The 121896-nt window shown below is 37.5% G+C and overlaps 1 protein-coding gene, 2 non-coding genes and 1 pseudogene across 7 annotated transcripts; 3 read left to right on the top strand and 1 right to left on the bottom strand.

Moving 5' to 3' along the window:
* Positions 1–3694: 3694 nt before the first annotated feature.
* SEPT7 (septin 7) lies at positions 3695–102157 on the bottom strand. 5 transcript variants are annotated; one of them, XM_027539518.1, is made up of 14 exons: positions 101965–102157; positions 62824–62828; positions 61062–61164; positions 46817–46923; positions 34150–34250; positions 33195–33329; positions 26558–26675; positions 23433–23525; positions 22031–22127; positions 20737–20788; positions 16015–16140; positions 11448–11583; positions 5773–5912; positions 3695–4760 (listed from the first exon to the last, which is right to left on the bottom strand). In XM_027539518.1, the coding sequence occupies exons 1-14, from the start codon at positions 102023–102025 to the stop codon at positions 4721–4723; spliced, it is 1314 nt and encodes a 437-aa protein (XP_027395319.1). In that variant the 5' UTR covers positions 102026–102157; the 3' UTR covers positions 3695–4720. The 5 variants fall into 5 exon arrangements, with proteins under 5 accessions (XP_027395319.1, XP_027395321.1, XP_027395323.1 ...); XM_027539520.1 differs by lacking the exon at positions 62824–62828 and adding an exon at positions 100374–100375 and having other exon boundaries at positions 101965–102136; XM_027539522.1 differs by lacking the exon at positions 62824–62828 and adding an exon at positions 100374–100375 and having other exon boundaries at positions 61062–61158; positions 101965–102136.
* On the top strand, positions 58771–58877 carry LOC113891958. Its single transcript, XR_003510932.1, has one exon. It is a non-coding gene; the product is annotated as a U6 spliceosomal RNA (small nuclear RNA).
* Positions 88306–90809, top strand: LOC113891461 (annotated as a pseudogene).
* Positions 102158–121266: 19109 nt separating the features above from the next.
* TRNAG-GCC lies at positions 121267–121339 on the top strand. Its single transcript has one exon. It is a non-coding gene; the product is annotated as a tRNA-Gly (tRNA).
* Positions 121340–121896: the final 557 nt, after the last annotated feature.

Raw genomic sequence — 121896 nt, 5'->3', positions numbered from 1 at the left:
GCCTGGCACAGAACAAGGTCTCCTTTCACTTGACCCTCCTTTGCTAATACAATGCTGTTTGGCCGGGCCCAACACCCCATGGGGCAAATTGTTCAGGCCAAGAATAGTCTTCATTCTTCCTGTGAAGCTTTGAAAGTCTTCTAAAGAACACAGGAAATTGTCAGTCCCTATTTTTTTGTTGAAAATGGCTGACACTAAACTCTGAACATTCTATGGGTTAATCCCAAATCATGGGAACCAAGTTTGCTTGAAAAGCAGCAATATTTTCATCAGAGATGAGAAACTGATAAACCAGCTCAGCATTACTTATTAAGGAGGACGTATTTTTTAACTCTTGTTACTAGCACTGTAGAAAACCTGCTCTTAACCAAAATCAGCTTATTTCTTGAAACATACTTCATTTAGTAATTCCAAAAAGGCTTTGTGTACAAAGAAGCATGTCTGGAGGCTTACCATGGCACCATGCAAACTTACCTAAAGCAGGAAAAAACAAAATTCTTGGTTGTCATGGCCCTGGCATCACCACATCTATCAAAATTCTGGGAGGAGAGGAAGGTGTTGAACAGTTTTTCAGTTAAATTGAATTTCTTAAAATTCAAGAAAAATCTCTCAAGGTCTAGGCAACTTCACGTGTGCAGTCACAATGTAATCTGCACTCTGATCTAGCAAGGGAGGTATGGGCCTTATTTTAGGGCTGAAGAAACAAATATTCAGAAACAAAAAGTAACATGCCTAATTTATACAGATGGGATTTGAACCGAGATGATTAGTCAGTGGATTTAGTGTTTTCTGGCACACACCAGGTAATCATATGGCATAAGATTGAAGCACACAGGTCCTGCTGTTGCCAAGACCAGTTCACACTCCAACTTCACCAGTTACCACCTCTCTAATGGATAAGTCACTAACCACCTCCAAAGCTGTTTCCACATCTATGAAAAGGATGACACTGGTATCTATTAAGGATTAAATGAAGATAATGTACACAAACTAGTTGACTGTCTGGGGTAGGGTAAATATCCTGAATGAAGTACACAAACTTTTGCTTTTTTATTTGCAAACTATTAGAAAGGATTTCAATTTACCAGACAGACAATAGTTTTTCCTTTTACATCAAGTAGGATACCATGGCAGGACTTCCTTAGGGATTCAACAGTATAAGGATCTACATACTACCATATTAAACCAAGGGCTTCCAAAGTAGAATATATTAGATAATTTATTGCGGCTTGGGAAGCGCTAAAGTTTTTTTGAGTTTTAAAGATTGTTTCATAATGTTCATATTAACATACTGCTTGCTTGCTTTGCTTCAGTTGTGTCCAACCCTTTGTAACCTCATGGACCAAAGGCTGCCAGGCTCCTCTGTCTATGGGATTTCCCAGGCAAGAATACTAGAGTGGGTCGCTATTTCCTTCTCCAGGGTATCTTCCCTACCCAGGAATCAAATTCATGTCTCTTGTGTCTCCCGCATTGGCAGGTGGGTTCTTCACCAGTAGCACCACCTGGGAAGCCCTAAGGTGCTGCTGCTGCTAAGTCGCTTCAGTCGTGTCCAACTCTGTGCGACCCCGTAGACGGCAGCCCACCGGGCCCCGCCGTCCCTGGGATTCTCCAGGCAAGAACACTGGAGTGCTACCTATATATAATTTACTATATAGGTATAATCACACATACATGTTCAAAAATATTTTCACAAAGAAACAGTATCAGGTTTGGAGACAGTGATCTAAATGACTTGCTAAGTCAACACTTTGCTATTGTTGCAATCTTACATTCTTTCCACCCTTTTGCTCACCTACTATACCCTGACCTCCACATTCCTAGGTCTTTTTCAAGAGGATAAAAGGCATGAAAGGTGCAGAATATGTCAGAATATGTGGGTGGTGGTGTGACACTAAGCTAATGAGTCCGAGAAGCAGAAGTCTATATCTCCTTAGCTTTCAAAATTAGAACCTGAGCACCACAGAAATAAGTCTCAGCTTCAATGTGAACTTGATGAAAACAATTAGATCTCACTTCCACTAGGTGGCAGCACAACTCTGCCATGAGATGTGCACTTGGATTAGTGCTTCTCTGGTCTCACTTACAGAGAAGGAAATGGCACCCCACTCCAGTACTCTTGCCTGGAAAATCCCATGGACGGAGGAGCCCGGTGCGCTGCAGTCCATGCCAAGGGTCGGACACGACTGAGTGACTTCACTTTCACTTTTCACTTTCATGCATTAGAGAAGGAAATGGCAACCCACTCCAGTGTTCTTGCCTGGAGAATCCCAGGGATGGGGGAGCCTGGCGGGCTGCCGTCTACTGGGTCGCACAGAGTCGGACACCACTGAAGTGACTTAGCAGCAGGTCTCACTTAAATAGCGCAGTGCTTAAAGAGTTACTCCAATTTATGTCTCTCACAATGGAGACTAGGTATTGTCCATTTTGCAAGCTAGCCTTTCCTTATGCTTCCTGAATGTTATATGTATTGTGAATAATCACATAGCAGTTCTCAAAAATCTACAGGACATATAACAAAAAAGCCCTTGATAAGCTTGAAAAACAAAGCCAACCATCAAACGACCTGGTCGGTCAAGTTCTGCACGGGTCCTACATCAGATTCAGATAAACATTCGCCGTGACACAGACAAAAACTTATAAAAGTTTTTACTAGGGTAATAGAATAAAGGTGACTTTACAAAGTTATCACAATGCATATAGGATTTTTAAACGGCACCTATGAGAACTTGTTTCTAGAAGCAGTAGTACTTACCAGTTAGACAAGGTGGTCAATATAAACTTTCTGATTTTGTAGTCTCCAATTCAGTAAGTTATTTTTCCTAAAACCAGACTTTTCTGGTTAGGGGCGTTAACCAAATCTCTATTATAAGAACCAAACCAAACAAAAAAATATCTCTGCATATTTAACTTACAATTATTCCTGAATGTCTGATTCTGGTCTTGGAGTAATAGCCAATTTAAACACACACACACACACACACAGCAGAAAGCATTGTATTTTCAAAGACAATCTTTAACTAGTGATGGCCAACAAATAAGGATAAATTGTTATTGCAGTAATCTTAAATCATGTTTTTAATGCCTCATAAGATCTGCTTTAAAAATAGTATCCCAGAATGAACTTACACGTGAAGTCAAGATTTTCTGTAAAGTGAATGATATTCCTAATATGCTCTACACTTTATGTATCTTTGAAAAGCAACAAGGCTCTTTTAAGCATCCTGTTTTATTTAAACCCTTCAGCTTCTAGTGTCAACAAAAATATTGGGTAATCATAATAATCAGTTACTTCCTTTTGACAGGACCATCAAAAGATACAGTGAAACTTTTTAAAGTAATAAATTGTGTTGCATTAATCATTAAAATGTCACAAAGCATTTTGTTAAAATCTCTTATCATTTGACTTTAGTGAAAAGAAATTATACCACTCTTTTCCAGTTAAAACATTTCAGTCCAAGGACTTGAGCTGGTGAGCTGAAATTTGTTCTCAGAGAAATGTGTTAATAGGAGACAGCAGTAAGTAGACAGATAATATATTCCATAAATTAGAAAATCAGCACAAATGCATTCTAAATGAAACAAACAAAAGAAGAGTTACAAACATGGAGAAGGCAAATTCAAACTGAAAAGTTTCTTCTCAAACACATTCTAGTCTTTTCTATCAACTGCAGAATATTTAAGACCCCACACTCAATTACATCACAACATTGTTTATTATGTGAATTTTTTACAATACAAACAAAAAAATACAGAAATGCAATATATGAATACAGCTAAATGCAGAATGGTGACTTTTTTTTCTTTTCAAGAGGCCATGATTCCCATTTCTAGTAAAATAAAAGAGACTGCACATAGGTAGAAATAGGTTGGTTGTTAGCTTCACAATTTTGCCTAGAAATGATCTATAAATGCATTTTCCCCCCTGCTACTTACCATAAAGTGTAAAAAGGGAATTAAAGGAAAGTTTCCTTGTTGGTTCCTATCATATGAAAGATGCTATATTCTATTTTTTAGCAGGGCCAATATATGGAAAATACCTAAATTAAATGTTATTACAAAAATGAAGCAGTAATGAGATTCTGGCTAAAGAGGGTACTAAATGAAAATAATATATATTTAAAGAATTCAAAACAAACAAACAAAAAAAAGGTTGTTATAAAAAAGCTCTAGGTGCATTGTAAGCATATAGGTTTTTTTTCCATGTGTATTTTTAAACAATGGAAGTGTCAAAAAATAGGGTCAACTGTGTTAGACTAAATTACATTATTGTATACGCTGCATTGAATGGAACCTCTGTATTATAATTATCATAAAGAAGCATAGTTTGCATCATATTATGGCAATTTATCCTCAATGAAACCTTTCAGAGTCCTTTTATTTTGGAATATCCTGTAAACAATCAAACCACCAGAACATGATTGTACAACAGTAAAATGTTTTCTTGCATTAAATTGAAGACATCTGTTTAATAAAAAAAGAAAAGAAAAATGTAGGAAAGGTACTTAGAGCTGTTAGTTTCTAAGTACACAACAACCCTAGACAATTCAAGGCATCTTAATCTCCATCAAGAACAAAAAAATAATAATAATAATTTTTGTCATGCTGTTAAATCCATCATTAAGGATAAAACCGGTGCAAATTGGTCAAACGGATCCAACAAACACTGATGTCCAAGCTGGCATATTGGCAACTAATACGTAACTGGTGGTCAATAGAGGGTTTAAAAGATCTTCCCTTTTTTCTTGTTCTTTTCCAAGGTTCTAAATGAGTAAACGAAAACAATCAAAATGAGTAACTACTTTACAAACATAGATAACATATGGTAGCAATAGCTAAACCAACTACAACTGTGTTGGATTTTCAACTGTGTTACATTTTTATTTTAAAATCAGAAGATTTAGAAGTTAACAATAAGGACAATGCTAATCTATAATATTTTCTTGGACAAATATTTGACAAAATTCTAAGACAAACAGTAAGAAATATGACAAAAAACCCATTTTTTTATACAAAAACAATTTTTCCTAAATGAAATAGTACAAATCAAAAAAGGTCAACTGACATCAAGTAAGGGATCCTCTTCTCCTACAGCCATCTGCATTCTGAAATGCTTTTTTTCTCACAAATAAATTTTTGTCTTTCTTAGGGGAAAAGTTAATAGACACATTGTGTTACCAAACAAATGTCTAAACTTGTAAATGTTTAGCAGTGAGGGTAAATTACAGAATCCTTACAGGGAAGCAACTTTTCAGTTTTAAATGGGACTAATGAGGAAAGAAGAAGACCAAAGTACAAAGACTACCCGATTTTTGAGTAAATTATGAGTAACTAATTAGCCGCATTAGAAACTAGGTATCTAAAACTTTATCTTGATGAAATAATCCAACAGAATAAAAATATACCTCTAAATGTATAAAAGAGAACATTGCACAATGCTCTCTCTGTTTGTCAAAAATTACACACAACCATTATGTTCAATATTTGACAGGAAGAGGTAAACAACTAATTATGGTGAGTCAACTGAAGAGAATGTTATGAAGGTACTAAATTATAATTATGAAGATTATTAAGTCATGAAAATGTTTACAGTGGAAAAAATACTATTATAATAGAGTGCATCAATCTATATAAAATATTCATCCATGAAAATAACTTGTGCTTGGGATGTATGATAATGGACAATGTCTTAAAATATTAATGTTTTTAAAATAAATAGGAAAATAATTCTTTAAAGCTAATACACATATTTCTTGGGAATCTGATGTTAGATACCTTGAAGAGTTCTGTTGTTCTAAAATACGTTGTTGGGCTTCCCAGTTTGCTTTCTCATCTTCAAACTGACGACGTTTTTCCTCTAATTCTTTGTGCTGTGCTTCCAAATTCTTTTTCATTTGCTCATGGCGCCGTTGGAGCTAGTTCAAAGCACAATACATAAAATAAAACTGTTTGAGAAATCAGAAATACATTTCATCCATGCAGTCTAATGTTAAAAGCTGAGCATTCAGTTCTTATGCTATAAATTCAGAGTACCACGTGGAAAGCACTGTCTAAAAATCCTCTTTCTATAGGACTTACCACCCAAAATGCCAGGGACCAAAGAGAATAATCTTGGCAAACAAGGGGTTTAAAAAAAAAAAAGTACAATAAGCTACAGTTGTGTAGCACTTTATAATGGGCATATTCATATCTTTATCATCTCATTTTTCCCTACTCACAAACATGTAGGAAGTTGGGCAGAGCAGACACCACTGTTCCCACTCCTAGATGAGCAAACAGTTGCAGTGGCAGAGTTTACGTCACTTGTCCAAAGTCATTAGCCAAAGTGGCAGAACCAGGATCTGAACCTGTCTCGTAATTCCAAGTTTAAGAAAGCGAGACAAGTGAAAAGAAAGCAAATAGGTAAGAATAAAAGAGTTACAAGATGAGGAGATAAGGTCCCTGGATTCTTATAAAGCAGCGGTTCTCAAACGTCAGTCTTCATATGAACCACCTAAACGCTTGTTAAAAATATAGAATCCGGGACCTAACCAGAAATACTGAATTAGAATTTCTGGGTTTTTAAGTCTAGAAATCCACATTTTCAACAAGCCCCCATGATTCTGAAACAGATGGTTCTTTCTATATTGAGAATTAATGCTGCAAAGAATGCTGGCTGAAAGATAAAAAACACACATGCAAAGTAACTGAAGAAACAAAGAGCTTATCTAGTGGTTCATTACATAGTCCATTTAGGTACTAGTCAATACATTTCTGTGGAAAACAATCACAGCAGAAAATAAATAAATAAATCTAACTATCTAACTACATCAAATAACAACTATTTATTAAAAACTTTCAGATGTCCAGGAATTATGTTCTGTTAAAGACTGTATTACATCAATGAGTTAACATCTTGAATTTGGATTATAATTTTGCATACAATCTGTTTTCTTCGTTACTTCATAAACCCAAAAAAGTGACTTCATATTCATTTCTATTCCAAATATTTCATGCAATTCCTACAAAACGAAACCATCTAAGATATATTTAAGCAAATATGAATCAAATTTGAAGTAACATCTTCCTGATGATAGCAAACACATTACTAAAAAAAAGTCAGAAAATAGGAACATAGGGAAATGCCTTTAATTATTAAGAGAAAGTGCAAAGGAATTATATACACACAATTCAGCATAGTTACTTCTGAGAAAGAGAGAGAGGATACAATAGGGGAGAGAAACAGAGCTGCCTCAAATGAACTGATGATGCCTTATTTTTTAAACTGGGCCGTAGGGTTACAAGTGCTCATCATTCTTTATCTGGACCTTTCTATCACATATACATTTTCTTTTGTGTTAACTGCTGTAGGTTAAAAGTGCAGGTCACAAATCCTTCACTTTCTAGAAATTCTTAGGGTTAGATGTATTACACAGTTCAGGATTTTTCAGATTTCCGAAAGCCAATTCTACTTAGAAAGGTCTATTTACTATATTTACAAAACAACACCTGGGCTGTCTAAGGTAGCATCTATAAAAACACATTTTTTATTTTTGCAGCAAGGTATATAAATATTCACATCAAGTGGGGATAAAACTGTTAGTTCTGTTTCTGGCTTTGCAGTTTTCAAAGCTTTTAAAGATTCGAAATTGTGGCTACATGATTGTGGACTTGTCTAGGATTGAGAGCACAGTTAAGTGCATTCAAATAATGACTTACAGATATGCAGCACTGACCAAGTTAATTTATCTTTTCTCTCATATAAAAAATGGAAATGAGATAATAATATCCACCTTGTAGGGCTGTGGTGTGGACTAAATAACATAATCTATGAAAGATGCTTAGTACTGTGTCTAATACACTGTGCTGCAGGATATTAGCAGCTATGCCCCAAATATATCTAGCACTTGAGAAAACATATTATACAAGGTTAAATAGATTTCATATGGCTTACAGAATTAGGGGAAACTTGGCCCACATGGCTTTACAGTTTCTTTCAATGCTAATGAAGACTATTCTTCAAAAAGTAATTAAGTGTTACAAAACTCTTTTCACCATTCACAGTAATCATTAAAACTCTCAAAGGTTCTATAACTACAGTATCATAATTGCTTATGACATTTACTCTTAGGAGGAGACCCTAAAATATGTCTATTTCAAATGTAAATTCAACTCCTTTTAGATTTTCATTGAAACCTAAGTGTGGAGATACTGCAGACTCTTGATTATTCCTGTTTTTATTTACCTTCTGAAAGGGATTCTCCAGATTACTTATTAATTGGTGAAGGGGTAGAGACTCAAATGGATAGATTTAATAAAAACCTAATTAATAAAAAAAACTTAATCTCCTACATGTCATCTTAATAACAGGTGCCCAGGATACTAGTTCTGCAGAGTTGGCAATCTTAAACCTGGAGAAGCTATTCTGTATCCCCACTCAATTAAACACATATTATAAATGCAACAATAGTAAGTAACTTTTTTGTGATAAGAGATTACATGAAAAGCTCAGTAATTTGAGAAATCTAATGTGGAATAGAAACACTTCCTCAAAACTATTGAATACTCTGCATTCTGTCTACTCAATGGATTAGAGTACTTTTGTCATACTATTAGAGTATGACTAAACATATATTTTGGAGAAGGCAATGGCACCCCACTCCAGTACTCTTGCCTGGAAAATCCCACGGACGGAGGAGCCTGGAAGGCTGCAGTCCATGGGGTCGCTGAGGGTCGGACACGACTGAGCGACTTCACTTTCACTTTTCACTTTCATGCATTGGAGAAGGAAATGGCAACCCACTCCAGTGTTCTTGCCTGGAGAATCCCAGGGACAGGGGAGCCTGGTGGGCTGCTGTCTATGGGGTCGCACGAAGTTGGACACGACTGAAGTGACTTAGCAAACATATATTTAGTCAAAGAAAGCTTATGTATTTTATGCAGTAATTAATTACAAAAGCAAAGAGACCAACTGTAAGGATGTAACAAACTAACCTGAGTCTCTTCTTAATATGTTTAAATACCAGTATTATTATATTAGTGGATCCACATTTAACCACTGAATTTTGTCATTAAAAGTAATTTTTAAAATATTTCATATTGTATGACTGATTCATGTTGACGAATGGCAGAAACACAATACTGTAAAGCAACTATCCTCCAATTAAAAAAATTTTTAAGTATTTCATATTAATGTCATCCTACATATTTAAAAGTAATTTTCAGCACAATGATAATAAATCTATGCTAAGAAAACATCATATTGAAATTGTTGATTTGTGTTTACCTATAGTTTCTTCTACTGTTCTTGGACATCAAGCCAAATATACTTTATAGATTCTTGTGTTAAGTGTTCTTTTTCCTCCATCTTTTATTTATTATCACTTACAGATGGATATGTCTTCATGATCTTTTTGATTAATAGAAACTAAACATATGCTTCAACACGTAGAGGGATTCTAAGGTAGCAGAACAGCTTGATGGAATGCTTTGTCACTACCCTACCTGATTTTTGCAACTGAATTACACTGACACTAGGGTTACATAAGGCCCAACTCATCTACAAAAATCACATTCCTTCATTTTTTTTGTCTGTAATTTATCACAGCATGCCCATAGTTTAATTAAGGTTCTTTCTTTCTCCATGCAAATGCAAGTAAGTCTGGTCAATTATTACTATCCTAAAATTAGTTTTTATTTTTGTATCTACCCAAAACCCTGTTACTTTCTTATATCGACTACATGGAAAGGCTTAAAATTTCATTTCTCATAATTTTTAAACTATAGCTAATAAAATTTATTTTAGGTATTCTACTATGTCTTCCTACCAAGTATACTTGTATCTAAACAGATTATTAAAATATATATTATTGTAAATCACATGCCAGTAAGGTGATGCTTAAAACTCTCCAAGCCAGGCTTTAGTAATACGTGAACCATGAACTTCCAGATGTTCAAGCTGGTTTTAGAAAAGGCAGAGGAACCAGAGATCAAATTGCCAGCAACTGCTGGATCATCGAAAAAGCAAGAGAGTTCCAAAAAAACATCTATTTCTGCTTTATTGACTATGCCAAAGCCTTTGACTGTGTGGCTCATAATAAACTGTGGAAAATTCTGAAAGAGATGGGAATACCAGATCACCTGACCTGCCTCTTGTAGAAATCTATATGCAGGTCAGGAAGTAACAGTTAGAACTGGACATGGAACAACAGACCGGTTCCAAATAGGAAAAGGAGTTCGTCAAGGCTGTATATTGTCACCCTGCTTATTTAACTTCTATGCAGAGTACATCATGAGAAACGCTGGGCTGGAAGAAGCACAAGCTGGAATCAAGATTGCCGGGAGAAATCTCAATAATCTCAGATATACAGATGACCCCACCCTTATGGCAGAAAGTGAAGAGGAACTAAGAAGCCTCTTGATGAAGGTGAAAGAGGAGAGTGAAAAAGTTGGCTTAAAGCTCAACATTCAGAAAACGAAGATCATGGCATCCGGTCGCAGGACTTCATGGCAAACAGATGGGCAAACAGTGGAAACAGTGGCTAACTTTATTTTTCTGGGCTCCAAAATCGCTGCAGATGGTGACTGCAACCAGGAAATTAAAAGATGCTTACTGCTTGGAAGCAAAGTTATGATCAACCTAGACAGCATATTAAAAAGCAGAGACATTACTTTGCCAACAAATGTCTATCTATTCAAGGCTATGGTTTTTCCAGTGGTCATGTATGGATGTGAGAGTTGGACATAAAGAAAGCTATGTGCCGAAGAATTGATGCTTTTGAACTGTGGTGTTGGAGAAGACTCTTGAGAGTCCCTTGGACTGCAAGGATATCCAACCAGTCCATCCTAAAGGAGATCAGTCCTGGATGTTCTTTGGAAGGACTGATGTTGAAGCTGAAACTCCAATACTGTGGCCACCTGATGCGAAGAGCTGACTCATTTGAAAAGACCCTGATGCTGGGAAAGATTGAGGGCAGGAGGAGAAGGGGACGACATAAGATGAGATGGTTGGATGGCATCACTGACTCAATGGACATGAGTTTGGGTAAATTCCGGGAGTTGGTGAGGGACAGGGAGGCCTGGCGTACTGTGGTTCATGAGGTCGCAATGAGTCGGACAGGACTGAGTGACTAAACTGACTGACTTCCCAGGTGGCTCAGATGTAAGACTCTGCCTGCCAATGCAGGAGACAAGGAGATGTGGGTTCAATCCCTGGGTTGGGAAGCTCCCTTGGAGGAGGAAATGGCAACTCAGTCCAACATTCTCGTCTGGGAAACCCCATGGACAGAGGAGCCTGGCAGGTTACAATCCATGGGGTTGCAAAGCGTTCGACTGAACACACAGAGACACATTAAATTTGCATATTACATGTGAAAAAATCTATAGGGCGGTTACATTATCTATCAATTTTATTCAAGACATTATTTTGAAAAGGAGTATTCTGTCAAAGGTGAAAATATATGGTTAATTACCTCAGCTTCAGAGTCCTTCAGTTTTTGAACTTTTTCTTTGACCTTCATCTCAAACACCTGTTCCATCTCCATCTCCATCTTCTTCATTTTAGCTACATGTTCCCTTCTTTCTTCTTCCATTTGTGCAAGAGGGCTCCTATTATGAACATTAAAGATAATCATTAAATGTCTAAAAATGAAAAGTGTAATATAAAACTCTGAAAGTGATGAAAACAAATGAGCTGCTGTATGCCATTACTAAATTCTCTGCTTTCTGTTTTTTGAAAACAAGCTTCAAAAGAAGCTTTTAATTATTCTGACACCACCTTAAATAACATAGAACACAGATTTGAAGTTTTATGTATGAACATATGAAAAAATTCTTCAGAAACTTTTAAAATGAATAAATATTTACAATCTAGAACTTCCTTCCATGAAGTTTCATAACCTGAAGTCTCCCCAAACCTAATGCATATCAAATCTAAAGAAAACACATAAAACAGACTGTATAAGGAAAATGGAAAAGACACATTTCCTAAATACATTCTCAAAAAGAAAAACTAGAAGAAAATTAATTTTTAAACAAAATTTTAATATGAAAAAATGGTATTGAGTTAATGGAGGAGGAGGAAGGGAGGCAGAAAAAGAGAGCATCAGAAGCAAATGATATCCTGACATTTCTGAAATGCCAGAAAACAGACATTAAAAAGTAGTTCACTCTATTAAAGTCCACAGACTCAAATCTCTGCACAATGTTTTCCAAAATTTTATGTTGAAAAATACTACAAATATGCTTTATGTGAAAGCTAGTATACTTTTAGAGAAAAGAGAATGGCAAAGTAGCAGCAACCTACTACAGTCCCAGAGAAGAGAGAAAAGTGGGCTCTGTAGCCTTCAGGATCTCTAAAAACCTATTCCAATACACTGGGACAGCTTAAAAGAGGCAGGCCCTTCCTTTTCTGACTTTGTTGATAAAACACATATATTGTGCTTCCAAAAAAACAAACTTTGACCATTTAATTGCAAACCTAAATGAATAAAGTGGTTAAAAAAGTTAAATTGTGGCTTAAAAACAAAATCAGGCTTTGTATTTCATCTATAACTTCAAGGCTAGTCACTTTAATCTTGATTTGACACACTCTGATTATGGTGACTTCTCTCCTTATGAGGCTGAATATTTCTGACCATCATAGCACTATTCTTCCCTATCAAGGAGGAGAACAAGAGACCAAGATGGAATGTATTAAATGAACAACAGGACAGAAAGAACACTGCCTTACTGATTTTTCTTAGCAAAAAGGAAAGACAAAAATGTGATGTACCATTGTGACCAAGAGGATTTGTTTTTGCAATTAGTGTAAGTTAGAACAAAATGTTACTTAACTAAAGGATATTTCTTCATCAAAATAACAAACCTGCAGTATGTTTTAATAATTAAACAATTAATCAGAAGTTCTGAAAACGAAAATAAACCAAACATTAACTTAGGAGAATCAACATTCAAAAAGCCAGGTAAACTGGAACAAATTTTAAAGTGTAAATACCATTATTTCACTAAAAGCTGATATATTTATGGCAGGTATTTTTAATATAGGTGCCTCAGATCTCTTGGGCAGAGTGTCAATCAATGTCCTGAAATCATACAACAAACGTGTGTGTGTGTGTTGTGTGTTCATACAAGCATTTTTTCTAGTAATAGGGATCAAAGCTTTTGTTTGATTTCTATAAAACTCACTTCTGCCATTCTCCAAAACACTTTTAGGCTCTAGGAAAAAAATACTCATAAAAACGATTTTTGAATTGGCCATCTTAAATAACTGAATATGTTAAGCAACTTAAGACTACCCAACAACACTGTTGCAACTTGAAAATATATTGTAAACATTAAATAAATTATAAGTAAACAATAAAATTTTAAAAAATTAAAATTCAGATGGAATTGTGATTTTAAAGTTAAATATATATTCTCACTAATAATAACCTATCTATATAATACTCTTTAATTTCATCCTTGGGAGGAATAAGCCAATCCATATAAATGTAAAGAATTTGTAGTATACTTTGCACATGAAAAGGCTACCTACCACCTTACTAAGAGTGGAACACTGTCACCTAAATTATCATTTAAATAACTCTTGGAGGAAAACAGAAGACTGTAGAGCTTTGATGTTTTAAAATTTGTTTTTAAATATTAAAAATCTTTACATACTAAAACTGCTTATGTCTTTGGAAAAACAAATGAAATGTCTTCAAGTGTGCCATATCTAAAAGAACAAAAAATACAGAGACTTATTAGCACACATAAATGGAGAAGAAAAAGGTAACCCTCTCCAGTATTCTTGCCTGGGAAATCTCATGGACAGAAGAGCCTGGAGGGCTACAGTCCATGTGGTCACAGAAGTGGGACATAACTTAAGTGACTAAACATCAACAAAACGCACTTACAGTAAACCACAATAAAAACAGCAATTAAAAGCAAATCCACAGAGTTTACAATTAAGGGGCTCAGCTGGTAAAGAATCCACCTGCAATGCAGGAGACCTGGGTTCAATCCCCGGGTTGGGATGATCCCCTGGAGAAGGGAAAGGGAAAGGATCCTACCCACTCCAGGACTGTGGCCTGGAGAATTCCATGGACTATAGTCTGTGGGGTCGCAAAGAGTCGGTCACAACTGAGCAACTTTCACTTTCATGTTCCTAAAACAAAAGTTTATGGCCAAATTTGTTGAAGATAGTTAATTTCTTTTCCAAATTCTGTTACTAATCCCTATACCAAATCATTATCAAAGTAAATATGCTATGCAACTATCTTCTGACAGTCTGCTTAAATTTCTAAACCTATTTACATATGCATACTTTTAAAAAGATGTTCAATATTTCACACTTGAGGTACTTTGTACTTTGTCTTTCAACCTTGTAAAAATACTTGCCTCTAAGAGTGATATTTCAGTGTTATAAGAAAATAGTCACACATATAAAAAATTAATTTTTTGAAGACTCTTACCAGTCAAAATGATTTTGTAAATCTAATTGTTAAATTAATTAGCATCTCAATCTAGTCATCTTTATTAAAGTGCTATTTAGAAAACCGTAATACAAAAATGTGTTTATAATGCAGAAAACAGGAAAAAGGATAACTTTTTGTCATCACTTTTTTTCAAATGAAACTTTATTAGATAGCTAGAAAAACCATTTAAATTATTTCACTGTCTGCCCACTTTTTAATGAAAATGCTTGTTGACACACATAAACCAGCTAAAGCTTATAAACTTAAACTTGTTAGAGAAATTCAATGTAACTCAATCAAAAAAATAAAAAGACCCGGTAAAAGATTTTTAAAAAAACAGGCCAACATAACCTGAACATCATATTAAATCCTCAAAGATGCAACTTAGCTTCTTTTAGGGATCTTTTCAAGGAGATCCTGATAAATGACTTACCCTTTTCATGTGACCAATAACAGAATCACAGCAAGGACCACATTTAAGGCTGACCTAAGACCCTACTGTGGTTGTGTTATACAACCTACATTTTGGTTGTATAAATGTATAAATGCTCAAATGTATTACATTTTGAGCAAACGAAAAGAACCAAATTTCATTTAAATTATATGTGGTCTTTCCTGAAGAACTCATTAAGCAAGTACATTTACATACTTTTGCTTCTTAGTTTGGTGGTTTGGCAGGTCACTATGTATATAAACATGTAGCAATTTTCATACAGCATTATCCAACAGAATTTCAGTTAAATTAAGGATTTCAAAGAGCAACAAAAGTTTCCAAACATTTTGGGAAACAATAGTTACTAACATTTTATTTTGCCAAGTGAGAGTGTTAAAACTAAACATAAATAAAACAATACCATCATCATATTTTCATGAAAGGACACATGAATAAAAGATGTAATTTAAAAAAAAAGGGGAGGGGATTTCAGAAAACTGTCTTTATGTATCTTTAGATCAATGAAAACTTTGTCATGTACCAAAGGAGTTATGAGGATTACCCTTTGGAAACCTGTATTTTCAGCCATTTCTATGAATTCAGTTATTGATACAGATGGAGAAGGCTATAGAAAACAAAAATAAAATTAACATATGGGAAAAAGGTAACCACAACTTAACCATCTCAATAAAGCAAAACAAATACAGAAATAGAGTGAATCACACAAGTTTTTTGGCTTCCCAGGGCATGTAAGTTATGTTTATACTATACTTTATTAGATGTGCAATAGCATTATGTCTAAAAAAAAATAATGTATGAAAAAGTAAAAGTGTTAGTCACTCGGTTATATCCGACTCCTTGTGACCCATGGACTGTAGCTCACCAGGCTCCTCTGTGGAATTCTCCAGACAAGAATACTGGAGTGGGTAGCCATTCCCTTCTCCAGGGGACCTTCCCAACACAGGGATCAAACCTGGGACTCCTGCATTGCAGGCAGATTCTTTATCATCTGAGCCACTAGGGAAGCCCATAAAGAACACTATTCCAATTTTCTATTGAGTAGCCAAGAGGAATTTGATGGCAACGAAATAATATGATTTTTTACTAAATAAATAATGCCATTCACGGCAGGAATTGATATATACTTACTTAGTAAGTTGCCCTTTATTCTTGTTATTATCAACTCCATTATAAGTCACAGCTGCCAGTTTTCTGCTCCGGTAGTTCTCATAGTGTACATTATTAGTGACATCTTTCAAGTCCTGCATATGTGTTCTGTCATAAATAAAAGACACATAAATAATTTGCTTCTATTAAAAAAGCTTTGGTGTAAATTCAAAATTTTAGCAAACAGAAAATTCAGATGAAACTTTTCAAGGAAGACAGCATTTATCTGTCTTCACTTACATGTAAGGGGAAGCAAGATACAATGAGCTAACTTGACATTAATGGACATTTAAGTTCCAAATTAAAGTTTAGAAGCCATAAATTCTCTCAAAACATTTACTAAACAATGACAATGCTAGAGAAGAGTATTTACCTTTACAGTATATATTTTATTTTACTAGAGAAGGAAAGGTAGATTAGTTCCTACTGAAGTTCAGAAACCTAAAAGAAATTGCTTTCCTTAATATTTCCTTAATATTACTAATATTTGAGTTTTTATTCAGGTTAATATATAGGAACACATAGATTACATACCAAGTTGGATTCAAACTGGGAAATTTTAATTTTGAATAAATTTCTGTTTATTCCAATTGTCTGGTAAATGTGGTATTTTGGTTAATGAATGTCTGCTCATAGCAGACATTATCTATGATACATAAAATCAATATATAGGAGATACCTATACATGAGACAATTTTACCATTCCCTAGTGTTTCAAGATGCTAAAAGACTCCTGTGAGCTGCTCTATTGTATCCTTTACCAATGCAATATTCTTGGATATACACGGTGTGGCAGTACTCTGTATCATTCTATCTTCCTTTTTGTCATCATCCATTCCTGCATTTCTAATCCCCTATCTTTCATCTCTACCACTTTACCAAAACTCCCTTATGAGAGACAAACATAAAGGTGTTATTCTGTTTTTATTCTGCCTGACAGCCAAGAAACATTTACTATTACTTTTCCCTTTTGTGATGGCCAATTACTATAATTCATCCTCTACTGAACATTTTTGTGCAGTTCTCTGATAGTTTACTCCTATTTCTAAGACTGGGTTTTCCACAAGTCTCATTGTCCTTTATACTCTGCCCCTTAATGAATATACACTTTCTATGGCCACTGGAATTATCTAAAGCTCTATCCTTCTCTACTTCTGTCAAGTCAGACAGTTTCTTACTCCGAGCATATCCAATGATTGGGACTGAATTTGTCACTGACTCTCAAACTTACTTCAGAGTTCTTCCATTCTGCTTTGGGAGCTCTCCTGGCAGTCGAAGTCAAGCCACTCTAACCCAAGACAACCTTCTCCTTGGCTGCCAGTCTTTTCTATGGTACCAGTATATGTGACAGGTGACAGCATATAACCTCGTCAACTATAAACATCCCCTTTTACAAAACACGTGCCAACACCTTTTGCACTCTTGCCATACAGCATATAATGGGCCCTGCAAAAAACTTATTTGGAGCTGAGATGTGATAAACTTGTTGATTTTCTAGGACACATAACTGTTTTCAATTTCTCTAAGTAGAGAATAATAAAAACAAATAACCATGCCAGAATAAAACAATCTTTTTGTAATTTTAAATATCATATATTACCTCATCAATGCATCATTAAAAAAATCATTAAAGGACCTGATATAAAGTACTTAGTAGCTGAAATACAACATATATAAAATAAGGTGGACTTATTAACTAGCTATTAAACTATTTTTGTTAATGTCATTGAACACTTTAGATAATGAAAGATTTTTCCCTTTCACTAAAATAACCTTTTTTTATGATGACTTGGTTCTGGTATTTTTCAGGTTATAAAAGTATCTATTTCCACTTAATTAAACACATTTTATTTTACTCTTAAAAATCAACTCATTCTTCCACACTTAAAATAATCAGTATTCTCCCCACAGTTTCTTGAATGTATTTATCTTTTCCATTTCCTGATTGCTGATACTATACCATTCTCTTCTCTCCTTTTGTTTTCCTTCTCTATTTGATTTTGGCACTATCTACTGCCACATCCTGAAATTATGTTTATCAAGTTTTCCTCTTTTCCATTGTCTTCCTTGCTTTGTCTGCAACAGTCAGTTCTCTAAATTAGCAAAATGACATAGCTTTGAACTTGGGTCTTTCTTAGAAGCAATCACTACTCCTGACTTTAACCTATAGGATTTCACTTAATTGGAACTCATAGACATATGGAATATTGGTATTGATATTTCCCTCAAGTATTTATTAAATATCTACTAGGTACCTTTATCATAAAGACATGAGCTACATACCATATACCTTACCTCTCCTCTGAACTTAGAAGGAAAAGCAATATAGTAAAATATTCCTAAACTTATTTTCGAAGTATATTTATCAAGGATGTTTTACACGTTTCAAAGACTATAAATGAAAAATTATGTTAAGAGGCAAAGTAAACATCTAGCAGAAGTTTAAGTGAACACTTATGCCTTAGGAAAGAAAAAACAAGTGTGCTAAAACAAATTTAACAAATAAATGAAATTTTTATTAAGCAAAATTGCATAACCATCTACCTCAAGAAGTTGAAGACAATATCTTCATTCTACTTGATAAAAATGTTAAGTAGGATAACTCCCAATCCCACAGTTAAACATCTGATGACTCTATTTATCTTAATCCATCTTAAGGTAACTATTTTCATAAATCCTTCTCTATCTGGTTCCGCTCCATGAAAATATACTACTTAATACTTACTCTGAATTTCTTTAATAAATGTAAATGTTATCATCATAGCATATATCTATTTATATATATCATATATAAAAATTATGTAATATTACATAATTTTAGAATTTTTAATATTTCCACACATGTATGATGTCTTGTTGCTTTCCTGTAGGAATGGTCCATTTGCTTGTAATGCTTGTATACTACTGAGTCCCACTCATCAGAGAGGAGGCTGCATACCTTCAAATGTTCAAAGTCTGGCTAGTAACTAGCCTTCCTTTCTACAGTATTTTAGGTACATAGGGAATTACTGACTGCATATATAAAAAACACGTAAGACAAAGTTAAAGATTATCATTGCTTCAAGCACTAGGAAAGTAGCATAGATTTAAAATTGAGGAAAATAATAAAATCAAAGGGAATGCACTGGCAATTAATATTTATGAAACATTTTTTACATATATAAAATCATCAGAGATTATTAGTTCTTCTGAAGTCACATTTTCAAAATGGAAGAGAAAGCAAAGAGATCGTAGTAGAACCTGAAGCACTGTTTTCTCAAAACCAAGGAAGATGAAGATCCTTTCATGTGCATTTGCTCTTCTCCCACGGTGAGGCCTGGCAACCGCTGCGGCTGAATTAACACCATCATCTACTTTCTATCAGAGCATCTAGTCATGAGTTCTTTTGAGAAAAATCAATTACATGGCAATCTCAATTTCAAAATTCACTCCCATCTCTTTTATATTTCTTGAGGTAGCTGCTGCTGCTAAGTCGGTTCAGTTGTGTCCGACTCTGTGCAACCCCAGAGACGGCAGCCCACCAGGCTCACACGTCCCTGGGATTCTCAAGGCAAGAACACTGAAGTGGGTTGCCATTTCCTTCTCCAACGCATGAAAAGTGAAAAGTAAAAGGGAAGTCGCTCAGTCGTGTCCGACTCTTCGCGACCCCATGGACTGCAGCCTACCAGGCTCCTCCGTCCATAGGATTTTCCAGGCAAGAGTACTAGAGTGGGGTACCATCGCCTTTTCCTCTTGAGGTAGCAGTTGGACTCAAACTGTCCCCCTCACTTTTAAGAATGATCTTGTTGCTGTTCCATGATTTCCAATTATCATCAATATTCCTGTTACTTCTACATAGCTAAAGAAATTCTTGTACACTGGGAAAGTGGAGAGTAGTATGAAAATGAAGAGACATCAACTTAAGATGGACATCTAAAACTGGAGGCTGAAAAGAATAGTATGTATTGAGGGTCTGGAGAAGCAAGCATGATGAGAGAGGGAAAAAAGAGCAAAAGGGTATGAAATAGCATAAAGAAGGAATTTATCTCTCCATGAAAACAATGAGGTTCATTTTGATCCTCTTTTTGTTCCGTCTCTGGGTCTTTTCAACTTTTTCTTCAGAATTTCCTCTCTGCTGTTAATTTTCTAATTCAGGTCCGGTTCCTCTAACCAGAATTAACTCAATGTCCTGTTTTCACATGATTTCCTTCTCTTTCATCAGACGTACAAGGTACAATTTAGGACTAATGTTTTTCCCTCCTGGGAGGAAGATCAGTTTTTCACAGTGTTTCAGTAACAAAAATGCTCCACTCACCAGCTACTAAGCTGTGTATCTTTTAAATATTTGAAGTCCAGCTTCTGACCTAAAACTTAAGCCTTCTCTTCCAGTTTCCACAAGCTTTTCACATTAAAGAGGAGCAAAAGCCTGTTCCTTTCTACTTTCATATTTCTTTCAGTATTAAACCGCAACACAAACTACAATGATTGAAAGACCCACTTTCCTATATATCCCTAGCCACACAGCCTATTTTGTATTTTTCCTCTAGAGTTTAAAACCTGGGCAAAATAATCCAAATTTGTCTCTAGGCAGTGCTTGCTTCAGTGCTAGAATGAAGATACCAATTTAAATTAGCTAAATTTATAGAAGACAAAAAACTAAATCTGAGACTAATTTTATTTAGGGAAAGTAAAATCTGTGTTATTTTCATCACTGTTTACACTTACCTTATCAACATATTTCTTAGAATTGTAAAATCACAATGTTCACCATTTTCAACTACAAAAAAAAAAAAAATCAGACCATATGTATTACTTTCACTAAACCCATTCTTTTCAAAGGAAACTGGGTGTTAACAATGAGAGAATATACAAAATATTAAATACCTTAGGTCAATGTTTCATTAAGACTTTAACACTATAAAATAGTACTTAATGTTGGGGGTCAAGGGTGGGTGAGGAATCACTTTAGAAAAACCACAAGTTAACCAAAATGAAAACCTAAGCCAAGAAACTTTAATGTTCCTTTTTTTTTTTAATGTATCACTAAAAGGGGGATAACCTAAAACTAAAGATACAAAGCAATTTCCTCTGTGCAGTTTTCTAAGGTCTATACTAGTTTTAAAGTCTCAGCTCAGAAACTGAAGGTTACATGGTGATGAAAAAAGCTGAGAGTGAGCACAGTATCTCTAGTTGGGAAAGTCACTCGTAAGAACATTAACTTGGAAAATATCCTAAAAATTATGTATGTTTTTAAAGTAATATCAACAAATTATAATCATGACTCAAACTTCATTCCAAGTTACTATAACACTGAAGATTAATTATTAGTATAAACCAGTATAATGAACACAAAGTTTGCGAAACATGTCTAATGCCAAGAAGGCTTCCAAGAATTGACTCTATAACTAAGATTATATTGCTATTTAAAACTCCTTTAAAAAATTAGTATAGAGGATCTCTTAATAACAAACTTTCTTGCTCTAAAAATGTGATGCCAAGAAGTTGACTTCTGCCCTGAAGAAAGCAAAACGCAAACGTTTTAATTGGGCTTCTGACAGTTGTTCTCATTCTTTAAGGTTCTAGACCCAACTGAGACTCAAATAAAAATGACAGGCCTTTTCTCCAAAACTGTTTTCAATTTCAGAAGGTTTATTAGATCCCTTGGAGCAATTTTTGGGCCCCAGGTAAAGAACCCCTGCATTGTAAGTGTGTTTTCAAACAAGAAAACAGGAATAGGCTTAATGGTGAGGCAGAGGTGGGAGGATGAATACTGACAAGTGGCTTCTAAAGTACTACAATGTTAAGATTTAACACATTCTTGCCTGACACAACAGGACATAAGGTCTGAGAAATGAAAGAATGTATTTAATAAGGAGATGAGACTCAACGAAACTGAATTCAGATCTTTGAAAATCTAGACTATATCAATGCAGTATGCATATTATACTACTTACAAAATACAAATTTTTATAACATTTGTGAGATCTTATAGAAAGCCATTCACTGAAGAAAACCTTACCTTCTGCAACACCCCAAGGATACTGCCTTCCTCTGACCCTTTTTCCATTAACTTCAATGATAGTATTACTACCTACCACAGCAAGAGGTAAACGGTCCTATAAAACAAAGTATTCTTATTCAAATACATCTCTGTAGTCCTCACAAATTCAAGAATAAAGAAGTTACATTACTCAACAGGTAAGCAAAAAACATTATTACCCCAACAGTTTTTGCATTCACTTTCATCGGTCATTCAATTACTATTAGTAAATTGCCATTGTATGGCATTGTTACCAATGTAAACAATAAACAAAATTATACTTTCACTAAAATTTAAGAATACTAAGGCATATACTGATCAGATTATTTGTTAAAGCATCATTCCAAAAAGAAGTGTTCCATAATGGAAAATTTTAAAAGGGTAAAAAATACATTGGCAGCTAGAAGGAAAATAATGAGACTTGTGGCTAGTTTGCCTACTTGATCATAAATCAACCTTAATAGCTCTAGAAGCAGACAATGTTATTAATCAATATATCATTTTTAGATCCAGGGTACTTAGGAAACCACTATAAGTTAAAAATACAGAAAATTATGTCAGAATAGATTTTTGATTGATTTTTATAAAAGAAAAAAATAAAACATATGTTTGGCTCTTAAAGAATAAGCATAATAGTGCTTAAGAGCAAATCCTTTGTCTTCTCATTATGCTTCCCCTTTCATTCCCATTACCTGTTTGTTTCTAAGGGGAAAATTATAAAATACGAAATCAGTTAATTGAAAACCATCTGAAAATAAGAACTGTTACTTATCTCTCTATTCCATATAATACTTTATTATACATAACAGTCAAACAACAAAGTTAATCATAAAGGTGAACTAAACAGTCAATAATCTCATTTATTTTGTTAAATCAATTGTTTAAAAACATTTATATATGTATATGCCACATGGCATGTGGGATTCTTAGTTCCCTGACCAAGGATTGAAGTTGGGGCCCCTGAAGTGGAAGTACAGTCTTAACCGCTGGACCATCAGGAAGTCGCTATAAACACTGCTATTTCTAGTCTTTACAGCAGCTATTATAGATAGTATTGCTGCTGCTGCTGCTGCTAAGTCGCTTCAGTCGTATCTGACTCTTTGTGACCCCATAGACGGCAGCCCACCAGGTTGCTCTGTCCCTGGGATTCTCAAGGCAAGAACCCTGGAGTGGGTTGCCATTTCCTTCTCCAATGCATGAAAGTGAAAAGTGAAAGTGAAGTCGCTCAGCCGTGTCCGACCCCACAGACTGCAGCCCACCAGGGTCCTCTGTCCACGGGATTTTCTAGGCAAGAGTACTGGAGTGGGGTGCCATCGCCTTCTCCGAGATAGTATTGCTAAGGCCCTAAAATATGTTAGTATATGTATGGGAATGAACCTACCTTTATCTTTTTAACAAGCTTATTTTCTTCTTCATCATCTGTCTCTGGGAATTCATATATTTTAATTTTATGTTCTTGGATTTCTTTCATTATCTAAGATGAAAGAGGAAGTCAATAAAAGAGCACCACATATAATTTTAGACATTAGCTTTATTTTTATTATACTCTTCTTAAATTTCTGAGTCTTTAGCTCCAGTTCCTTTACTGTTTTTCAACAATGCAAAATGTAATTTAAAACCAAAATAGTATGCTGGTGTTTTTTTTCTATAAAGTTTATATATAAGTACCATTCTCTAAATCCAATTGCTTCAGAAATGTTAAACTTATAAGGTTACAATACCCAAAGAGTTCTAAAAATGAAGTAGGAGTCCAGAAACAGCTTCACTAGTTGATTTCTACTCTAGTGGTTTTGGGTCATTTATTTATAATGCCTGAGATACCTTTAGACAAATTCTTACCAACTATTTTATTCAGCTGAATCAACAGAGCTTAAACTCACCTAAAGTTTTTAGCAGAATTGAGCAAAGGTAAATAAAATTAAGTATAACACTGGCTCTAGGGGAAAAAATATGTACTTATCAGAAAATATCCTTGCATGTACGTGTGGATACACACACATCAAGGAGCAACAGATAAAAGATCAGGCAAGCACACAGGGAGAAAACACGCCCTGGAAATTAAGAAGCTAATGAATTTATAATAATAATCAATGAGAATACAGAAAAAAAGAAAGACAACTTACTAGTAACATCAGAAGTGACCTCAAATTAATTTATTTTGTCCAAAGTCACTCTAAATTCAAATAAGAATACAGACATCCAAATAGTGTTGAATTACCTACCCTATTCAAACTTATAACAAACAAACTGATGGCTAATAAACCTAAAACTAGCTCCCTGCCTGTACTGGTGGTTTAATGTTACACTCACTACCAGGGTCCCCAGCAGCAGTAAAGGGACCTGAAACAAAATGTGCTACACGGCTACCAAAGCAGACAGAATTGCCGTGGAAATAAACAAGACCACGTATCTTTTATAACTGGGTTATGTATCTAGTTAGAAAAAAAAACCTAAGAATAAATGATGAGGTGTCAGATTATGTGCCAACCTAATGTTGGCCAAAAAGTTCATTTAGGTTTTTTGGTAAGCTTTCTGAACACACTTTTTGGCCAACCTGATACATGCCTAGAAGAAAAAACAAAGACTAGTAGCTAGCTCTAAGAGCAATGGCTTTTAGTCAGAGGTTGTATATTAAAATAGCCCAAGTGAGCTTCTTCACGATAACAAATACAAAGCTGTATCTTAACCTACAAAACCAACTAGTAGAGCTGTGGTCCAATAACTCATTTTGAAAAAGTTCTCTACATGAGTCGGATAAACACCTCTGGTTAAACACTACCTGTCCCTGCCCCCCTGCTTTTTTTTAAAGAATAAATAAAGAAAAAGTAAATTGACAACCATTGCAAGTGACCAATTTGGAAGTAGAGATCACTGCTTATTCACCTTTTTTATTTCTTCATTTTTAGTACAATTCCAAATTAAGATAAAAGAGAAATATTACTAATACTATATGATTAGTATCTGAACTTAGAAACAGCAAATTACAAAATAAAAATGGAGCTAATAAATGTAAAATAAAAAATTTCCTGGTAGAAATATCAGATACAGTAAAAATGATGTAGTAAAACATTCTAAAAATTTATACAGATTTAACACAATTTCAAAGCAAATTTCCACAGGTTTTTGTTTTTCCAATAGTTTTCAAGTTATTCTAAAATTCATACTGAAAAAGATGAAGAACCAAAGTACTTTGTTACAAAAAACTAGAAGGACAGTAAGAGATAATAAACTCTAAAATCTATTTTAAAATATTATACAACTTAGCTTCAATTTAAAAGACATATAGTGCTAGATGCTCAGTTGTGTCCAAGTCTTTGCAACCCCATGGACTGTAGCCTGCAGGCTCCTCTGTCCATGGAATTCTCAAGAATACTGGAGTGGATAGTCATTCCCTTGTCAAGGAGATCTTCGTGACCCAGGGATCAAACCCAGGTTTCCTGCACTGCAGGCAGATTCTTTACTGTCTGAGCCACCAGGGAAGCTCTTAAAAGACATAACACTGGCCTAAAATTTAAAAATAGGCTACTAGAATAGGAAAGTAGTTCTAGAAACTGATCCTACCATTTCATAAGATACAATATATAATAAACCAAAAACATAACACTGAGGGAAAACTAAACCCCTGCTTTAAAATGTTCAGCTTTTCTGGAAAACTGAAAGTTAAAGACATTATTAGGCATCACCTTAATCCAAAAAAGTTTAAAAAAAAATAATGACAATGCTAGCAAGGCACTGCAACAAACATACCTGTCATAAAAGGAATTTTGACTGTTTTATTGAGAAAGCACCAAGACAAAATGGGGGGGGGGAGGGTAATAAAATAATTATACCCTTTAAAAAGTAATCCTCTCCCCAGAAACTCAGTCTAGGAAAGTAATACTTCTATAAAGGGTGTGGGGAGAGGCAGTGGCACAAGCTATACAGAAAATCTAAAATGGAGCTTCCCTTGTGGCTCAGCTAGTAAAGAATCCGCCTGCAATGTGGGAGACTGCCTGTGGGGATGGGTGGTGGTGGAAGCTATACAGAAACATCTAAAATAGCCTTATTTAAATTGACAAAGGATAAGGGCATTATGGTTTCCCAGGTGGCTCAGTGGCAGAGAATCCACCTGCCAAAAGAGGAGGCACAAGAGACAGAGATTCGATCCCTGGGTCAGAAGATCCCCTGAAGCAGGAAATGGCAACCCACTCCAGTATTCTTGCCTGGAAAATTCCATGGACCGAGGAGCCTGGTGGGCTACAGTCCATGGGATCACAAAGAGTTGGATACAACTAAACAACTGAGCACACACACTGAAGGGCATGATAATACTTATGGGCTCCTAGGAGAAAACTAAAGCAGGAGACTATTTTCAACAGTTATTTTTAATATAGTGTAAACAACCACACACACACAGTAAAGTAGCAGGAGGAACACACTGTAACACATTATAATGAAAATATGCAAAACTGCAAATTACATGAACAGTATTAGAATCCTAAGAATTTCCAAACTCATTTTACTTACCTGTTTCTTAAACTGTTGGCATTCCTCTGGTGTGAGTGTGTCTGCTTTGGCAATAAGTGGAATGATATTCACTTTTTCATGCAAACGCTTCATAAACTCAATATCCAATGGTTTAAGTCTGAAATATACAATATTTAATATGACTGGATTGACCAATTTGGGAGAACAGATTTTTCACATTCCAATGCTAAAATTACATACACTGGAACTACTTAATTTCCTCATCAGAAACACTCTCTAAAGATGTATATTGGGCCAGTAACAGTTAGGAAGAACAGGATTTCAAGAAGCACTGGAATGCCTAAGAAAGATTTGACTCCTGTGTTTTAATACCCTGGTCACAGTATGTGGGCCCAAAAGTAGAATCAGAAAATCCAGAAAGGCTCCTAATAAGCTTTCCTACAAGAGACTCTACTTACCACTCAAATTTGGGAAATCTGTCTTGTTTTTAAATGAAAAATTATAATCCTCTTTTACTTCTTGTTACCCAGTACATTTCTCAGTGAAGGGGCTCAAAAGAACATCTTCTTCATCATCCCTTTTATTCATTACACTCTAACTATTGCCTCCACTTGGCCATACTTTTAAGGTCACCAAATACTTTCAGGCTGCTAATATAATTAGTCAGCAGCAGCCAACTCAGAAACACTGTGGTGTTTAATGGTATTTTTAATTTGCCCATTATGCAGCACGGACATTACTCTCTCACAAGCTGTTTACTTAAAGTAAGTTCCAGGATCCTCTTTGTAAGTTAGTCCCTTAAAAGGTACATGCCTCAGAATTCTCTATTAGGTCTTTTCTTCTCTACATTCTATAAGCTTATCATTAACTACAACAACTTCAATATCCTTTATGGCTTAATAACTCCCAAGTCTTTATACCTAGCCCAGACCTCATTCTTATGTTCCAGGCTTGTGTTCACCTGATGGAAATACTACTCGGACATTCCATTTTGGCACCTCAAAATCATAAGTTCATCTGAACCCCCAAATACCCCCTCCCCTTCTATACTTTCTATCTCAGCAAGTAACACTTCAATCCACCCAGTTACTCAAAGCTGAAATCCAGGACTCAGACTGGATAAACTTCCTCTATTTATCCATTCCAAAGATTCACCAGAACCTGCTGAACAAATAAAAATATTTATATATTTATCTCCTTTCCATTACTTTGGTTCAGGCCACCAAACTTTGATAATGACAACAATCTGTCTGGTTTCCCTCAAAACCATGCACACTGCAGTCAATATGATGTTTCTAAAATCCAATTCTGATCAAGTCATTCCCAGACTGAAAACCTTATTAAAGCCAGATTCCTTAAGTGAGTGTGGCCTACGAAGCCTGTGAAAACATAACCTCTTTAGCTGACCTCATCTCTCAGCATCCCTTAGCATTTTTACTACTTTTGACTTCCAATATGCCAGCCTTTTTGAACTTCTCACAATATCGTGAAATCACCATACTTTCCCATCCCCGTTCTAGCTGGCTTGCCTAATTCCTATTTGTCCTTTAGGACCTAGCTTACTATGCTCCTCTGAGAATTCTTCTCCAACCTAAAACTAGAAGCCTCAAGGATCACAACACTTAATCTGTCATATAGTAACCACCTACTTGTGTATTTGTTCTTCCCATCTTCTCACTAGAAGATCCCTAAGAGCAAAAGCCTTTGTCTCATTCATCTCTTCTGTAATATCTAGTACAGTGCCAACACTTGAGAAGGTGTTCAAATATGTGCTGACTAAAAAACTAAGCTGCTGTAATTTTCCTTACATCTTTGAATAACTGTAAATGAAAATCACCTATTCCTCACATGCAGAATACACTAGACTAAAAATTAGTATTTAACAAAATAAATGAAGATAACAGCAGTATTTTGCATAGAAATACAGTATTCCTTAGCTTTGATAAAACATGAGGAAAATGGAATAAAGGTCTAATTTCATTATAAATTTTATGGACTAATATTTTAAAATAAACAGAAAGCCCTTGTTTGAGTTCTCTTAGCATACTATAATTTAATATATATATTGGTGGGTGTATTGGCGGTGTGTCCAGAGACTAATGGGAGAAGGCAATGGCAACCCACTCCAGTGTTCTTGCCTGGAGAATCCCAGGGACGGGGGAGCCTGGTGGGCTGCCATCTATGGGGCTGAGCAGAGTCGGACATGAGTGAAGTGACTTAGCAGCAGCAGCAGCAGAGACTAATGAGATACTCCTTTTTTACTGATGAATAATACTATACTTCTTTGTGGTAGTGACCCACTGACTTGCAGAAAGACAGGGTAAGAAGGCAGGAAGGCAGATATGGAGAAATGAGACAGCTTCAATTCTAATTCTCATCTTAAATCCTTTAAATTTTGATATTAGCATTCAGAGAACACTACAGAAAGAGTGTGTGGCTGGAATAAGACCGTATTTATCTATAAACAGCACCCTTATCTCACTAGTGGTAACTGAAAAACCTTTTGATTTTGGGAAAATATTTAAGTTTTTGCCTGTTTTTCATCAATCATTACATAACAACACTAAATATAAAAGCCATGGCTCAGTCAATTGATCTCGGATTTGGGACTGCCCTGGTGTTTCAGTGGTTAAGAATCTGCCTGCCAATGCAGGGGACACGGGTTTGATCCTTGGTTTGGGAAGACTCCACATGCTGTACAGCAACTAAGCCCCTGTGCCACAACTACTTAGCCCATGTGCAGCAACTACCGAAGCCTGCACACCCTAGAGCCCATGCTCTGCAAGAGAAGGCACTGCAATAAGAAGGCCAAGCACCTCAACTAGAGTAGCCCCTGCTTACCACAACTAGAGAAAGCCCACACACAGCACTGAAGACCCAGCAGAGCCAAAAAATAAATAAATTTAAAGAGAGAAATATGGAGCACATAAAATAAACTTAATTCTTTCCACTATATATATATTTTTTAAATCTCACCTTTGTAAATTTTTAGAGTTTACCTTCCAGATTATATGCAGGACAAAGTTAAATTACTACCACTACCACCTCATTAAACTGGTAACAGAAAAGAATTCAGTTAATCTATAATTTTAATGAATCTTGCAAGGAGATCCAACCAGTCCATTCTAAAGGAGATCAGTCCCGGGTGTTCATTGGAAGGACTGATGCTAAAGCTGAAACTCCAATACTTTGGCCACCTCATGTGAAGAGTTGACTCATTGGAAAAGACTCTGATGCTGGGAGGGATTGGGGACAGGAGGAGAAGGGGCCGACAGAGGATGAGATGGCTGGATGGCATTACCGACTCGATGGACATGAGTTTGAGTAAACTTCAGGAGTTGGTAATGGACAGGGAGGCCTGGTGTGCTGCAATTCATGGGATCACAAAGAGTCGGACACGACTGAGCAACTGAACTGAACTGAATATAAAATATTAAATTGTAATCTAAGTTAACAAGATTTTACACTTAAAGTAAAACAACATTTATAGAACATTTATTATTTCAACTTTCCAAGAGGAAGATACTTGAAAATAGCCATGACAAGGAAATCAGGGAAGTCAACTTCTCAAACATAAAATGACAGGGCTGAAGAATATTAAAACAGTTTTTACAAAATTAAACTTTAGATATAACCTTTATAAAAGCCCTGATAAAACCCTCTGCCCTTTTAAACTAGAAAACAAAATTTAAAACCTTACAAAATGCCCACAGAAAACACTTATTTCACAAGAGATTACATACTGGTTGAAATTTTTCCTCTATCCATTTAATTTTATTTCAGATCATATTTTCCAAGAAATCTAATTTTTAAGTTTTTTTTTTTTTTTTAACACAAAGGAAACTCCTTTATAGAATTTCTAATAGATAAACCCTTCTCTGGTGACTCAGACACTGAACAATCCACTTGCAATGCAGAGACCCAGGTTCGATCCCTGGGTCGGGAAGATACCTTACAGAAGGAAATGGAAACCCACTTCATATTCTTGCCTGGGAAATCCCAGAGACAAAGGAGCTACAGTCCATGGGGTCGCAGAGTCGGACACGACTGAGCGATGAAACACAAAGAGAAAAAACTATTTAACACCTCAAAGCCTACAACAAAATAAGTAAAATGAATAGAGGGCAAATGACAAATATTTATTAAACATACATAGGTATACACATTTCTAAGGGAAAAAAAATCTATATAAAACTAACACTTTTTTCAAAATGGCAATAAAAATTCCAAAGGTTTGTAAAAACACCATTTAAAAATTCAAGTTCCAAGTCAGTTACCAACCACTGAACAAAGGAAATGAAGCAACAACAGCTGAAATCACAAAGTAACCCTTTGTTCAGTGATGACACCTGGTGGGGTAAGGGACACAGAAAATACACTGCTGGACCAATATATAATTACTCCAAAAACAGAACCTCTAAAAAGGGAATCCAGGGACTACCCAGGTAGAACGGTCGTAATTCCTCTACTATGCTGCCTGGAATTTCACTCTTTAGTGAGCATGGAATTTGGAACTCTCTACAGAAAACTCAATGTCATATTATGTCACTTAATCCGCAGCAGCATATATCAGTGGGCAAAACTTTGTTCCATTTCTAAAAATAGTTAAGCTGACAAACTACTCAAAAGCACATTGTTATACTAAGAAATTAAAATCTGGAACTCTCATCCCTTGTGACAAACAAGAAATGGTCCCAAGCCACTACACATAATATCAAAATTTTTTCTTTAAAAAAAATTTTATTTCCCACGCAATTTTAAGGACTATATTTTCCCTCAGGGGATAAGAGAAATGTGATTTCATGAGAATTACTAAATGTTGGAGACAGTCCAAAAGATCTAAAATAATAAAAAGTGGATATAAACTGACAAATTTCTATTGACTTAACTATAGGTTAAGATTTTACTTTGCTGGCTTTCAGGAAAAAGCCCTAAGAGGTTATATTACCATGATATATATATATATATACATACACACACACATGAAAATTCAAGAAGAAACTAACAAGTTCTCAGAAAAAAACGATACAGTATGGTATTTTGAGGTGTTTTTTTTTTAGCCTTTTAAGTAGATAAGTCAATTTTGGGCTTTGAATATATAATTTTCTGAGAATACTATAGAAGAATATTAGAAATGAAAAAGAAACAGTTGCACCACTACAATCAGATAGTACAAAAATGGTAAACTTTAAAATTAAGGCTTTCTGCTCAACCAAGATGGTGATAATGGGCACTAGCCTATCTAGGCAAAAGGTAAAGAAAAAAGCAGAAAACAAAAGAGAAAGGCACACTTTTGAAAGTGGACTTCCCTGATAGCTCAGTTGGTAAAGAATCTGCCTGCAATGCAAGAGAATCTGGTTCAATTCCTGGGTCAGGACGATCTGCTAGAGAAGGGATAACCTATCCTCTTCAGTATTCCTGGGCTCCCGTTGTGGCTCAGCTGGTAAAGAATCTGCCCGCAATGCAGGAGACCTGGGTTTGATTCCTGGGTTGGGAAGATCCCCTGGAGAAGGGAAAAGGTACCCACTCCAGTACTGTGGCCTGGAAAATTCCATGGACTCGATAGTCCATGGGGTCAGAAAGAGTTGGACACGACTGAGCGACTTTCACTTGAAGGAACTGGTTTATACCACTGTAATTTTGGTGTTAGATGACAACACTGTTTAGTCTAATGCTATGAAACAGTCCAGTCCCTTTTGGTGGAGAGATGGTGGAGTTACAATCATCAGGGGGCGGAGTTATCCTGAGTCATTTAACCAAAGACTAAAGGAGAGGGCTTCCCAGGTGGCTTGGATGGTAAAGCGTCTGCCTGAAATGTGGGAGACTCAGGTTCGATCCCTGGGTCAGGAAGATCCCCTGGAGAAGGCAATGGCAGCCCATTCCAGTACTCTTGCCTGGAAAATCCCTGGACGGAGGAGCCTGGTAAGCTACAGTTCATGGGGTCGCAAAGAGTCAGTCACAACTGAGCGACTTCACTTTCACTTTAAAGAAGAGTAAGTATAAACATCTGCAGTTGACGATGACACGCTCATCTCCTCAAAATGACAAAGAAACACAAACGACCAAAACAGGAGTACAGGCTGGCCATACAAACAAACAATCCAATCAGATACAAGTCTAAATACTCAGATCTTAATTTTAACTGCTAATAAGTAGAAGGTTAGTACTGATGATAGGATACTTAAATAATTTGACTGTGACAGCTAAGGTGAAATAGATTAGTAAAACAGATTTAGTGAAGAAAGAAACAGCACATTAAAAAGTTGGTATTTAAGTTTTTTGCAATGTTCTCTACCAGATGTATAATAAATAATATCTTTGGAGTTTCTTAGAATATGTCTAAGCTAATCGTTATGGTTGTTTCTCCTTATTTGATTGTTCAATCTGTGGCAGACTGGTCAACAGGAAAGCTAAATTAGCCACACTGAGACACCAAACCATGATGAAAACAATATTCCTCTCCATGAAGCACAGTCTTACACATGAGAAACTAAGAAGTAAAATCATTTTTAGCGTGGCTAGGACTTAATTTTTTATAAATCATTTTTATATGGAATTTGGAACTTCACAAGTTGTATAAACATACTCCACAGAGATGAGGATTACTAACACATGCACCCAAAGATGAGTAATAATGAAACAACAAAAAGGTTATCAGAAGTATTCAGGCACTTACCCATGTCCTGAAGGAGCAATGAAGTATAAACAACATTGCACTCTGTTATCAGGCATCTGACGTCTGTTCACTCTAGATTCTGCATTTAGGTAGTCCTCGAACTTACTATCAATGTAGTCGATAACAGGCTGCCAGCTGTAGAATGCAAATAAATAAAATAATTAAGTTGAGATTCCACTTATGCACGGTGCTTCCCAGATGGCTCAGTGGTTAAGAATCCACCAAGATCCCTGGGTCAGGGAGACCTTCTGGAGAAGAAAATGGCAACCCTTTCCAGTATTCTTGCCTGGGAAATTCTATGGACAGAGCAGCCTGGCAGACTGTCCATAGGGTCACTAAAGAGTCAGACATAACTAAGTGATTAAATAACGAAAAACACACTTTACAACATGAAAAATTACATCCAAAGAGTTTTAGATTTCAAATGAAAAGATTAAACAACACAGAAGCCTCATGATGAATTTATTTAGGTATTTCAAAAGTTGAAGAAATTTACTTCAAAAATAATGCAGAACTCAAGGAAAAATTAAAATATTTTTGTAAGCTCCTAATATCTTATTTCCAAATAGAAAGTCATGGATATTTTCTTCACTTACAACTTACGGAAAAACTGAAGGTCTAAAATCATATTTAAATTAGGGTGTGACAGAAAACAGATAAAATTAATAGCAGAGAATGAAAAGTTTCTTATAATAATGAGAATTCTTTTATCTATGTTTTAGAGTCTATCTTCAAAATAATTCTATGAAAAGTGTTATCATCATTTTATAGAAAAGGAAATCAGTTCAAAGAAGTTAAGCAATAATGACAAGTAAGTGGCAAAGTTGATATATGAACCCAAACCATATTACTTAAATTTCAGTAACCACAGGTGAGAAGATTTAAAATGTTAAAAAAATCTAACCAACCCTACTCCCAAATGCAATGGAAAGCAGCAGGGACAAACCCTTCTTACCAATTACTATTATCCACTGCATCTCCGAATCCTGGGGTATCGACTATTGTGAGCAGCAACTGAACACCACCTTCTTTGATTAAAACTTTGGATTGTTCCACCTGTAAGAGTCATTGTGTACAGATATTAATAACATACATTATATCTGTGGTTTCCTACAAGGTAAGATGTAGGGAGACGAGTGTTAATCAAAACTAAATAGGAAGCTTTTTATAAAGTAAATCTACCCACCCAGCCACTTTCTTTAGAATCAATTACTATAGATGTTGAGAGTCCAGGTTACTTAAAAGAAAAGTATATATATAAATAATGGGTTTACGGCTCACAGTTGGTATAGAGAAGGAAAATAGGAACTGATAAAATATTATTAATTACTAAAGCCATATAAAACTTAAACAACATAAATGCACATCTAATAATACAAATAAACAATGTGCTTCAATGATCAAGTAATTCACAGAGATCAAATATGATTGATCAGAAAGTACATTTAATCTACCATTTGCAGTAAATGTTTTCTGGATTATCTCCATCTACTTTGGTCCCAACCAATTACTCAAGTGAACTTATTACCATTCCCAAATCTTTCTCAGCATGGCTATAATTATTTACACTTGTGCTTACATCATGACTAAGAGCCAACTTTCTTCTCAAATGTGTCATTGTCCATTCAGGTCAAAGCAATCAGCAAAACCCAGGCATTGGGAAAAAATGCATTCTGGTAGGGTAAAACCCTACTAACTCTGATTAAAATCTTCAGTTCTCTTTAGAGTTTGTAAAAATGTTCTATTTAAGAAAGGGAATTGGACTTAAACAGTAACAGCAGTTCTTCCTACAATCTAAGATATTCTGTAACCCCAAATTCCATTTTAGAATGTAAAAATCATTCATATTGGACATATGCTGCTTAAAGCAAACATTCATTCGAACAGAAAAGGAGAATCATTCTCCCAGAAAAAGATAGGCTTTCATTTAATTTATATATAGTGTTTAGTAAGACTAAGAGGTTCCAAGTATGCTGACAGGCTAACTTAAGAGGCACGAATTAATCTTTGAATGTTACATGCCATAGGATGGTACCAATTAAGTACTACTAGACTTTAAGAGGGAAATGTAATCACATGAAAAACAATTTCAACTATCCATGTTGATTAACAGAATTGGGAAAGGAAAAGCGACTAATTTCTGGGTAAGAAAAGTTCGGTTTACCTTTACAGGTTAAAAAATTGATGATGTCTTTCCATTACCCTCTGACATTTTCTTACAGATGCTAGCTGATGGATGCAGAGACTGAAGAGCTGAAACTAAGACTGCTGAGCAAAAAGTGTATAGCAGCATTGCTCAATAGAACTTTCTGAGATGATGGAAATGGTTCTATATCTACACTATCCAATACATACTAGCTGCTTGCCCATGCAAGCAACAAGTTCTTGAAATCTGACTAGAGCAACTGAGGAACTGAATGTTCAATTTTATTTAACTTAAACTGAAACAGCTACACATGGCTTTGTTGTTGTTGTTGTTGTTTAGTCACTAAGTCATGTCTGACTCTTTGGTGACCCCATGGACTGTAGCCTGCCAGGCCCCTCTGTCCATGGGTTTTTCCAAGCAAGAATACTGGAGTGGATTGCCATTTCCTTCTCCAGGGGATCCTCCCAATCCACATGTGGCTTAGTGACTACTGAATTCGATAGTGAAGATTGATAGCAACCAGAAATTATTTTGTTAAAAGAGCATTATCAAAAAAGAAACTTGCTGAAACTGAAATTTGGACATGCATATTCACAGAAAGGCTTCCAATCTTTTAGACAAATAAGAGACAAAGTTCTTATCTTTTAGACCAATGGTTTTTGAACTGCTTTGACCCTAATGTAAACTGTCAGTGAAAATTTTAGATATCCCAAATGTAAGTACATTTATTTATCTACCGAACATATAAAATTGGTTATCTGAACATTAAACAGCAGGAAGTGTCAATTTCTCTGTAAATTAAAAAAGTTAAACATCAATAGATACAGGTTCTAATATTTTCTGGTCACCTTCAATATCAACGATGGTTGCACACTCCTTGGGAGAATACTGTTTCATACCACACGGCTAAGGTAATACAGTCTGTCTGATATTGAGTTACTCTAATAATATGAGGGAGGCAAAATAACTGTGGAAATAATCAGATTCATCAGTGTAAATTATCAAAACTAAAAAAAATTGAGTGATATTACTTCCTGTGGCTTAGAAATTCACATTCTATATATCTAGTAGTTGTCTATAGTTAAAAAGGACAATCTGGTTATATGTCAATTAAGAATATGTCAAATGTCATATGTCAAAAAAGAACAATCTATTCAAATCTAACAGATCTCAATATATATCTCATTTGCCTCCATCTCCTTCATAAAAATAAGTTATCCATTTATGGTAACTGTCACTGAAGCAGAAATATCCAAAGTAACCATCCCTTCACCTAAAAATTCTCAAAAATTATTTTAAATGACACAGTATCATGTATTAGAACTGATGTAAAAATCTAACTGTTCTACATGAATCATCTCCTGATTTTACTCCAAACCATTTCTGGTTCTCTCATTACCAAACAAAGAACATTTCTACCTCTAGTACTAGGCTGTATACTAATCACACACCACAACAGCTTAAATTTTAAGATTTTTGCTTCTTTGTTTAAAAAAAAATTAGTTCAACAACTTAATTGTTTATTGGAGTGATAATACAAATGAAGATCTGCTTTTCATACGGAAGCTTCTTTTCTTCTTTGGCCTATGAAATTCTGTGTATCCATACATGGTCAAATACATAGAAGACAGCAACATATGGAAGAAATCCAGAAAACAACTGTAAACTAGTGCCATTCACAGGATTCAACTGTATCCTATCATCTGGTTTTGCAAGTATCCTCATGGGATCCATGGTAAACAAATTAGTCCAAGTCCAGGAATTTCAAACTTTTCTTAAGAAATCTATTCCAAATGGCCACTTTCCCATGCACTTTACTTAAGCAGGTCACATCAGCGTATTTTATGGCATCACTCAAGAGTTCTCAAAGATTAAACACATAATTCAATACCAAAGGAATGAATGAATCAAGGGCACTTTGAAATGAGCTTTTCTCTGAAAAATAAAATTAAAGCCTATTATATTGTTTATGTATAATAATTAAGGGCTATTTTGGATTCCTGGATTCCAGAAACTCACACTTTTTCTAATATTTACAGTTTTTCAATCTGAGAAAAAGTCAAACTTTCACTGTTCATACAGCTTCACTTCTTCCATTTCTGAAAGACTATTAAACACACTACACTATTCTAACAATGTTTGAGTCATTTTTTAAGATAAAGTATTATAACTATATTAACATTTGAGGAGAGGGCTAAAATTTTCTGTCAAGAGCTTACCTCCACCTATACTTGCTCAGGAGATAACATTACAGCCAAAGCTCTGCAGACTTGACTAGTAGAAACTTGAACAGTCTGCGATATTCCACTTGGCTCAAACACAAAATCTATTCTAGATTATTTAATAACTCAAAAGATAAGCATCATCATACATACTTCATTATGTTCAATAAGATACTTAGAGAGGCAATGACCAACAGAATAGTTATGCTTAAAGACTACTTCCTTCTCACCAAGACTGAAAACGAACTAAGAAGAAACTTGATCCAAACACTAATTCTGCCTTCTACTCTCTGAACCACTATATACCTCATTCCCCTCTCTCCTTACACTGAAATCTTAATTCCCATGTCCCTTTCATTTTCTATTAGCAAACCCCTCCCAAATCCTTTCTTTTCCTTTCCAGCTAAGATACTTTTCCATAAATTTCATAAACTTCAACTTTGACAGGAATTTCCAGGTCATCTGATAATCTTTTTATTTGCTCCTTCACCTCATGTCTCTTCTAGTATGACTCTTCCCAAGTTCTATCTTGGGGCTTCCCAGGTGGCTCAGCAGATAAAGAACCTGCCTGCAATGCAGGAGACTATTGTGGGTTCAGTCCCTGGGTCAGGAAGATCCCCTGGAGGAAGGGATTGGCAACCCACTCCAGTCTTCTTGCCTGGAGAATCCCATGAACAGAGAAGCCTGGTGGGCTATAGTCCACAGGGTCACAAAGAGCTGGACATGACTGAAGTGTCTGAGCACGCACACATGCACACAACCTCTACCTTACAATCTCTGCCACCATGCTCAGCAAAGTCCTTGATCTTCACTGCAAAACAAGAACATCCCCAATTTGTTGTTGCTATTTATTTTTAAAATTTTTTAAACTCAAGTACAGGTGACTTACAATGTTTCAGTTGCATGGCAAAGTATGTAAATATACAATCCTTTTTATTTACATTCAAATGGATATATACATTCTTTTTCAGTTCTTTTTCCATTTTAAGTTATTACAATGATATTGAATATAGCTCCCTGTGCTATACAGTAGGTCCTTGTTGCTTATCTATTTTATATAATGTGGTTCAGTTCAGTTCAGTCGCTCAGTCGTGTCCAACTCTTTGTGACCCCATGATCGCAGCACGCCAGGCCTCTCTGTCCATCACCAACTCCCGGAGTTCACTCAAATTCGTGTCCATCAAGTCGGTGATGCCATCCAGCCATCTCATCCTCTGTTGTCCCCTTCTCCTCCTGCCCCCAATCCCTCCCAGCATCAGGGTCAACTCTTCGCATGAGGAGGCCAAAGTATTGGAGTTTCAGCTTCAGCATCAGTCCTTCCAATGAACACCCAGGACTGATCTCCTTTAGGATGGACTGGTTGGATCTCCTTGCAGTCCAAGGGACTCTCAAGAGTCTTCTCCCAACACCACAGTTCAAAAGCATCAATTCTTTGGCGCTCAGCTTTCTTCACAGTCCAAGTCTCACATCCATACATATAATGTGGTATGTATCTGTTAATCCCAAATTCCTAATTAATCCCCCCTCCTTTCCCCTTTGGTAACCATAAGTTTGTTTTCTATGAGTCTGCTTCTGTTTTATAAATAAAATTCATTTGTATCATGTTTTTAGATTTCACATATTAAGTGATATCATATGGTATTTGTCATTCTCCTGACTTACTTCACTTAGTGTAATATCTGCTGCTGAAAAGTAATATTCTATTACGAGCAGGCGCACACACACAAACACACAATCTTCTTTATCCATCTGTCAGTGGAATTTAAGTTACTTCCACGTCTTGATAATTGTACACAGTACTGCCATGAACACTGGGGTGCATCTGTCCTGTTGAATTTGAGTTTTCTCCAGATATATGCTAAGGAATGGGACTGCTGGATGATATGGTACCTGTTTTAAAGGAAGCTCCATAGTGTTCTCCATAGTAGCTGCACCAATTCACATCCCCACCAACAGTGTAGGAGGGTTCTCAAGAGCATCCCCAATTTTTCTGAAGCTTTTTTGAATGTTCTCTCCTGTTTAGTGGAATAGATTTCTTTTTTCCCTGAGACTAATTTCTCAATCTATGGTGGGGATTTGACCAATTTCCATTTCAAAGTCATCTTGACAACTATTTAGACTAGTTCCCCTGTTATCTTCAATCTCTCATCTCTTAGGAACTGATTCTCCAAAGGATACAAACATTTTCAGGTCTTTTTTAGAAATAAAAACCAAACCATTGTCTCTGTCCCCTACACTGGACCTCTAGGTATTCCCTCTCATCCCTTCCTTCATAGCTATTTCCATCTTCACTGACTCACAAAGTCACTTCCCAACTCACTATCATCCTGCCCTCTATTCCTATGATTTCACTAAAATATACCTTGCCAAAGTCACCTCTATACCACCCTAGAGCAACATCTTTCTCACTATATCATGACTGTTTGCTATATCCTTCACATGACTGTGACAATCTTGAGAACTCATATGTCCATCATCCTTGTAGCCCCCAAACCTGGTAAAAGACAAGTATTCAAATACCTGCTCTGTGTATGACTACTTCAAAAAAATTATCAAAACCTGACCAACATTAACAGCAGAGTTTCCTAACTGGACTCTATAAAGATGTTTCAAGGAGTCATAAGAAGTTATCTTAGGGATAGGATTCATTGCTTTCACTTCTTCTCACCTCCAAAACTTTTGTACCCATATAATCTAAAATAGTGATTTACTGAACTTCATAAACCAAGAAAAGTTTTAAAATGACCAACATAAGGCTGCCAACTAAAAATCTGGGGGAAAAAAAAAATAAAAAGGACTTCCCTGGAGGTCCAGTGGCTAAGACTCCACACTCCTAATGTAAAAGGCCTGGGTTCAATCCCTGGCTGGGGAAATAGATCCCACATGCTCCAACTAAGAACTGGCAAAGCCAAATAAAAAAAATAAAATTTTTCAAAAAAAAAAAATCTGAAAGAAAAAACAAATCTAGCACTGTCATTTCACAAAAGAAACAGGAAGGTTACCAACTATCTCCTTTCCCTAGGAGATAGCTGGCAAACTTTTGCTGAAATGAAAAATGATATAAAAATTTTCAAATATAAGATCATAAAACTTGCTACCATGTATATAACATTGTATTAATATTTTTCTTGAAAATTGTTAATCTAAGCATCTATGTTTGAGATTAGAATATGAAGTAGAGCTTAAGTGTTCAAATTTTTTCTATAACTTTAATCAGTCTATTGGGAAAATACATATATGAATGAAAGTGGAAGTAACATGGTGCCATTTCATTCAATTAGAAACATTCTGGAAGAACTCAGGAAAAACAGTTCACCCTCTTACTTTCTTTGACAAAGACAGGATGAAATCAGTCCACAGCAGGCCAGAAACACAAGGAGTGGTCCACAAAGTATAGTACCCAGACTGGCAGTTGAATAGCTTGGAAACTTAAAAGAAATGCCAAATTCTTTGGGCTCTGCCTCAAATATGGGGAGGGGGACTTGACAGACTGAGCAAGGCTTCCAAGTGATTGTGAAGCACAGTATACTTTGAGAAGACTAGTATAAAGAACTACAGGACCAGAATGTCAGCTTACATTCGGAAGTACACAGCTTAGGTTTCTAAGGCCAAAGACAGGATGTTGAGAATTAATCTCAGATGCCTTCTAACTATTACTGAAAAGTTCACTCAGATCAGAACCACTGGAAACTCAGAATCATTTGCCTGCTCAGAGTAGATAGTTTCTCCTTTCTCCCAAGACTGTGAATGTGAAGGAATTTCTTCTTTAAGATACAAGCCTCTTGTAAACAAATAATGCTCGGAGAGATTATAAGATTGTGGTCTTTATAGAAGTTTCACTCCCTATTTGACCACATCACAGGATGTTACTTCTCTTCTTCTTTTTGACAGTTGGAAGTGTTCCAGAAAGCCTTCAGGTCAGGGAAATTGCAGACATTTGTTTTTTGAAACTCAGGATTGTATGTTTTTCCTGGATTACTCTTCACTGAGAGAATTTAAGAGCTCCCAAGGGCAGATCATCTGCTAGATTACTGAACTGGTGAAAAACCACTCAACTGTAAAAGAAAATTACATTCTATTCTCTAACAACTGAATGACTAGGAATACATCATGTTCTCTCCTAGGTAAGAGGAGAAAAGAGTTAAGATGACCTTCATCTTGTTTCCAGTATATCAAGGAATACCTTCATGGTACATCAGGAAAGAGGACTTCTCTGGGATTTTAATAAGGATCAATCTAGTTCTCAAATGTTAAAGGTCTCACTTTTGGTAAAAGGAGGAGATTTAATAGTGGTACACAGGCCTTTGTCTTAAAAATGTTACTAGAGATAGCCTTAGTCTAATTATGCCTTTGTTTTCAAAAAAGGGAGCTGGGAAAACATTTACAACAGAAGAGGACACCTTTGAAGTGTTACCTTCAAAGAAGGTAAAGTGAGTTTAAGACAGCATTATTCTGGAGACAAACCAATATCAATAGAATTCTGACAAATTGAGAGCTTCTCCCATCTTTTAACAGATACCAGCCTAGGAGAAACTACCTGCAGTAACTGAAATGTAAGGGACTGTTATCTCAATAAGAAACGTCTGCAAACCTCAAGAAGGAAAAAATAGGAAATATTGAGTTGGTCAAAACACTTCATGAAATCTGAACAATTTATGAGTATAAAAGACATGTTCAATCTTATAAGAAATCAAAGGGGAAAAAATGAAATGTCTTTATGTATACACACAGGTGCACGTACACACACATACACAACAGAAATGAGTACTTATGTCCATCAAAAGATATATACAAGAACATTTATGTCAGTCAAAAACTGAAAACCCATATGCTTATCTACAATGAACAGGCTGTGATATAGTCATACAGTAGAATATTATAAAACAATGAAAAGAACTACAGCTATACAACATGAATAAATACCACACACATAATCCTCAGTGAAAGAAACCAGACTTAAGAATATATCTAAATGAAGTTCAAGAACAGACAAAATTAATCTATGGAGATGTCAGAAAGGTGTTTATAAGTGGGGGTGGGTGTAATACTGAGTGAGAGGAGACACAAGGAAGCCTTCCAGGTTCCTAGAAAAATACTGTATCTTAATCTGGGAAGTGGTTACTTGGATATATGAATCGCTGCTGTTGTTTAGTCACTAAGTTGTGTCCAACTTTTTGCGACTCCATGGACTGTAACCCACCAGGCTCCTCTGTCCACGGGATTTCCCAGGTAAGAATACTGGAGTGGGTCATCATTTCCTTCTGCAGGAATCACACCCATGTCTCCTACTTCGGCAGGCAGATTCTTTACCACTGACCACCAGGGAAACCCAGATATATGAATACTTATATAAAACTCACCAAGTTCTATGCTTAAATTTGTGCCCTTTTAATATATAAACTACACAGCAACTTAAAAATTAAATGCAAAAAAATTCTGCTTAAGACAAAAATAATCAACAAAATTTCAAAAAATGATCAAATTTAAAATTTCAAAGATTCTCAAATTGGAAATCATTCCACTTAATCTATGATAGTGTTTTATAAAATTTCACAGACCAAAAAAAAAGTAGAAACAAAACTTCAAAGATCCTCAAACAAATTTTAAAAAATTGTTCAGTCAGTCAACAAATATTGGATGCTAACATGTAACAGATGCTGTGCTAGAAACTTAGCTTGTTAAGGGTGAATAAAAAGGAGTCCCTACCCTAACAGAGTTTATGAGTGGTCAAGAAAGTCTTCATTAAGAAAGTAACTTTTAAGCAGAGAACTGATGAAAATTAGGAAGCAAGCCATGAGGATATCCCAAGGAAAACCACTGCAAGCAGAGAAACAAAGTGGAAGGCCCCTGGAGTGGAAGAGATCGATCGGCCTGCTCAAAGGACAGCAAAGAGGTTGTTTTGGCCAAAGCAGGATAAGCCAAAAGTATAAGAACTAGGTTAAGGGCACCCTGCAGGTAGGGGAGGTGGGGAGGGGGAGGAGGGATGGGGGTAAAGTAAACTCTCCTTGTTTGACCAAATACTTTGTTGCAAAGTATGTTAAACTAGATTTCCATGTGTTGAATTCCTTAGACTGCAAGTGCCAATACACTTCATCTGTTCAGACACTAGCAAAAATCACTGTACTGGGTGAATCCAAAGAGCTAAAAATACTGTCAACTTGCCTATTTTGTTTAAATAAAATAAAATAAAACATGGTAAGGTATGAAACTTTTATGATTAACTGGCTTCCATCATCCACCAAGAAGTTTACTGGAATTTCAAACCTAGTACATAATGGTCAGTCAATACCCTCCAGAGTCCAGCTTGAAAATTCAAATATAATAAGCAATAATGAACATCATGTGTGTACCATTTAAAAGTAAAAACAAAACAACACTAGGTATTCCTTACTAGGTAGCATCAGATAGGAGAAGGCAATGGCACCCCACTCCAGTACTCTTGCCTGGGAAATCCCATGGACGGAGGAGCCTGGTAGGCTACAGTCCATGGGGTCGCGAAGAGTCGGACACAACTGAGCAACTTCACTTTCACTTTTCACTTTTATTTACTGGAGAAGGAAATGGCAACCCACTCCAGTGTTCTTGCCTGGAGAATCCCAGGGACGGGGGAGCCTGGTGGACTGCCATCTATGGGGTCCCAGAGTCAGACACGACTGATGTGACTTAGCGGCAGCATCAGATAGATCAGCCTTAAGACTTAATTCCATTTTTTACCTTACGACCTAATTTCCCATTTTTTAAAACTAAACTCATATATTACATAACTATGAAGAAATAACCTCACTGATCAATTCAGTTTGTCTAAACTGCCTAACTGGAAAATCTATCTCCATACATAACATTTTTCAAGGAAAAGGAAATATAAATAAAAGAAAAATGACAATTTTCTGGACCAAACATCATTAAAAAGTAAAGTTAATCCATTTATTAAGAACTCTTTAATCTACTAAACTAATACTTATTAAGTTTCTAAAGTATAGAGATAGCATAGTTTTATACAATACAGACTAAACCATAGTGCTTAGATTTGTATCCTAGTTCTGGCACGCTAACTACATGATCCTCAGGTATATCATCATCTTTGTGCCACAATTTCCACATCTGTAAAATAGGGATAATAACACCATTTACCTGAAAAAGTTACTGCAAGAATTAAATAAATGCATCTAAAGTGTTTGGAATAGTACCTGGAAGATGTTAATGATTGACTAAGTGTTGTTTTATTATTAATGTCGACCTTGCATTATGCCAGGTGCTAAAAACTACAAAAAGGACTCAGAAAATTTCCTCACCAGCACTAACAGCCAAGAACACCTTTGGTAGATATATTAATATTTAACAGACATTTTACACTAAATATTCCTGAACTTAGGAATCTACACTGTGGGGTTTCCTTAACATTTCTATATAACTAGTTACTAAGTCTGGAGAAGGCAATGGCACCCCACTCCAGTACTCTTGCCTGGCAAATCCCAGGGACGGGCGAGCCTGGTGGGCTGCTGTCTGTGGGGTCGCACAGAGTCGGACACGACTGAAATGACTTAGCAGCAGCAGTTACTAATTCTGGATTTAAATACTTAAATTAAGAAAATTTAAAGTTTATCTTCTTGCTTAGGGTTAAAATATCCAATATATCACAAAATAAATAAGCAATATAGTATAGTATCGAGTTTTTAGGACACGTTTTTTTTGCAGGTAATTTGAAATCTCAAATTCCATAAAGGATATTTTAAAAATTCCTGAAACAGAGAAAACTTTAAGAAGAAGAAATAAAATATCCAGCTCCAGCATCACTGCCTCAATAAGACATGCTTCTGCTAGAACTGTTCACTCCACTCCTTTTCTGCTTATGTGCTGTGTATTACTGCATCAATCTACCAACAAATCTTTCAATCAATAGTTTAGAGCAGTGCTGCCTAACAAAAATGTAATGTGAACTACATAAATAATTTTAAAAATTTCAGTAGCCACTTTAGAAAGTAGCAACAGATGAAATTAATGAATTTTACTTAACCCAATATAACCAATCATTATTATAAAATGTAATCAATAGAAAAATTTAAATAAAATAATTTTTTTTTTAAACAAACTAAGACTTCAAAATCTGGGGTATATTTTATACTTGCATCTTAACATAGACATCTCACATTTTAAGACCTCAACAGCCACATGTGGCTACCAGCTATTGTCCTGGACAACATATCACTAGGACTAGAGAGTCTAGCACTTTGCTAGCAGCATTAGCATCACCTTGGATTGAATCTCAGCTCACTTCAGACTTACTAGAACAGGAACTAAGTTTAACGAGCTCCTCAGATGATCTGAATGCACATTAAAGATTGAGAAGTACTAAATTAGACCACACATAAAGTATTAACAAATTGTTACTGCCATTTAACTATCATGTGGTATCATGCCACTCACTAAAACAAATACTAATGGCTTTACACAAGTCATGTTTTCTGTACCCTGTCCAACAGAATTTTCTGCAATGGTGGAAATAATCTGCACTGCTCCAAATGGTAGCTACTTGCCACATATTACTACTTGAAATGTACCCAGCACAACTGAGAAACAGAATTTTTTGCTTCAATGACTTTTAACTCATTTAAACTTTAATAGCTACATATGGCAAGTAGTTACCATATTGCAGCATAACTCTGAATGTTATCATTTACTGTATCACAGTAAAATCTCTAGGAGGATCTTTAAGACAAATTCATAAGGTTCTAAATCAAGAAAGTCCCTCTAATTACATGCACTTCTCAATCAATTACTCTCTCTCTTTTTCAACAACAACCATTTTTACTAACACTTTACACTGGCTAAGGTCAAATTTGAAATCTACCTATATATAAATATAATACAAGTCACAAAATATGTTTTGTGGGGAAGTACAGGTGGCTCAGTAATAAAGAATCCGCCTGCCAATGCAGGAGATGCAGGTTATCGGATCCCTAGGTCAGGAAGATCTCTTGGCATAAGAAATGGCAACCCACTCCAGTATTATTGCCTGGGAAATCCCATGGACAGAGGAGCCTGGCAGGCTACCATCTATGGGGTCTCCAGAGCTGGACATGACTTAAGAGACGAAAAGAACAATAACACAGAGAACATATTAATAGAGATCTTAACCATGTTCGTGACAAAGCAGATGGACTGTATAACAAAGTATCTATAAAAAATAATTTATAGACTGTGTTTTGTATCTGTTAATATTACCCCATCTTATCATCAATTAACAATACACATACCTGTACAGTCTTTTTTATTCTATGGGAAGGACCTGGATACTCTGGAGAATATAAATCTGTGAGGAATAATGAGTTGATTAATGTTGACTTTCCCAGTCCAGATTCACCTAAAAGAAACAAAGGGGGAAATCTCTTAAAACTCAGTCAACTTATCAAGCTTAAATATTCAACCAGTGTTATAATCAAACTTGCTTTCATCCAATTACTTCTTGGAGGACAAGCAAGTGACATTACAAAATACACTATAAAGACTCCCTATTACAATAAGTTCTTAGCCCTAATTTTCTTACCTATCAAGTCAGACTCGTATTTGGAAAGGATTTTTAGCGTCATAATTCTACAATCTGTTTTTTAAAAGTAATGTTAAAAAAAAAAAGTAATGTATCTGATACAATAGTCACCAGTTTTTTTTTTAAACAGTGATATATTCCTAAAGATGAAAGTCATGAAGGAAACATCCCACTTGGATTATATACTGCTGCTTCAGTGCAATAAAGCATAATAGAAGTACAAACGCTTATTCAGACAATTAATGAATGACCAAGGCAAGAAATCAGGTAAGTACAAAAAAGTAAGAGGTCTGCTGACAAAAAAAGAAGAAAAATTAATCACAATGTATGTTAAAAGCAAACCACAAAAAAAAACCCACTTCTAATTTACCCATATACCAATCAATTTAAGTATGCTCTATAAACTAGATTCCAAAAAGTCGTACTTTTCATATTTCTATATACTTTTTATAAAAATGCTTCTGTCTAAACCGAAAACGGAGGGAGGTAAAACGATTTCCACTAAGATTCACATACTCGTCTCTAACCCTTCATGTCAAGTGTAAGAGACCATATCAAATGTACAGCTTAATTTTTACTAACATCAACAACTTTAGAATATATGTAATATAAAGTCAAAATAAATTAACAACCATAATAATAATTATCAATTAACATGGCACCAGTTGCTAGTAGTTCAGTTAGTTTAATAGGCATCTTTATCCTATATAACTGATATTGCAAGTTTTTTATGAATACTATCAGTCTTTCATATGGTGGGGGAAGGATTAAACTTTTCCCTCTAATTTTCAACTGTGGCTAGCATTCACTAACGAAAATAAAGAGTTTTCCTCTGGAGGGAAACAGCTAGTTTTAAAATACGTGAATCATAAAAAGTAAAGATTTTGTCAAAATATCCAAGTGGATACCAAGGAATCGAAAGTGTGACATGATTGGTGGTTCATTCTTAACTAACTCAAATTTTTATGATAGAAGACTATGAATTGTTAATTTTGTTACAGGTGGTAACATTTACAGTGATAACATAAAATGAGATTTCCACGGTATTTCTATCCTAGTCCTGAGAACAGATTTTAATTGAATGATCAGTAATTTAGGTGACATACACTGATTAGCAGTAAAGTACTAGGAGTTATGGACTAAGCTAATGATATAAAAATGAAAATGACTACTTCAATTCTCAAAGGCATTTCTAGGGTAATACACACTACTAACTACAATTTAATTTAATAAGTGTTTCAGTAGTACACATTCAGTGTGCCATGTAAAGAGTCAAGAAGTTATTATTTGGGCTTAATGAAGAAAACATCTTCATATCATCCACTTACTTGAGGGTTCTGGGCAGAGTAAGAACAGAGCCCCAAAATCTAAAGCTTTCTCCCTTCTAAATATTAATCTGTTAGTTTCAACCATTAATAAATTTGGAGGCCATTCAAAGTTTTTACAAACTCTGTTTGTCAAAATACATGTAAATGTAACCACTGAAACGCTATATACCTCTGCAAGTAAGTTTCATTTCCAAACTAAATTTTTTCCACACTTTTATCTCCTTTTAGTCACTTTTTTCCTATGGCAGCCCCAAACTACAATTTTATCAATTTTTTTAACCTGTGTTACATAAGAATAAAAAAATAATTTCTCCTATTCATATGCCAGTTAACTCTATAACAGTTAAATATTAGTTTTTAAACCCTTCAAACTTATTTCAGCTCTTTCCCTTCCACTTTCTTCCTAAAAATTCAGTCCAGAAATCATTATCTGAGGCTGAGGACATCAGGTGAACATGCTGGAGGGAAGACACAGTGGCCCAGGGAAGGCTAATAGGCGTCTACAAGATAAAGACCACTTCCCAAGGAGTCTGGGAGAAGGCCTGAACTCAAAAACGATGAGGAAGGCGTGAAGAGTGGCTTGCCACAGGGTGTCACAGCACTTGAGAGGAGTGAGTAGCGATACTCCACCACACAGAGGAAGAGAAAAGCCTGGACAGAAGATTACTTTCATACAGGAAAACTGATCAAATAAGCACAGTTAAAAAATTATGAATCACTATGCTCCTGCTTCGTCACTTCAGTCGTGCCCGACTCTGCGCAATGCCACAGACGGCAGCCCACCAGGCTCCCCCGTCCCTGGGATTCTCCAGGCAAGAACACTGGAGTGGGTTGCCATTTCCTTCTCCAGTGCATGAAAGTGAAAAGTGAAAGTGAAGTCGCTCAGTCGTGTCTGACTCTGAGCGACCCCATGTACTGCAGCCCACCAGGCTCCTCCGTCCATGGGATTCTCAAGGCAAGAGTACTGGAGTGGGGTGCCATTGCCTTCTCCAATGAATCACTATACTGTATACCTATAACTTATATAATATTGTACAGCAACTATAATTCAATTTTTTTAAAAAGTAAACATATGCTGTGATAATGAACTGAAACTGGAAATACTAGTGTAAACTTGATGATTTTCAACAAATATAATAGATGCAGATACACTATAGATACAAAAGTATTTATGTTTTTGTGTCCATATATAGGTGGGGCCTTCCTGGTGGCTCGGAGAAGGCAATGGCACCCCACTCCAGTACTTTTGCCTGGAGAATCCCATGGATGGAGGAGCCTGGTGGGCTGCAGTCCATGGGCTTGCTACAGTCGGACACGACTGAGAAACTTCACTTTCACTTTTCACTTCCATGCACTGGAGGAGGAAATGGCAACCCACTCCAGTGTTTTTGCCTGGAGAATCCCAGGGACGGGGAAGCCTGGTGGGCTGCCGTCTATGGAGTCACACAGAGTCAGACACGACTGAAGTGACTTAGCAGTAGTAGTTCCTGGTGGCTCAGACAGTAAAGAATCTGACTGCAATGCAGGAGACCAAGTTCAATCCCTGGGTTGGGAAGATCCCCTGAAGAAAGGAATGGCTATCCACTCCAGTATACTTGCCTGGAGAATTCCATGGACAGAGGAGCTTGGCAGGCTATAGCTCATGGGGTTGCAAAGAGCTGGACACAAATGAGAGACTAACACTTTCACTTTCTCTATATATGTATGTATACAAACATACATTTGCTGTTTTCTGATTTTGATGGTATATTAATGGCTATGCAGTAGAAGATCCTTGAGGAAGAGAAATACACAAGTATTTAAGTGGCAATGAGGCATTGTGCATTGCAAATGTTACAGAGGGCAAAAACCTGTGTACTGTACTTGTAATTTTTGTCTTTACAAATGTTACAAAATTAATTAAAACATTATCTCAGCAAGAACCACAATAAATCAGTGTCACACACTTTCAATTATGCAAAATACTTTGTACCTATAGTTCTCAATTTTTAGCTGAATTAACAACCTCTCTGAAAATCCAAATACACAATCTCTCCCTGAAAATAAATGATAAATATCTCAACTGTATTTCAGGAAGCTCAGTCAGTGAACCCAAACTCAGTTGTGTTTGACACTTTTCAACCCTATGGACTGTAGCCCACCAGGCTCCTCTGTCCATGGGATTCTCCAGGCAAGAATACTCTAGTGAGTTGCTATTTCCTCCTCCAGGGGATCTTTCTGACCCAGAAATCAAACCCACATCTCCTGCGTCTCCTGCATTGCAGGCAGATTCTTCACTGCTGAGCTACCGGGGAAGCCCCAGTCACCCCTATTTTCCCCTTAAAAAGTCAGCTCCATAATCTTTAGTATTTTTGTTGTTGTTGAGTTGTTAAGTAACTCTTTGCCACCCATGGTCTGCAGCATGCAAGGTGTCCCTGTCCTTCACTATCTTCTGGAATTTGCTCAAATGCATGTCCATTTAGTCGATGATGCAATCCAACTATCTCATCCTCTGTCTCCCCTTTCTCCTTCTGCGCTTAATCTTTCCCAACATCAGGGTCTTTTCCAGTGAATCAGTTCTTCACATCAGGTGGCCAAAGTATTGGAGTTTCAGCTTCACCATCAGTCCTTCCAATGAATATTCAGGACTGATTTCCTTTAGGATGGACTGGCTGGATCTCCTTGCAGTCCAGGAGACTCTCAAGACTCTTCTCCAACACCACAGTTCAAAAGCATCAATTCTTCGGCGCTCAGCATTTTTTATGGTCCAACTCTCACATCCATATGTGACTACTGGAAAAACCATAGTTTTGACTAGACGGACCTTTGTCGGCAAAGTGTTATTTCTGCTTTTTAATATATGCTGTCTAGGTTTGTCACAGCTTTTCTTCCAAGGAGCAAGCATCTTTTAATTTCATGGCTGCAGTCACCATCTGCAGTGAATTTGGAGCTCAAGAAAATAAGTCTGTAAACTTTTTCCATTTTTTCCCTATTTGCCATGATGTGATAGGACCAGAAGTCATGATCTTAGTTTTCTGAATGTTGAGTTTTAAGTAGCTTTTTCACTCTCTTTCATCTTCATCAAGAGGCTCTTAGCTCCTCTTCACTTTCTGCCATTAGGGTGATATCATCTGTATATCTGAGGTTATTGATATTTCTCCCAGCAATCTTGATTCCAGCTTGAGCTTCATCCAGCCCGGCACTTCTTATGATGTACTTTGCATATAAGTCAAATAGGCAAGATGACAATATACAACCTTGACATATTCCTTGCCCAATTTGGAACCAGTTGGTTGTTCCATGTCCGGTTCTAAGTGTTGCTTCTTAACCAACCTACAGGTTTCTCAGGAGGCAGGTAAGGTGGATAATATCACTTCAATGATTCGCAGTGTAGTTAACTTGGACTTTTGTTCTTCTCTACTACATTCCCTTGTCTCTTGGGCTTCCTGGTGGCTCAGAAGTTAAAGTGTCTGCCTGCATCTGCCTGCAATGCGGGAGACCTGGGTTCGATTCCTGGGTCGGGAAGATCTTCTGGAGAAGGAAATGGCAACCCACTCCAGTATTATTGCCTGGAGAATCCCATGGACAGAGGAGCCTGGTGGGCTGCAGTCGACGGGGTCGCAGAGTCAGACACAACTGAGTGACTTCACTTTCACTATATTCCCTTACAGTGTTTTCACCTATCTTTACATTTTCCCGTTAAGCATCTGTAACAGTTAGAGCATACATGGAATGGGATATCCTCAACATACCATAAATCTCCTAAAATTCAGGAAAAATTTATTTTATCTTAAAAAAAATATTTAGTAGCACAAGCTTTTAAGAAAATAATTTGCTAATGTTTCCAGAGCCACAAAATATTCAAACACTTTGCTGCAAAAATCCAACTTCAGGGACTTTAAACAGTGATACTGCCCCCTGCTCCCAATACATATACACAAGTCTTATGTGCTTAAAGATCTCCATTGCCCTATCATTTGTAACAAGGGTAAAAAAAAACTTAAAGTCTATTAATGGAGAAATAAGCTATAAAAACTATCATATATTCAGTCACAAATTAGAATACAATGTACTCATTAAACATCTCAGTTAAAATGTTGACCAAAATTTCCATTCTCTAAAATTTTTACTGCAGCGTTCTTACAAAATTAAACACACAAATCATTCAAAAGTCAAATGAGAGTCTAAAATTTGATATAGCCACAGTTGGAAATATGCAGCTGTTAAAAGTAAAACATTGAGGATAAACATAGCAAAATGTTCATGATAATTATCTCTTGCTGGTAAGTCATTTCATTTTTTAGTATTTCTTAATTTTCACAAATTTCAAGTATCATTATGGAAAAGTCTCCTTTCTGAGAGGTGCATCTTACTGAGGCCCTAAAAAGATCCCACCATGTTTACTTCCTTCCTAGAAAATAATACAGTATAATTATTTTACATATTGTTTACTTCTATGTCTATCTCCCTAAATAAGCATAAACTCCAGTGATCTTCTCATAGAAGAAACAACATAATTACTGTAATTTATAACTATAATAATGTAATATAGTATTTATATAGGAAGAACTAGAATGAACTAAACCAAAGGTTGAGTAAGAGAACCAACGAAGCACATATATGTTTCAGCTTGTAATAAATGGTTTTAGGAAGACTGATTAACCATTTAAAAAATAAGGTAAAATAAACATCAAATTCTTGTCTCACATTTCACATCAAAAAATTCACATGAATCTAAGTTGCAAAATAAAAAAAGTAAACCTTAGTCTATATACTTATATACAGTGGAATCCCTAATAAGACTGAATCAAGCAGGCAGGTATCAAAGACACAAGCCAAAAGAAAAAAAAAAGACTACACGGACAATATAAAAATCAGGTTAATATATAACATGACACAAGAAAAATTCTGACAGAGTCAATACCAAACCACAACCACAACAACAATACCCTTAGAGCATCTATATAAGGAAAAAAAGGAATACAGCTTTTAAAATTAATCTAGAATATACGATTTATAAAACCAAAGATAAACAGAAATAATTAAAAAGTTAACCAGCAACAATATTATGTAGAAAGAAAATAAGACATCAATTTTTAGGTATTAAATTGGCAAAGAAACACTGTAATATCCACTGATGGCAGTATGCTATCAACACCTGGTTAGTGTGCAAAGTGGTATACAATCTATCTTAGGTCAATTTGGTATTAATATTAAAACCCTTAAAACAACTCATAAGCCTTCAGAAAAAAATACCAATTCAAACTTACAAAGCTTTATCCTAAAGAAGTAAATAAAAATTCAAGTACAGATATAACTACAACCATGTTTACTCTAACTATATTGATACTGGACAAGGCAAATTTTGGTATACCCAACCTACAAAGCCAATGAAATCTGCAACTCAACCATAGCTAGATTATCAAAAAATATCTATTATTAAAAGATGATCATAATTTACTGCTAAATTTTATAAGACAACTACAGATTGTAATTACAAATTGTAATGTCTTACAGACATTACAGATACATATAAACAAAAACACTGTATGTTTCTATGCTTAAGAGTTACCACTGGATGACAGATTATGGTAATATTTATTTTCATTTTGCTTTTCTGCTTTTCCCGATTTCTACAATGAAACGCATTAACTTTATTACAAAAGCACTTTTTAAAATATGTAGCTGACCCCTAGAAGGAATACAAAAATCTAAATAGTAGGTGAGTTTTTTCTCCCTAAAACTTTCTCTGCTTTGGCTAAATTAGTTTTTTGAAATAAAATTCATATAACAAAAATGCACTATTTTAAAGTGTACAACTCAGTGGTTTTTCTGTATTCACAACGTTGTGCAATGATCATTGGTTAAATTACTTTTATTACTAAAAGCAAAATAAAAATACAAAGCTCAGGGCAGAAAATTCTGAAGTATTAAAGCATTTCAAATATTCAACCTATCATAATGTCAGAATTAAGCGTAATTCCACTAAATGCCCAATAACCTAGATACAAAATGGCCAATACTACTTTTCAATTTCATCAACTAACTAACTACATTAATATAAACACCAACAAGAAGGTGGGGGAAAATTATCTATGACAGTCATTGCTTATTCTGTCACTCATTAAATGCCTCCCATCCCAATGGAAAAGAAATGCAAAAAAGCAAAATGGCTGTCTGGGGAGGCCTTACAAATAGCTGTGAAAAGAAGAGAAGTGAAAAGCAAAGGAGAAAAGGAAAGATATAAGCATCTGAATGCAGAGTTCCAAAGAATAGCAAGAAGAGATAAGAAAGCCTTCCTCAGTGATCAATGCAAAGAAATAGAGGAAAACAACAGAATGGGAAAGACTAGAGATCTCTTCAAGAAAATTAGAGACACCAGGGAACATTTCATGCAAATGTTATACATTTGCTCGATAAAGGGCTCGATAAAGGACAGAAATGGTATGGACCTAATAGAAGCAGAAGATATTAAGAAGAGGTGGCAAGAATACACAGAAGAACTGTACAAAAAAGATCTTCACGACCCAGATAATCACGATGATGTGATCACTGACCTAGAGCCAGACATCCTGGAATGTGAAGTCAAGTGGGCCTTAGAAAGCATCACTACAAACAAAGCTAGTGGCAGTGATGGAATTCCAGTTGAGCTATTCCAAATCCTGAAAGATGATGCTGTGAAAGTGCTGCACTCAATAAGCCAACAAATTTGGAAAACTCAGCAGCAGCCACAGCACTGGAAAAGGTCAGTTTTCATTCCAATCCCAAAGAAAAGCAATGCCAAAGAATGCTCAAACTACCGCACAATTGCACTCATCTCACACGCTAGTAAAGTAATGCTCAAAATTCTCCAAACCAGGCTTTAGCAATATGTGAACTGTGAACTTCCTAATGTTCAAGCTGGTTTTAGAAAAGGCAGAGGAACCAGAGACCAAATTGCCAACATCCGCTGGATCATCGAAAAAGCAAGAGAGTTCCAGAAAAACATCTATTTCTGCTTTATTGACTATGCCAAAGCCTTTGACTGTGTGGATCACAATAAACTGGAAAATTCTGAAAGAGATGGGAATACCAGACCACCTGACCTGCCTCTTGAGAAACCTATATGCAGGTCAGGAAGCAACAGTTAGAACTGGACATGGAACAACAGACTGGTTCCAAATAGGAAAAGGAGTTTGTCAAGGCTGTATATTGTCACCCTGCTTATTTAACTTCTATGCAGAGTACATCATGAGAAACGCTGGACTGGAAGAAGCACAAGCTGGAATCAAGATTGCTGGGAGAAATATCAATAACCTCAGATATGCAGATGACACCACCCTTATGGCAAAAAGTGAAGAGGAACTAAAAAGCCTCTTGATAAAAGTGAAAGTGGAGAGTGAAACAGTTGGCTTAAAGCTCAACATTCAGAAAATGAAGATCATGGCATCTGGTCCCATCACTTCATGGGAAATAGATGGGGAAACAGTGGAAACAGTGTCAGCCTTTATTTTTGGGGGCTCCAAAATCAGTGCAGATGGTGACTGCAGCCATGAAATTAAAAGACACTTACTCCTTGGAAGGAAAGTTATGACCAACCTGGATAGCATATTCAAAAGCAGAGACAATAAATACTTTGCCAACAAAGGTCCCTCTAGTAAAGGCTATGGTTTTTCCTGTGATCATGTATGGATGTGAGAGTTGGACTGTGAAGAAGGCTGAGCGCCGAAGAATTGATGCTTTTGAACTGTGGTGTTGGAGAAGACTCTTGAGAGTCTCTTGGACTGCAAGGAGATCCAACTAGTCCATTCTGAAGGAGATCAGCCCTGGGATTTCTTTGGAAGGAATGATGCTAAAGCTGAAACTCCAGTACTTTGGCCACCTCATGCGAAGAGTTGACTCATTGGAAAAGACTCTGATGCTGGGAGGGATTGGGGGCAGGAAGAGAAGGGGATGACAGAGGATGAGATGGCTGGATGGCATCACTGACTCGATGGACGTGAGTCTGGGTGAACTCTGGGAGTTGGTGATGGACAGGGAGGCCTGGTGTGCTGCAATTCATGGGGTCGCAAAGAGTCGGACACGACTGAGCAACTGAACTGAACTGAAACTTTACTAATAAGTCATACACAAAATATACTTTATAATAAACTCTGAATCCCCAAAATGGCTAAACCACCATGTTCTAATTCTAAGCTCCTTCTGCCAACAAAAAGGCCAGTGCTACTAAAGACATTTGATATAGGTCAACTAAATTATGATCAAAAAAAAAAAAAAACCCCTCTGCTATAAAAATTTTGCAAAGCCAAAGCTTAGTCTTATAAAAACGATTAATCTGAATTTTATCTTCAAAAAATCCAAAGTAACAGATTTAATGCCACTTGCTTTTCAAAATATTTTCTGGTCAGATAAAGCAATCTATGTTAGTTCTACCTCTTTGAAAGATTCTAGTAAAATCAGGAATTTACAATTAACATTTTATTCTCAGAGCATGCTTTTTTTTTTAAGTGAAATCGCTCAGTCATGTCCGACTCTTTGCGACCCCATGGATTGCAACATTCCAGGCTCCTTCATCCATGGGATTTTCCAGGCAAGAATACTGGAGTGGGTTGCCATTTCCATCTCAGAGCATAGGCAAGTCTAATTAAGAAGCACACAAAGAATTGTCAAGTTCCAAGCCCAAACAGGTTTGACGCTTTGTTCCATTAAAGACCTAACTGTCTTCATTATTTAATATTGCTGACACTGGGTTTTAAACTAAATTTTCAAATAAAGATTCAAAATCAAGAATTCCAATCTCTTCATCCTGGAGGCAATCAAGGTCTTTAAAATCTACGCTAGCCTACACTTCCAGCCGTATTTCCAACTATTACAAAGTGAACTCTTCAGGGTAGGATCCTAAAATCGATGTATAATGCCAATTAATCTTAAAACTCCCTCTGCTCCTCCATATCATCCATAAAGCACAATTACATATAACCTGACAACTTGTTTTCTTCCTGCACTGAAACAGATACCTTTTTCTTGAGCACTTAAGAAGTAACTAGTTTATATTAAGGCACCTAGACTAACTGAGCAAGGTGAGCGGCATACACTATGAAAGTATGTGGAAGGAAATGACTAGGGGAATAGAAAATTCACCTCTCCCACTTCATGCTGACCCTAGGACAGAAACTACTCATTTCAGTAGAATGGCAGAAAAAACTGCTTGTACTATTTAAGTTATCTACAATTCTCATTCCTTTTTCCGTCTGTCCCTCGTCTCTTTAATTTTTTTAGGGAAAACAGAATATCTAGTTGAAATCATGCAAGTTCAAATCATAATGGATGCACTATATCCAGTATTTCCAAATGAGCCTCTGCATCTTGCCTAGAAAATCCCGTGGACAGAGGAGCCTGGTGGGCTGCTGTCCATGGGGTTACACATAGTCGGACACAACTGAAGCGACTTAGCATGCATGCATTGGAGGAGGAAATGGCAACCCACTCCAGTGTTCTTGCCTGGAGAATCCCAGGGACAGAGGAGCCTGGTGGGCTGCTATCTACAGGGTCGCACACAGTCAGACACGACTGAAGCGACTTAGCAGCAGCAGCAGCATAGTGCTTAAGAACACACCAGACAGAGAGAGACTGGGTTTGGTTCTGGCATCTGACAGCAGTGTGGCCATGGGCAAGTAACTAATATCTCCATGCCTCAGTTTTTGCATCTTTAAAATGCAGAAAACAATAATACTCATATCATAAGGTTACTGTTAAGGACTGTATGAGTTACAGAAATAAAGTGTCAATACTTTATGTACTTGAAATATTGCCTGACGCATAGGTGCTGATTTTTGTTGGCTATTGTTTTTCCAACTGGACTGCCCACTCAATGTCTATCCCAATTATATTCTTCAAAAATCTGCCCTAATACCTCTTCCTCAAATAAGGTAGTTAATAATGTCCAACCAGGGATAAGCGCTCCTATACCTTTAAACATCTGTTCTTAATTTCTATATGACTCTACTAACTTGTATTTACTTCCTGAAAACATTATCTTTTTATGTATATTTTATATCATTATGTAAATTATAAGATCCTTTAGGCAAGAAAATACAGGAATACCAATATGCCTCTTTTATACAAAAAAAGTCCCTCAGGTAAATAATAAATATTGCTTATGAAGCAAGGTTACTGGATAAAGGTTTCCCAACAAAGGGTGAAGAGATTAAGAAATCAACTGTTAAATATAGATTCTCAGTTTGTATCAATGTATAAATCTCAAACCAAAAACTGTTTTAAGAGTCGAAGTTGCTCTGAGCATAAATCACAAAAATGAGGACTCAGTTTATAAGGAATAGCTTGTAGTCTCTATTGTAAGTCAAGAATGTTATAGCAAGTGCTCGCTTCGGCAGCACATATACTAAAATTAGAACGATACAGAGAAGATTAGCATGGCCCCTGCACAAGGATGACACGCAAATTCGTGAAGCGTTCCATATTTTTTGTGATGGATTCATTTTGATATTTGGCAAAACTAATACAATTATGTAAAGTTTAAAAATAAAATAAAATTAAAAAAAAATAAAATATTCCAGACATGGGTAAAAAAAAAAAAGAATGTTACAGCAAGGTTAGCTTTAGCTTTCTATAATATACACACAGTGCTGTCAGATATGGCCTGCAGTCCGGAAAACAATATATAAAATACTTAAAAAGTGACTTTTATGTGTCACACACTGCAACTATGTAGATGAAAAGATTCAGACCTTGTACTCTAGTCTACACAAAGACAGCTAATTAAACAGTAATGTTCAAGATATGGGCAGGAGGACAGAATAATAATATTGATACCCATTCTCTTTTATTCTCATTTTAAGTCTTATCAAAGAGAAAAAACAAGCTATACTTGACAAAAGGTCTAACCAAAAAAACTAGTAAGAATCAGCATCGTGTTCCCATGGTGGTTAACAGATTGAATATATCTATGAGGGCATGTATTAGTTAAGGGGAAAAAATAAAACACTAACAATACATAGCTGCAACATGTACAACGGCTGATTTAATTAAATAAAATGTACATGTTAAATATAAAATGTTCAAGTGTTACATGTGGCAACAACAACAAAAAAACTAGTAAGTTACATTCAGAGATTCCATATTTCCTTTAACAGTCAAGATCAGCTGATTATTATATATCTTTCACCTGGAAAAATGCCACAGCAATTCAAACCAAATATCTGGTCTTGACTCCCAGACATTACTAAGCAGACACTCAAAAAGTCACTCTTTAAGTTTTAATAATAAAAATTTTTGAAAACTGTTATGGTTCTCCTAATGGACCTAGGAGGTTTTTTTACAAATTAAAAAATGATCTTTTATTTGTCTACAGTTTGTCATTTAAGATCACTAACCTTACACAGTAAATGTAAATATAAGATGCAGCATTTCTTCAAGTATAACATCTGTGTTACCAACCTAGGAAGAGGTGTGTCCTGCATATTTTATTCACCTATCTAGACCCACACCTCTGCTCTACAGCAGCAATTTGCAAGCCAGGTATACCATACTTTTTATTCAACCAGAGGCAGACAAGTATCAAGTTTGCAGATTTTGTACCACGTTTTAACTATGAATTATTACAATGCAGATACTTCCAAACAGCCACAAACTGACCCTCAGGCAAAATATTCTGGTCAGTTGATAAAAATATTCTTCCCTTCAGTGAAGGAGTATTTCATACCTAATTCAATAATAACACCAAAATAAAATACCAGGTGTGGAATATAATTAGCAAAATTTAATGCACAATATATAAAGATCCAGCATCAACTCAATTTTGTCAAGGATAGTTAATCCAATAATTCTGCCTTCCATCTTCTTAAATAGAGAAATACAATACATTGCATCAAACTGAGAAGCCAGGTTATAAAGTCAGACTATATGAAATGAAAATATTATAAAGACATTTAAGATTAAGACTGTCATTTAAGAAAACTAATCTTACACATGGTAAAGTGTCTTTTCATATATGATGATGTTACTAAACTACAGTTAAAACAACCCTGACAATCTCTTAAAATCAAATCAGGCAGGGAAAGGTGTTCACAGGATGAAACACACCCAAGAGAAAAGTAAGAGTGAACCAAAGAAGGAGAGTCATATTTCACTTATTCCAGGGCTTACACTCAATGAATGAACTCCCAGGGTAATCACTGCATGATTATGATCCTCTACCCCATCCTCCTTTTTCAGATTTAGAGAACATATGTTTAAGTTAAACACTTGGATGATATGGCTTCAGTGCACTACATGAGCCAAAGAATAAAACTATCCTGGAGTAATAAGTAACCACCAGATGCTATTTCCTTTTGTAGCATCAACTGAAGAGAACTTCTCCAGTTTTCTGTTCCACTACCCACCTCCCACTGCTTTTCAACTTCTACTTCCCTTTCCCGCAGTTTTCAAAACTGCGCCACCTACAAAAAAACAGGCAAGAAAATACTTAAATCCCATTATGCTACTAAGTTAAATTTTAAAGTGTATCTGCATAACAAAAAACATACAACATTGATTGCTGCAGTTATTTGGGCTATTGTTTTCTTAAAACATTCTGAATTCATTAAATAGTTATTAATAGTTCATTAATAGTTCATCAAAATTCAACTTTAGTGAGAAATCATATCTTACCGACAACCATAAGTGTGAATTCAAAACCTCTCTTCACTGATTTTCTGTATACTTGATTTGGGAGATTTGCAAATCCCACATAGCCTTCAAGGTTCTTCTGTTGCTGAGAAAAGTAAAAGAGGGTCAATTATTTATACATCAACAAAATGCTTCTATCATACATTTCAAATTCTCTTCATTAACCTATTTTTAGAAAATCATACAAACTCTTATTCATGGTAAATCAAACTGATTTTATAGTATGACCAATAAAAGTATTAGTTAATCGAAAAAATGGACAAAGTAAATTGAGCACAAGTGATTAACAGTAGTCAATTATAAAAGTCAACGAGATTGTCAGATGACATCACTGACTCGATGGGCATGAGTCTGAGCAAGCTCCGGGAGTTGGTGATGAACAGGGAAGCCTGGCGTGCTGCAATCCATGGGGTTGCAAAGAGTCGGACATAACTGAGCAACTGAACTGAACTCAACTGAGTCAATTATAAAAACCCAAGGGAATAAAATAAAAATTTTTAAAAACCTGCCTCAGAGCAAAGATTTCAATTTATAGTAAGTTACTAAGATTCTGATCAAGCAACTAAAAAAACAACAAAGGATTTTTTACAATAAAAAAATTCAAATCCCCTTAAGATTATATTCAGTTCAGTCACTCAGTCATGTTCGACTCTTTGTGACCCCATGGACTGCAGGATGCCAGGCTTCCCTGCTATACTATATATTATATAATTAATTATATATTTTGTATTAATAATATATTATGTTATATAACATATTCCCTGTTATAGTACATATATAATCTTATATGATTATATTAAGGATTCTTTTAATTATTCCCTTTGCTCATACTAAAAACCACAGGCAGGATTTTCTTGAAATTCACCTTCTTGTTCATGAAATAAAATCAAAATGTGGAGTTTAAAATTTTTCATAAACTCTTGAAAGCTCTCATGATCAATGTCAATCAGTAAACATTATCTTTCAAACTCTTATACTAGGTCCAGTGATGTCACCTCAATGCTTTTACTGGACATCAGATTTATCCTGGTTTTAAAGTAAACTTTAATTCCGTTTTTTGTATAGCTTTTGATGTATAGCTTCTGTATAGCTTTGATGACCTCACCAATAATTTCATGATTAGTTCATACAAACCTACTTCTAAATTGGCATAGAAAATCAGTGTGACTCTCAACTTACCCATTGGTGACAAATACTGTCCATAGTTCAGACCATCTGAGTGAGTAGTCTTACAGATTAATTTACTTAGAGGTAGGTCTTATTCATCATTAAAACATAATGCCATTCATCATTTAAAAATAACATTCCTAAGAGATACACATTTCTCTTAAAGGTTTTTGCCACATTTAAATTCTCATCCAAAAACACTTATATGGGATCAAAGTAATAATTCAATACATTTGGATTTAACAAAGAACAGCACCCTGCATTCCTCACTAGTATCACATATATAATAAATATTCCATCCATAATCTTTTACCCTTTTTAAAAATTCATATAAATTAATTTTAAGACAAATGTTGAGCAGATAAGTAAGCCAATTAAATTAGAGGCTAATTTTAAATATACTAGTTAAGACACTGATCAGAATATTTTAAAGTCAAATATTTGAAAGCCTACTATGTGCAGAGCTAAGACTATGTATTAAATTTAAAGCTTCCTTGATTCATATTTCATCCAATTGTAACTGAAATTTAACTTAGACCAGAAAAAAGCCTCTGTATTAATTATGTAGTATACTCACAGCTACTTTGTAAAGAACATATTTCCATCATTCCAGTGTTCCAGGTTCCAACAGAACAGATCCACAGAGGAACAGTAAATGAGGAATTCCAAAAATCATTCATGGCACATTCAGTCCAAACAGGGCAGAGAAATCCATTGGAACATAGTAAAATGAAGAGGGGGGAAAATGAAAGTTACTTACGTGTAACTCAACAAATTAGAGGTAAATTACAAATATACTGAAAGTAGACTTTTTTCTACTCACATCAAGGAAATATTTTTTTGTTGGATATAAGGCCCAGTGAGTCCATTTTAGCAGCTTTCCTGATAAAACACAGAATCAAACACCTCCTATCTTTTCAGAAAGGACAATCACTATGCCTTGCACCTGAAGTCTTACAAGAAATGATGAAAAAAGTGTAAAGTATGAAATTTCAAGAAGATATACAGGGACCAACTTTAAATTCCAAGAGGAAAAAAAAAATGTAAATTTCATACAATTTTGCTTTGTCAGTCACTGGATTAAGACAGATCAGATCAGATAAATGCCAATATTTTCCCTAGGATCTTTATATAGTATTACTATATTTCAAGTAATTAAACTAAAGTTCAGAATTGGAAGAAATGCAAACTTGGGGATATAGGAAAGGAAGCTAAAGACTGCAAGCAATAACAAATGGAAAGATGAAGTAAATGTGACCTATGAAAACTGAAAGGCAACCAACAGAGCACAGAGGAGAAAATAAGACTATCTTTGGACAAAATGTCCGTAAAAAGGGTATGTCTTTTTTTCTATATTGAACAAATCTGAGTTATATCACAACCTAGAAAAGACAATGATTATTCAAATGTCACCTCCACAGAGAGGACTGCTCTGAATACCCTTACTAAAACTACAACCTACTCCTCATCTCAGCACTTTGTTGCTTTATGTTTTTTTTTCCCTTTAGCACCTATCACCATTTAACATACATACAAATCTTGTTTATGGTGATCTCCACTCACTCTACCTCCAACTAGAACGTAAACTCCATCAAGGTACAGATTAAAGGAGTTACAGAAGTTGTGACATCAAAAAGAGGAAGCCATCTGACCATCTGAGAGAACTGAAGAAGTTTCCGAGAAAATATTTTAGGTTACATGTTCAAGAAACCCACCATACAAAAGGTGTAAGAAAAATGCCTCAGTCTACCCCTGTGTCTTATTCACTGCTTTATCCTCAAGTCACAGAACAGTCTTAGGGACAACTGGGAGACTGAGGTAAGAAAACAGGGAAAAGCATTTTAGGGCAAGCGGTGGGCCCTGAAGTGGGGGTGAACCTGGTACTTTCAGGGACAAAAATAAAGTATATGAACTCCACAGAAGTAAGGTAGTAGACCAGGGGACAAGTGGTAGAAAATAGGTCAGGGAGGCAGGCAGGGGCCAGATAATGTGGGACCTAGTCAAAGCAGGAAATCTGAGTGTTATTTTAGGCATGATGGGAAGCCACTGGAGGGTTTCACACAGGCAAGTGACCTGACCTGATTTGTGTTTTAAAGATAGTTCTTACTGTTAAGAGAAGAAATGGAAATAAGAAAACTGCTAAGAAGCCTACTATAATAGTTTAAGAAAGAAAGGGTATACTGAATTTAGATGGTGTCGATGTAGGAAAGAGAAAGATTCAGAACAGGTTTTGAAGGAAGAATGGTCAGGACACTTCTGGTGCATTACATGAGATCAGTAAAAGAGACAAAAGATAACTCTCACTACTTGACTTGAACAACTCAATGGCTAGTGATATCTCCACGGAAAGAGGGAACAAAGGAAAAGAGTGAGCGGTGAGGGCCAAAATCACCAAAATCAAAAAAAGCTTTGAATGTGTTGAAGACTCTATTACATATTACTATTTCAAGAAGAAATGGTCATAGGCAGTTAAACATATGAATTCAGAAATTCCAGGGTTGGTTGTTCCTGAAAATACAGATTTAGGAAACATAAGCATATAGATAGTACTGAGAGAGGATTATATTCTCAAAGAGAGATTATAGATGAAAGGGATTCTAGGCAGTTTCCTGGGGCTTCCCTGCTGGCTTAAGAATCCGCCTGCAATGCAAGAGACCAGAGGGTTCGATCCCTGGGCTGCGGGGAGGACATGGCAACCCACTCCAGTATTCTTGCCTGCAGAATCCCCATGGAAAGAGGAGCCTAGTGGGCTATAGTCCATGGGGTCACAAAGAGTCAGACACTTTGCTGAGCGACTAAGCACAGCACATCACACAGGCAGTTTCCTGGAGCACTCCAACACTAAAATGTTAGGCAGAAAATGAGTAAGAAAGATCAGTCAGTGAGGAGGAAAGAAAACTAGAAGGGCTGAAGGTTATTCAACTGTGTTAAATGCTACTGAAAAGTCAAATGAAAAATACCAGAGATGTGACCATAAAATTTGGAAATAAGATTACTGATAATTCTACACAAGAGCAGTCTCAGTAACACAGTGAGGAAGAAGACTTACTAGTTTGAGAGTAGATAATTCTCTGTATACGTTAACTAATATAATTCTTAAAATAAATATATGTTACAAATTATTTTAAAATTAAGCATGTCATTTGCCAGTTTCCCCATATGACTGATTTCCCAGAGGAAGAAAATCATGTCATATTCATCTCTACATTCCTAACAGAGTGCTGATACACAGGAGTTGTTTAAAAAAATAAACAAAAATACACTTTCAGGAAAATTTCTCCTGAGAAAGAAACTGTGTCTAAACACAAAAGACAGATTTAGGGAATATACTAAAATATAACACTGGCTGACTAAAACACATAAACTTTTCACATTTCATAAGAATCTTGCCTTTCCCAAATTCTAAAATCAACCACAGTCTGTAATTCAGAAGATTTAACCACCCACTGATTCTTTTTCTGGACAAATATAATGCTCACAGTGCCAGTGTGAAATATAATCTCTGGATAAAGAAACATTATTTATAGACCCGAGTGACGTAACTGTGACACTTATAAGCATGCAAATATAGATAAAAGTATATTCACCCAGGCTTCACCCAAAATACCTTAAAAGTATTACTTGATTTCAATCATCAGTTATGTAAGAAGAAACAGTTATCAAATCATCTTTTCTAAAAGCACATGTTAAATCTTTCGGTAACTATCTAAAAGATATGGCAAATCTCTATGTCAAATTCACATTTAAGAAAATCAAACTACAATTCCATTGCTTGCTATTTCACTACCTGTGGGAAAATCAACTTAAATACAATACCCAGTAACTGCAGTCATTAATTTACTTAAACTTACTTCTAGAAATCAATTATATTCAAAGAAAAAGATGCCTCAAAAAGGTTTCAATAATAGATTATTGGAACTCTTAAGATTTGTTTATATTCTCTACCATTTGTTCTTATTTCAAAGTAAAGTTATCAAAACCTTGGCATCTGAAAACCCATTATAATTTTTAAATTTTGAATATTAATATTTATAAATTAACATATATTTTCCAAGGAGAAAAACAGCACCTTATTTTGAAAATTGCTAAATATGCTTTTGGGGAACAACAATAAAACTGAGTTGTAATAGGTTGGAAGCAATAAAAGTGAGAATTTGAGGGAAAATTAAAACATTTTTATAGGATCTACTATAAACCTTCAACTCTCTCAATCACTCATGTAGAGCCAGACATCCTGGAATGCAAAGTCAAGTGGGCCTTAGGAAGCGTTACTATGAACAAAGCTAGTGGAGGTGACGGAATTCCAGCTGAGCTATTTTAAATCCTAAAAGATTGAAATTGAGAGTGAAAAAGCACTGTTTAAGTGCTGCACTCAATATGCCAGCAAATTTGGAAAACTCAGCAGTGGCCTAAGAGCTGGAAAAGGTTACTTTTCATCTCAATCCCAAGGAAGGGCAATGCCAAAGAATATTCAAACTACCACACAATTGCTCATCTCACATACTGGCAAAGTAATGCTCAAAATTCTCCAAGCCAGGCTTCAACAGTGTGTGAACTGTGAACTTCCAGATGTTCAAGTTGAATTTAGAAAAAGGCAGAGAAACCAGAGATTCCAACATCTGTTGGATCACAGAAAAAGCAACAGAATTCCAGAAAAACATCTGCTTTATTGATTATGCCAAAGCCTTTGACTGTGTATAAGACAACAACTGTGGAAAATTCTTAAAAGAGATAGGAATACCATAACCACCTTATCTGCCTGAGAAATGTGTATGCAGGTCAAGAAGCAACAGTTAGAACCAGACATGGAACAACAGACTGGTTCAAAATTGGGAAAGGAGTACGTCAAGGCTGTATACTGGCATCCTGCTTATTTAACTTATATGCAGAGAACATCATGAGAAATGCCGGCGTGGATGAAGCACAAGCTGGAATCAAGATTGCCGGGAGAAATAACAACAACCTCAGATATGCAGATGACACCACCCTTATGGCAGAAAGTGAAGAGAAACTAAAAAGCCTCTTGATGAAGGTGAAAGAGGAGAGTGGAAAAGTTGGCTTAAAGCTCAACATTCAGAAAATGAAGATCATGGCATCCAGTCCCATCACTTCATGGGAAATAGATGGGGAAACAGTGGAAACAGTGTCAAACTTTACTTTTTGGGGCTCCAAAATCACTGCAGATGGTGATTGCAGCCATAAAATTAAAAGACGCTTACTCCTTGGAAGGAAAGTTATGACCAACCTAGATAGCATATTAAAAAGCAGAGACATTACTTTGCCAACAAAGGTCCGTCTAGTCAAGCCTGCAGGGCTCCTCTATCCATGGGATTTTCCAGGCAAGAGTACTGGAGTGGGTTGCCATTGCCTTCTGCAAAAAGGCAAGAGCTAGGGGCATGCAAACTAAAGTATGACCTTTAAAGAAAATTGAGGAGGGGACAATAAAGGTAATATTTAGGAAACACTTATGTGATCCTGTAACATCTTCGTAGTGTTGTTATATTAAATCTAGAATCTAGGTACTTCTGCACCAGTTATATTTAAAATACTTAAGACTTTTCAGTAGTGAAGTTCTGTAACTTTCCCCTTGAGTTATGTAAGAGATGGTAGGAATTTCAAGTGCTCGATAGTTTCTTGCCTGGAGAATCCCAGGGACGGAGAGCCTGGTGGGCTGCCGTCTATGGGGCTGCACAGAGTTGGATACTACTGAAGCAACTTAGCAGCAGTAGTAGCAGCTCTTCCCTTTTTACTGAGATGAACAACTGTGTACAAACATAACCAACTTTTACTTTCTTAATCTTGTGCTGGATTCTTGGTTACTCTACCTAAAAGATTTTAATATCTGTATGAATACATGTAAGAGGTAACTTAAAAATTTAAATAAATTTTTTTCTTTGTTCTGAACTTGAAATTTAAATCTCTTCTTATAGAATTACTGGCCACACTCATTCATTTAACATAGCTACTGGATTCACATAATGTATGTATTACCAATTAGGAATACAGAAGCTAATGAAAACAAGGTCCCTGCTTATGAAACTAAGAATCTGAGGTCAGAGAAGTTAGAAGGCAATTCTATTAATACAGTGATAAACACTATAATGGAAGCAAGCACAGGAAGACAGCTATGAGAACAAAAAGGAAGGGTGTTTTCTCCCATTATGTTGTCAGAACCTTCAGATTCTGAAGGACTAGCAGGCCTTAGTCTGATGAGAAATTTGGGTAGGTGCTGCACAATACGGGCAAGCAAACTGGCAACTGTAAAGGCCCAAAAGCAAGAGAAGAAAGTACAGATCTTTTTGGTAACTAAAAATAGTGCAGTACACCTCATAATCAAGGTCCAGGAGACGCAGAGTAGGAAGTCAAGCAAAATCCAGATCAAAGAGGACTTTATAGGCCACAGTAAAGAACTCAGATGAGGCATCATCTTTAAAACTTATGAAGAGTATTAAAGGATTTTAAGCAGAAAACTGCACTATCACATTAATTCACAAGCCAAGTCATATTCATATTTTAGAAAATTACAACTAATAAGAATATTGAGGAGATACTGGTAGCAATTTCAAGATCTGCTGCAGTAGCCCAGGGAAGAAATTAGGACCTGAACCATGACAGAAGTAACAAGGATTAAGAGTTAAGTTAGAACACTACTGTTCATTACAGTAGTCACTAGCTCCATGTGGCTATCAATCACTTGAAATTTAGCAAGTCTGAATTGGGATATGCTCTGGCTCCATTGGTAAAGAATCCACCTGCAATGCAGGAGGCCTGGGTTCAATTCCTGGGTTGGGAAGATCCCCTGGAGAAGGGAATGGCTACCTACTCCAATATTCTGGCCTAGAGAATTCCATGGACTATATAGTCCAGGAAGTTGCAAAGAGTCAGACACAACTGAGCCACTCTCACACACATTAAGCATAAAATACAAGCCAGATTTTTTTATATATACTTATTTTTATTTATTTATTTATTTGATTGTGCCGGGTCTTAGTTGAAGCATATGGGATCTAGTTCCCTGACCAGGGATCAAACCCCGCGCCCCCTGCTCTGGGAGCATGGAGCCTTAGTCACTGGACCAGCCACTGAACCAGTAGGAAGTCCCACAAATCAGGTTTTAAAGACTTATTATGAAAAAAAAGAATGAAATGTCAATTTTTATACTGATTACATATTGAAATAAAATTTCAGCTATATTGGGCTATATAAAAATGATACTAAAATTAAATTTATTTTTTTCAACTTTTTAACATGCCTGCGTGCAAAGTCACTTCAGTCATGTTCAACTCTGTGCGACCCTATGGACTACAGCCTGCCAGGCTCCTCTGTCTATGGGATTCTCTAGGCAAGAATATTGCAGTGGCTTGCCATTTACTTCTCCAGGGGATCTTCCTGCCCCAGGGATTGAACCCATGTCTCCTGCACTGCAGACAGATTATTTACCATCTGAGCTACTAGGGAAGCCTAGGCTACCAGAAAAGCTTACATATGTGACTTACATTAACTTCTAATGAACAATGCTGGGTTAGATATTAATGAGCTGAAGTGACAAGTCTCTGTAACTTGTGGGGGGAACAGCAAGACATAAATTCTAAATTTATGAATTTACATTGAGCTGGATTAATGGTGGTTCCAGTCACTAAAAGAAAAATTCACTTGAGTTTAAGGTGCTAAAAAATGGGCTTTAGGAAAACAAATATCTAGTAGGCAGCTATATATATAAAAGAAGTTCTAGAAATGTCTAGGTTAGGCAGACACTAACATTTTAAGTCATCAACATTTAAATGGTATGAAGGCCATGGGTTATGAATCCAAATACAGTATTCAAAGTAGGAAGCAGGCCACAACCAACAACAAAATCCCAACTCTATGACCTACACAACCTAGGAAAAGGTGAAAAAAGAAGAATGAGGAAAACAGTTTTTAGAAGCAGTTCAAGGAGGTCAACTGTAGTGGCCTCCTTCGAGAAGTGGTCAACTGTACCAAATGCTCTGGAGTGGTCAATACAGAGACAGAAAAGAATCTATTTAAAATTATCAGGGACCATTGTCAGAGCACTGGACAGATAAGAGAAAGATAGATGGAGGCATAATGGAAATAAATAAGTAGTGAGTAACTGTAGACAGTGAGCGTAAACAAGTCAATTCTTTCTGAATGCTTATCTGTGAACAGAAGAGCAATAAAGTAGAATTTAGAGAACAACAAAGGGTTAAGGCAGGGTTTTAGGAATTAAAAAAAAAAAAAGGATGGTTGCATGCTTAAATGCTGGGAGTTTGGGGTCAGTAGATGCAAGTTATTACATATAGAATGGATAAACAAGGTCCTAGCATATAGCACAGAGAACTATGTTCAATACCCTGGGATAAACCACAATGGAAACGAATATAAAAAAGAAAGCATATGTATATATAAATGAGTCACTTTGCTGTACAGCAGAAATTAACACAACATTGTAAATCTACTATACTTCAACAAATCAATTTTTTAAAATAAAAATAAATTTTAAAAAAAGCATTACCTAGACAAGTGGCTAAAGAAAGGAAGGTAAACTAGGATACAGATAACATTTTGGAGTGAAAGACAGGATTTTCTTTAAACATCAGAGAGAAAAATCATTTACTAATCCTAAAGGGACTTACCAGGGAATTTTAAGAGAAAAAGATTTGAATCATCAACCATCAAAACAAAAAGAAGGGCTAGGAATACACAGCAGGCATCCAAGCAATTCTGTCCACTAGTTTAGGATAAATCTGTGATGGACAGGGACGCCTGGCATGCTGCAGTCCATGGGGTTGCAAAGAATTGGACATGACTGAGTGACTGAACTGAATCGTGTGATCTTTTACTCCAGTAGCAATCTGTAACTGAATGTAAGCCAAGACTGTTATCTGAAGCTGTTATTTTGCAGAAAGGGCGCAAAAAAACTACAAGGCATCAAGAGAGCTGACAAGTATGGTTGAAGTGAATCACTGAACAAAATGGAGAGGGTCAAGGATCCAAGGGAGGAAGTAAGGAAATGAGACAGCTAAAAGAATATGAAGTTGTAGACAGAAAAAGCCATACACTTAAGTCTTCAGAGGTGGACCAGAAGTTCCAGATGACCACATGGAGCCGTTAAAATGATGGCTCAACAATAATCCCAGATGTGTAAGTAAATTACTGAACAAGTTTTATACATGGTCACTAAATATGCCCCAGAATGATAACAGGGCGTGGAGTAGAAAGAAAATCTGTTTGGTGCCATCTTTAACAAATAAAGAGAAAACAGGGATACAGTATCTGACAAAGTTAAGAAGGGTGAGAAAATACTGTTATTAAATAGCATAAGCTTTAAAGAAGCAGGGCTTTTTTTAAAGGAAGAATGGTCTACAGTCTAGACAACCACTGATAGAAATATAAGATGGATTACCTATGTAATAAATATTACAGTAGACACATGAAGAGTAAAAAGGTGAAGTTAACAACATTATTTTATTTCACCCAATGTATATACAATATCAACATCTAAACATGCAGTCAATATAAAAAGTTATGACTCACTTTACATTATTAATTTTTCTACATGCTTTGGCTTTGTAATAATCTTTGAAATACAGCATACCTTATTTAGGACTAGCTACATTTCAAGTGTTCAAGAGCCACATGCTGGTAGTGATTACCCTACTCGATATAGAAATGGAAATTTCATAGATAGAGAACATTTTCATAATTACCAAAAGATCTACTGGAGAGCACTAAATTAAACTAAATTACTACTGGGTGTGAGGATGTGGGAAAACAGGCACTTTCACACATGACTGGTGGAATATAAATGAAACCACTTCCCTAAAGATCAACTTGGCCACATGCATCGAAAACTTAAGTCTTCATGCTCTCACACTCAATGAATTTCACTTCCACAAATTTATACCTTTTAAATTTATAAGGTTTAGATAAAACAACATTCAACAAAGCACTGTTAAGGATAATGAAAAATCATAAAAACCAAAGTTTCAAAAACAAGTGAAACAAATAATATGTTACTCCCATGTGTTAAAACACCATGCAGAAATTAAAACTTTTAGAAGAACAGACATGACAGATAGCAATATACTGAATGGAAAAACTATTATTAGACAGCTGGCACAGTAATATTTACTTTAAAAGATTCTCTTATGTGTACACTGGAAAACAAAAGGATATACAGTGGAGTGACATTAAAGAAATTAACAGAGTAAAGACTTAAGAAAAGTCTCTCCTTCATTAAAAGCAGTAAGAGGCAAAATTATCAAAATCAATTTCTTCTGATCTCTGGAAATGAACAAAGGGTTACAGCAATTCAAAGAACACTTACTCAAGAAAAAGGGCTGGATGTCAGTAAAAACAGCAGTTCTTGTTGTATTTTAACTTGCCCATTCGTTATCTTCCCTCACTTGTTTTACAGTAGCCTTGAAAACCAACAGCATGCAATCATGGCAAAAATCAGCACCCAGTCAGCAACTGGAAGAGAATAGGCTTCTTCAAAGCTCCATTCCCAAAAAAGATTATTTGACCTGTCTGACTCCTTGCAAGACCCCACAAACAACCAATAGGATAACTAAAGACTTCAGTGACAAAACAAGACAAAGAAAACAGACTTTACAGAATTAGTTCCCCCAAAGTCACTAAACAACAAAAAACAATAATAAATCCTGGGGTGGAGGAAAGAGGGGAGATGGAGAATTTGACCACAGCCGCCACGCTGTTTTGCTTAAAATGCCCAGTTTTCAACAAAAAATTATGAGATGCAAAAAAAAAAAAAAAAAAAAACCACCCAAGAAAGTATAAAAACATAACCCACATTCATGGGGGGAAAAAAGCAATCAACAGAAGCTAACCTTGAGAAGACTCAGACATTACACAAAGACTTTAAATCTGCTATTTTGAATACATTCAAATAACTAAAGGAAATCATTTCTAAAAAACTAAAAGAAAGTATATGAACTACATTCATCAAATACAGATGATTAATAAACAGAAAGAAATTATTAAAAAGAACCAAATAAAAATCCTTAAGTTGAAAAGTAGAGGGCTACCTTGGTGGCTCAGTGGTAAAGAAAATGCCTGCCAATGCAGGGGACACAGGTTGGATCCCTGGTCTGGGAAGATCCCGCATGCCACAAAGCAAACAAGCTGGTGTGTCAGAGCTCCTCAGCCTGCGCTTCAGAGACTGGGAACTGCAACTACTGAGCCCACGTGTGGCAACTACCGAAGCCAAAGCACCCCAGAGTCCACGCTCCACAGTAAGAGAAGCCACCACAGTGAGAAGCCTGCACACCACAGGGGAAGAAAAGCCCCCACTCTCCAACACTAGAGAAAGCGCACAGCAACAAAGACCCGGCACAAGAAAAATAAAGAAAAAAAATTATTTTTAAAAAGTAGAATAACTGAAAATAAAATTCCACTAGAGACAAAGAGGTTCAAAAACTGATACAAGCTAGCAAAATAAGATTGTCAAATAACATTTACCAGGCTAAGGAACAGAAATAATAAGAGGGAATAAAAAACTACACAGCCAGAAAGTACGGAACAAAATCAAGCATACCAACATAAACAGAATGGGAGTCCATGAAGTATTGGAAAAAAGGACATAGGCAAAGAGACAAGAAGAGAATGAGGCAAGAAGTATATTTGAAGAAACAATGGCAGACAACATCCCAAATCTGAAGAAAAACATGTCAACACAATAAAAGCTCAGCAACTTCAAAAAGAGAAAAAGCAGAGATCCACAGCTAGACTCATCACAATCAAATTGCCAAAAAATAGACAAAGAATCAGGAAAGCAGCAAGAGACTTAAATGACCCTATATAGGTGACTGAATATGAATAATGACTAACATCTCATCAGAAACCACACAGGCCAGAAAGTAGATGGATGACATACTGAAGACATTAAAACAAAATGAATGTCAACCAAGAATTCAGTATCTACCAAAGGCATCTTTCAAACATAAAGGTGAACTTAAGACATTCTCTGATAAGCAAAAATTGAAAATTCCTCACAATCAGATAGAAACCCTACATAATAAGTAAACACAAAAGACAGCACAAATATAATTTTTATTTGCAACTCTATCTGATTTAAAGGCACACTTTACACAGCAATTACCCTTTTGGCAGAAGGTGAAGAGGAACTAAAGATCCTCTTGATGAAAGTGAAAGAGGAGAGTGAAAAAGTTGGCTTAAAACTAAACAATCAGAAAACTAAGATCACGGCATCAAGTCCCAACACTTCATGGCAAATAGATGGGGAAATAATGCAAACAGTGACATACTTTATTTTCTTGGGCTCCAAAATCACTGCAGATGGTGACTGCAGCCATGAAATTAAAAGATGACTGCTCCTGGGAAGAAAAGCTATGACCAACCTAGACAGCATATTAAAAAGCAGAGACATTATTTTGTCAACAAAGATCTATCTAGTCAAGGCTATGGTTTTTCCAGTAGTCATGTACGGATGTGAGACTTGGACCATAAAGAAAGCTGAGAGCTGAAGAATTGACGCTTTTGAACTGTGGTGTTGGAGAAGATTCTTGAGAGTCCCTTGGACTGCAAGGAGATCAAACCAGTCAATCCTAAAGGAAATCAGTCCTGAACAGTCATCAGAAGAACTGATGCTAAAGCTGGAGCTCCAATACTTTGGCCACCTGATGCGAAGAACTGACTCACTGGAAAAGACCCCGATGCTGGGAAGAGTGAAGGCAGGAGGATAAGGGGACGATGGAGGATAAGATGGTTGGATGGCATCACCAACTCAACGGACATGAGTCTGAGCAAGCTCTTGGAGTTGGTAATGGGACAGGGAAACCTGGCGTGCTGCAGTCCATGGGGTCGCAAAGAGTTTGACACAACTCAGTGACTGAAATTACAAAGCAATAATCATTAAATTTTGTTTTGGGGTTTATAAACTAGAAAGAAGTAATTTGTATGACACTAGGAGCACAAAGGAGGTAAAAGGAAATGAAAAGTACACAGGAGCAAAACTACTGTTATTTTACTGAAACTAAGCTGGTAATAACCCAAATTATAATGTTATAAGTTATTAAGGTAATCTCTAGGGCAATAAATGAAAAGATAAATAACCTAACTAAAAATTGGGCACAGCACTTTAATAAACATTGCCCCACAGACGATGGGCTTCCCTGATGGCTCAGATGGTAAAGCATCTGCCGACAATTTGGGAGACCAGGGTTTGATCCCCGGGTCACGAAGATCTCATGGAGAAGTGAATGGGAACCCACTCCAGAATTCTTGCTTAGAGAATCCCATGGACAGAGGAACCTGGCAGGCTACAGTCCATGGAGTCACAGAGTCAGACAGGATTGAGCAACTAACACTTTGACTTTTCCACCGAAGATATACAACTTGCCAACAGGCACATGTAAAGATGTTGAGCATCATTAGCCATTGTGTGCTTGGGTGCTAAATCACTTCAGTCACATTCAACTCTGCCACCCTATGGACTGCTGCCTGCCAAGCTCCTCTGTCCATGGGATTCTTCGGGCAAGAATACTACACTGGCAGGCAGATTCTTTACCACTGAGCCACCAGGGAAGCCTTATTGTATAAGTAACACATAATTTTGTTTATAGATTCACAATGTTTTCATATGGACTTATGCTTCCTCTTTTGGATATATATACCTAGGGATGTAATTGCTGCATCTTAGGGTAACTTTATGAGAAACTGCCAAACTGTTTGCTGAAGCAGCTGTGACATTTACATTCCCCCCGTAGTATGAGAGGGTTTCAGTTTCTCCACATCCATGTTCACACTTGTTATTAGTCTGTCCCTTTAAACTATCACTGTTGGAGTCATAGTATCACTGTTGTTTTCACTTGCAATTCTCTAATGGCTAAAGGGGCTTCCCAGGTGGTGCTGGAAGTAAAGAACCCACCTGCCAATGAAAGAGATGTTAAGAGATACTGGTTCAATCCCTGGGGCTGTAAGATCCCCTGGAGGAGGAAATGGCAACCCACTCCAGTATTCGTGCCTGGAAAATTCCATAGACAGATCAGCCTGGTAGGATGCAGTCCTTAGGGTCTCAAAGAGTCAGACATGACTGAGCACACATGTACATGCACACCCATGCAATAAAATATTATTTAATAATAAAAAGGTATGAAGTACTGATGGGTGCTACAATATGGTCGAACCTTAAAACATCATGGTAAGTGAAAGAAGCTAATTACAAAAAAAATTCTATGATTTCATTTATATGAAATGCTCAGAATAGGAAATTCTATAAAGATGAGAAGTAGATTAGCTGTTGTCAAGACGTGGGAACAGGAGGGAACAGGAGTAACTGTTAATATACACGGTTTCATTGGGGTTCAGAGAAGGCAATGGCAACCACTCCAGTAGTCTTGCCTGGAAAATCCCATGGACGGAGGAGCCTGTGGGCTGCGGTCCATGGGGTCGCGAAGAGTCGGACACAACTGAAATGACTTAGTAGTAGCAGCATTGCAGTTGATGAAAATGTCCTCAAATTAGACATAACGATGGTTGCACAACTCTGTTAATATACTAAAAATGACAGAATTGTTCAATTTAAAGGGATGAATTTTACAGCATGTGAATTTATCTTAATAAAGCTGTCATAGAATCAAGTATGTAGTGTCTATAATACACTACTTTTCATATATTGGGTTGGCCAAAAAGTTCATTTGCATTTTCCTAGAACAGCTTACAGAAAAACCCAAAAGAACTTTTTGGCCAACTCAATATAATTTTTATATCTGCTTTCCTACGTGTATCTTCTCATCTGTGTAAGATGATAGGAAGAAATTAAAAACTAAGCAAGAAACTATTAAAATTGGTTACCCAAACAGACGGGTGGTTAAATGGTAGAAAAGGAAAATGAGATGGGTAAAAGTGTAAAAGAGATAAGACATGGAAGGGACACTTCCAGACATACTGCTTTACAGAACTGACGATTAATACCACAGTAATGTTTTACCTAGAGTTGGACATTACGGAGTGTGAAGTCAAGTGGGCCTTAAGAACGTTACTACAAACAAAGCTAGTGGAGGTGATAGAATTCCAAAAGAGCTATTTAAAATACTAAAAGATGATGCTGTTAAAGGGCTGCACTCAATATGTGAGCAAATTTGGAAAACTCAGCAGTGGCCAAAGGACTGGCAAAGCCAGTTTTCACTCCAATCTTAAAGAAAGGAGGTGCCTTAATTTCTCTTTCTGTTTTCTCATTATTAGTGTATAGGAATGCAAGGGATTTCTGTGTGTTGATTTTATATCCTGAAACTTTACTATAGTCATTGATTAGTTCTAGTAATTTTCTGGTGGAGTCTTTAGGGTTATGGTACTGGCACAAAGACAGAAATATAGATCAATGGAACAAAATAGAAAGCCCAGAGATAAATCCACACACATATGGACACCTTGTCTTTGACAAAGGAGGCAAGAATATACAATGGATTAAAGACAATCTCTTTAACAAGTGGTGCTGGGAAAACTGGTCAACCACTTGTAAAAGAATGAAACTAGAACACTTTCTAACACCATACACAAAAATAAACTCAAAATGGATTAAATATCTAAACATAAGACCAGAAACTATAAAACTCCTAGAGGAGAACATAGGCAAAACACTCTCTGACATACATCACAGCAGGATCCTCTATGACCCACCTCCCAGAATATTGGAAATAAAAGCAAAAATAAACAAATGGGACCTAATTAACCTTAAAAGCTTCTGCACATCAAAGGAAACTATCAGCAAGGTGAAAAGACAGCCTTCAGAATGGGAGAAAATAATAGCAAATGAAGCAACTGACAAACAACTAATCTCAAAAATATACAAGCAACTCCTCCAGCTCAACTCCAGAAAAATAAATGACCCAATCAAAAAATGGGCCAAAGAACTAAATAGACATTTCTCCAAAGAAGACATACAGATGGCTAACAAACACATGAAAAGATGCTCAACATCACTCATTATCAGAGAAATGCAAATCAAGACCACTATGAGGTACCATTTCACACCAGTCAGAATGGCTGCGATCCAAAAGTCTACAAATAATAAATGTTGGAGAGGGTGTGGAGAAAAGGGAACCCTCTTACACTGTTGGTGGGAATGCAAACTAGTACAGCCACTATGGAGAACAGTGTGGAGATTCCTTAAAAAACTGGAAATAGAACTGCCTTATGATCCAGCAATCCCACTGCTGGGCATACACACTGAGGAAACCAGAAGGGAAAGAGACACGTGTACCCCAATGTTCATCGCAGCACTGTTTATAATAGCCAGGACATGGAAGCAACCTAGATGTCCATCAGCAGATGAATGGATAAGAAAGCTGTGGTACATATACACAATGGAGTATTACTCAGCCATTAAAAAGAATTCATTTGAATCAGTTCTAATGAGGTGGATGAAACTGGAGCCTATTATACAGAGTGAAGTAAGCCAGAAGGAAAAACACCAATACAGTATACTAACGCATATATATGGAATTTAGAAAGATGATAACAATAACCCTGTGTACGAGACAGCAAAAGAGACACTGATGTATGGAACAGTCTTATGGACTCTGTGGGAGAGGGAGAGGGTGGGAAGATTTGGGAGAATGGCATTGAAACATGTAAAATATCATGTATGAAACGAGATGCCAGTCTAGGTTCAATGCACGATACTGGATGCTTGGGGCTGGTGCACTGGGACGACCCAGAGGGATGGTATGGGGAGGGAGGAGGGAGGAGGGTTCAGGATGGGGAGCACATGTATACCTGTGATGGATTCATTTTGATATTTGGCAAAACTAATACAATTATGTAAAGTTTAAAAATAAAATAAAATTTAAAAAAAAAAAAAGAAAGGAGGTGCCAAACATATTCAAACTACCATACAGTTCAGTTCACTCGCTCAGTTGTGTCTGACTCTGTGACCCCACGGACTGCAGCAAGCCAGGTTTCCCTGTTCATCATCAACTCCTGGAGCTTACTCAAATTCATGTTCATAGAGTGGGTGATGCCATCCAACCGTCTCATCTTCTGTCATCCCCTTCTCCTCTTGCCTTCAATCGTTCCCAGAATCAGTTTCTTTACTACAAGTTACTTCTTCACATCAAGTGGCCATAATACTGGAGCTTCAGCTTCAGCATCAGTCCTTCCAATGAACATTCAGGACTGATTTCCTTTAGGATGAACTGGCTGGATCTCCTTGAAGTCCAAGGGACTCTCAAGAGTTTTCTCCAGCACCACAGTTCAAAACCATCAATTCTTCAGCACTCAGCTTTCTTTACAGTCCAACTCTCACAACCATACATGACTACTGGAAAAATCAAAGCTTTGACTAGATGGACCTTTGTTGGCAAAGTAATGTCTCTACTTTTCAATATGCTGTCTAGGTTGGTCATAGCTTTTCTTCCAAGGAGTAAGAATCTTTTAATTTCATGGCTGCAATCACCATCTGCAGTGATTCTGGAGCCCAAAAAAAAAAAAATCAGTCACTGTTTCCATTACTTCCCCATCTATTTGCCATGAAGTGATGGGACCGGATGCCATGATCTTAGTTTTCTGGAATGTCGAGTTTTAAGCCAACTTTTTTACTCTCCTCTTTCACTTTCATCAACAGGCTCTTTAGTTCTTCTTCACTTTCTGCCATAAGGGTGGTGTCACCTGCATATCTGAAGTTATTGATATTTCTCCCAGCAATCTAGATTTCAGCTTGTGCTTCCTCCAGCCCAGCATTTCTCATGATGTACTCTGCATATAAGTTAAATAAGAGGGTGACAGAATACAGTCTTGACGTACTCCTTTCCCAATTTGGAATCACTCTGTTGTTCCATGTACAGTTCTAACTGTTGCTTCTTGACCTGCATACAAATTTCTCAGGAGGCAGGTCAGATGGTCTGGTATGCCCATCTCTTTAAGAATTTTCCAGCTGGTAGATGTTTTTCTGGAACTCTCTTGCTTTTTCAATGATCCAACAGATGTTGGCAATTTGATCTCTGGTTCCTCTGCCTTTTCTAAAGCCAGCTTGAACACCTGGAAGTTCACAGTTCGCGTACTGTTGAAGCCTGGCTTGGAGAATTTTGAGCATTACTTTACTAGCGTGTGAGATGAGTGCAATTATTGAGCATTCTTTGGCATTGCCTTTCTTTGAGATTGGAATGAAAACTGACCTTTTCCAGTCCTGTGGCCACTGCTGAGTTTTCCAAATTTGCTGGCATATTGAGTGCAGCACTTTCACAGCATCATCTTTCAGGATTTGGAATAGCTCAACTGGAATTCCATCATTGCCACTAGCTTTGTTCGTAGTGATGCTTTCTAAGGCCCACTTGACTTCACATTCCAAGATGTCTGGCTCTAGGTCAGTGATCACACCATCGTGATTATCTGGGTCGTGAAGATCCTTTTTGTACAGTTCTTCTGTGTATTCTTGCCACCTCTTCTTAATATCTTCTGCTTCTGTTAGGTCCATACCATTTCTGTCCTTTATCGAGCCCATCTTTGCATGAAATGTTCCCTTGGTATGTCTAATTTTCTTGAAGAGATCTCTAGTCTTTTCCATTCTATTGTTTTCCCCTATTTCTGTCATTCTATGTCCAATTCTAACTATTGTGAGAACTACAAATACAACTCACTGCTGAACAACCATCAACAGGAGAATGTTGGATCCTGCCAAAAAAAGTTACCCCACATCCAAGGGCAAAGGAGAAGCCCCAGCAAGACGGTGGGAGGGAGTACATCAAGGCTGTATATTGTCACCCTGCTTATTTAACTTATATGCAGAGTACATCATCTAAAATGCCTGGCTGGGTGAATCACAAGCTGGAATCAAGAATGCCGGGAGAAATATCAACAACCTCAGATACATACATGCTGCTGCTGCTGCTGCTGCTGCTTAAGTCGCTTCAGTCATGTCCGACTCTGTGCAACCCCATAGACGGCAGCCCACCAGGCTCCCCTGTCCCTGGGATTCTCCAGGCAAGAACACTGGAGTGGGTTGCCATTTCTTTCTCCAATGCGTGAAAGTGAAAAGTGAAAGTGAATTCGCTCCGTTGTGTCCGACTCTTAAAGACCTCATGGACTACAGCCTACTAGGCTCCTCCGTCCATGGGATTTTCCAGGCAAGAGTACTGGAGTGGGGTGCCATTGCCTTCTCTGCAGATATGCACATAATACCACTCTAATAATAGGAACCAAAGAGGAACTAAAGAGCCTCTTGATGAAGGTGAAAGAGGAGAGTGAAAATGTTAACTTAAAACTCAATATTCAAAAAATGAAGATCATCTGGTCCTATCATTTCTTGGCAAATGTGTGCGTGCTAAGTCCCTTCAGTCATGTCTGACTCTTTGCAACCCCATGAACTCTAGTAGCCCCACCAGGCTCCCCTGTCCGTGGGATTCTCCAGGCAAGAATACTGGAGTGGGTTACCATTCCCTTCTCCAGGAGATCTTCTTGACCCATGGATCGAACCCTTGTCACTTATGTCTCCTGCACTGGCAGGCAAGTTCTTTTAACAGCACCTCCTGGGAAGCCACAGATGGGGCAAAAGTGGAGTAACAGTGACAGACTTTATTTTCTTGGGCTCCAAAATCACTGCAGACAATGACTGCAGCCATGAAATTAAAAGACACTTGCTCCTTGGAAGTAAAGCTACGACTAACCTAGACAGCGTATTAAAAAGCAGAGACGTAATACTTGGCCAACAAAGGTTCATACAGTCAAAGCTATGGTTTTTCCATAGCTTTTTTCCATGTGTGCATATGAGTGCTGGACCACAAAGAAGGCTAAGCATCTAAGAATTGATGCTTTCGAATTGTTGTGCTGGAGAAAACTTTTGAGTCCCTTGGACAGCAAGGAGACCAAAGTAGTCAATTCTAAAGGAAATCAACCTTGAATGTTCATTGGATGGACTGAGGCTGTAGCTGAAGCTCCAATACTTTGGCCACCTGATGCAAAGAGCTGATCACTGGAAAAGACCCTGATGCTGGGAAAGACTAAAGGCAAAAGGAGAAGGGGGCAGCAGAGGATGAGACAGTTAGACAGCCTCACGAACTCAACAGACATGAATTTGAGCAAACTCCCAGACATAGTGGAGGACAGAGAAGCCTGGTGAGCTACAGTTCAGGGGTCACAAAGAGTCAGACATGAGCTAGCAACTGAACAACATTTCATATATCCCAATGAAAAAAAAGAACCAAAACCTGCCAGAATGTGAGAAGAACTCAAAGTGGACTAGAAGCAGTAACAAATCTATATTTCAAATGAGTAACATAACAGCGATGAACAAAATGGGTAAGAACAGAACAGAACACTGGAAAACAGTATGTAGCCTACATAGTATAAGACTAAAGACAAAAAAAAAAAAAGACTAAAGACAGAAAGAGGTGTACACAATCTACACTCTAGGAAGTAAATATATTTATAATAGTAATTCTGAAATTACATTTACATGTACACCAGAACTGAACAAATAATAAATAAATTGTAGATGAGAGCCAAGTTTTCCACTGTTGGAGAAAGGAGTTACAAATAAGGAAAAAAGAAAGGCTAGACTGAATCTGGTGTCAGTAGATTAGAACTGGTTTATCAGTATGAATTCATGGTTTTTAATATATATAAACAAATATATTTACACAGAGATAGGTACAGAAATACAGATGTGTGAATGTACACAAAAAACACAAGTTCTTATATCTGTTTGTTCAAAACACCTAGAAGTAGGAGCAACGAGCACTTTTAGAGCTGAGACCTTGGTTTCTAAACACTATTCTGAGATAAAAGGAACCCGAACTCCTTGAAAAATAATCAATTCCAGGCCTGAGGATGAAAAATAAAAGACAAACCAGAAAATAAACAAGTGCTCCAAAATAAATGATGAGGCATGTAGAAAGATGAATATGAGTTAACAGCAAAGAGTTCCCAATAGTCAGATTCAGGATAATCTGAGCAATAAACAATGACAAAATTAATATTCACGTGTCCTACCAGTATTAATAAATAACTGAATGAATGAATGTGTGAGATAGAACAATTATTTCTTATAAAAGAATTCCATGGGTTCAATCCCTGGACAGGGAACTAAGATCCTGCAAACCATGCAGAGCAGCCAAAATAACCCCAGAAAATCACTACTAAGGCAAGCAGTACAGTAATATTTGTGGCAGATAAGAATTATTGATAGCAGATAAAGATATGATGAGAAATAAGTTATTTTCATAATTCAACAAAGAACTAGCATCTAAAATATACAACTCAATTAGACAATACAACTTAAAAATGGACCAAATATTTCAACCATCAAAGACAAATAGATGGCAAACAAGCACATAGTAAGATCCTCAACATCATTACTCATTAGTAAAATGACAATTATAATCACAATGTTCTATCCACTAGGTACTCCACTAGAATGGCTAATATTAGTAAGCGTGGCCATCCCAGGAGTTAGTATGTGAAACTACTAAAAGTTTTTACACACTCTTCATGGGAACATAAATGTTAACATTTATGTTACAAAATGGTTTGGCAATTTCTTAAGAAGTTACATGTACACCTACCTATAACTTAGGCTAACTATTTACCCAAGAGAAGTGTAACCATACACCACTATCAAAATTTTTTAAGCTGACAAAGAAAAAAGCCAAAAAGAAAATACATACAAATTTTAACACTGGTTATATTTTGCTAACTGGATTTGGGGGTAATTCACTTTTATATTATTTCTATTTTCCAAAGTTATTATTAAGAAACCTAAGGCATTTACATTAAAAAAAAAATCAAACAGAAAGAAAATGAAGTCATTCACAAGTTAGTGTGGGTTTTTTTCTTTATAAATCAGATCTTATTTTCCATTTCTGACATATTCATTAGACTGCAAAGAAAGAAATTATACGAGGTAATTCAGACAAGATTTCAATCATGATGTGAAAAGGGGTAAGGCAGAGATATAAAAACTGGAGGACTAATAAAATAAGATGAATTAATAGCTGATTAGTTGTATATCAACTTCAGCAAAATTATATACCACAAGAATCCATCCTTAATTAAGCCCAGATGCTGGGAAAGATTGAAGGCAGGAGGAGAATGGGACGACAGAGGATGAGATGGCTGGATGGCATCACCGACTCACGAGTTTGAGTAAACCCCAGGAGTTGGTGATGGACAGGGAGGCCTGGTGTGCTGCAGTCCATGGGGTCGCAGAGAGTCGGACACGACTGAGCAACTGAACTGAACATTATTTAATGTTGTGATGAAAACAAAAGATACACTTTAAGTATACACATGATAAAAGCTGAAAAAGGTAATAAATACTTTATATGACATATTCAGAACCCAAATGAAATCTGCTATGGAAATATATGGATCCAAATCGTGTCCTTTTTCCCACCCTCAAACCACAATCTAAAAGGTAAAGTTTCAGTTAAGGATACAACTATAAAATGGGACTGCAAATGAGGAGGAGAGACACATTTTACCCAATCAAGTACGTCTAATTAAAAAAAAATATATAACAATCCTGAAGAAGCAAGATAAAATAATGGCAGCACAAAGGGAAAAGATAGAGACATCTGAGTTGACACTATACTCTCTATGTCAGTATAAGAAATAAGGTTTCCCTAAAAGGTAACTTGTAACATACACATGGACATCACCAGATGGTCAAACTGAAATCAGATTGATTATATTCTTTGCAGCCAAAGATGGAGAAGCTCTATACAGTCAACAAAAACAAGACCAGGAGCTGACTGTGGCTCAGATCATGAACTCCTTATTACCAAATTCAGACTTAAATTGAAGGAATAGGGAAAACCACTAGACCATTCAGGTATGACCTAAATCAAATCCCTTATGATTATACAGTGGAAGTGAGAAATAGATTTAAGGGCCTAGATCTGATAGAGTGCCTGATGAACTATGGAATGAGGTTCGTGACACTGTACAGGAGACAGGGATCAAGACCATCCCCATGGAAAAGAAATGCAAAAAAGCAAAATGGCTGTCTAGGGAGGCCTTACAAATAGCTGTGAAAAGAAGGGAAGCAAAAAGCAAAGGAGAAAAGGAAAGATATAAGCATCTGAATGCAGAGTTCCAAAGAATAGCAAGGAGAGATAAGAAAGCCTTCCTCAGTCATTAATGCAAAGAAATAGAGGAAAACAACAGAATGGGAAAGACTAGAGATCTCTTCAAGAAAATTAGACATACCAAGGGAACATTTCATGCAAAGATGGGCTCGATAAAGGACAGAAATGGTATGGACCTAACAGAAGCAGAAGATATTAAGAAGAGGTGGCAAGAATACACAGAAGAACTGTACAAAAAGGATCTTCACGACCCAGATAATCACGATGGTGTGATCACTGACCTAGAGCCAGACATCTTGGAATGTGAAGTCAAGTGGGCCTTAGAAAGCATCACTACGAACAAAGCTAGTGGCAATGATGGAATTCCAGTTGAGCTATTCCAAATCCTGAAAGATGATGCTGTGAAAGTGCTGCACTCAATATGCCAGCAAATTTGGAAAACTCAGCAGTGGCCACAGGACTGGAAAAGGTCAGTTTTCATTCCAATCTCAAAGAAAGGCAATGCCAAAGAATGCTCAAACTACTACACAATTGCACTCATCTCATATGGCACCCCACTCCAGTACTCTCGCCTGAAAAATCCCATGGACAGAAGAGCCTGGTAGGCTGCAGTCCATGGGGTCGCGAAGAGTCGGACATGACTGAGAGACTTCCCTTTCACTTTTCACCTTCCTGCACTGGAGAAGGAAATGGTAACCCACTCCAGTGTTCTTGCCTGGAGAATCCCAGGGATGGGGGAGCCTGGTGGGCTGCCGTCTATGGGGTCACACAGAGTCGGACATGACTGAAGTGACTTAGCAGCAGCAGCAGCACATGCTAGTAAAGTAATGCTCAAAATTCTCCAAGCCAGGCTTCAGCAATATGTGAACCGTGAACTTCCAGATGTTCAAGCTGGTTTTAGAAAAGGCAGAGGAACCAGAGATCAAATTGCCAACATCTGCTGGATCATGGAAAAGGCAAGAGAGTTCCAGAAAAATATCTATTTCTGCTTTATTGACTATGCCAAAGCCTTTGACTGTGTGGATCACAATAAACTGTGGAAAATTCTGAAAGAGATGGGAATACCAGACCACCTGACCTGCCTCTTGAGAAATCCGTATGCAGGTCAGGAAGCAACAGTTAGAACTGGACATGGAACAACAGACTGGTTCCAAATAGGAAAAGGAGTATGTCAAGGCTGTATATTGTCACCCTGCTTATTTAACTTCTATGCAGAGTATATCATGAGAAACGCTGGACTGGAAGAAGCACAAGCTGGAATCAAGATTGCCAGGAGAAATATCAATAACCTCAGATATGCAGATGACACCACCCTTATGGCAGAAAGTGAAGAGGAACTCAAAAGCCTCTTGATGAAAGTGAAGTGGAGATTGAAAAAGTTGGCTTAAAGCTCAACATTCAGAAAACGAAGATCATGGCATCTTGTCCCATCACTTCATGGGAAATAGATGGTGAAACAGTGGAAACAGTGTCAGACTTTATTTTTTTGGGCTCCAAAATCACTGCAGATGGTGACTGCAGCCATGAAATTAAAAGACGCTTACTCCTTGGAAGGAAAGTTATGACCAACCTGGATAGCATATTCAAAAGCAGAGACATTACTTTGCCAACAAAGGTTCATCTAGTCAGGGCTATGGTTTTTCCTGTGATCATGTATGGACATGAGAGTTGGACTGTGAAGAAGGCTGAGCGCCGAAGAATTAATGCTTTTGAACTGTGGTGTTGGAGAAGACTCTTAAGAGTCCCTTGGACTGCAAGGACATCCAACCAGTCCATTCTGAAGGCGATCAGCCCTGGGATTTCTTTGGAAGGAATGATGGTAAAGCTAAAACTCCAGTACTTTGGCCACCTCATGTGAAGAGTTGACTCATTGGAAAAGACTCTGATGCTGGGAGGGATTGGGGGCAGGAGGAGAAGGGGACGACAGAGGATGAGATGGCTGGATGGCATCACTGACTCGATGGACTTGAGTTTGAGAGAACTCCGGGAGTTGGTGATGGACAGGGAGGCCCGGCGTGCTGCAATTCATGGGGTCGCAGAGCCGGACACGACTGAGCGACTGAACTGAACTGAAAATGTAACTTAACTTTAGGCCTCATTAACAGATTTATATAGTACATAGAAGGACACAAAAGATAGATTCAATGTGCAATTTTAAGATCACAAGATATTCATTTCAGTCCTCATTTCAGTCCTGGTATTAGCAGGGCTATGTACCAAATGAAGTTCAAAGGGGAGTAAAAATGGCTGGAGGGATATGACTCCCTACCGTATAAACACTGTTAAAGAAAATGGAAAGACTAAAAGTCACAACAAAAGATAGCTGTCTTCAAACTACGAAGCAATAATATTAAAAAGAGAAATCAGACTTATCTTTTTGCTTCTAGGGAGTAAATGAGACTATCTGAATGCAAATATCAAAGACAGATACATATAAAAGTAGGAAGAAAAAAATTAATAGTGACATCTATTCAAAGATGAAATGTGTTATCTCAGAAGGCAGCTGAGTTTTTAGCAGACTAAATCAGCTCTGTTAGAAATATAACACAAGTCATACATGTAATTTTAAACTTTCTAGAAGCCACATTTAAAAAAGTAAAAACAAACAAGTAAACTCAATTGGATGGCATCACCAATTCAATGGACATGTGTCTGAGCAAACTCCGGGAGACAATGAAGGACATGGAAGCCTGGTGTGCTGCAGTTCACCATGTCACAAAGAGTCAGACACGACTTAGCAACTGAACAACAACAAAAACTCTATTGTAATAATATATTTTCTTTAACTCAATATATCTAAGACATTATTTCAACATGTAATCAACATAAAAATGAATTAGATATTTTATATCCTTTAAGTCTTGGCAAAATCTTCTGTGCATTTTACACTTACACTAAATGTCAATTTAGACTAGCAGCATTTCAAGTGCTCAACAGCCATATACACTTGTGGCTACAATACTAGTCAGTCACAGGCATGCTGCAGGGGGAATTAAGAGTACCATTTGCATAATTAGGTTAAATGACAATACATCTTCCAATCCTGAGACCTTGTGAAAACAGAAGGATGAAAAAACAAGTTTTAAGAACATAGGCAAAATTTTTAAAGAATTAACTTTAGTCCATTTGAATCAGTCACTACCATACCTTGTGTACTCATGATATATATGCATTCTGTACATAACACAGCAGTTTTATCAAAGAGTTCAGATTATTTCCAGCATATACCTCTCAAGCCCGCTTCTAAAAGATACTAAAGCCATTTCCTGCCAAAATATTGACTCCCATGACTCATAAAATGTTCAACTGATATTCATCTTAACATTACTTGCCTAATAAAAAGGTAGGTAGAAACAAAGTATTTATTATCTGATTTTTAAAAAAATTTCCTATAGCTATTACACCACCATACACAGGAGAACAGAAATTCAATTCTTGTTACAGGCCAAACTGCATACACCCAAAATTCTTATGATGAAGCCCTAATCCCAGTGTAATTGTATCTGGGAGACAGGGCCTTAAAGGGGGTAACTAAGGTTAAAGGAGGTCATAAGATTAGGGCCCATCATGTGGAGCTGGTATCCTTACAAGAAGAGGAAGATACACTGGAGATAACCCTTTCTCCTCCAGAGGTTGCACAAAGGCCACGTGAGGACACAGACAGAATGTGGCCATATGTAATTCAGGAAGACCCTTCACCAAAAACCAAATCTACTGGCACCTTAGTACTGGACTTCCAGCCTCCAGAACTGTGAGAAAAAAAATGTCTGTTGTTTAAGCCACCTCATCTGTGGTTTTCTGTAATGGCAGTCCTAGCAGACTAATAAAGTTCTAAGAAAATACTAGTTAAAAAATTGTACTGCAAACTAAATTACATTACTACTGAAATTATTAATTTATTATGATAAATGTTTCTGTATGTTTATAAATTTACTCTACAACAGAAGATTTGAAAAGCCTGCCTTGTTGAGCTACTGAAGCAGCCAAAGTAATCTGAAACCTCAAAACAGAAAATTCTAACTTTTCACATAACCAAGGTCTGTTAATTTATTTCATTATAAAAATAATGGTCTCTCTTTCAGCCATCTTGGACCCTGTGGAGGCCTGCTGGGAACAGGACTTCTAAAACAACAAATATGTCTGGAAGGCTGTGGCCCAAGGCCATTTTTGCTGGCTATAAGAGGGGTCTATGGAACCAAGAGGGAGTACACAGCTCTCCTGAAAATCGAAGGTATATATGTTTGAGATGAAACTGAATCCTATCTAGGTAAGAGACGTACTTATGTGTACAAAGCAAAGAACAACGGTAACTCTTAGCAGCAAACCTAACAAAACCAGAATAATCTGGGGAAAGACAACTCACGCTCAGGTAAACAGTGTCATGGTTTATGCCAAATTCCAAAGCAGCCTTCTTGCTAAGGCTGCTGGACACAGACTCTGTGATGCTGTACCCTTTGAGGATTTAAACTCATTGAAAAGCAAATAAATAAAAGTATGGATTTGTTCTCTTGTGTTTTGCTAACCACAGATACACACACACACACACACACACACACGCACGCACGCACACACAACATTCTACTCAAGAGGAGTACTATACGTAGTAATGCCAGAGATCAGTAAAGGGCTCAGAAAAGCATGCTACCCATCACAATACTGCAACTAACTACGCCACCCACAATATTTGTAATATTAGCATAAACGATAACTGAAAATATATTTTTACAAATTGATAATGTTGTTACCTACTAGGAGTAGTCTTCATGGAGTTTAAGTTAGGGAAAGGATCAAAGATGGGAAAAGCTTCCTAGAATGAGTAGTTTTGAGGTGGGCCTTCATTAATGGATGGATGTGACTTCAAGATAGGTAAGAACAGCATAAGCAAAGAAAGACTACAAAACATGATTTGATCTAAACAGAAGGAAAAAGCCAAGCAAAGAGACCCTAAAATGACTACCCAAATTACATCAATAAGAGTCCCCCTTCACCTCAAGTTTTGCTTTCCAAGGTTTCAGCTACCAGCTGTTAACTGAGGTCTGAAAATATTAAATGGAAAATTCCAGAAATAAGCAATTCATCAGTTTTAAATTGTGTGCTGTTCTGAATAGCATGATGAAATCTCACACCTTCCTGTGCTGTCCTGCTCTGTCCAGCCTGTGATGTGATTCATCCCTCTGTTCTGTATATCCTGCCCATTGGTCACTTACCTTCTCAGTATAATCAGATCACCCATTGTGATATTGCAATGCTTGTGTTCAAGTAACCCTCACTTCATAATTTTACTTAATAATGGCCCCAAAGAACAAGAGTTGAAATTCTGGCAATTTGCATATATGAAAGAGAAGCTATAAAGTACTTCCCATAAATGAAAAGGTGAAGGTCTTGATTTAATAAGGAAAAAGAAATTGTACCTTAAAAGGAATCTTCTATCCATGAAATTGAGAAAAAGGAAAAAAAATTTTATGCTACTTTTGCTGATACACCTCAAACTGCAAAGTTACAGCCACAGTGCCTGATAAATGGAAAAGGAAAAGTCACAGTGCAAGATAAATGGAAAAGTCAGGATGGAAAAGGCATTAAATCTATGGGTGGAAGACATGAACATAAAACATGTTACAAATGATGGCAACAGGTCACACCACAAAGCATGGAGCCTGTATGACAACTTTAGCAAGCAAGGGATCCCCTAAAACGACACCAAGTCATTTACTCCAATATGAAACGGTTACACAGACTCAATAGATTTCAACTGAAAAATATAAAAATTATTGGAGAGGCTGAGTCTGCCAATGAAGAAGCCACTGCCACATTTCTGGCAGAGTTGAACTTGAGAGAGAGACCACATTTTTATAACAACCTTTATTACAGTATTTTGTTACAATTGTTCTGCTTTATTATTAGCTATTGTTGTCCATCTATTACTGTGTCTAATTTATAAGTTTAACTTTATACTAAGTATGTATGTATAGGAAAAAACAGTACAGACAGGGTTCGGTATTACTATCTGTGGTTTCAAGCATCCACTGGGGACCTTGGAATATATCCTCCATAGATAAGGGTGTGGACCACTAAAAATATAGCTAGAAATCTGAAATCTAGTATCTTCTGTAACTTGGAGCTATACTCTGCATGGGTAAGCTACATAACCTTTCTAAGCGTTAGACTGGGACAATGTATTTATGAGGTTATCATAAGATATATATGAAATATTTGAAATATTTGGCACTTCAGATACAATAAGCACAATAAATGACAGTTGTTACAGTGGTTGTGCAATAGACAACAGCTATTATCAAGGCCTCTGGACTTTTATCTTGCAGTTAAATGATTTCCAAATCTGGCTATAATCAGAAACATCTGGGAAGCTTGATAAAAACAAATACCTAGGTCCTAAGCCTAGAAGTAGGGAATTAGAATGTTCTGGTAGGGCCTAGGAAATAAGTTTTTTGTTTTTTTTTAAACAAGGACCTTAGAAGCCTGTATTATAAGTAAATAGATATTTAAAGTTCTACAACAGGTCAATTATTTTATGAAAGTAATATTTTAGTACAATAATCTGTATTACAGACTCATTAAATGAAATGCGAACAGTCTTTTATTCACCCTAGTTAGATTCTAATTTGTTAAACGGCATCTACTAGTGACACTAGTTAAACGGAATCCACTCGTCCTTCAATTAAAAAGCACTGGAATCTCCTAGCCCTACCCAAAACCCTTAAACATAATTTCAAGTAAAAGGTGTCTCCATCAAGCATAAAACTTTTCCCTTTTCACTTGTTCCTAGCCAGTACTAATGTTGATGGCATATTTATCTCATATAACACATTGTACATGCATGTTTTTGGTATTATCTTTGCATTTCCTCCATGTTCACCAAATACTTAAGTTTCAAAAGGATAGAGGCTGCAACTTTTCAGCAAGTCTACGATTATTTCAAACTTTCAGAAATGTAAAAAAAGGAACTACATCTGTGTAATTATCTTTTTAACAGCACAGCACCATGATCAAACACAAACAAGTATTTTTGGTGGGTCTACTTGCCAAATTGCCGGGAAAAATATCAACAACCTCAGATACACAGATGACATCACTCTAATGGCAGAAAGTGAAAAAGATCTAGAGAGTCTCCTGATGAGGGTGAAAGAGGAGAATGAAAACGCTGCTGTGAAATTCAACATTAAAAAAAACTAAGATCTAGCTGATTCATGTTGATGTTTGACAGAGAACAACAAAATTCTGTAAAGCAATTATCATTCAATTAAAAATAGATAAAAAAACAACTAAGATCATGGTATACGGTCCCATCACTCCATGGCAAATATAAGAGGGAAAAGTGGAAGCAGGGACAGATTTGATTTTGTGGGCTCCAAAATCACTGTGGATGGTGAATGCAGCCATGAAATTAAGATCCTTGCTCCTTAGAAAGAATGCTACAACAAACCTAGACAGCGTATTAAAAAGCAGAGACGTCACTTTGCCGACAAAGGTCCACATAGTCAAACCTATGGTTTTTCCAGTGGTCATGCATGGATGTGAGAGTTGGACCATAAAGAAGGCTGAGTGCCAAAGAATTGATGCTTTTGAACTGTGGTGCTGGAGAAGACTCTTGAGAGTTCCCTGGATTGCAAGGAGATCCAACCAGTCCATCCTAAAGGAAATCAATCGTTGAGTGGTTCCTATTGGAAGGACTGTTGCTGAAGCTGAAGCTCCAATACTTTGGCCACTTGATGCGAATAGCCAATTCTTTGGAAAAGACCCTGATACTGTGAAAGACTGAAGGCAAAAGGAGAAAGGAGCGGCAGCAGATGAGTTGGTTAGACAGCACCACCAACTCAATGGACATGAATTTGAACAAACTCTGGGAGATAGTTAGAGGACAGAGGAGCCTGGTGTGCTACACAGTCCATGAGGTTACAGAGTTGGGCACAACTTAAAGACTAAAAAACAACAACTTATCAGATAAGTCATTCTAGTTATTTTTTAAGCTCACACCTGAATTAAGCAACTGGTTAAGTAACTCTTAATTTTCTGTATTAGATCAACTTTTATATTCTAATACAAAACATGACAGGATTGACTACAGTTCTAAGATTGGGGCTTCCCTGGTGGCTTAGTTAATAAAGATCTGCCTGCAATGCAGGAGACCCAGGTTTGACCCCTGGGTAGGGAAGATCCCCTAGAGAAGGAAATGGCAATAATTTCATTCTTTCATGCCAAGTTCTCATGTTTACTCAATTTGCCCTTCTCAGCAATCAGAAAACAGACTACAAGTTGTACTCAGAGCAAATTTGGTTTTGCAAATTACACAATGAGTTCATATTTTGGTTTCCTTAGTTGTTTTCTATTTGCACATTATTTTATACATCCATAAAACAAAAATCATTTCTACTTAAATTTCTTCCCTTTTCACTCAGCTGTCAGAATATATTGTACAGAATATAGCTGGGAATTAACTTCCCAGAATAATTTTCGCTGGCATCCATCTTGGCTGAGCAATGGGAGGGCTACCAGGAAGGACTCGAGTCAGAATGACTGGCCAAAGACAATCTGGAAACTCATTCCATTACCATAAACCCTGAGACTGACAGCCAGGAAGCAGAGCAGTTCTCCTGGGTTCCCTTACCCTACTGCTCTGCACCTGGGCGCCCTTTCCCAGTAAAGTCTCTTGCTTTGTCAGCACGTATGCATTCATTTCCGAGTGTTAGGCATGAGCCCACTCTTCGGCCCTGAAAGGGGTTCCCCTTCCTGCAACAAAAGCACTAGCTGAGGTAAAAATGAAATACAAGCTGTAGGTTCAGAGCTGCCTCTAGGGAACTATCGCATGTGTTTCAAACCTGACACTGCTCTCCATCTTGCTGTCATGCCTGACCTGTTAGTCACCATGTCTGGGCTGCCATGTTGGTTTTTTTTTTTAAATTAAAAAAACAAACAAAAACAGAATGTAGCTGGGAATTAAAATGGAAATCTAACCCAATACTTAACAGAGAGCAGAACTTCAATAAAGAAATGAACCAGGAAATAATGACTGAGCAGCTAAAATACAAAGATTATTAACAGCAAGCTGAACAGCTACAAACTTCAAGGATAGGAGAAGTTAGGTACATTCCTGAGAGCACAAAAATGTGAAAAACTATGTATAATTTAAAAACAAAAATGACTCTCATATTTCATTATTTAATAGCGCCATATGTAAGTCACAGCACAAAACCAAATATTCCTGACAGTGATTTTAACAAGTTCAGTATATTCTTATGAAAGTAGAGAAGCTAACTGGATTATACATAACAAATGTCTCTCTCCAGTAATATGAAAAATATAAATTAAAAACAAGTTTAAGATACTAAACTAACAAATGCCCTAGGAAAATAATTGGGGAAGGCAGAAGAGGCTTAACAATACTCTTTTCATACTATTTATAGTTCTAAAATAATGACACTGAACATCTTGAAATAATAAAATGGCTAGACAATTAGAATATAAATATTAGAAACACCATATACATACTTAAAATAATCTATATATAGATTAATACACCAAAAATATTATTAAATATTAAGATAATAACACCTTGGTTTTGTATATATTTTAAAGAGTTTACAGAGCACTTTTACATATATTACCTCACATAATTCACATCAGAAGTTATCAACCCTGGTTGCTCATCAAAACTACCTAAAATACTAAGAAATGTAAATTTCTGAGCCCCACCTCACACCCAGTGAATTAACAAGCCTCCAAGTACACTAAAAATTGAAAGTGTTTCCAATGCCTAACCAGGGTTGAGAACCACTAACCACTAATATACCACTAATCACAACCATGAAAAAAAGTATGCAATTAAGAAAACAAATCAAACTTCAGTGATTGAAATGTTAATAATTTAGTGGCTTTTTTTCCCCTCTTGGTTAATGTATTTAATCACAAAAGGAACTAAATATATCTATTAAACTTTTAAAAATTAAAAATGGTTTAAAATGTTGATGCTTTAAGGTAGACTAGTTACTGAAAAAAATTTTCCTTGTATAGACCCAAAAACATGTAACAAATGAGGTAGTACCCTAGTCATTGTAATAGAATAACCAGAAAGCACCAAGGTTGCTATGAAGATTCTGCCTCCTCTTGCACAAATAATTACCTCACTCAAAATATTTCTAGTATTTTTGAAAACTGATTGACAATATATACCAAAATCTTCCTCAAAAAAGGAAGAACTCTGATTATAATCTGAATGAACAATCTGAACATATAAGGATAAAAAAATGTCACTCATATAAAGAAACACTAGCAAAGAGTTTGAAACAGCTACCGCTTTGAAAGTACCAGTAAAAATTTTTAATAACTAGACATTTTAGGAAATTATTAACCTCAGTCTGTGTAGCTGTGAGGAACACATAAGTTTCACACAAATCACTTTATTCCAATTTCCTTCAAGTTTGCTCACCAAACTAAAATTACCAAGTCTTATAAAAATATTAAAAAATTTATTCACCTAACTAGAGGATGGCTTTTCTTCAATACAGACATTCAATTACTAAACATAAAAATTCAAAGCACAAATGAATAAATTTACAAAAACCTTAAAATGCTTATTTTCCATCCTAGATGTCTCTCCTAGCATTACTGAGACTCTACTATGCTCATTTAGCTGTCCCACAGGCCTCTCAATTTCATGTTTTAAATTACCTATTTCAAGAAATGATACCTACTCCTCTCTATCCAAGGGACTCTCAAGAGTTTTCTCCAGCATCACAATTTTGAAGCATCAATTCTCTGGTGCACAGCCTTCCTTATGGTCCAACTCTCACATCCACAAGAACTACTAGAAAAACCACAACTTTGACTATACGGACCTTTGTCAGCAAAGTGATATCTCTGCTTTTTAATATGCTGTCCAGGTTTGTCATAGTTTTTCTTCCAAGGAGCAACAGTCTTTTAATTTCATGGCTGCAGTCACCACCCACAATGATTTTGGAGCCCAAGAAAATAAAGTCCGTCACTGTTTCCACTTTCCCCCTATCTATTTGCCATGAAATGATGGGACCAGATGCCATGATCTTAGTTTTTTGAATTACGAATTTTAAGCCAGGTTTTCACTCTCCTTTTTCACTTTCATCAAGAGGCTCTTTTGTTCCTCTTCACTTTCTGCCATTAGAGGGGTATCATCTGCATATCTGAGGTTGTTGATATTTCTCCTGGCAATCTTGATTCCAGCCAGGCATTTTGCAGAATGTACTCTGCATGCAAGTTAAATAAGCAGGGTGACAACATACAGACTTGACATACCCATTTCCCAATTTTGAACTAATCTGTCATTCTATAACTGGTTTTAACTGTTGCTTATTAACCTGCAAATAGGTTTATTGGGAGACAGGTAAGGTGGTCTGCTATTCTAGTATCCACACAAAGAATTCAACATAATCAATGAAGCAAAAGCAGATTTTTCCTGGAATTCCCTTGTTTTTCTAAGACCCAATGAATGTTGGCAATTTGATCTCTGGTTCCTTTGCCTTTTCGAAACCCAGCTTGTACATCTGGAAGTTCTCCGTTCAGGTACTGCTGAATACTAGCTTGAAGGATTTTGAGAATTACCTTGCTAGCATGTGAAATGAGCACCAGCTACCTAGGTGATTCTGATTTCTAAGTTTGAGAAATACCAAGTGGTAGGAGTTCTAGGAGGAAGAATTATGAACCAGATGTTTAACAAAGAGTTTTTTCCTTCTCCATCTCTATAATCTTTCAAGGGTTCTTCATCACCTAGTATGGTGGTTCTCAAACTGGCTCTCCCAGGTGACATTTGGCAATGTCCGGAGACATTTTTTTTCACTGTCATCACTGGGGAGGATGAACTGCTACTGGTATCTAGTTAGCAGAGGCCAGGGATGCTGGTCAACACTGTACAATGCACAAGACAGCCCACTCCCTCCAAATTAAAAACACCAAACTGCACTCTTGCCCAGTCTGAGAAACCTTGATCTGAGCCCCATCTCAAATGAGGCTATCAAAAGTACTTAGCTGTGACCCCAGAGGTAAACAAAACAATAGAATTAACATATCTTCAGGAAAGTCAATTTTTAATCCCACATTGGTGAGGAAGAAAGAGGGGGGGATTATCTTTATATTGTATATGGGTCTTCCCTGGTGGCTCAGATGGTAACGAGTCCACTTGCAATGCAGGAGACCCAGGTTCAATCTCTGGGCTTGGAAGATCCCCTGGAGAAGGAAAATGGCAACCCACTCCAGTATTCCTGTATGGAGAATCCCATGGACAGAGGAGCCTGGAGGGAAACAGTCCATGGAGTCACAAAAGAGTTGGACATGTCTGAGTGAGTTTCACTTGTATACAAGTCAAACAAATACAGATAAAATCCAAATGTCACAGGAATATCTAAAATAAATGTCACATAAATACCTAAAATACACTTCAGAATAATGTAAGCAAGATTAGGCTTTACTCCCCAACCTCAGGGGATACTTAGGTACTCTCCTCAATCTTCAAAGTACTTCTGAAATTAAAAAACAATTGCTTAAAATAAAATACACGAACTTCAGGACAGGCATGACCTCATCTTTAAACTACTGCCACTAAGATTTTTAGGGCTATTTGTTACTGCATCATGGTTTAACCCAGAACTATTCCAAGGATAGTCTATGGAGGGACCAGTCTGATTGTTCAATGGTTTACACCAGAGAAGTACAAATGTAGAACACAGAAATGAAAATTTTTATACCAGAATAACTTTATGTCTACTGGATCTTTAAAAATTGGGGCTTGTATTTTTGCCTTTTTAAATTTCATCTGCATTAGTAAAAATAACTTGCAATAACTTGTACTTTACAATTGTGTCAGTCAATAGTGAATTGGAAATTTTAAAAAATAAAATTAAAAAAACACCCTTCATCAGTTTGAGAAGCAGTAACCTAAACCTATCACTGACTGATACATCTAGTAAGTGGCAAAGCCAGGATTTGACTGCATGTCTGTCTGACACCAAAGTCTTTTTTCTTAGTCCTTATACTATATTTGTTATTATTAATACTTTGAACTCAAATCCCTATCTGTAATCCCTAACTCTGCAGAGTTACATTGCACCAAATATGAATTACAAGGACCTTTTGTGTGTCTCACCTAAGGCCTTCAACGCTGAATGCTAACCAAGCTGCATTTTTTGGTCCCTTTACCCAAGCTCATGCTCAAAATCTGGCTCTCCGCATCTTCCATAATGCAAAAGGACAAGACCAAAAACATTTTTTTCTCCTCAAAGTCAAGAGCAGAGACATTTAATGATATAATACTATCTTCTTTTGCGACCCACCCTGCTTTCTATATAACTGTGGGAGATGACCTCCTCTCAAGGAAAAGTAGATCTCAGATCTTTCTAACCACACCAGCTACATAAAGTACACAATAAATGAATCAAAAATAAGACTTAATTTCATTTAGTCTAACATCCTCACATTAAGACCTCTATCATAAAGTTTAAAGATCTTCAACTTCACCAATCCATACTGCACATCCCCCTGTTTTTACAAACTTTTTTGATTACAGTTCTCAATTAAAAAAAAAAAGTTATATCTCAACACAATACACAATACTTACACAACAAAATTTACCACTCCAAATTTTTACAATGTACTGCTATTTTTTATTTCTGTACTACTTTGTAAAGTTTTGGTAGAAATCCACAAAACTGATTTCAACATCCACTGGTCTCAACTCACAGTCTGCAAAACACTGCTGTAGAGACCAAATGTAGGTCTACATTTAACACTGTGCTCTCATCTGGCAAGCCTAACCTATAATCACACTACCTTAAAATTCTACTCCTAAAAAACACATTTTTTCTACATCAGTTTCATTGTGCAATAGATCTTGTCATTTAGAGTCCAAACTCTGTATAGAAAAATAAGTTTTGTCTCAAAATTTAGTAAAATGTATAAATGTTAAATTAAGTTTCTACTTCTAATCAACAACTACAGATAGTTTATTAGCTTAAAATGTGAAACATGCTCTCAGCTGATAATTAGATAATAATACTCTATTGGCAAATACAAGAATAGAGTCTATAGTGAATACATATACCATCAATTTATAACAAGTCTGAAACCAACTTGCTCAACCCACTATTTTCACACCAAGTGGTCTACTCATCTGACCACTCCCCATTATTGAGATCTTGGAAATCTAACTCTTCCTCCTTCCTTATCATTTTTTGTTGCTGTTTAGTCCAACTAATCCATGTCCAACTCTTTTGCAATCCCATGGACTGTAGCCCACCAGGCTCCTCTGTCCATGGGATTTCCCAGGCAAGAATACTGGAGTGGATTGCCATTTCCTTCTGCACGGGATATTCCTGACCCAGGGATCGAACCCTCCTCTTCCCTATCTCAGGAGGATTCTTTACCATGTGAATTGTCAATTTTAACCCTCTGCTGCTGCTGCTGCTGCTGCTGCTGCTAAGTCACTTCAGTCATGTCTGACTCTGTGCGACCCCGTAGACGGCAGCCCACCAGGCTCCCCCGTCCCTGGGATTCTCCAGGCAAGAACACTGGAGTGGGTTGCCATTTCCTCTACAACTGCTCTAAGGTCCTTCAGGGGTTCTATTTTGTTTCAGAACAGCTCAAAAGTCCTGACATGTAGTTATTTAAGATTATTTCTGTGGGAAAATATGCAAATCCAAAGAATCAATTATATAACAAAGTTTTGAAACAAGCTATCGGTAACTGATATGTATCTGATACATAAATAACCTTTTCTGTAGTTATGTATCCAATATCTTGAAATCAAAATCAGAAACCAGACACTTTTACTTTACACAATTATAATAAGTTTCTGCAAAGTAAAATCTACTTGCCATAAACACAAAATAAATTTTTCAGTTATGAGCTTCAATTCTGTGAGCCTAAGAGCACGTGATATTTTTAATAACTGTATTGAGAAGACCTGGCTACGTCATGCTGTCCAAACACAGGACACAATGCTACCATACAACCATCTACGGGGCTTCCACATTTATTTCATAGTTCCACTCAACCCTATCTCCTCTAGCCCCACCCACTGAACAGCTGGGTGGGATGAAAGATTGTTTCCTGACCCCATATCCCCCTCCTCCCTGCTCCTTCCCCTGCTGCTGCTGCTGCTGCTAAGTCACTTCAGTCGTGTCCGACTCTGTACGACCCCATAGACGGAAGCCCACCAGGCTCCCCCATCCCTTCCCCTGCTATTTGGAGGAATAAGAGATACAAGAAGCATTAACTAGATTCGCAATTGTTTATACACTGCTAAGGCAATATCCTTCAGTCTATAAGGATTTCATAAACTTCATCTCTACCTGTGCACCTAATGCCAAAAAACTTCCCTCCTAAACTTGCTTATAAACAAGTTTTTATAAAGGGTAGGGAATTGACTTTATTCATCACCTTAATAAATATGTAAAATGCTTTAGAATCTAGATTACCTGTTGATTTCGATTACCAAGGGTACTCAGAAAAATATCCTTCCATTTCATCAAAGTAACAACACCAAGAGAAACCATAAAGTTGAACTAGAACAATAAAGTCGCAAGAATAAACTAATTCAGTATCTAAACAAACACCTGGATCTCACAACCCAGATATGAAACAGTGTACTCTCAAAATGTAACTCAGCAAATGGAAATGTGTTAGAAAAATTTCAGTTGCTATTTCCTACTATATACACAGTATGAAATGGGAACCTGGGAGTGGAAAATGTGAATGAAATGGCCTCGTTCTTTTTCCAATACGTGGAGGAGAAAAGGAAATGAAAGGGTTTAAGGGAATAAATGAGAATACTTAAATATTTTCAAAACTTAATTTCCTTACACATCGCCAGTCCGTATCTCCAACTCCCTCCCTTTTCCAAAGACCCTTCCCAGCCCTTGGGTTCCTCCGGAGGGCGCCCTTACAAAACGTTCTCTTTTCCCCTTTCCTTAAAAATTAAGCCCAAACCAGGCTCCTTATCCTCCTTATTCAAGCTTTGCCCGCCATCCACCGGCCTTTGGGGCCGCGCCTGGGGAAAGGAAGCCCCAGAGGCGGGGAGGGGGAGCGAGGAGGCTACACGGTCGCTGGGGCCGCTGCAGCAGCCGCCGCCGCCTGCACCGCAGCCTCAGCCTGGTGCATCCCTCTTCCTCTCTCCCCGCCGCCGCCCTCCCGGGGCCGGCCCACACAGCACCCTCACCCGGACGCGCACACACATTCCCACCCTCTCGCCAGGCCCACTCCCCCACGAGGGGAGCTCCGCCGCGGGAGCTGCGGCCGCCGACGCGAAGAAGCAGGGCCGCGGAGCCGGAGGCCCGGCAAAGGAGACCCTGCTCGGGGTCCGGCGGCGGAGGCCGTGGCTCACGTCTCTCCACTCCCCGGGCCCGCCCGCCGCGGCACAGGAAATGCCGCCGCCTCGGTTCTCCGCACATTCAATTCAAACTGTCACTGCCGCCGTCTCCCCTCCCCCCGGGTCCGCCGCCACCGCCGCGCCCCGGGCCCGCCGTCGCCCCCCACCTCACCTGCTTTCGCCCCAGCGCCGCGCCTCGCCTCGCCTCAGGGCGTTACCCCCACCACCACCCGATCGGGGGGCCGCAGAACCCCACAACGTCCCGAGCCGCCGACCCGAGTCGCGACGGCCCAAAGCTGAGACTCACCCATGGTGCTGCTGTTGACGCTCCTCTCTTCAGCAGCAGCGGATCTCGCACTGACCGACATCCCCTCCCCCCTCCGCGACCAGCCCGGGTGCAGCGTAGCCCGCCTATTCTCCAAAGCCGCCTACGCCGATTCCGCGGCGTAGCCGCCCGGAGTCGCTGCTCCGCTTACGCAGGCAACAGCGGGCGGACTCCTCCACTGGTTCTCGCCGGACTCCCGCTCCCTCCTCCGCCCCTCCGCCCCCTCAGACGAGGCTTCCGGGCCGAGCGGAGGCTTGCTTCGATCTCGCGAGATTACTTCATTGCTGCCCCGCCGACTTGCTCGTTTTTCGAGCATGACTTCATTGGCGTCAGCGCTCTTTTGCCGCTCGGGTTTAGCCGCCATGTTAACATTGGCGGGAATTGGCACCTCCGGGGTCATGGATAGTCAGGCTTCTGTGCGTGTTTCTTCAACACCGCCGCTAAGGTTAACGCCTTACGTTTGTGGGTGAAAAGCCTGGGGACGCTGAGAGGGAGTGGCCCGTTGGGTGCGAGGGTGTGGTTTTGCCCTACTCAAAGATGGCTGCCGTTTGTGCAGCCCCGCGCGTTTTCACGTCAGGTTTGGGAGCTGGAGGAGCCTCTGGGTTGGTCTCAGCGCTTACTTACGAAATCGGCGTAAGGCAAAGAGGCGCCACTAAAAGAGGCCAGACTGGGAGGCAATGCTCTGGGTAGGGGTCCCCTGTATGACTTGGCTCCAGGTTACTGACCTGGCAGTAATGTGAATGCAAGTGGAAAGACACTTCGAGGCGGATGTCTATACACCCGAATCGGGTATATACGGGTGGGAATCCGACCCCGGTTCCTCAGTTTCCTTCACGTTCGGAATGAAAAGTGAGGTTAGGCCCTGGTTACCTCGACATTGCCCTCGCGCTGTCACTTTCCAGTGGCCTGGCACAGCGAAGAGGTCGGCTGCTGCAGCTTCCACTGCGGACTCTTCACGATCACACTCGTATTGGCTCAGCCTGTTGGGGCCCGGTTTTGTCCTCAAATAAGGGTTAAAGTGTGTGGTCTCCTACTATTAATTAGCAGTGAATGTTGCTCGGTCGTTGGCGCCTTCCCCAGCTATTTTCTAGTGAAAGTAGCCTCCTTTTGCTCAGAACAACACGTGATCTTTTGTACCTTTCATAAAACTTAATCGCTGTCTTCATTGTATAGTTCAGTTCAGTTCAGTCGCTCAGTCGTGTCCGACTCTTTGCGACCCCATGAATCGCTGCACGCCAGGCCTCCCTGTCCATCACCAACTCCCGGAGTTCACCCAGACTCACGTCCATCGAGTCAGTGATGCCATCCAGCCATCTCATAGTTCATGTACACGTTTTTTGTTTCCTGTTAAACTGCATGTTATGGAATTGTATGCCTATGTAATTATCGTGAGCTAACACAAAAATGTTCATAGCATTACTCATATTAGTGCAACAATTTAAATATTCACTTACAGGAGAATGGATAAACAAGTGACATTACTGGACAAACTGAAATAAATATACAGAATGCTAAAAAACGGAAATTAATAAACTAAAGCTACTAGTATTAATTTAGAGTTCATTAATATAATATTGAGGAAAATAACTTACAGAAAGATGTATACGGTGTATCATAAAAATTTAACAATAAGAAACTGTGAAGATCATATAAGGAAATTATAGATACCAAATTCAGAATAGCGATTAGTTCCAGAGAGGAGGAGAAGAGAATGTGATAGGTTTCACTTCATAGAATGTTTTTTCTACCAAAAATAATTTGCAGAAAATGTGGCAAAACCTTAAAGGTGGGCAAAGGATACATGAATGTTAAATTGTAATTATTTTCTGTACTCTTTTCTATAGTTGAAATGTTTCCAAGTAATTTAATAAAAATTTTATCTAAGAAAACAGCTCATTTTGTATCTTGATACTGTTTCTTAAGTCTCCATTTATACTAAATTGCTTATATATATAAAGTGTGTTACAACTTGCCAGCTCAACCAATCCTGTTGAATTTCTGAAACTTCACAGGAGTGCTTTACTTGGAAAACTTTGTTAAATTTCTTCTGTGGAGAAGGCCGTGCAGCAGATAATTTAAATGTGTGACTTCTGGAGTCAAACTGCTTGGGTTCACATCCCATCTCTACCATTTACTAGCCAAATGCCTGAGGGCAAGTTGCTTAACCTTTCTGTGATCCAATTTCCTCACCTATAAATGGGAATAATCCTTGTCTAATTGAGTTTTTGTGAGAGTTAGATGTGCTCAGTCCATAGTACAGTATATGCTTAATAAATTACCTACAAGTGGATTATTTTAAAATATAAAATTATGCTGAATACTGTTATTGTTTAATAAAATCTAATAGTTTATAAAGAAGAAAGTCTCCCATCTCTATCGATATGTTTCTTTGAGCAGATCTCTTAATAGATGTGAAAGAGGTGAATTTTGTTATTTTGCTCTCTGAAAATGGATAAATTATTAATATAAATAATATTGTTCATGCTCTCCTACAAATTCCACCACACACAATAATTTCCTTACCACTTTCCACTGAAAATTAAAGGGAAGATTATAGGCAGTGAGATGATGACATATTTTGGAACTTTCTCTCTGAGGAGTTCTAATAGTAAATGATAATGTGTATGTTTGTGTGCATGCACCTGTGTATTAGAAATTATATGGGGAAGGAGGGATTGGAGAGAGAGAAAATTATAGTATTAGCTTCATGATCTCTACTGCACTGTCTGCAGTATTATATTTGTAAAGAAAATTTAGTCTAGACCTTAACCTTCTGATTCAGAAATAGTTTTTTAAAAACAAAGAACTGGAACTTCCCTGGTGATACAGAGGATAGGAATCCACCTGCCAATGCAGGAGACAAAGGTTCGTTCCCTGGTCCAGGAAGACTCCTCATGCTTCAGAGCAACTAAAGCCCACGCGCCACATCTCCTGAGCCCACATGATGCAACCACTGAAGCCCCTGCACCTGGAGCCTGTGCTTGCAACAAGAGAAGCCACATCAATGAGAAGCCATGAACTTCAACAAAGAGTAACCTCTGCTTACCACAACTAGAGAAAGCCTGTAAGCAGCAACGAAGACCCAGCATAACCAAAAAAAAAAAAAAAAAGCAAAACTATAGATTTGCCAACGTAAAAAAAAATAAAAACCAAAAACTCATCTGAAATTTGGATAGACTATGTAAATTGTTTTCACTGCATATTTACAATGTCCAGTCTCAGCTTTGCCAAGCAATGCTTGTTTCCCTAGTTAGCACTCTTTTCCATAACAGCTGCTTCAGATTTGCTCCATTGTTTTCAAACCATCTCCCTCATTTACTCTCAGCACAAAATAGAACCCATCAGAGAGGAACTCCAAGAACCTCCTGCCCCCACATTCATAAGACTACGTGTGTCTACATCCACCTTTCAGATATCACAATGGATCAGGTGCCCCTGCCCATCTGAGATATATATTTCCACATATTCCCTGTATTCCATCTCTTTAGCTTATTCTTTGGATTGTCTCTTTCTACCTTCCCAGGAACTTCACTCAGTGGATTATTTATTTACTCAATAAACTTCTGGGTTCTGTCCCTATGACTCCACTGAAATTCTCAACAAGGTCACGAACAACCTTTTCATTCAACCAAGTGGACCCTTTTTAATAAATTTTTACTTGAACATTTGACACTATTGCCTATGGCCTGCTGTATTTATGTCTCTTGATTTGTGAAACCACACATTCCTAGCTTTCATCCTAGATCTCTGGCTTCTCTATTTTACCTTCTAGGATCTTCATCTTTTGCCTGTCACTTATGTGTCCATACACCTCAGAGTTATATCCTAGTCAGTTTATTCCTATCTCACTTTTTATACTCTCCTTGGGTGAGGTATTCACTTCCATGGCTCCTAAGAATATATTTCTAGTCCAGTTCTCTCTCCTTACTACAATTCTGCACACCTGACTGCGCTCAAAATATATGTCATGATGTTCCAAGATATCTCAAAACAGTATATCTGAAATTAAACCCTTCATTTTCATTATATGTGCTTTTATGTTCCCAGTCTCTAAGTGATATCATCATCAAACTAACTGCCTAAGCTAGAAATGTGGGTATTATATTCAACCTCTCCCTCTCTCTCACCTCCTACAGCGATCACAAAGTCCTGGCAGTTTTCCTTTCTCGTATATTTCTTATTTCTCTCCATCTCCACCACTACTGGCATAGTGGTAAAGAATCTGCCTGCCAGTGCAGGAGATGTAAGAGATGCAGTTTCAATCCTTGGGTTGGGAAGACTTTCTCGTGTAGGCAATGGCAACCTGCTCCAGCATTCTTGCTTGGAAAATTCCATGGACAGAGGAGCCTGGCAGGCTATAGTCCATGGTGTCAAAAAAGTGACAGCAACATACCCACACAGTTTGAACACAACTGAGCATACTGACACACACACATACCACCAGGGCTACTATTCCAGCTTGACCAATATTATTATACCTCCTGCAATAGTCTTGTCTGCCTGTTACCCTGTTCTACTCCAATTTATTCTTCATATTGTACCCAGAGTGACCTTTCTAAACTTTAACTATGTCAGTCCCCTGTTTGAAATCTTCAAATTATCCTTCAGGAAATTTACATGATACATTTTCTTATTAATGGCCAAGCTACCATGCCTTTCTCTAAACTCTAGCAAGTCTTGCTTCTCACTATGTCTGGTCTGCTTCACTCTCCCTTTTATACTTGGATTGTTTACCAGGCTTTCACCTTTAAGCGTCATCATTATTTCTAAAAGCCTTCCTTGATGTACCAAGATTGGACAAGGTACCCTCTTATCCCCATTTTTGTTGTTGTTCAGTCTCTAACAGAGAAGGCAGTGGCACCCCACTCCAGTACTCTTGCCTGGAAAATCCCAGGGATGACGGAGCCTGGTGGGCTGCCGTCCATGGTCACACAGTCGGACACAACTGAAGTGACTTAGCAGCAGCAGCAGCAGTCTCTAAAGTTGTGTCTGATCTTTGTGACCTATGGACTGCAGCATGGCAGACTTCCCAGGTCTTCACTATCTCCCAGAATTTGCTTAAACTTATGTCCATTGAACTGATGATGCCATCCAACCATCTCATCCTCTGTTGCCCTCTTCTCCTCCTGTCCTCAATCTTTCCCAGCATCAGGGTCTTTTCCAATGAGCTGTCTCTTTGCATCTGGTGGCCAAAGTACTGGAGCTTCAGCAACAGTCCTTCCAACAAATATTCATGGTTGATTTTCTTTAGGATTGACTGGTTTGATCTTCTTACTGTCCAAGAGACACTCAAGTGTCTTCTCCATAACTACAGTTTGAAAGCATCAATTTTTCAGTCCTCAGCCTTCTTTATGGTCCAACTCTCACATCCTTATATGTCTAGTAGAAAAACCATAGCTTTGACTATATGGACGTTTGTCAGCAAAGTGATCTCTCTGCTTTTTAATATGCTTTCTAGGTTGGTCATAGGTTTTCTTCCAACGAGCAAGAGTCTTTTAATTTCATGACTGCAGTCATTGTCCAAAGTGATTTTGGAGCCCAAGAAAATAAAGTCTGTCACTGTTTCCATTTTTTCCCTATTTGCCATGAAGTGATGGAACCAGATGCCATGATTTTCATTTTTTGAATGTTGAGTTTTAAGACAGCTTTTTCACTCTCTTCTTTCACCTTCATCAAGAGGCTCTTTAGTTCCTCTTCACTTTCTGCAATTAGGGTGGTGTCATCTGCATATCTCAGGTTATTGATATTTCTCCTGGCCATATTGATTCCAGCTTGTGATTTACCCAGCTTGGCGTTTGGCATACATAGAAGTTAAATAAACAGGGTGGTAATATACATCCTTGTTGTACTCCTTTCCCAATTTTGAACCAGTCTGTTGTTCCCAGCCCAGTTCTAACTGTTGCTTCTTAACCCACATACAGCTTTCTCAAGAGACAAACAGGGTGGTCTAGTACTTTCATCTCTTTAAGAATTTCCACAGTTTGTTTGACTGTGATCCACACAAAGAAGTAGAAGTAGATGTTTTTCTGGAACTTGCTTGCTTGCTCCATGATCCCACGAGTCTTGACAATCTGATCTCTGGTTCCTCAGCCTCTTTGAAACCCAATTTGTACATCTAGAAGTTCTTGATTCATGTACTGCTGAAGCCTAGCTTGAAGGATTTTGAGCATAACCTTGCTAGCATGTGAAATGAGTGCAATTTTATGGTAGTTTGAACATTCTTTGGCATTGTGCTTCTTTGGGATTGAAATGAAAATGGACTTTTTCCAGTTCCATGAGGCTACTTCTGAATTTTCCAAATGTCCAAATGTGTCGACATATTGTGTGCAACACTTTAACAGCATCATCTTTTAGTATTTTAAATAGCCCAGCTTGGCAAAAAAAAAAAATACGCAGGCTAATTATCTGAATATACATAACTGAATATAATTTTTAGGTGAATGTGCTTTGTAAACTTTGGAATGTTGTACAAATGTAATTGTTTTGGTAATTATCTGTGATAAATATGGACCAACCTCCTAACTTTGGTATTAGAACCAGAATTACCTATCACAATCTGATAGCTGACTTGAAGATAAGAATTTTTATAGCTGCTCATTTCATATCACTCAAATTTAATCAATAAAACAGTGTGAAATAGATATTACCCTTATTTTTTAAATGAGGAAACCAATGTTCAGAGAGGTAAAGTGATTTACTCAAGGTCTCAGAATTTGTAAGAGCCTGAGACAACTTTCAAATACTTCATGGCTTTCCAGTACACAAGACCTCATATGAAGAGACTTGTTCCTCTGTTGTCCTGAATCCTATTCTCATTTGTTAGACATTTGGTCTGGTGAAAGGGTAAGAAGGCATTTTATTTGCTTGTTTTTTAATACTTTTCAGGTACTTCTACCTTTAATTCAAGAAGAAAGACATATGAATGATATTCAGTTCAGTTCAGTTCAGTCGCTCAGTCGTGTCCGACTCTTTGCAACCCCATGAATTGCAGCACATCAGGCCTCCCTGTCCATCACCAACTCCCGGAGTTCACCCAGATTCACGTCCATCGAGTCAGTGATGCCATCCAGCCATCTCATCCTCTATCCTCCCCTTCTCCTCCTGCCCACAATCCCTCCCAGCATCAGAGCCTTTTCCAATGAGTCAACTCTTCGCATGAGGTGGCCAAAGTACTGGAGTTTCAGCTTTAGCATCATTCCCTCCAAAGAAATCCCAGGGCTGATCTCCTTCAGAATGGACTAGTTGGATCTCCTTGCAGTCCAAGAGACTCTCAAGAGTCTTTTCCAACACCACAGTTCAAAAGCATCAATTCTTCGGCACTCAGCCTTCTTCACAGTCCAACTCTCACATCCATACATGACCACTGGAAAAACCATAGCCTTGACTAGATGAACCTTTGTTGGCAAAGTAATGTCTCTGCTTTTGAATACGCTATCTAGGTAGGTCATAACTTTCCTTCCAAGGAGTAAGCATCTTTTAATTTCATGGCTGCAGTCACCATCTGCAGTGATTTTGGAGCCCAAAAAAATAAAGTCTGACACTGTTTCCACTGTTTCCCCATCTATTTCCCATGAAGTGATGGGACCGGATGCCATGATCTTCGTTTTCTGAATGTTGAGCTTTAAGCCAACTTATTCACTCTCCACTTTCACTTTCATCAAGAGGCTTTTAGTTTCTCTTCACTTTCTGCCATACGGGTGGTGTCATCTGCATATCTGAGGTTATTGATATTTCTTGCAGCAATCTTGATTCCAGCTTGTGCTTCTTCCAGCCCAGCGTTTCTCATGATGTACTCTGCATAGAAGTTAAATAGACAGGGTGACAATATACAGCCTTGACGTACTCCTTTTCCTATTTGGAACCAGTCTGTTGTTCCATGTCCAGTTCTAACTGTTGCTTCCTGACCTGCATACAGATTTCTCAAGAGGCAGATCAGGTGGTCTGGTATGCCCATCTCTTTCAGAATTTTCCACAGTTTATTGTGATCCACACAGTCAAAGGCTTTGGCATAGTTAATAAAGCAGAAATAGATGTTTTTCTGGAACTCTCTTGCTTTTTCCATGATCCAGCAGATGTTGGCAATTTGATCTCTGGTTCCTTTGCCTTTTCTAAAACCAGCTTGAACATTAGGAAGTTCACGGTTCACATATTGCTGAAGCCTGGCTTGGAGAATTTTGAGCATTACTTTACTAGCGTGTGAGATGAGTGCAATTGTGCGGTAGTTTGAGCATTCTTCGGCATTGCCTTTCTTTGGGATTGGAATGAAAACTGACCTTTTCCAGTCCTGTGGCCACTGCTGAGTTTTCCAAATTTGCTGGCATATTGAGTGCAGCACTTTCACAGCATCTATCCAAAGATTTTCCTTAAGGACCAACTCAAAAAGTGACAGTATGGGGCTTCCCTGGTGGCTCAGTGGTAAAGAATCCACCCACCAATGCAGGAGACTCAAATTCAATTCCTGATCCAAGAAGATCCCACATGCTTGAGCCTGTGCTCTGCAATAGAAGAAACCACTGCAATAAGAAGCCTGCTCAACGCAATGCAGAGTAGCCTCCGCTCACTCCAACAAGAGAAAAGCCTACATAGCAACAAAGACCTAGTGCAGCCAAAGGTAAATAAATTTTTAAAATTATTTTAAAAAAGAAAGTGAAGGTATGAGATGGCACTTCTTATAGAACAAGTTTGTCCTGTTTACTACATTGCCAAAACTTAGCAGACGTAGTCAGGCTGGGTTCTAGGAGTGGAGCTTGAAATTTCAGATGTGTATTTTATGAAGTGGGTCAGGCACTCTGTAATATTTGTTTGTTAACAGGAATATCCAAATCATAAGGGATTTTGACTGTGTGGATCACAATAAACTGTGGAAAATTCTGAAAGAGATGGGAATACCAGATCACCTGACCTGCCTCTTGAGAAACCTATATGCAGGTCAGGAAGCAACAGTTAGAACTGGACATGGAACAACAGACTGGTTCCAAATAGGAAAAGGAGTACGTCAAGGCTGTATATTGTCACCCTGTCTATTTAACTTCTATGCAGAGTACATCATGAGAAACGCTGGACTGGAAGAAGCACAAGCTGGAATCAGGATTGCCGGGAGAAATATCAATAACCTCAGATATGCAGATGACACCACCCTTATGGCAGAAAGTGAAGAGAAACTAAAAGCCTCTTGATGAAAGTGAAAGTGGAGAGTGAATAAGTTGGCTTAAAGCTCAACATTCAGAAAACAAAGATCATGGCATCTGGTCCCATCACTTCATGGGAAATAGACGGGGAAACAGTGGAAACAGTGTCAGACTTTATTTTTTGGGGCTCCAAAATCACTGCAGATGGTGACTGCAGCCATGAAATTAAAAGATGCTTACTCCTTGGAAGGAAAGTTATGACCAACCTGGATAGCATATTCAAAAGCAGAGACATTACTTTGCTAACAAAGTTCCGTCTAATCAAGACTATGGTTTTTCCTGTGGTCATGTATGGATGTGAGAGTTGGACTGTGAAGAAAGCTGAGTGACGAAGAATTGATCTTTTGAACTGTGGTGTTGGAGAAGACTCTTGAGAGTCTCTTGGACTGCAAGGAGATCCAGCCAGTCCATTGTAAAGGAGATCAGTCCTGGGTGTTCTTTGGAAGGAATGATGCTAAAGCTGAAACTCCAGTACTTTGGCCACCTCATGTGAAGTGTTGACTCATTGGAAAAGACTCTGATGCTGGGAGGGATTGGGGGCAGGAGGAGAAGGGGATGACAGAGGATGAGATGGTTGGATGGTATCACTGACTCGATGGATGTGAGTCTGAGTGAACTCCGGGAGTTGGTGATGGACGGGGAGGCCTGGCGTGCTGCGATTCATGGGGTCACAAAGAGTCGGACATGACTGAGTGACTGAACTGAACTGAACTGAACTGAATGTCCAAATATCCAAAAAGCCCTTGAGTACTTTTCTTTCCTCCTTTGGAGAAAAATGGAAGAGCACTGAAAATGATAAGCCTGGCATGGTACAGTCCAGAGTCTGACAAAGAGTCGGACATGACTGAATGACTGAAGTGAACTGAAAAATGATATGTAAAATAAAGTCATTAACTGACTACAACTTTTTTCTTGTGAAAATTAAAAGCATAACTTACAAAGGCTGAAGCTAGTTTAGTTAATATTATTAATGAATATGGGAATATATTTTGTTCAAGTCAAATTTTGAATATGAAGCCTTGTAATTCAAGGTATTTCTCAAAAGGAATATTCTACCACCCACAAAATCTCTAATAAGTGTAATGAAATATAAACACAGGGAATCAAGGTGAATATGGTTTAAATATTTTTGTATTTAAATTTTAAATATTTGAAAAGCAATAGTGCATTCTAGTGTTAAATTCATGATTAGAAAGCATAGTTATTAGAGGAAAGTTCTATTGAGGTCAAATAATATAACTAAAATGACTGACTGTTAATGTTTTGCAAATGAAGCAGAAGAGATATTGACATGCTGTTTTATAGATTAAGAATCTACACAGTACAGGAAGTCGAGTGACACTTGCAAGGTTATACAAGGAGTGAACATAAATTAGAAAAAAATAAAACCTCATACTTCCTCTTTCTTTGTAAAGATCAAACTTCACCCCACAGAGGAAGAGGAGCCAAAAGACATAGCAGTGATAACAAAACAAAAATAAGATAAAATAGAATGAGAGAATCATGTAACTTGAAGACCAGAGATTTAAAAAACAGCAAACAGCTCTCATTCTTAAAATCTTTACCTTAGAAGGATGAGTTTTTCTTTTTCCCACCAGCCAAGGAGGGAGTAGGGGAGAAAGCAGCACAGAAATAGGATGTCTGAACCCAGACTGTCCCAGGAGGCCTGATTTATCTCAACTTATCACTGGAGCCTCAGAGAATTTTCAAAATCCAGGGCTCTCCTGGAAATTTACTTCTAATGTTGATGAGAGTCCCACTTTCCTCTTAGGACTGATCTGCAGCACGGTTGCCCCTGGGACTGAGGGAGAAGAGGAAGCCATTTACCTTGAGGTTTTCTTGCCAGTCATCACCTTTGGTTGTGAACATTGCCAGTCATCACATTGGTTGTGAACCATCCAATCTGATTACATGGTAGAAATACCACTGAGCTAAATATTGGAGAAAAATCCGAAGTACATTAAAAAAAATCTATTATAAGTGGAAAATGCCATTGTTGCCAACTCCCTTTGGCATTTCCTACCACTGAATCATAAACTGACTGAAATAGGAAATAGGAACACATGGTTTTATGGGAAACCAGCTGCCTTCAACAACCAGACTTAATATATTGACTTTGGCAATGATTGAATGCCTCCTGCTATATAAGAGGTTTGTGAAAGTGAATTGAATAGTACTTAAGTAAGTTTGTGTAGATGGAATGTGTTACATTAGAACAAGGCTGTTACTTTAAGCAGTAGGAACTTACCCTCTCAAAATCACTTTTCCTAGTAGACCTCTGAATGACTGACTGTTTCCTGAAGGTGCACCTCTGAGATCTCACATCCAGGAAAACAGGAAATTCAGAGAGGAAGCAAATGCCTGTGCCAGACTAATGTGCTTGCTTTATGTGAAGCAGTTGCACTGGATTGCCATGGAGATTTACTGGTGGAGGACAAATGCTTAGTTAAAACAGTCTGTCATTACTTCCTTTATGAGGTTTCCAACAACCAAAAGACTCTTTCTTGTACTATACCTTTAATCATTTGATGTTCATTGGATCCAATTTTAGATATGCGTCTGATTAAAAAAAAAGATCAAATGATAATGTTTGTGATTTTTACCACAGGTATCATTCAATTCATGGAAGGAATTATGATTAAGATTTATTTACAGGTTTTAGTCGATATTCTTTTTTCTTTGATTTGCTTCTAGAAATTTGGCAATAAATGATCAATCTTGCCAGTCAACTGCTAAAAACAGATAAACAGATTTTATGAAACAAAAATAATGGCCATCATTAGCATCCAAAATAGAAGCAACACAGCAGTAAACACAAATGCTTAATTATAGGTATTTCCCCCAAGAGTTCTTATTCCAAAAGGCTACATTTGTGTCTTAACAGAATCTAGTATCTTAAGAACTGGAAGAATCCTAATTACATCAGCCACCTACAAATTCAGGAACTTCCTCAAGTATTATTTTTTCATGTTATATATAAGGCCACAACACCAACCACTGAAACTATAAATGTTAGAATCTGCATTTAAATGAAGCAGATGTATTGCAGATGATATTATATTTTTTACAGCCTATAGTTCACATATGACATGAGTGTAACTCTTTTCCTTTTCAAATTTATAATACACAAATGAGTAAACTCTTCTGAAATCCTTCTTTCTGATAAAAGCATTCATTTAATTGTTTATTACTTCAAAATATGTTTTTGGTTTGAGCTCAGTGTCCATGACATTCAAGTGCTGTCAATGAACATCAGACAATTAAAATGTTTTCTCTTGTAAAATGTAGCTGCTTTTACAAATCTGTGAGCAAACATGACCATGAATTACTTTTGCTATGAGACTGCGGACCCTGAAGATGGACTAAAACTTAGCTATCTTTTCATCTTATGCAAACCTAGCATAATGCCTTGTATATAGTAGACACCCCAAATTTTTGGAAAATACCAAAACGTTTTGGAAATAATTGCATATATTTTTAGGATTCGCACGTGTCTTGGGAAACTGAATAGAGTAGAAAAAGCAACACCAAAAAAGGGTCCAAAAAAAAAAAGAAACTTGAAAGTGTTGTAAATAGGAAGAGATTACTGTCTCATCGTCATGTTTGGTCTTTATCCTCAACTTCCATTACACACACACACAAACACATTGAGGAAAAAGTCATGCAAAAAACAAAACCAAAAAACACTTGCCTACACAATTCCCCCCTCCTCCCAGATTTGACATGGTGGAGACATCTCTGGGGTTTTTTTTTTAGCCTCACCATGAGATTTCTGAGTTTGTCTGTTTTCTTTTGGCATCCTCCTGACATTCAAATGAAAGGCTTAGCTGACTCTGCTATTGGTAAAGGTGGGCAGAGAGAAAGAGGTCCACTTTACTTCTATCTCAGTCCTGATCAGTTCTGAATAGAGGCAGGCCTGACTCTTTGCTTCCTAAGATATACTAACCTATTGAAGAAAAGTAAAGCCAAGCTCCCCAAACCTACGGTTCAGTGTGGTGTATAAGCAACCAACATGTACTCTGGAAAAAAAAAAAAGAAGAAGAGAATGAAGAGATCACAGAAGTAAAAGCTTCTCTTTCAATCACAGGCAGGTACTCTCTCGCGTCCTTTCCTTTTGTGTCTAACATGCAGCAGTCTCGAGTGAAGCAATCTCTCACTTTAGAAGTAAAAGGAATTGCTGAAGGAAGAAAGAAATATTAGGAGACCTAGAGACCAATTATTCCAGCTACTGTGGCTGTGTAACTCTGGGTGAGTCACTCTTCTTCAGGAAATTGAAACTATGTCAAATATGTGAAAGTTACTGAAGTTGGCTGCACAGGAGAATGTGGATCCTCGGGTAATTTCAAGTTTCCTCCCTACTTCTTTCTCTAAGAAGCACACACATCAAATATAATGAAGGCTGAGGGGGAGGGGACGGTCAGGCAGAGGGAATGTGTTAAGATACAGTCTCAAGAAATGTGTGAACTCAACCTAGCCACTAGGCTAATATAGGGTGATTTAATTAAAGATAATTAATTAAGCTTCCCTGGTGGCTCAGATGGTAAAGCGTCTGTCTACAATGCGGGAGACCCAGGTTCGATCCCTGGGTTGGGAAGATCCCCTGAAGAAGGCAATGGCAACCCACTCCAGGACTATTGCCTGGGAAATCCTATGGACAGAGGAGCCTGGTAGGCTACAGTCCATGGGGTCTCAAAGAGTCGGACACGACTGAGCAACTTCACTTTCTTTCACTTTGACTTTCTTAATTATCTTAATCTAAAGATTTATCTAATGAACTTAAAATACTCTGCAAAGGTGAGCTATTTATTCCCATCAATCAGTGGAAGAAATCTGAGAGAAATAAAGTGGAAAAAAATTTTTTTTGTTTCATGGTTCACATAATGAAAATGGAGGATAATTCAACAGGAAAATACCTTGTAATAACTACTTCCTGTTAGTGCCATACCAGAATGAGGTACATCAAAAAACAAATTGTTTACAAACATCCAAAGATCTTTGAAATCCTAGGCATTGTTAGGGACTACTGTGTATTACATCCAGTCCTCAAACAAAACTTTTTGAGGCAAGTTTTACAATATTGATTTTATCATGGCAGAAATCAAGGCTCTGTTACATATTCAGGACACAGAAAATTATCTTCCAGTTTAATGTCATCTTATCACATTTGCAGGTCATTACTATATTCTTTCAGTAAACTACCACCTTTCAATATACTCTATCTCTGTATCTATCCATCCATCCACCCATCCATCCGTCTTTCCATATTTGATAGTCACTTTCCAGAAAAACATTTATTTCTGCTTTATTGACTATGCCAAAGCCTTTGACTGTGTGGATCACAATAAACTGTGGAAAATTCTGAAAGAGATGGGAATACCAGACTACCTGACCTGCCTCTTGAGAAACCTATATGCAGGTCAGGAAGCAACAGTTAGAACTGGACATGGAACAACAGACTGGTTCCAAATAGGAAAAGGAGTACGTCAAGGCTGTATATTGTCACCCTGTTTATTTAACTTCTATGCAGAGTACGTCATGAGAAATGCTGGGCTGGAAGAAGCACAAGCTGGAGTCAAGATTGCCGGGAGAAATATCAATAACCTCAGATATGCAGATGACACCACCCTTATGGCAGAAAGTGAAGAGGAACTCAAAAGCCTCTTGATGAAAGTGAAAGTGGAGAGTGAAAAAGTTGTCTTAAAGCTCAACATTCAGAAAACTAAGATCATGGCATCTGGTCCCATTACTTCATGGGAAATAGATGGGGAAACAGTGGAAACAGTGTCAGACTTTATTTTTGGGGCTCCAAAATCACTGCAGATGGTGATTGCAGCCATGAAATTAAAAGACGCTTACTCCTTGGAAGGAAAGTTATGACCAACCTAGATAACATATTCAAAAGCAGAGACATTACTTTGCCAACAAAGGTTCGTCTAGTCAAGGCTATGGTTTTTCCTGTGGTCATGTATGGATGTGAGAGTTGGACTGTGAAGAAAGCTGAGTGCCGAAGAATTGAAGCTTTTGAACTGTGGTGTCGGAGAAGACTGTTGAGAGTCCCTTGGACTGCAAGGGGATCCAACCTGTCCATTGTAAAGGAGATCAGTCCTGGGTGTTCTTTGGAAGGAATGATGTTAAAGCTGAAACTCCAGTACTTTGGCCACCTCCTGCGAAGAGTTGACTCATTGGAAAAGACTCTGATGCTGGGAGGGATTGGGGGCAGGAGGAGAAGGGGACGACAGAGGATGAGATGGCTGGATGGCATCACTGATTCGATGGACGTGAGTTTGAGTGAACTCCGGGAGTTGGTGATGGACAGGGAGGCCTGGCGTGCTGCTATTCATGGGGTCGCAAAGAGTCGGACACAACTGAGCGACTGAACTGAACTGAACTGAACTGAATCAGAAATATTTGCCAGAACATTTTTGCATTTACAAGTGATTTTGATAAGTAAAGGAAAAAGTTTCATAATTTTGAGCTTTCCATAACAGTGATTAAGAGGTGGTGGGGGAGTACCAGGAGAGCCACTCTTGTTTACTCTGTTTATTGTAGGGTAGGGCAGTACTGGTATTTGGAATACTAATAAAGCAGAGTCTGGGTCTATAACTTCAGTTATTAAAAGAAAGAGGCTTTGATGCATTGTGCCCCCTGATTACAATCTGTGTGAGAAACACACACATATGTATTGTTCCCTGTAAAATGAAGACTTTGTACAGATAGGCTGTACAGTGGGATGAAAAGTGCTTCAAGAGAATCTCTGGAGCGGCAGGACTCTTGATCATCATATCCCCTGAAATGTTATCATTTCTCTTCAGACAGCAATGGGATCAATTCAAATGTGCTACCACCTGCCTATAAGCGTGATTTCAGGGAATTCAGCATATCTTCCAAATTCTTCCTAGCTCCTTCCTCTGATACCAACATTATTCCTCTAAGTGCCTGCTCTTCAAAAGCAGTAGGTCCCCAAAGCACAAGACTTTCATCTGTCATCAGACATGTACTACTTGATGTGAATGGAGGTGAAGACTACGAAAACAACAGTCCCCTCCTCAAGGACTGGGGAAGAAACAGGTAAAATTGGGGCGGCTCGGGACACAAAGACAAATTTGCCAATTTCGCTATGTTGCCTAGGACATAATCTGGGGATAATGAGAACCCTGTCAGTCAAGAGTCATAGGGAATTTACTTTAACCACTAGTGAATAAAGTGAGTAGGAAATAGATGCCTAATGCCTCATGTTAGCAGAGTACTTCATAGTCAAATGATCCTCCTAGCTATCACCCCTGGGTGAGCCTAGCAAGCCTTTGCCCCAGTCTCTGTGCATACCATGGATAGACAGAAAGAGTATAGGCTTTGCATTCAGAACAGAGTTAGGTTCAAATATGACTCATCCACTGATGGCCATTTGACCTTGGGCAAGTTAACCAGTCTCACAGGGCAGTCAGGAGGATGTAATGCAATTTTGTAAGTAAAGAGCTTTGTACAGTGCCTGTTACACAAAAGGGATCGAATACACAATCAGTTCTTTCTGGGTCTCTGCTGAGAATCACACCAGGACAAAAGCCCAGCCTTGAACCTAAGCCCAGTCAGCTCTGAGTCCTAACTGCTTGCCCAAATCCTGCTGAATTTTTGTCTAAGCTTGCACCCTCTTTTCTTATACTTTCCAGTAACAGGATGAAGCTTCAGGTACATATCTTACCTGCTTTATATCTACCAACTACACTCCATGGATAGCAGTACCAGTTTCAGTCAGACTGGAGGCTGCCCTGGTCCCCTTCAGACTTAGTGATTTAAACCAAGGGTTCTCAACACTTCCTGGAACCACTCAGACTTAAAACTTTACTGTATGTAGAGCCAGAGAATATGCATTTTTAAAAAAGCTCTTCTTCCGTTACTGAAAAGGCCAACTCACTAATCTTCACCGATTCTTGATTCCATGCAGAAGTTGCCAGCATGATGTGAAACCAAGACTGAAGTATTTACCTTGCAGATAGTGGGTGCTTAATACATGTTTATAGAACAAATGAAGGTTTGCTGTTGGATGGTATTTTTTTCCTTATGAAGATAATTAGCCATGGAATTTAAAAATAATGGCACATACTATATGTGCAATGAAGACTGGTTTCTGAATGATGAAAGCCTGTTTTCTTTTGGGATGTATTTTGGGAAGGCAACTATTTGGGAGAATGCCTGTGAGTACAGAAGTTCCATGAAAGTCAATGAAATGACAGCATATGGAAGAGTTTTATGAAGCATGAAGGAATATTTGAAATAATAATGATGTTATACCATTCAAATCTTAGGGTTGGGTAGTACTTTCTAATTTGTTCTAGAAAAAAGGGAACTGGGGCAAGCACTTTCTGATAGGTTACAGTGTATGTCAGCAGGAAGGGGAAAAGCAAGAAAGGGGTCTCATTGCTATACAAGCACAATAAAAGGACCTATGTCCTTTTTTTCCTTTTAAAAAAATTTTGTTAGTGTGGAGAATTTCAAACAGATCTAAAGTAGAGAGAAGAGTATCGTAAGTCTTCATCCCCATCACGCAGCTTCAACAATTATCAACACTTTGTCTACACTGGGCCAAGCTACGTGATAAAAAATAAGGTTTCTGAGTTTGAAGATCATTTGAAAAGAATGTGTAAATAAATACTTTAGGACTAGGTCAACATTCTTTGGGAAGATTCAGAGATAACATGTACGCTCAGAGCCCATTTACATATATTTTTCAACATCTGGCTAACAATTCAGCTTTGAGTTGGATGATTACAGCATCCCAAACTCTGCACAATCTCCTGATGAGTGTATATAATAGAGCACTTGTCTCTAAAAAAACAACTTATTTATTTTTAGAACTTAAGAAAATTGTGAGCGTGTTTCCCCATCTGGGCTACAAAGAACCAGTGAGCCTACTTTACTGTGGTTCCCGCATTTGTGGCTACAGATATTCCACCAGCAAGCTAGTATTATGACAATCCAGAACGAGACAGGCTGGAGGTCTGGGTTCGTCGACCGAAGACAGTCTCTGAGTGTGAAAGTTTATACTCTAAGGCAAAATATTAAGATGAGTAGTTTTATGTTGAATACAAGTAATTTCCTGGGAATCACTATTACTTGATTCAACCATTTATTTAAGTATATGGTAGTATGTCAAGGTTTAGCTTTTCTACCATTTCTTTTTCCAAGTAACCAGTCTGTATTTTCAATTTTTAGTACACAGTCATTGAGTGCTACGTTGTACTCTTCAACAGTGGAAAGTGAAGGTTGAATCTTAGTGAAACCATTGTTTGGGAGGAATCTACCATATCATGCTTATTACATATAGTTTCATGTTAAGCACACAGATCAATATGTTGAAAACAAGCTTGAGTTGTTCAAAAATACATATCTTCCTTCCAAGTATTCTTCTAGCTGCTCATGTGTTTTAATATCACATTAATGTGTTTTACTCATACAAAAATTACCTCTCTCCAGTGTATTTTCCTTTGGGATTCAAATTCCATGCTGATAATCTTTCTCTCTGGCCTATTAGTTCCTTTACCTTGAGCTCTGTGACTCCATCTCATTCTGCCTCAGATATTCCTTAGTGTCACCTCACCTTAGTTTTTACCACCATCCATAACCTCTCCACATCTGAGACTTTCAAATTTGAAGCTTCCTCTGACCTCTACCTATTTATCTCTTCTATCACCTCACTTTCTCTGACCCCCTCCCCGCTTCAGACTTTCAGGCCCAGTCCCTTTGCTCTTTTTCCTTTTGTCAGCCTTCCTGGCCTCTCAGGATGTCCCAAGGCACCTACTTTAGGACAGCTTTTCTCAGGGACAGTTTTTCCACTGTGCTCGCTGCACCTGCATCCCAATGACTTACATCACTTATCTTGGGTCAAAATTGTCCTGCCAATCTCCAGCCCTGGTTAGGCCAGCCATCTGTTTCTTGTTCCTTTCCTAGGCAGCTGAACAATTCTGGAGAAAATGGACATAACTCGGTTGATTGGATGCTCTAACATATATTTTTCCAATTTGCCTGGAAATTCAATAACCCTGGGAATTCCCTTTCTTACCTCTCATCAATTCACCCTTAAAATACATGTGGCTATTGGACTTCTCTGGTGGTCCAGTGGTTAAGATTCTGCACTGCCAATGCATGGGTTACAGGTTCGATCCCTGGTCAGGGAACTAAGATCCCACATGCTGTGGGGCACATCCCCCCCCACCAAGAAAAAGAAAATAAACATAGCTGTTGTTCCAATTTTTTGTACTTCCTTTAAATTTCTGCACCTACCTCCACCCTCTTTTTGCTGCCTTGGGAAGCTGGAGATCATCTGATATTAATGCTACATAAATTTCATTCTGTTCAAATTATCACCCATTCCTTTTGTCTTCTTTCCAACCTCTGAAGACTTTTCCCAATTTCCTTCTGAGGCTAGTGTTTCCATCTCTCCTATCCTCTCCTCCCTCCCTAGGTCCTTCTTGACTTTGAGCCCCTTCCATCTTCTCCTCTTCATCTACTCCCCTTCCATTTCTGTGCCTCCCTCAACACCTACAAACCTTTCTCTCCTGGGTTAATCCTCTTTCTTGATTCTAATTTCTACCTTGGTTTCTTCTTCCTCTTGATCCTCAGCATCATCAGCCTATGGAAAGTCCTGAAGCCAAAAACTCTTAAATCTTCTGCTCAAACTCTGTTTTTAGCAGAATTTGACAATATTCACCACCACCTTCTTACTAGAACTAGC

Source organism: Bos indicus x Bos taurus, chromosome 4 (assembly GCF_003369695.1).
Source record: "Bos indicus x Bos taurus breed Angus x Brahman F1 hybrid chromosome 4, Bos_hybrid_MaternalHap_v2.0, whole genome shotgun sequence".
Lineage (NCBI taxonomy): Eukaryota > Metazoa > Chordata > Mammalia > Artiodactyla > Bovidae > Bos > Bos indicus x Bos taurus.
This window is presented reverse-complemented; position numbering and strand designations above follow the sequence as displayed.

Bases quoted from the DNA above. Each gene is read 5' to 3' on its own strand.
- SEPT7 (XM_027539518.1), bottom strand. From the start codon at position 102,025: ATGTCGGTCAGTGCGAGATCCGCTGCTGCTGAAGAGAGGAGCGTCAAC. The intron at 46,924-61,061 runs GTAAGATATGAT...TGTTTCTTTTAG, and splicing joins ATTCACACTTATGGTTGTCG to GTGAATCTGGACTGGGAAAG. The intron at 23,526-26,557 runs GTAAGTAAAATG...CTTTCATCTTAG, and splicing joins GCCAACAGTTTAAGAAACAG to ATAATGAAAGAAATCCAAGA.